Below are 138,416 nucleotides of genomic sequence, written 5' to 3'. Positions count from 1 at the left end.
ACTTCCGTGCATTTCTTTCACTTTCTTCTCTTTTTATTTTATTTTTCTTAAGGAAAAGGGGGAAGAAAGCTGAAAGAAGTTCCTTTTTTCCTCCGGCTCTGGGAGCGTTTAGATGGTCGAGGAGGTTTTGTCTGGGAACAAAACATGGGTTGGGAGGTTTTTGTGAGAGTGTTGTTTGTTGAAGTGGAGCTCAGCAAAAGCGGCTGCTTTCCCTCATTGTGATGAAAGCAATCAGTGGTATTTGGAAAACTGTTAGCATTGTCCACTTCTTCTGTGTCCATTGTGGAGGATTTCTTTTCACAAGGTTTTTTTTTTCTTTTTCACCCGATCCAGCTGGCCGGAGTGAATAGCGGTGCAATGTGTACACGCTTTGTCCCTCCGAGCCCTTCAAGTAGCCCACGTTGAATGGAGTGAGTTGACACTGCATGACAGTGAAACAACATAATAAAAAATACATGAGCGCATGAATGGAGGCAGGCGCATAAATAAATAAAATGGGTGGCCAAAACTGGATAAACTGAATGACAAAACGGTGAAAGGGGGACAAAAAGATATTTAACACGCTAGATTAGCATTAGAATGCCATCTACAAGCCAGAACAATTGATGAATGGGTTTACCGGCCAAGAAAGAAATGGACTAAATGCCTTTTGAATAGATAGGCTATGTTTTTTCTTTTCTTTTTCTTCTTTTTTGGTTAGGGAGGTTAGATGGGAACCGAATGGGAAAGGTGGAGATACAGCTATGGAAAAGTTTGAGAAAACTTTAAAAATAATAATAATAAAAGATTTGGAGGAATATTTGTAAGAGATCAACTGAAATGCAAGCTAACAATCACCATTACATTATTAGACTAAGGAATATTTTGAGATTTAACACTTTGAATTTGGTTTTCCAATATTTTTATTCAGATTATTCTTCATCAATACAAAAGGGAAGCATATTTTAATGTGGCTGAACAGAAGATGACAGAAGTAGCTGTGCTGTCACAGACATCTGAATAAATCCAAACACTCATAATTATTCAGGTTAAATAAAGACTTAACACAAAATTTTCAGGTGGCATTGGATACATTTATTTATCTTTAAGGATAAAAATTATTTACTTATAATTAGAATCATACATAAGAAAGTGTTTCAGTCTTTACTTACAGTACTCAAAAAAACACACACATATTTTTCACATTTAAAAAGAGAGGGAGAGAATTTAAAAATAGAGTTAATTGTAAATGCTTGCATTTTTCGTGTAGACTGCTGTGTTTAAAAAGGTTGGAAATGTTTGCAATCATGTGATAAAACAATGGAGAACGGTTGTCATACTTTCTTTTTTCTAGGTTTTTTTCTAACGGTTTTTCTAACCTTTATCTGAGTATGAGCATTCAGAATGAGTTTTGCATCCTTTACGACTGGATCATCAAAGTGTTAAACATGCATGCAGATTCCACTAAAAAAAGTGAAACATTTTCTGGTTCAAAAATTTTTAGAATATTTACTGTATACTTTGTGCTTTACTTTATACACTAACAGTCACTTTGGAGGTTTTTGCATCCAATTTAAAGCGACGGCTGCCTCATGTTTTCATAAGCTGCCTGCCTGATGCCCTGATATGATTATATCTCAGTGTTAAACCCTTTATGTGCCTGTAAGACATTTGTAGAAGTGAGATTAGGCAAATTAACATACATATGTATCACCAGTTCAACCATGTTGACCTCAGAGGGCTGCACAATAGTTTGCTCATCCCTAATTCGCCTGAGGGCCAACCCTGGAAGCTGGTGGATTATCACCTGGTTTCAATGGCCTGAGATGGATCATTTCAGTATTTTTTTTCAGACATGAATAATACATCAATATCATCTTGTTGGAGGATGTTTTCTCAGTTTGTTTGCAGAAGTCTGCTCCTTGCTCACCTGGCTGTCATTGCATGTGTGTGTAAGTGTGTGTTAAACCCTGGGAGACATATACAGCCAGCCCCGGCCTCTCTGCAAGGAACCTCAAAGAGTCTGATCACTGACTCCTCCATCTCATTTTAGGCAAATCAAAGTGTGAAAAGTCTCTCCTGAAGCAATATCTCCATCATCAGGTTGGGTCAAGAATGTTTATGAAGGCTGTGTGTCATATTACCTGTAATCTCCAGAGTATGAACCACTGTATTTCTTACTTTCTCTATGCTCCCAGGAGGGGGAAAAATGCCAAAATTATCTTGCATTGCACCTTTTCCGCAACACCTCAACATAGCAAATCAAAGCCTCAAAACCGTACATGTCGCTGTGCCCAAGGTCACCGAGAGAAATGAGAAATCTCTGTGTACTGTACAGTCCACCCCCATAAACATGCCACACAGCCCTCTGAAGTCTGACTTTGCTTTAAAGAGAGTCCAAGTTTGTTTAATAGTACATAATGCAATAAGTCGATGCACCCTCACTGGAGTTCAGAGGTAACGCTTGAATTAGGTTGGGGGGCAAGAAGGTGGATGGAGAGGAGGAGCTGCTGAGGTGAATTCTGCAGGTGAGACGGGTGTACTGACACAGTGTCTAACAGAACACCAGGCTTTACACTTCTGAAGTAAATTGCAATAGCAACAATATTTCACTATAACTTTTATTTACATCTGAACTGTACCTTTATATCAGTGAGAGATTTTTGAACCCTGACTAAACCTGAGCAAATCTTATTGCAGTACTTCACTGAAGTGTTTGGAAAGTTTTTATCCAATTATAATGGCACATGTGTGTGTTTTTCATTTCACAAAACAACTTTCATTAATTTCAAAAATAGGAATTATATCTTCAAGTTGGAATTTATTGCACATCTTTCGGCATGTACTCTACCCATTGTCAAAATTATATGTACAAGCTTAAATATGTACAGTACATTAACCCCAAAGATTTAGTTAAAAGTCCTATCCAAAAAGATTTGCAGATTTGCAGACTTGCATATATATATATATATATATTGTGTAGAAAGAAAATGAATAAAAATAGCTAAAAAAATGTATAGGGGAAAAAGAGAAAGGATATTGAACATTGAATATATGAATGAAAAAATAATTAATTAAAAATTAAACCAACAAAAACCAACAAAAAATATATATACATATAAAACATTTATTAATAGCACTTGACAATAAATGAACATTGCTGCATATAAGAGGAAACCATTTCAGGGTGTATTAAAGCACAAATGATGTGAAGGTGTGTTGTTTCAGTGGTGAATGGCAAACTTGTTTTCTGACCCAAAAGCTCCCACTGCTGTCTAAAATACCTCACTACACTTTTGTGGCTGTGTTTGGATTTAAAGGAGTTGAAAGTTAATCAAAACTAATCTTAAAAATAAAAAAACTAATTAAAAAAATAATTAAATTGAGAATAATTTACCTGTTTTAGTGGGACACAAGTCACCTTTTATTTTGACGAGATTAGACTTTTTCAAAAACATCTTATAGATGCTAAATAGTCACTCAAATCACGAAGTTAATAACCCAACAGACGAGGCGTGAGATTATTCTCTGTATCCATCAATAAGTAGAATATTGTCAGCGAGCAGCCTTAACAAGTGTTCCTTAAACTGACATGACATTTTTTGTTCCATTTCCAAATGACCGCTGGCTGAGATTGCTGGCTCTCATATTAATTCTCAGGTTTTCAAGAGAAAAAATACATCTGTGATACGTAGAAATAATGACGTTGAAGAGCCGATGCCCTCAAGGAAGAGTGGCAAAGAATTATATCTTTCTTTAACACAGGACACAGGCAAAAAACGATAAGTACCTGTCACTTGGCATACTCTCAGCTACATGTGCCTATCAATGAAAGAGATTATTTTCCCCAGTTATTACAACAAAGATCTGCGGGGCTCGAAGATTGCACCTTTAATGAGAAGGAATGATTTCCTCCTGCACACTCACAGCCACACTTGGGTGAGTGAGCTGTAAAGCCATCACTCCCCTCTCCTCTCCCCACCACGAGCCACCCACCCCCTTCACTCTCGCTCTCTCTCAATTCTACTCGAACTTATTAAAATGAAATATTGCCAACATTAATGCACAGGGATTATTTATTACATTTTAACAGGATTATGGTGTGCAAAGCTTGATTTAGGATCCCCACACTTTATTGTGACATTGTGGCGCAGCAGTCAAATTCCACAGACTTGTTGTAATTAACAGCGACAAAATAGATCATTTCCGAATGATATGTGGCACCAGAACTAATCTTTGCATACAGAAATTGTTGGATACTGAATAATACATTTACTAGATATAAACTGGCTTTCCTCATCATTCTGCTTTTAACTTGTCTTAATTTTCCTTCTAAATTGTTTTGTACAATTGCCCAAGTGTCAAAATACGATAATTTTTGTGTATATATATATATATATATATATATATATATATATATATATATATATATATATATATATATATATATATATATATATATATATATATATATATATATATATATATATATATATATATATATATATATATATATATATATATGTATATGTATGTAATAAATGCAGCTTTTTGCAGTTTTATGATCTCTTGCTGGAAAATCATAGAAGAATTTAACCATTAATTTATTTGGGCACGTTAACTATATTCCAAATGGAGAAATACATTTTTCAATGAAATCAGGTTTTTCTAGACCGTCTGCTGCTTATACTTTGCACATCTTCCTTTTGCTGTTAGTCTTAAGATATTTCATAAGGTTAGTGGATAATGAGGGATCCTTGTACTTTGGTCTCAATCTAAGGTGGTCCTGGTTTGTAAAAGAAAAACATGCAATGAATATTTGTTTGTTTTTTATAGATAAATCTGAAACTTCACTTTAAAGAATCTTTGTTTGGTGTAAAACAACTTCATTAAGGTTTTGAAGTACAGATGATTGAAACCAGTCCAGTTCTGCAGCTCAGTCTCAAATCAGAAACCAAGACTGCCACCGTGTCCACATGAAGACACCTGTTGGTGTTTAAATGTGGTTGAAAAGTTGGCTTGAAAGTTCAAATTTTATTGTTTTAGGGGAACTTTGGAAAGAACCTGATGTGGGTATTCCTTGTATGGTTAAACCACTCCAGCCTGATTAGGCTTTTCTGATTTGACGAAAGCCCAGTGTTTCAGTTAAAGTTCCCATAGAGTTCAGCAAATAAGCAGCTGTTGCGTGTAGGCTATTTTCGCACAACTAACTTCTGACCTTGAACAATGACTAGAAATCACGGATTACTGACTGTTTCTAGACATGGCGTGTACCTCACAAAAGTGCACAAATAAAAGTCAGATCTTTCTACACTTTTCAGCGTGACATTGTCCTGTCACAATAACAGAAACATTTATTTTAAGGCTTTTCACATATCTTTTCTTGATGTGCCAATAAGTGTGGAGGAATCTGTATGAATATTGATCTATACTTGTCAGGTTCCCCCGTCCCCTTGCAGCTTTGCAGACATGCTGGAACAACCATGCAGATGCCTGCCTAATGAAAATATAAAGAATGCAAGTGTATGCACCTTGATGACAGCATAGTGGTAATTTTGTGTGGGCACCTTATCACATTGAGCAGAAAACATGCCTTTAATCTCAAAACATGCCCGGCTTGTGAAACGTGCCATTAGTTATACTGATGAAGGAGCATGACTTCCTCCTCTAATTGGGAAGTGATGCGAAGGAGGTCCTCAGAACAAATCTATTATAAATGGTTCTGCTACACATCACACGCAGGGTTACCTCATACGTCCTGCACGCTTTAGCCACACCATCACTCTGTGTCGGGGGCGAACTGTGTTGTGGACATTTTTCATGTTCTTTGTTACCACAAAAAAAAAAAAAAAGGGGGTTGCTCTGAGGGTAATGGCTTTTGAACGTGACGTTTATAGTTGCTTTGTTTGCTTGTGTGCCGGAAGAAAAGACATCCATGAAAGGATGTGAAAGAGAAAAAGCAATCAAATGTCTGGCCTTCACTCTCACCGTGCTGTTATAAGAAAGACGACACAAGGCTGGGAGCTGCTGAAGTACCTGTAGACAGAGAAACATCCCTGTTCCTGTTCTCCTTTTCTTTTCAGCCCCAAAATCCCCCCTCTCTCCATCAACAATAATAAAAAAATAATAATAACCTGGAGTTTTATTCATCAGCCTCAATTTAAAGTAATAAATAAATAACTGCCTGACACATATGACAGGTCTGCTGAAAAGTGAGAACTTTCAGTGTGCTCATTCAAGTACACTGAGGTTGTATGCAAAAAATAAAATAAAATGGGTCAAGTAGAACAGTGCTCTTTGACAGTCCTTTTCAGATTGAAATCAAACCTTGCTGTTGCACCATGTTTTTCCCCCCTCTCCTCCACATATAGACTCATACAGCAGACACAAATGAACTTAAGTGTCTTTAAAGCCAACCTCTGCTCTTTGATATTGGCAGAGACAGGTGTAAAAATATACAGAGCTAACGCGCGGCGATAATAATAAGAGATTTATGTATGTAGGGCGCAAAAGAAATGCCGAGCTGATGCCTGCTGCTGTCAGGTTGGTTTTCCTGTTGCGTCATTCACCGTGCCAGCCATGCAGCGGAGCCAAATGTTGCAGAGAGGCTCCACTTCTGGTACCACGTGCCGCGTGATCTTCTTGTCAGGCAAACAGATGTCTGAGCGCTGCGGATTGTTGGATGTCTGCGAACGAGAAAAATGAGTAAACAAGTTGAAATATTGCCCCTCCCTAATTTGATGCACAATGCATCCTGACAGCCAATTCAGTTAAATATCCAGTGTCATGTGTCAGGTCCTTTCTGTTCAGATAGATAAGTTAGTTTGGCTGCAAGTTAGTAGTTGACAACCCCATATTCCGACTCAGGACAATGAATCGCATGTTTATGCTGTTCCTGTGTATTCATACCCCATTAACATTTTTACATTTTGTCACATTGAGACACCAACAATGTATTTTGATCGAATTTTATGATCAAATTATGATCAACGCTAAGCATAATTGTGAAGCAGAAAGAAACAGATGGATCATTTTAAAAATGTTTAATAAATAAGTACATGAAAAGTATGGTGTGCATTTATATTCAGTCCTTGCTAATCTTGAGAAGTCATGTAATCAGTAAGTAGAGTCCACTTTTCGGTAATTTAATCCCAATATTCAACGGATTTGTAAGGGTATAAAAGGTTTGTTAGAGAACATTAGTGATCAAACAAAGTCTTAAAGATCAAGGAACACAGCAGACAAGTTAGGGGGATGAAGTAAGAGGAGTGCTTGATGAATTTGATTAACCAGTGGTGTGCCAGAGAACAGCCCAACCCACATAAGCTATTAACCTCTAAAGAACTAGCGAAAAAGGAGGAAGTATACCAAGGATTATGTGGTAAGATGAGACCAAACTATAACATCACCCATGGAAAATGGTTTGTGTGGTGGAAAACTAATACTGCATTACAATAAAAACTCCATTCCCATGGTGGAACATGGTGGTGGCAGCCTCGGGCTGTTTGGGTGATTTTCTTCAGTAGACAGGAAGGATGGTTAGAGTTGATGGGAGAATGGATGGAGCAAAATACAGGATAGTCCTGAAATAAACTTGAGACTTTGGTGGAGGTCTCTAGCTGAAGAATGAACTTAAAATGCTGCCAATACGATAAAAAAGGTTTAAATAAAATCATATTTCTGTATAAAAATGGCCCAGGAAAAGCCCAGATTTAGATCCAACTGAGAATCTGAGGTGTAACTTGAATACTGAGTTTTCTTGCATCCAATTCTGAGTTAATTTGAGTTAATCTACAAAAAGGAATGTTGAAAAATGTCAGTAATATCCCAAAAGATCTGCAGCTGTAATTGCAATAAAATATGCCTGCTTTCACTTTACAGATTTTCGATGAAAACCACAGCTATGAACTACCTTAAGTAAATCTATCAAATAAAACCTTCATAGGATTACAGTATGTTATGTGACAAGGTTCAAAGAGTGTAAAACCCTTTTCAGGGCACCTTATTCTGACCCTATCCAACCTTTTTTTTCTGTACAATCAATGCAGTCCTGGATGATAAAAGACCCCAAGTGAATGGAGTGTGTGTAATGTTGCAGCCGGCAGCGATTACAGAGGTAACACGAAGACTTGGAAGCATTAGTAAAACAGGGTTTATTGTGTGTGCTAAATTGCTGGACGGCTCCAGGGCTGACATTTAAAACATAACATCACTAAACAAAAAACACATTAGAGGAGAAAAGCTGAGCAGGGCGCTTTAAGCTAAACCTGAAATTCAAGTTTTTGGCGAAGGCGACTGACCCAAATTTCCTGCCCCTTCTTCTCCTTAACATGCTTCTGCGAGCTCGGGCCCCGGGGGTGACGTATCCCTTACACTGGGATTGCCAGTGCATTTACATAGCATGGTTAATGAGAGATCAACACCAGGAAAGCGCTTCAAATATAAAGCTTTCTCTTGAAAAAAAATAAAAAATAATATAATGAGTGAGCGATTGATCCATACTCAAACAAGCCGGTTTGCTGAGTTAATACCAAAGGCAGATTATAGCCAGTGCCAAAAGTGCCCTGGCGTGCGACGCCTTTTGCTTAGAGCATCCCCAAAGTTGTCATCACATTAGCACATGGTCAAGGACTACATCCTACCACTCTCATAATCTGCTTTGCTGCACAATTAGCCTCCTATAATAAGGCAGCTGTCTGTCAGGCAGCGGGGAGTTTTACCCAGGATGGATGGATCGCTTACTGCCACTGAAATATAGCCTCTGAAGTTACTCTCTTTTCAAGTCAGCACCAGTTCCCTCTGTAGGTGTGAATATGGTGACAACATGGAGGGTTGTTCTTTTTTATTGTGCCAAACATCTATTGCACTTTGATGAAGCCAGACAAAAGCTGGATAAGGAGACTGTGGGGAGGGGATGGGAGGCGGTTGATGAGAAAGCACCCATGGCCAGGGCGGATGTGGTTTTTACCTCAGAGAATCAGATGTTGCAGAGTGGTGAAACAGCAACTTTTCTGAATAAAATAATAGATAATTTTATTGCAACAATGGCATAGAAACTATGGGCAAGAGAACAAAAATAGCAGGAAGGGGATGGGGTGGGGAAGGGGTTTGAAAAGAATAAGAAGAATTCAGTGCTGCTTCTTGCGAGGAAAAAGAAGAAGGAAAAAAAAAACATTGATGACACCCGGTTCCATTCTTCCGCTCTCCCCTTTCTCTGCTCCTCGCCTCGCAGCACGGCGGGCTAAGCTGGGAGCTGTAATGTCATTAAATTGCAAATGCTTTTTTTTTTTCATTTCCGACACACACTGTTTACTTATCTGGCAAAAACATATGTTGGAAGGAATCCGTTAAATTCTGCCCATTGCCTTGGGTGAAAGTGCAATAGAAACGGGCCCACTGAGCTCCTTCTGTCGTCTCCTTTTAGCACTTTGCCTTATCTACAAGGCTGCTTAGCAGCAAACTGGCGAGTTCAATGAAAAATGAAGATACAGCGCAAGATTAGGGGGGAAGAACAGTGACGGGGGAGAAATGCTCGGAGAGAGGGTCATCCCATTGCAAATGATTTCACTCCTCTCCATCTGCATAAATGACTATTTTTAAGGCATCTCCAAGCGTCTGTATATTTTTCTCACTCTGCCACACATTTAATTTCACGCCCCGTGTTCTGAATATGCTTAAATGCATATCTCTGATGCACCTTTAAGCCAGAGGAAAGAGGATGGGGGGGAGGGTGGGAAAGGGAGTGGGGAGGGCACGAAAGCAAAATTAAAGATAAAATGGTGTGATTTGCACTACAAGTCTATTACTTTATGGCATTTACATATAGTTTACCTCTGCAATTCCAAGATTTTCTTCTACCAAACTCCTATCAGTACTTGGGCTTGTATAAATATGTATAAATCTTTGTTGAGGGAAAAAATAGAATTCCTTGCGCTGCACTGGAAAGTTTGAAGGGTGCACTTTCTTGCTTCAACTTCTCCTGCGCCCACAAGACTGTCAGCATATCTTTTTGGAGGGTATTCTTTGCTTGCCTGCCTCATAAAAAGGCACAGACTCCAAGCACTTTAGTTGGACAAGTGGGGAAAAAGGATCTCGGGTCAAGACTTGGCCTAACCTTCAGCGGAAAGTGCCTGGGTGAAGCAATGAGTAGCAGAAGAACAACTAGCACTCCTTGTACAGCATGAAAACTGTCATACGGGGTAAATGTACTAATCTGATAAAGTGCAACTACCTGTGTGCAGCTGCTGTGTTGTTCATCAGTGGCAAAGAAAGTTGGAGCTGTGAATGAAAAAGCCCGCCCCTGACAACAGAGAGAAGACGAAGGCTGTGGATTGGCCTGGGAATGAAAAGGAAGCAGAGAGCGAAAGAGAGAAAGAGGAACAGAGAGAGAGAAACAGAGAGAGAGGCTATTCAGAGCACGATTCCTTTCCCTCATTGTCTGCCTGCTCGGATTTGAATATGCACACTCAAAGACAAGAAAAATGCTTTAGCCTCTCGCTTTGTTGGCCTTCTCTCTCCTCTTTTCTATTTGCAATTAAATGCATTTCAAATGGAACAACTGTACAGAAAGCATTTCTGATAAGAAAGAATTCCATTGCCTTTAACCTTCTTTGTATTGGCTTTGCAATTTCCAAGCGCTCTCATTATGAGGGCTGCACAATCAAAACATATCTCTGAATAGAAAATGCCAGACAACAAGCACTGTAAGTAGTGCCTCATTGAAAATTAAATTGCATTTAAAGAAATATTTTTTTCCTGTGTTCCTTCATGCTTAAGCAAGCCTTAGTGTCTCTGTTTTGTTGCCTTGACAGGGACCCTTGTGTCCTGAGCAGATTCACACAAACCGGTCCGAAGCATGGGGATGAGATCAGTCAATTAGAATTAATGTCAGCTGGTCATTTACGGCTAAAACACCCTCCATGTGTCATTGTTGTTTGCTTTGTGTGCAAAGCATCAGCTGCAAGAAAAAACCCCAATCTTATTCTCCAGACAGGGAATTTTTATATTATTTTTTTTAAGGATTTGAATGCTGTAAATAACTCCAAACCCTCTCTTACGAGGTTTACCCCTGCAGCACTTTGTAACTTATCAGGGCTGCCTTGTGCCTCCTCTAATGCTTGCATTATGCTCAAATGTAAATCGGTAAGCTGCCAGAGCGGTGGGCGGGAATCACTGAAGAAAGAATCACTGAAGGGGTCTAGCCAGAGTTCTGATTGGGGCACAGAAAAATAAACAGAATCATTTTTTTGTGTTTCTGAAGCCTTCCCGAACAAGAATGTATCACAATGCTCTGTTGAAGTCACACATAATTAAAAAGAAGCAAAGATTTTTCTCTAAATAAGTAAAATGTGACACTTTTGCCTTTAGCATATCGTATCTGGCAAAGTTTTGTAAGTTGAGAACATTAATTTTGTTTAAATGCCAACACCGTTATTAAAAGAAAATCTCTAATATATTCTAAGTGATTGATGCCCAGGGGTCTGTTTTGTATTTTTTAATTTCCATCTCTAATAGTACAAGAGACTGATTAGTAATTAGGACAGAACCATTTTAACGCATGTAATGAGCATTATAGGTTTCCCATATGCTCTGATGAAAACGGATAGCATCTCCGTCAATTTGAACGCATGTTGACCTTTAATGGCAATTATTTTACAACACTCTCCTTCATGCTGCTTGTCCCCCAATTGGCTTTACAATGTAATGAGAATATCACAGGGATCTCCCAAATAATTGACCTAAAGCGTATTTTGCAGCATAACTATTAATCTTATTTTACAGTGAATAATTCTGAAGTGGGTTTATACGTGCACAAAACTAGTGCAGCGGGATACGTGGCCCCCAGATATTAATTTTGAGATGGATAGAAGTCTTAAAGAGGATTAAAACTCTATACAGGCGACTCATTTCACATAGCTGCATGGCACCTAGCCTACTGTATATATGCTGTCAGTCACTCCCTGGCATGGTCGAGATTTGAAATGGTGACAGTTAAAGTACAAAGATGTTCAATCCTAGACTATTTCATGGCATATTTGGTGGAGGAAATGCAAACTGTTAAAGCCAGTCATTCCAGAGAAGCAAAGGCAGACAAACACAGCAACAGTGCCCCCCTCCTATTGTGAATAGGCACTGCAGGCGCCCATCTTTTAGTCGTATACATGCATATTTTTGTTCATTATGAAGAAGAAATACAGACATATGAGTAATGCGTCGTTCACTACACCTAAATTATTTCATAACGAAGACACAAGCAGATAAGTCATGCACATGCTAATGGTTTATGTATTTATTATTTTAAATGCCACAAAGCTTTAATAACTACACAATTGTCATAGAGCTCTTAAAATATATGTACTTAAAACATGTGAACAAAGGTGTTATGGTTAGATAAGGCCAAAAACATAAACTTATAGACTCCATGCAAAATGTTATGTGTGGCCGAAAATTCAAACAAACAGAAAATCAACCTAAACACATGATCGCCACAGTCAAACATGGCGATGACAGCAGCAAAAACATGGGGATGCTTTGCTTTACCCTGAAAAGAGAAGGTGGTCAGAGTTGATGGGACAATGAATAGGGCTAAAAACAAGGAAGAAGACTTTGTAGATTGTAAAACACTTAAGACTGAGGCAGAGATTTACCTTCCAGCAGGACAGCAACTCTAAACATTTAGCCAGATCTGCAGTAGAATAATTTAGATCAAATAATATCAATATATTACACCAGCACAGTCAGTATTCAGTAAATCCAGTAAACCAAACATCTGTGACAAGAGTTGAAAATTGATGTTAACAGATGCTCTCCATCCAGCAGCATTGAACTTATGCTATTAAATTAAAGTTGAGCAGAATTTCAGTCTGTACAAGTCTTATGGAAACGTAATGAAAATGGACGGTCAATAAAACACTTGAATTCAAATCACTTCTTTATTTTGAGACAAATCATAACAAATTTAATCTCAAATTGTGTAGTCAAATTCAGATAAAAATACAGCACACTTTGAGCACTACAATAAAAATCATCTCGTCATAAAATACCAACTAAAAGTAAAAGTTGCATATTAAAGGAAATTGTTTTTAGATAATCTCGTGAATTGTGAAAAGTAAAGAAAGATTTATTTTCAGTTTTAATAATAAGCAGATAATTTTTTTCTTGCTTATCTGGTCTGTTCCAAAATAGCTTAATACATAATTAAAGACCTCAGTAGAAGACATGACTAAACACCAACAAGATTTGCATTCTGTTTTCTGTTGCATTTGCTCTGGGCTGATTTGAAAGACTAATATGAATATGTATTAGAAATCTCCAAAAGCCCAGTAGTGCTGGTTGAATAGCTCCTCAAGTTCCATATCGTTAATGAAACAACCAGCCAAAACATTGAAATTAGCACCTTCAATTTGGACACAGAGGGCTGTTCTCTGGAAATGTAACTGAAGTGCCCTCAATTAAAAATGTGAAAGGCCTGTAATATCAAGCCAAGACATGTTGCTGCTGTGAAACGTGTTCAGAGTGGTTTAAGTGTTAAGTGCAACACTCACCTGTTGTCAAAGAAAATGGAAACATATTTCTCTGTCTGCATGATTCTGTCCCCCCCCCCACCCTGCAGTTTTCTTTGAAAGACTCAATAGACACAAGAAATAATAGATTCAATGCTTAATAAGTACTCATTTAGAGCTTGGTGGAATATTATCAGTCACCCAATGTTGAACTGGAGGAAGCTGAATAACTAAAACTCTATGTGAAAAGACTAGCTACAATAGACCAAACAGGGCTATTATTTAATATGCAAAGCCATTCTCCGTGTTCTTTCTCTCCTTTACAGTTTTCAAAGGAGCATATTGGAAGAAATGCTGCTTTCCAGCGCTGAATGTTCAAGATCTTTTTATTAAATGTGTCTGTAAAGCTCTTAGCAGCAATGTATTTAGCTCTTACAGCCACGTCCCGTGTGCCATTATGTGCATTTATTATTTCCTGATGGCTCTCTGGCACCATCCTGTGTTTCAGTGGGAATAACAGATTCCACTAGAAATCTGTCAGTGCTGAAGGAGCCGTTTTCAGTAAATGGCTGAAATGACTGAAACTTCTGTGCGGCACTGATAATCTTGCTGAGGAAATGCAACACAGCTGGAATGCTTGTGTTGATTCTGAAGTGTCACAGTTCAGACTGAACAACAGTTTGATGTAGCATTATTGGAACGCAGCTTCAGTTTTTCTTTGTGTGATTTTTAAAAATGCAAAACACCCATGATAACCAACAAAATATTAAATTCTTTAAAAAGAAATATTCACATATTGATGTCAAATCTTATATTTTACTTCTAAATAAGAAAGTGATTACTTGAGTTTGAGCCTGTGTTCTTCATTGGTGTCCATGTAGTTAAATTTTAAGGTAGGCTGTCAAAACAAAATAAATGCAGAACTTCTGGTCTTTGTCTACTTTCTCTATAGAAACTTCACTCTGTCCTTTGTGTTTTCCTTGGATAACGCCCAGTGAAGTTAAAATGCTGTAAGTCCCATGATGTCTTTTTGGAGAGTCATGTTAGCATCTTGTGTTCTGCCCCTGAGGTGAAGATATTTGAATGGACAGTACCTTTATCTTGAACATTGTTGTGTCAGGATTTTTTTTTCACACTGACTGTTTGTTGTATCATAAATTATAAATTGTATTATATCTGAGAGCAGCAGGATTTGACAAAGTGGCTAACAAACTGCATGCTCTTCATCATTTACCAGCAGAGACACAACTTAGGTTTGAAACCTCTATATTGGAGAATCGTAAAACACCAAAAACTGTCAGTGAAATTCTGTAAGGCAACTAATATATAGTGGAAAAGCTAAATATTTAAATATCTTCATATCTCAATTCCAACCTTTTTTTTTTCTTTTTGCTCTATGGTTCTTAAATTAGAAGTTATTAACTTCTCCTAGAATGCCTCTTAAACATAAAGGACCGTGTGCAACATTTTGTCTGGCTGAACAATCAGTCATACAAGCAGTTCGGTGCCATGTCTAAATCAAAATCTAGACCAGTTTTATCAATAAAATGTTTCAACAAACATGAAATCGATACTGTGATCCTTAAATGACAAACGAATATGGACAATTTTGCAAGCAGTAAGTAAAAATATTAAAAGTAAAAGTAAATGAATGAAAAAATAACTAACTGGAGTTAATTACATTTTCCCCAAATCAAAATAAAAATCTAAATAAATAAATAAATAAATAAAAAATTAATTAAAAGATACAGTATATTGTTTTGCTAATACTCAAAAGACTGCTCACACCAATCCCATGACTCTGGGAATACGATCCAGGAGTTGGAGGATCAAAAGCTTTCGAGAAAAGTTTGAATCACCCACATTTGTGCCTTAAGGGAAGGAGGACTCAGATATCATCAGTAAATAACAGAGATTCCACATGACTCTCTTGTAATTGTTAATTTCCAAGAAAAAGAACATGAATAAAAACATTTATGTTTATATAATGTGGTTTGTACAATGACAGCTCTTTCGTCATCCATTTTATACTCGCAGCTTATTTGACATGTGGTCATTATATAATTTTCGTATTTCTCCTATTACTCATTTATAAATTTCCAAACAGGCATAGGTAATTTTTTTTATTGTTTACTTTGTTCAGCAGACAGATGTTTGTTATTGTAGAAATGTAGACTTCCGCCATATTTTCCCTTCAAGGGAAATACCACGTTTTGCGTAATATAACAAAATCATCTCATTGTTTCCTTTTATCTACCACATTATCCTCTGATTAGATGCATCCGGAAAGTATTCACAGAGTTTCATTTATTCCACATTCTGCTATGTTTCAGCTGCATTTCAAATTGTATTAATCTCTTTCCTCAAAATATTTGTCTTTATATGGAATTTTCTGAATAGCCTCTTGTTAAACCTGGCCTTTCTAAGGTCATGCAACTGGGCATGTCAGATGCCCAGTTCCGGGAAACTGGGCATCTGACAAGCTATCATATAGGTGGTCATGTGCTCAGAGTCTGACTCCCAGCTCAAAGCCCACACCCCACCCTTCTGTTTTTGCTTTTTGTATTGGCTTGAGTTTGGTTTAGTGATTAAGTTCAAGCTTTATAAAGCCCACTTTTGTTGATTTTTTTAGTGCTGTATAGACTAAAAAAAAATTAACAAATAAGTCTGGAAAACAATGAGTAAACTATTAGGTTAAGTTTTCAATTTCAATTTTGAAAAGGTGAAACACAAATAACTAAGAACTTGGAAGCATAATGTCATGTTCCCTGTTTTTCTGTGTGTTTATTTTGAGTTTCCTGTGTCTCTGAGTCTCCTTGTTGTCCTGTCTCCCCTTGATCATTCCCAGGTGTGTCTCGTTTCTGTGTTTACCCTCTGTGTATTTAATGCCACCTGTGTCTCTGCGTCCTCGTCGGGTCCTTTCGTTTGTCTAAGCAGTCGTGTGAAGTGTGCTCTGGCTGTCTTTTGGTCCATTCGTGTAGCCTGTCGCTACCAGTGTTGAGCCTTAGCTTCCGCTCAGCTGTGCTGCCAGGTTTTTGGACTGTTCAGGAATATTGTCACCATTAAATCGTCATCATACATCTCATCTGGGTCTGCTGCGTTTCCCTCATCACTTCCACCACCACCTCACACCAACTTATGACACATAACGAGCAACAAAAATATAACAAATTTCTGGATGAAATGTTCTTTCTCAGAACTCCAAAAATCCTGAGAGGTGGCATTGATCTGAAAACTGATTTTGTTTTGTTGTTATTCTTGTGAATGACTCGACCGCAGAGAACCACAAAACATCATATTGTCTTCAGCTGCTACATAGTAGTATTTACAACATAATAGCCCCTTCAGACAGTTATTTGGTATCTTTCCAGATCTTGCTGGAACTCACAGCCTGGCTGTCAGGTGATCATCACAAGACCAATGTCTTAATCCTCCCCAGCCCTACAAAAGCAAGAATGCACATTAGAGGCTTTCTTAATCTGCACGCAACTAGCTGCAGCACAACGTGATTTGGTTTTAAGTGCTATTTCCACAGATGTTAACTTTATCACTCCATCTAATTTGAAGATTCACAGCAGCCGACCGTGGCGGAGGGAGATTCCACACTCCTTGGGGGGGCGATCAAATCGACTGCCTTACAGCGACCGCTTGATCTGCAAACTGATTTTTCACCACTCACTGGAAGAAACAAATAGGTGGAAAATGAGAATCGTGCTGGTTCTCGGCACTGTGTCTTTGCTGCTCTGCGTTAAACCCGCTGAAGCTCAGTTTCCTCGAGCTTGCTGCACAGTAGAGGGGATCCGGTCCAAGCGCTGCTGCCCTGCTCTGGGTTCCGATCCTGCCAACGTCTGCGGCTCTCTGTCAGGGAGAGGGAACTGCAGGGCTGTGCAAGTGGATTCCAAACCCTGGGGGGGACCGTACAGACTCAGAAATGTTGATGACAGAGAGAGGTGGCCCACCAAGTTCTTCAATCAGACTTGCAGGTGCAGCGGTGAGTGAAAGAAATTTGTGTAAGCCATCATAAGCCCACCTTGAGTATCAAGTATTTCACAGTTGGCTTTCTGTGTTGCAGGTAACTTTGCTGGCTATAATTGTGGTCAGTGTAAGTTCGGCTGGACTGGTCCAAACTGTGACCAGAGAAAAACTCCTGTGGTGAGGAAGAACATCCACTCCCTTACCAGCGGGGAAATTCAGGACTTCCTGGATGTTCTGGATCTGGCTAAGAACACCATCCATCCAGACTACATGATTGCCACACAGCACTGGCTGGGTTTGCTGGGACCAAACGGGACTGAGCCACAGTTTGCCAACATTTCCATTTATGACTTCTTCGTCTGGCAGCATTACTACTCAGTCAGAGACACTCTCTTAGGTAAATCTATATTTATGTATTGTCTTTATCAGTGTATGTTTTATTGCAAAAAGTAACCAAATTACACTTTATTGTAATGAGAAAGAGGCATATTTGTATATTTACATATTATGCACCACCTACTGTGTATTACTGTTGGCGTATTCAAGAGCACAAAACTACTTCTGCTAAAAATATTTTGTTTTATATTTAAATACAAAATGAAAATCTAGAATAGATTGTACCATACCAACATCATATAAAAGAGATGTAAATACATTTTTAAAAACTGCTGCTGATAGAATAACAATCGCTATTATTAGTTATTTTCACTACTTTCTCCATCAGGAAACAATTTTTAGTGTGTGAAAATACACAAGTATTTAACAGAGTTATGAAGATTAACTCATAAGGTAGACTTAATTTGAGGGGTATGCATTTATAAAAAAAAACCAAGATGTAACTTTAGCAATTTTAGGAAAACCCTGTGTTTAAATGTAATATCCAAAATGATCTTTTATTTGCCCAAATATTTTGCTGATTAATCAACAATATCTGTCTGTATCACATTATAATTGGATTTGAACTTGTTTGATTTGAAAAAGCTTTGACCGAATTGGATTCTGTTCAACCTTTTTGGCCTGATTGTCTTATGTAAGCTTGAGATCATGTTAGTTGTTAAATAATACTTTTCCTGCAGGTCCTGGTCGCCCCTTCAAAGCCATAGATTTCTCACACAAAGGTCCAGCATTCATTACCTGGCACAGGTACCACCTTCTGAGCTTGGAAAGAGAGCTTCAGGTAATGTTATCTAATTGTCAGTCAAGCATAAGTGCAACTTAGATTTTGTGTAAGTAGAAATAAATAAATACTTTATTATTGTTTTTTTCTGCAGAGACTGACAGGCAATGAGAACTTTGCAATTCCTTACTGGAACTTTGCCACAGGACAGAGTGAGTGTGATGTGTGTACAGACTCTCTGCTTGGAGGCAGGAACCCAGACAACCCTTTCCTCATCAGCAACCAGTCAAGATTCTCCAGATGGGGAGTGGTGTGCAACAGGTCAGCACAACTAATGATAGAATAATACTCTGCCTTGGAAAAGCTTTTGACATTTTGTCATGTTGCAGTTATCAACTTCAATGCATTTTATTTGAAATGTCAAGATCCAATGGGTGGAGACAAATCCTGGAAGATTTGATGACTTTTTGTGTTGAGTTGTGGCATTAATGTGATAGTCGCAGCCAACAGATGCATCATGGTTTCCAGATTTCAGACATCAATTAGACAGATATTTACACCTCTGGAAACATGTGGTGCTTTGTTTGAAAGCCAGACTATATAAGACACACATAGGCAAATATGTTTGGCCATTTTTTTTCTTCTCCACTCCAGGGGGTCTTTTGTGGGCTCTAGTGTCCCTTAAATGAAAGTAGGCTGACAGGAAAGGGGGAAGGAGAGGAGGGAAGACATGAGGCAAATATCATCGGGTCCGGGAGTCGAACCCGCGATGGCTGCATCGAGGACTCAAGGCCTCCAAACGTGGGTCGCGCTATCCCCTACGCCACCACAGCACGCCCATTGGCCATTTTTATTTGCAAAAGGGCTCAAAGTCAGTCTGGTTGGAAGGAAAGGATCAATATGCACCAGTTGCCACATTTTCACAATTGGATTTCAATTTGATTGGTCTATTTTAATACATAAATTTGCTCTGTTATAAAACACTCAGAGTTAGATGTAGAATCATTGTTTGACTGTAAACTGAAACTCAGCCCTTGTCTTAAGTATTTGCAACTTCTAACATGATTTCTCACAGGTATTTAGCTCTACCACCTTATTGCTATCTCTGGACAGCTTCTTTGATTTGAAAAAAAAAGCATCTCCCAGACAAACACTGGCATCACAAAGTTTCACTGTTATGGTTCCGTTTTCAGGTTGATGTTAGTTTTCCACCTCAAGCTTTTTGCATGAAAGTTAAAAAGATCATTTTTACTCTCATCCAACCTTTATGCAAAATGCAAAAAAAAAGAATAAATAAATGTGCATAAATATTTTTCCAAGGCACTGTAGCTCTTGCAGTTACAGTGAATGTGCATCCAGTTCTTTCTTTAAAAAAGGCATTTTTTTTCTCCTTCTAGCTTGGATGATTATAACCGTCTGGTGACTCTTTGCAATGGCACGAATGAGGGTTTTATTCAGAGAGGGATGATAGGGAGAGCCAACATGTCTCTACCCACCATGAGTGACGTCAGAAGCTGTTTAGGAATCAGAGAGTTTGACAGTCCTCCATATTTCACCAACTCCTCCTTCAGCTTCAGGTAAAACTCAACAGTTTGTGTTATGAATATGATTTTGGCTATTAGGCCACAAAAAATGTAGGGTTCGGTAGTCATAGGTCATTGATTAGCTTGTTTTAAATGAACAGAAATGCACTTGAAGGGTACGAAAAGCCAGACGGAGAACTGGATGATACGGTCGACAACCTTCACAACCTTGTTCACTCTATGCTCAATGGAACCAGCTCTTTGTCCCACTCTGCAGCCAATGATCCCATCTTTCTGGTAGGAATTCAACGGCGCATAGTAAAATTTGAGTATACAGTTAGGTTCAAGCCAATTAACCACACTTTTATTGTCATTTCAAATTTAAAGGTGCTCCATTCTTTTACCGATGCCATTTTTGATGAATGGATGCGCAGGTTTGTTCCTTCCAACGCCACCTACCCGGATGAGATGGCTCCTATTGGTCACAACAGGGACTATAATATGGTTCCTTTTTTCCCTCCGATCACTAATGAAGAGATCTACGTCACATCGGATCAGCTGGGATATTCTTATGCTATTTCCCTCGATGGTGAGTGAATACTGAGCTAACAATAAAAAAATTTTATGATTACGGAACTTTTTTAATGCGTACAGAACTCAAAAGTGCCACAATACAACCAATATGACTGTATAAAATTGTGCACGATTGTTTAAATAAAACTGAAAATATACACATAAAGAAATTAACAAATAGCTATTGAAATATTTTAGTACTTCAATTAATTAAGACCAGTTTATAAATGCTTAAATGATTAAAATAAATGGAATGATTAATTAGTTTAAATTCATTAGGAATGTTAAATAGAATGTATAATTATTTATTTATTATTTCTGATTTACATTGAAGTGAATAAGTGGGACTTGCAGTGTTATAGTGTTATGAAAACTATAATAGTTTACAGTTAGATGTTGTCTTGTCTTTGTTACAGCACGAGTCGTCACATACTAACCCCACTGACGATACAAACCTTTGGATTTTCAGAGTATTTCTCCTTTCTTTCCACAGATGCAGATGAGGGAGCTGTGTTTGTGCTGGGTTCGACTTTGGGAGGCGTCTTTGTCGGCCTACTGGTGCTTCTCCTTATCTTTGTGCTCTACCTGCGTCAGAGGAGAAACAGAGGCTTTGAACCACTGATAAGAGCCGATTTCACAAACAGGAAGTACACAGAGGAGGCCTAGCTGTCACCTGTTGTTCCAACATGCACCTCAGTGCTCAAACTTACCTCAGCGCAATGGAGCTGTCAGTCTGTGATGTTAGAAAATTACTGATCCTATGACTGAATAAAAAAACCCTCCTTTTAGATATTAAGACTAACCATAGAAGAGTTCTCTGAATCATGCAGTGCTTTGCAAAGGTATTCACATGTCTTGGACACCTTGAAATTGTGTCATTTTACTACCAAATATTTGAAAAGCTGTTCACTTTTTGATGGAATTAAAACCCCCAAAATTAAAACTTGTTGGTTAAACCCACAACAGCGTTTCACTGCCCTTCATGCTTTTTTGAAAAAGCTAAGTAAGTTAAGCCAGTGTCATATATCAGTCTGTCAACAGTGGCTTTCTTCTTTTTCCATAAAGGCAAGATTTGTGAAGTGGGCAGCTAATGGTTGTTATATCAACAGATACTAGCAATTGGTTTGCTGATGAGTTTCCATAGGCCTATTAGCAACTTCTCAGGAAATGTTTTCCTTACCCAGATTAGTCAGACGACCATGCCTTGGTAAGCTTGTAGCGCCAATCCATTCATTTTTAGATGATTAATTTATAAGATAATCAGATATGCTAAAAGCTTGGGATATTATTTATTAACCTGCTTTTGAATGTCAGATAGCTTTCTATTGTCGCATTTCACATTTCTATTTCCATTGTGTTTCTTGGTCTTCCTGATACAGTTTGTCTAGAAACCCTCAGTCCGCTAGAGATATGTACCGAGTTGGGAACCGACTGCACTGGATTTTATTTAGGGGCACCAGACTAAAACGGTTTCAATGCAAATGCATGCCACTGTTCATATTTTCATTTGTAAAAATAAAACAATAAATCTGTCATCTTCATTCCATTCCACATTTCTCCATTATTTTTGTTGTGGGTCTGTCTTTAAATTCAGTAAAGTTTGTGATTTCAATGAAACAAGTAAAAAGGTTTCTGCAGTTTTGCAGGTCACAGTGTAGGAGTAAATTCTTAATCCTATTCTCAATCCTAGTAGTTTTTTTTATACCTTTCACAAAGTTATAACAAGGAGAAATCTGTTTTAAAAATGTTTAGAATTTATTCTCAATAGTAATAAAACAAATGCAATCATCTTCACGATATGGTTGAAATACATTAAGGCATCTTCGCTCAACAAACTCTTTACCTCCAAGGTAAAAGTAAAAATAAATGTGACTTGTAAAGAATTGATGTAATTCAGCACTGGGTTAGCTGTTGTTTTTAACCTTTTATTGCAAAAATATTAAAAGTTCAATGATTTAAAAACAAAAATGGCATCCTGTGAGATCAATAGTCAGAATAAAGAATAACTTTAAAAAAACACATTGCGTATTTTTTCTGTATTGTTGTTCTTGCACTGTGGATGTAAATGAGTACTTCAAACAATATTGAAAAGCTAACGTTTTTCTTGATACATTGTGAAGGGCATGACATAGGCTAATTCTGTGGATGTGTACGCTCAGTTGGCCTGCTGGTTATGAACCTGACGGGCTCTCAGAGAACAGGGAGCGCACATCCAGGCTGGTTTTGTCCGCGCCCCTCAGCGGTGCCAAGGTCTCTCACATTCTCTGTAAGTACGCTCTACTGAGGAGCTTCACTGAAGCATTCAGCCTTGTCCAGTCCCCACAGATTCTCATTTCACAGGTGACTGTGGTCGGCTTCAAGCCTGTCTGTGCTGCAGACATAACCATTCAAGCTTTCCAGATAAATTCAGGGAGTCATTCTTAGCATTCCCTGTCACCACTGTGTGATGTTTGCTCCCTGCCTCTCTTAATAACTCCCAGACATACAACAAGTATGGTAATATGTACTTATATATTCTTTTCAATTCTGTCATTTGAAGTTGACATTTTTAAATACTGCCTGGGATTATTAGAGCAGTTACTCAATATGCAAAGATGCATGTTTTTGCGTTTTTCTAAATGTAGTTCCAGTAGGTATGAAACATCTGATGATAGTTGGTAAATACGTGTAATATATTCTGAGGATGCAGCACTACAACATGATACAGTCAGTTGATTTAAATTCATGTAAAGTTCACAGCAACACAAGAATATAGGTTTGCTCTTGTAGACCAACCGAATAATTTTTATTTGCATATAATTTCATTATAATTCAAACGGAAAATGTTAGTGGGAAACTTAATTTGAGATGCCCAATAGGAATCTCCTAACTTGATTGTCTTCAGAGCCACAGGTGTGAAAGATTTTTCTGTATCTGGTTAGAGATTAGTAACCTGAAGTAGATAACTCTCTTAGTGTTTTGTTAAAAACATTACATTTGACCTCCTAATAAGTGCTAAGACAAAAGTACATATGTGCCATCATCTATTACCTTGATGATTTGATCAAGGTACCCTAATAGATGACCTAATACCCAACAATATTAGGTAATGTTACTAGGTAACATTACCTAATATTGAAAAAGTTCAATATGGGTTTAATGGGTTTAATTTTGTATTTAATGGCTGTGTTAAATAGATAATGTTTTTTACAGTAAAGATCGGTCCATAGTCCATTGAAATGACCTTCCTATGTGAAACATTTATTAAGTATCTCTTGACAGAGTAACTATCCAATGATAAAGTAAAACCAGATAATATTTTTCTTTCAGTGTTATCCGCACTTGACTTTGTTCAAAATAGTGTTTACATAAGTGGCATTAGCTTTTTCAAACAACTGACTTAAACAAAGCTGTTTCTCAGATCAGAAGCATGAATTGCTCCCTTGTGATATCCTGAAACGTATCACAGGGATCACTGGTTTGCTTTAGGCTTTTGTCTCTAACACATTTATCCATCTTTATGCTCAGACATTATTGAAAATGCACACACAAACATACCTAATATTATAAGCTGAAGGTCTAAATCAAGACTATTTAAAAGAAGTAGATTATGTTGAGTTGTTTCTTTACTCCAGTTCTATCAGTATTGTGTCAACAAATTTATGTTAAAGTTTTGCTATGTACAAAAAACAAGCCTAAGACTGAAGCAACACTTAAATGGATTGTCACATCTACCAGCTATAAGGAAAACCAGTATAACAGTGAGGATAATTCACATGAGTGAAGGGTTTTCTAGTTCGAGTACTGAAGCAGAATCAAAATTTTCTGCTCATGTTGATCTCTTACAATTCAAGCAGGGAATTCTGTGCATAAGAGGAGCTTTATTGATAGTTTGGTCAAACAAAAAAAAATGTTTTATGTGAGCAGAGAGACTCACCTGGTAAATGCTAAGCTGCAAAATAATCAAAGTGCTAATTAATGTTGAAAATTGTAAATTGAAACTTTATGTGGTGTGACTGTACGCAAAAATATTAAAACAGTGAATTTTGAATATGAACCAAATCTGTTTTAACCTGTGTGAATTGAAAGTACAACTAATTCTTGTGAAAAGTGAACTTGCATAACAATGGTTTGAATGGAAAAACACTAAAATCTATTCTGTTTCAAAGTTTGTTTAGTATAGAAATATCATTGTTATGGACCACAGACGGCAAAAGTCTTCATAATAAATAGCTACAGACCAAGGAGAATAATCATCTCCTGCATATCTTAGGTCATTTAACAGCTTTTGAATTTCTTATCTTTCATCAATGTTAAGACACTAAGAGAGTTATCTATTAAAGGTAAATTACTGATGGGCCATTTCCTCTCAATTTAACCCAGCTTAAAAAATCCACAAAAGACCCTTATGGTTGTAATAGAAGATTAATAATTAGCCACTGTAGCTACCTACCTGTTCCATTATTGATGAAATTAAATTATGACAGTATTTATCCCTTTAAACTAGAAGTAAATATTTTAAACTATACTGAACGACCACATCTTAAACAAAATGTTACCATAGCTGTTTAGCCATAGAGCTACATAACAGTAAATTAGTGGCATATTCTCTGCAGATAAAAGAGAAAAAAAAACCTCTTAGAAATGATTTTAGGTTCTAAGCTAAGTTAAGAAACTGGCAAGATATGAGCATATTTTGCAGATTATGGAGTTGGTGCAAGGCAAAGTAAATAAAATGTTAATCCTAACCCTTCAAGTCAGCTGTAGCACAAGGCCACTGCTGAGCAGATTTTGTGAGTATTTATAGGTTTGTGCAGATTGTGTTTAAAACAATATATGCATCTACAGCCCCAAAATGATTGAAACCGTATGAAAGATCTCAATTTGCATTCACAAAAAGGAAATTGAAAAGAATTGTTTTTCCTTCACAAATCAATAAATGGCATAATGTTATATTTAATCAAATTCTAACCAAAGCGGACATGGTTCCTGAATCCTCTTGCACTTAGATGTACATCACCTCTTTAAAATATATTATCAAACATTTATTAAGCTTATTGTACCTTTTTAAGGTGCATAATTTAACCACATCTCTTTTTACATTTTCTTCAGACAAAAAAATTCAATAAAAAAAAACTCAAAGTGCATACTATATTTTTTTTCCAATTGGAAATCTATGTTTATATTTGCCATATGTGAAAGAAATGTAAAGATTTATTTATTTTTTTTAAATCTCTGAAGCAGAGTTTGTTGGATCCACATCAGTTTTAGAAACTGAAATGATTTAATGAAATATAAAGTCTAGGGATGGCACTGCATGATTTTTGGAAAAGTGGAAAATCATGATGTGGATGACTACTCTCTTTCTCAGAGCAGAATCCTGCAGCATCAACGCTGGTAGGCTGAATGCTCTTTGCTTGACTGTAGCTCCAATGTGCTTGAATACAAAAACTGCCAGAGAGGAGAAAAAAGGGGACAAAAACCCTGCAGTCCATATCTAGCTTGTTGCTCCATCATTATCTCCATTGTCGGTGCAGAGTTAGAGCTAGCAGAGCCAGCACGGTTGGCAGTGCTATGGATGGTGCATGGTGGGGGGCAGAGTCCTCCATAGGCCCGCTCCGGTCGGCTCTCACCACTGGGGCTTCAGTGGCAGCGCTGTACATGTCTGTGGTGCAGCCCTCTGTGCAGCCGCTTCCGCTGCCTGAGCCGCTGCCTTCATCACCTGAATTACAAGAGCAGAGCAAAAAAAAAAAAAACGTAAGAGTTCATCATTGGTAATTCAGAATCAAGGCTGACCTTTGATTTTCTGAGAATAGGTCATATTCCTTATAGATGGAATATTGTACCCTCTTACAAGTTTGTTAAAACAGATTTTGTACAGAAACTCCTTTACGTAAAGTTTGCTTTAACATTTCCAGGGCAGTAAGCAGTAGATTTCGTGTTTTAAGTAAATAATCATATTATCCTAGTCAGCTACATGGGGGCACTCAAGCTTTGTGTTTTCACATTTAATTTCTTTACCATCATCCTAAGATGATCAAATGACCATTAAGTTCATTAAGACCATATACATAGTAAACAGCAAAATAACATTTTAAACCCTTATGCAGAAGCACACTTTTCACATTTTGCACATTTCTTCCCAGGGAATTGCAATACATGACAGATATGCATCCGTAACAATACACATACTTTAAATGTGAAGAAGGACTTCCTGATTAAAAAATACTTGCAATGTCTTTGAATGTGCTCTCATGTAAGAAGTGTTTTTCAATGTTCAAGCAAACAATAAAGATGAAAAAAAACTATGACAGCTGCCTAAAGCAAAGCAGAAAAAGCATTCTGATTCATTCGCCTGCATTACAAAAATGGCTAACAGCTTACTTGTGTCTTGAAAGTAGATGTCATTGCCATTGTATGCATTTCTCAGCTTGTTGGTCATCACCCTTAGAGCCATGATCTGTTGACGGATGAAGGTGTCGGGTCGTGTGATGTCGACGCCCACCTCAGGGTTATTCATCTGGTTGGTAAGGCCATCCTTTTGGACTTCAGGAAAGTATCTATATTAAAAAAGCAAAACAAAACAAATTCAATTAGCCAGGGGTGCATTTTAGAAAGGCACTCTTTATGCAAAGATATAATTCTGAAATAATTATTGTCACAGGCTTTAGGAAAATAAGCAGCACCAAACAAGTGCTTGGAGGGAAGGCTAATTCCACCCATAATTGAAATATGTCTAATTTTCATAAAGCGATTGGAAATTGGCTCTTTAGGTTTACAGCAATGTTTGTAAAATGGGAATTTGACCCCATAATGTCAGTTAATACACTGACACACTTGTGAGGTATTTCTCCGGGGAAAAGTATGTCAGCTGCCTGCTCTCCTGTTGGATAAATAGGTTGCGGGTCGCTGTGTGACAGAATTCCACAAATCAGGTGACACAACAACGTTTGTTTTCCCATAAGCGCTGATCACTCTAGCTAACATATACCCCTGAAATGTCACTGAATTTGAAAAGGTAATGTTTTTGTTTGTTTTTTGACTCAAGGATGACAAAAAATAAAGAATGATATCTTACATTACGAGCCTTGCAAACGTGTACATATCGCTTGAGTATTTTCACATTTTGTCATTTTAAATACCGTTTTATGCATTTTTAGTTCATTTTATGTGATACAGTGTATAATTATTAGGTGGAAGGAAACACAGAAAATCACATTGAAAATTTGTGTGGGATGCATTCATATCGAGTTTTATTTACTATGACACCAGTAAAAAAAATCTAGTGCAAGCAATTGAGTTTTCAATCAGCTGAAAACTGCAGACATACCAAGAAATTGGTAGGTCAGGCACTCCAAAAATCTGACCTTTATGAAAGAGCATTAAGACGAATGTTGTTGGGAAAAAAAAAGCCATAAGAAGCACTATTTACAGCGTATATGCAGGGGACGTTGCTAACATTTGGAAGAGGGTGCTCTGCTCAAATCAGGCCGAAACCGAACTTTTGCTCTTTAATGCAAAAAAGCTAACATTGCACATTACTCTGGACACGCTATCCACACAGTGAAATAAAGTGTGGGCGATGTTTTTATTCATCAAGGACAAGAAAAGTGGTCAGAGTTGATAGGAAGATGCTGAGTAAAAATTACAATCTGAGCTTGAACTATTTTACAGACAACTACAAACAAGAAAAACAAGATGTGCATAGCTGATTCTGATTCTCTAATCTCTAATCCCTGGAATAATTGGAGGAAAATGTGAACATTTGCAGAGCTTAACACAAACATGGGTCACACAGCTTTTTATATGTAAATGATTCTCCAAACATTCGGTTTGGTCTAACAATCAATGACATTGACAATTGAGGTTTGTAGTTTATAATGCCTGAACAAGTAAATAATGCTCAGTAAAGATTTTGCAACTCAGAAAATAAAAGTCTGTGGGCAGTGGAAGTTTTTTTTTTTCAAGTAAAGAAATCAGATTAAGAGCTAACACCGAGCTGGCACCGCCTAATTAAGAACAAAGAGTAATTGATTCTCTAAAAAACAATATATTTCATACAACTCAATACATATTAAAGGAAAACCGTAACAATAAAAATGACACATCCTTTTTTTAATTAAACAGCTCTAAATGAAAAAATGCCCAGCTCCTCCACAGTGCACTGAAATGAAAAAAGCTTGCCTCTTAATTCTAGGATCAGACTACTTAACGTCAGGCACGCTGAAAAGACTTTGGACTTCTAAGTAACCTTTTGTGTTAGTCTGCATTAAGCTCCAGGGCTGCAGTCTCCTTACCTGCCCTTGGTGTGTCCATTCCAGCAGTCCTCATCACTGACGTTTCCGGCAGTCACTCTGTCCTCTACACACATTGCCTCGGGCAGGCTCGACCAGAACTTCTTGGACAATTTCAGTTTCTCTTTTATGTCGACAACCTAAACAAAGACAGGGGCTGTTAGGCAAGACATAAAAGGACAACTGTGTTTCAGTAAAGCTTTTAAAACACATGAAAAAGCTTTGGTTTTATGTATTTAAAATCTCTTTTTTATTCTTAAACATTGTTTATTAATGTTAATTCACAGACTTGTATTCAAAGTAGTGTCTGACATGAGATCAATCTGATACTAGAAAAAAAACATGAATATTTGTTCTTAAAGTATAAATAGAAATGGTAAATCGACAGAATTTACTTTTCTAGTTATACACACCACTTGAAGCACTCACTACCACCCACACATTCATACATTCATTGCAAAGATTTGCAGGCAACTTGAGATTAAGTGGCTTTCCCAGGGACACGTTGACATTTGACCCGAGGAAGCTGGAGCTGGGCCTTCAGATTACAAGGTAAGTAAAGAAAAATATCACAGCCTTGTCAAACAGATTGTTGCAGGACTGGGGTTAGACCACTGCGAAATGCTACTATTACTTACAGTTATAAAAAATATACTGGTAAAATGATAAAAAAATATATATTAATAATATATAATTTTGAATTTGAATAATTTTGGTCTTAACCAAAGGTAATCACATTTACTGTATAACTCAGACATGTACTAGCTATATCGCTAACTATCCATGCATAAGTTAATCAGTTGATACAGAAATATATGTGCATTTTCATTTAAGCTGCATATCAGTGATATGAGTGATGAGTTTTTTTATACAGTAGGTGTAGACATGTACAGTTTAAAAGTGTATATAACGAGTTAAATGGGGTAAAAATTCACTTCCTCCAATTCCTTTTCAAACAGGAAAAAGCTGGATTTATTACTTGTATAATCTACGATTTCACTTTATGGTGTTTGACATAATTTCTTTGTCAAAAATTTAATTTTATACTTGTTTTATTTTCATTTAAATTTGTTACTTGCTCATTTGAAATAACGATTTTATTCATTCATTCACCTTCAATATTTGATATGAAAAGCCTTTCCAACTCTTTCCAGGGTAAATGTCTGGGATTCAACTCCAAGACATGAAACCTCTTAGACTGCTTGAGTTTAACTTTTGCTTCTGTTAACTGTTAAATATTTGCATAATAAAAAGTAAGACCATGCAGGCTTGCAGCAATAATTTCAGCTCGAATGTCAGACCTAAATGGCCCCTTTGCATCCCAGCCATGTGACACAGTCAGATATCGTTCCCTGACTTAAGCTTGTTGAACTCAAATCTTTCATCAAACACACAGAATTTGACATATTTCACTGCAGCTGAAGGAAAGCGTGATAGCAGCAGGTTGGCCCCATTATCTTTTTCCGTCTGACTTGCTGTTGGCTTACGTGAAATTGTGGTGAACCTGAGCAGAACATGAAAGGTGCTGCACTGACTGTGTGACGCCGCTGTAGGCCCCAACTCTGCTTTTGATGTGTTAATCCTGTCACACTGATGCCAAAGCACTTCAGCGGCTCTGATACTGCCCAGAGGGGTCAAGGCTGCACTCAATACAAGAGTTTTGACTGGCAATGTTTGACTAAACCTCACACATTAAGTTTAGTTTCACAAATAAGAGAGATTCACAGCTTCACCATGGCATCTGTCGAGGTGGGTGAAAAGTGTGAATTTAATTGGGAGTGACTCCCATTTTAGCAATGCAAATATTTGATTAGCACATCTGTTAGGCGCAGTTGCAGAAAATAAACAGTTTACTTCTTACAATTATTTACGCACAGAGGGGGAGATGAGTTTCGTGTGAAGTACGGACGTAAAAAAAGATGTGTTTAATTGTAGATTCATTATGCAAAATGAATAAACTGCATTCTTTCAACCAGCTGGAATAATCTAACTGTTTTAGAGGCTGCATTTCAAGGGAATCCAATAGGATTAATATAAACATTTAGGATTAAGTTAGAGTATCAAAAATGTTAGATTATTGAAAAAAATAAGAGGAGGAGTGAAATAAATATGACACTGGGAAAGGTCTGCCTTTTCTGTCATTGCAGAATGAATCCATAGCATCAATGCAATGAGCATGTATACTGATGCAATACACTCAAATAAACACGAGATGGCAGTGTGCTGCTAGTAAATGAGGAGCTGACGGGCAACAAGAATGAAGCCTGGAAATAAAACTAATAAAAATATGTCAAAGCAACAATCTTTTTGCTAACGACATAAGACTTCAGTTAACCCTGGATCAAGTGCATGAAACTGTTGCATGTGGAGGGAAACAAAACGGCATAAACACATCTAACACATCATTAGAATAACAACAGGACCATTTGTCTTAGCATATGAGGGAGAAGCTTATTACAATCAGCTATTACAGCACTGACAGCTCTGACATCCTCATTAAAATCACAACAAGGAACACAGAAGACAACACTTCCACCTCCTCCCCTCAGAGGTGGAGGGATATTATTCTGTATTTGTTTTCACTGATATGCTTACAAATGATTTTTATGATGGGTAAAAGCGGCTCCCGTGGTAAAATGGCTCTGCTCTATATGAAGGATTTACAAGACGGCTGAAAAGAGCATTCTCTTAAGAATCGCTGCCTCAGTGTGTGATTCCTGGATATCAAATTATAAGCAGATTACAAAAAATAAATAACTAAATAAATAAAAAAATTAAGAGCGTAGATGTTTTTTCTATTTTTTCACCTATGCTGAGAACACATATGAACCATTAGCATTCAATGGTGAGTTTTCAATCTCCCGTTTTAATAAATTAAAGTGTAAAGAACTTTGGTTCTAAGTTTATATATTCTTTATTTTAGAGTGATGGAAACATTTGATTAAAAACACGAATTTAACTTCACTAATATTTTTTGGAATATTTATGATGACTTTCAGACTTTTTGGTCTGACTACTAAGACTTACAAGAAACACACATAGTTTTCCCATTATATGGGACGACATTTATCTCATCTCATAAATGTAAAAAAGGAAGCATGCGACAACATTTACTATCATTTGCTTTTAGGCAGTATGCCTATTTTTGCTCCAGGTTCTAGATTTGTAAAAAGTAACTGGTTTCAAAGTCGATGCATAAACGCCTTTTGATTTACTGTTGTAGTTTGGAGACTCTCCGTTGACAGTGTAAATGCCAACATTTTAGTCTGACAGACCATGAACATCTGAGGTTCTGAACCTCAGCCTCAAGCACACTTACTTTCAGAACACAACACAACACAACACAACACCATGTTTACTTCAAACAAATACAAAACATTAAAACAATCAAAGTTTTTGGGGTGGGCTAGACAAAGTCTACATTTGAATTTGATTGAGATACTGTGGCACAATCTTAAATGGGCCATTCAAGGTGGAAAACCATCGGGTGAGTTAAAACAATTCTTAATACAACAACTGACCAAATTTCTTTTTAATATAAAAGATTCCAATTATACCAAGAGCCTGAATAGAGTTACTGCCACCAAGTTTGGCACAGCCAGTTTTTATGATTAGGAGTCAGTTATGTTTTTTTTGTTGTTTTTTTTACATTGGGCCAGTTTAGTTTGGAAAGTTTCTTTTCTTCATAACTGAATCACAATTTCAAAACTTTGTCTAATATTTGAATTTGTCTGATGACTTGAAACATGTGCCTGTGGCAATTAAAGCAAAAATAGAAGAAATGTGACACAGGCTAAGCATTGTTTCAATGTACTGTTTTTTGACAGTACAGTGCCATATTCTTGTTTTCTATTTCCTGATTTGACAGTAACTTTTGCCAAGTGTGTTTTGTCTGATTTAGTTCCCCCTGCTTTCTGTAGCTCCTTTTGCTCATTATGAACCTCTGGCCTGGATAATCTATGCCCTACTTAGAACCTTTCTTGATTTTATAACATTTATATTATTATTATTATCCATTTTCACATTGAAATTTAATTATAAATCTACAATAATTAGCAGATAGACTTTAAATTTATGGTGCTATGCAAAAAAAAAAAAAAAAATACTACAGCCATAAAAAACACCTTAACTTTTATTAGCTGCTCATGTTTCTTGTGCTTTCCTCTGACTAACTTTAGACTCTTCCTTACTAAATAAAAAAAATCTATTAATCATGCAACAGATAAGATGATCAGGAGGAACACTCACCCATTTAGGTCAATCTTTACAGTGTAAATAATAGCTACGCAGAAATCATAGTTGGAAAATAAATTTACTTTATCACATAAAATAAAAGGATTTCCAGGGAATTAGCCAAATAAATTACACATGGGAAGCAACAGGGATGTGACTATTAAGACACATCCTTCCAGAATACAAGCAGAAGTATACTTAAAGAAGATTATTCTAATTGCTTAACACTGAAACTCATCAGTTTGCATCCTCAGTGATAGCATGAGGATAAAAACAGCTGCTCTAAACGCAGTGTTGTCCATTATTTCCTTTCTTCCGCAGGTCTGTTTTTTCTCACAAGCCCTATTTTCTTGCCTCCTGTCGTGAACCATAAATAATTTCATTGTGTTTTCCTCTTTCTGTCTACCTTCTAGCTTCGACTCTGCATGGCTTCCTTCCTGTTCCTCGCTCTCTTTCCCTTCCTCTCCGTCTTTCTTACTTTAGTCCAAAGCAAAAGTGAAGGTTTCATGGCTAGCTGACCCGTGATCCAGGAGCAGAACTCCAATTCAGGGGTGATTTGAGAATAAAACCCTGGATTTTCCTCTCTTCTGATCTGCAGTGTGGGCTCAGTCTGCTCTGTACTTCTTGTTGAGTTTTTTTTCTCATCCATCATATTTATGTGACCTCCTCCTATTCACTACACCCTGACTGAGCCACAGTATCCCACATATTTGTTGGCACCCCAGGTAAATATTCACAAAAACCCTTTAGAATAAATAAAATAAAGTTTTTTAATTACTGTTTCGCTAGGGTAAGTAGCCATTTTGTTGTAACAATTTCCTGAGATTAATATCACACACATCTGGTTATTAAAGTGCCATGTCTGCTTCTCTTTCCCATTTTGAAGAGTGGCTAGCGGAGCGTCTGTGTCATGTCTTACTAATACACTGAGAAAACAAAATCAGAAAAGACCATTTAAATATTCTCATTATCTTACGGTAAAATGATGCTGATGCAACTAAAATTTATTTATTCCACGGCTTGTAAGGCATCTTTCCAGGGGTGGCAATAAATATCAGGGGTCCTTTCTAAAGCTTTCCTAAAATAATGAGATTATCAAAGGTGAATAAAATTTTTTTGGGTTGTTCTCTTTCTTTAAATATAAGCAATGAGAAAAAGACAATCAGGAAGGAAATCAGGTGTAAAAACGATAATATTTCCATATTTATTCAAACCTGCAAAATAAGGGCATAACTGAGTCAAATACTATTCTTTTTCATCTTGCATACAAACACAGCACAATGTAGCACCTGCAATGATCTGTATTGCAATAAAGCTAAAATATTAGTTCTCCAAACACCACCACACTTTTAAAATTGCTTATATGGCCAACAGAATCCACTTTAAAAAACTGTTTATGCATAAATGCACGGGAGTGTTTACTTGCAGTAAAAGTAATTAACTACCCTAAATGAATACACATGCAGAAAATGTTTACAGAGAGTAATTATATCTAAAAACAACAGCATGAGTCACATAAATAATTGAGTTAGGAGGTTTAAAGGCTTTCTGTTTACAGGAACTTTAAGTATTTTGAGAAATACTCTTAATTGAATTTTGTGTATTTAGTAGATATAGCTGATTGACAGATGACGTATCTCAGTGTCCAGAGACTATGTCCAGCTTTTATACAATCCATTGCAAACAACTCATGCCTTATAGGTTTGTTAGAGAAAATTAGTGACCAAACAGCGTCATGAAAATCAACAGGAAACACTGTGATGGCAACATTAGGCTTTGTGGATGTATTTCTTTTTACAAAAGGGATGGAAAAGCTGCACAGAGCTGATGGGATATGCAGATATATGACATAGGGCAGTCCTGAATAAAAACATGTTGGAGGGTGTGAGAGACCTGAAGTTCACCTTCCAGCAGAAGAAGAAGCCCAAGCATATAATCAAAGCATATTCATGTGTTCGAACTCAAGGCAATACCTTAAATCAATTGAGAATTTGCATCAATACTTCAAAATTGCTGTTAACAGACATTTTCCATCCAATCCAACTGAGATTGAGCTTTTTTGCAAAGAAAAATGGACAGAAATGTTACAGTCCAGATTTGCAAAACTGGCAAAGTTATACCCCAAAGGACCTACAGGCATGCAGGGCATGCAGTGAAAGGTGGCGGCTCCGGTCTTGCAGCCACTGACACTTTTGTTCCAGAACTAGCTTCTGTTTAACTCTGTTCATCTTCCCATTAACCCTCACCAGATTCCCTGTTGAACTGATTATTCTGACACTGCCAACTCTGTGTTTCCTGCATGTTCCTTGGTCTTAATGATGACACTTGTTCATTAATGGTCACACAGGTGGACTTTTAACTAATTAAGGTTAAACTGGATTATTTTTTAATGGTATCAGCTTAAAGTGAGCTAAATACAAATGCAAACAAAAAAAAAACAGAAAACAATACATTCTTCTCCTTCCACTATACAATTATGGTTTGTGGTACTTTGGATTGGTCGACAACTTAAAAGGGGTTTAAATATGAGTATTGGACTTTTACTTTTGAACATTGAACTCACACAGCATACCCATGATTAGTGATAGAAGCTTGTTCTGTCAGCTGGCAAATGTCCCACACGCCCCCTCTAAAATGTTTCAAATGTTGTAAGAACAACTCTCTCTTGTTAAGCTGTCAGTCCTTGCCTGTGCACATGTCTGCCGGTTGTCAGCATATCCCCTGGCTTCTAGTCTGAGCTAATTTAGTGCAAGTTCAATCTAATCACAGACTCGACAGCAGGTCTTACCACTCAAACCACAATTGCCAGACAAGTCCTCGATCAACCTATTTTCCCTGGCAACTGCTCCTCCTGTCTGTGTTAAAATAGTTTTTCTTTTGATATGAAAGCAGCATTCTTCCTGCATGTGAATTACTGAGGTCAGCCAGTTGGTTCAGCTCATACTGAGACCTTGGCCATACCACATGCCTGTCCAAGACCAGTGACCACGCTGAGGACAAACCAAAGATTGTCTCACCAGGAGGATGGCCACAGTAAGAATAACTCTGCCTCTTCATCACATTTTTCATTGTTGTGTGGGGGAAATAAAACATAAAAAGTCTGATGCTGACAACCTGCACTGTCAACTACCAGGGGGAAACTTTGTGTAATGCGTCATAAAGTCTTCCACAATGATTCAGGTCAACCCAGCAAAGCCTTTCAACCAAAACCTGCCATCTGGCTCCAAAGCTCTTTTAGCATATTAAAGAAAGTGCCTCAATAGAAATAACATTTACAAGCCTATAGCACACCCTGGCGCAAATGATGTGTGCGGTAATGTTTTGAAAAGCTGTTGCCACCACTTTGGCACGTCCACTTTGTCCTTGTCTGGAAACATTCACCTCAAATGTGACTGGCAGTGCTGCTTAGAGGAGGTAACTATCAGAGTGCATAAAGATGTGGGGTGTTCTTGTTCGATCAATATCCATCAACAGAATGCTGAAGCACCTACTGTAGGTTTCCCCTTTGTGACTTTGCAACAGGTGAGACTAGAAAGACATCTCCTTGCTGTTTAGTGTGCATGATGACAACAATACACCAGAGGAAACCACAGAGAAACTAAGCTTTTGCTTCACATGCTGTTGGGGATGCTTGCCATGTGTTGATGATATGTCCATATTTAGAAACATTCTCTTGGCTGTCATGCTTCATTCAACTCCCTTCTTATTTCTCCTGATTGCGACTGATAATAGTGTCCTGGACTCTGGTGCAGACATGTAAAAACCTTGAAATACATTTATAAAATATTATTGCAGGATTATCTAACGCTGAAAATGTTATTTGTGTACATTTATATGTACAAAAAAGGTTTTTAGCCTAAACATGAGGCACAATTTATTGGGACTCTTACAGTCAACATTTTGTAAAATGCAATCATTGTCATGGATTATCGACCTGCTGAAAGACCCAATGACAACTCATTTTTAGATTTAAACCTAAGTCCAAAATACTTTTAATTCAAAACTTGTGGTATTTGTGTGATTTCATACACAGTATTAAGACTCCTAGTTGCTTAGGAAAATAAACAAATCCACAGCATCACAGGTCTTCCACCAGACTACATGAGGATAAGCTTATTTCCCAGATATTCATTCTTTACACCTGTTTTTAGTCAGAAACCTAATTGTTATATTACTTTTAGTTTATAGTTATACTATAAATATCTAACCATTCAACTCTGTTATACATTCCTTTGCCATCAAAGAACTTAATGAGTTGAGATCACTGGCCTTGTGTGCTTTCAAGTCATGCAGGCAGAATTGTTGAAACAGAGAGACAGTAGAGGTATGGGAATTTCCCCTAAGGAAACCCCAAATACAAAACACAGCTCTGTGTCACAATCCTCATGCAGAAGGTGCTGTAAATACTTCAAATGCTTCACATTCCTCTGATGAATATATTCTTCTGATCAGACGGACACTTTAGATTGACACTGTAGATGTTTCCTCTGTGCAACAGCTGACTCATGATGCTTCAGATGCAGTCCCCTCCCCCCGATATGGACTATGTCACAAGCATTCCCCAATCCCATATTGCCTCTTAAAGTTCAAGGTGGTCTTGAGTTGGATTGACTTCAATCCAACTCGAGAGGTGGACATTTTATGTTGGAACCTTCAGTTAATCGTAAGGCATAGATCACAGAACTAAAGGATGATCTTAAAGCAGTTGAGGCTGAACCTGACGCAATTACACAGTTCCAGTTAAAGCTCCAGTACAGTTCAGCAAATTCCACACATTTACATTTGGAATGGTAGGCAAGAAGATGGCATACCTCCCACATAACTATAGCATTATGGTTGTGAGATTTGGTGACCCCATGATGTCACCACTGTTCTCTAACAGAGAGTTTGAGAGGTGCTGTATGTCCTTTGCCATCCTGATCAATGTTGGTGGTGTAGAGACTACCAAGGTAACAATATAAAGCCGTCTGTCCATAAATGAAGTAGATGTGCACAAGTCACATAAATAGAAATCTATTACTAAAAATAAATACAAGCATAGGAAATATTATCAGAATAGTAAAGCATTTCTTCTACGAGATAAAGTCCTGGTCAAGCCTAGTGGCCAGAGGCTAAAGCAGTGCAAAAAATACATTAAAATACATCAAATTTAATGGAGTTGTTTTTCCTGAGTTCTTAACTTTTCCCAAATAAATAAATGACCTGAAATTAAAAGCATGATTCTTTTAAATGTTTCAGTGGTGAACTATCTAGCTGTGATAAGAAAAAAAAAACACATATGAGGTTTTACACATCTTCCCTAATAGGTGCCAGTAAACGCGGCCAACACTGTGCAACCTTTTTTGAAAACCAGCCAGAGCACAATGTGACAACTTGGTTTTGATACACAAACATCTCAACAAATCATCAATCCAGGCTGTGTCTCTTTCTGATGCGTCTCCTGGTGACAACGCTGTCAGACTTAAATGATATGGCTCTCTGTGAACAGATACATAACATAAAGATAGTTTAGTTGTCATGAAACGGGCTTTTTATCTCCCATCTTTTCCCATTTCCAGCCTGGGTTTCACACAAAAGAATAAATAAATCGCAATCCATCCCAATGATATATCCAACAAACACAGTGGAACTAACGCTGTTGAGGCATCGCTTATCAGTGTTGCATGAACAGATTGCAAAAACTCCTCCTGTAAATAAATGTTGCACGGCACGTTTGCACGACCGCACCGCTACGTTTAGCTACATTTGGTGGTGTGCTCTCTCCATGATGGGGCTGTCAAATTTAATTTTAATCCATATCATAGTCAGAAACAACTGAACTGAATTTAAGCACTCAAATTTGCCCAAATCCCCTGAGGCACAACTTTGCTTTAAACATTTTCTTTGGTTGTTTTAGGAAAAACAATTCATCGTGCCTATAATTCAATGTGACGGCAAATCTCTTTGTACACAGAAAAGAAACATAAAAATTGCTGATTCTGAAAACAGTTGCCATTGTAGGATTCATGAATATAAAAATATATTGTGCCTCTTTGGATTCACTTAATTTAATATTACAACTTCAACAAGAAAACAACTATTTTGGAATTTAAGGACATAGAAAGAATTCTTTATTGTTTGAAAATATTTAATATGGTTGTATTTATTTTTAGTATTAGCTCTCTAAATATTTCATGTGCATGATATGACATCTACTTTATTTATGGACAAATGGTTTTATACTGTTACTTGGGTAACAAGTGTCTACTCCCAGCGAACAGAGCTGCAGGTTATACTCAGTGGCCCATTTAAATATTACAACCTCAAACCATTTGCTCAGTCCCATGATAGCTGCACAGTTTCGGCAATATGCTTTATCATAGAGCACAAAAAGTATCAGGCAACGATCCCTCAGTGAGAAGAAAGTGACAGAATATTGATGAGACAGTGGCGAGTTTGTGCGTGAGGCTCGCCCAAGGCTACAACAGGAGAAGTTTGAAAAAGATAGATGATTAAAGGAAAGCTGCACTCTGTGGAATACAGACTGAGCTATCATTGGCAAACCCGCCTTCCCCCCATGCTGCCCATTTTCCCTGGAGAGGCGGGAAGCCTTGAGCATAATGGGGCCAGTGTACCTCATTAATATATTGACACATGTGAAATGTAGCAGAGCATGGACGACACCAGCATTAGTCCATGGGAAAGATTGGGCGTCACACCTCGTGCATCTCCAGATAACAGCTGCTTTGGTATTTGATTTTCAGCTGAAATGAGATGAGATGGTTTCAAGTGACAAAATGACGGCCTAGTAATAAAATTAAAAATACATAAATAAATGAGGAAGAAGCAATCAATGCAATCCTAAAGTTATTAAACGACCCACAGAGTATGCATTTACTGAAGCATAATCACAGATGTACTGGTATAACATGAACTTAATGAAGCATTGGTTGTATATTTTTTTCATGTCATCAAGCTTTGTATTTGGATTAGATTAACATCCAGTTGTAGTTATAATTCATTTCGAATGTACTGCTTAAGAGAACAGTTTTTCTAGTAAAGACCACACCACAGCAAAGCAAAGTGAGTTTAACGTTAAAGTTAAACAAGAAAGGGTGAGGGTGCAGATGGAGCAGAAGACTAAGCTTCATCTACTAAATTATGAAGCTCTATTGTGTTTAGTGAGCAAGTAGAATGAAGGAGAATGAACACCCGGAGTGTTGCAGTGAGTCTTGACAATTAATGTACATCAATTTGTGCCTTTAACACTCGTTATAGAGGTTGCATTGAAGTGTGCAGAGAAAGGACCGGTTAGTGGACAAAGGCCTTTGATAGGTTTAACTGATTAAAAAAGGGATCCTTGGGCGCTGTGCTTTGGAGTGTCAGCAGCAAGTGTGGGTTCTTGCATAGAAATGAATAGGGCCATACTCCTTTGATACATGTCTGATCCTTCCTATGTGTGTTGCCCTTGAGACTCAGAGAGAGAGAGGGGACTGTCCCCTATTAGCACTGTAGAAAAAGGCAAATATAATAATCGTAAAATACTGGATTGGTTTGTTTGTGTAAAATGGAGCCACTGCATGAAAAATGAGATTTTCATCAGTATGCGGTAGGGATGGGTACCGAATTCTGTCGGTACTACTGAGTACCTATTCACGTAAAATCAAACGGTACCATGTTCGGTACCTAAACGAATCATTATGACAATATGCTCCAATTAAAATGACCTTGTTATACATCCATTCTCTAAGCAGGAGCTTTTAGCAATAATATGCATAACTATAAAATAGCTAATATATAAAACCAGTATATTAGCTAATATAGCAATAATTTATCACCCTGTTACTTTATTATTTGCATATCTGCTAACCTAATGCGACGCTTTATGGTATTTTCTTTATGTAGTCACATGGAAGATTTTATTGGAACATAGTTTAAAACAAAAATAAATACAAAAGAAACCAAAAATAAACAAATGGTCCAAATTATTTCAGTGTAACAAAATAATAGATATCCATACTGTACACATCAATGTGAGTGTAACATAATCTGCTAAGCTGGAAATACATTGATCTATTATTTATAACATCTGTTCACAACATTGACATAATTACATACAGACAATAAATAAAATTTAAGTACCTAAACGTAAACTGGCTTCGAATGACGAACGACAAAAACTTGTTTTAAATCTACAGTACAAAAAATGTGTCCATTCTTTTAAGGTTGTCACTGTTGCATTTTATACATAGTATTTCTCTGAGAGCTGTTGCTCTCAGCAAACCATTAGAAGCAGAAACCTGTGTACATATACATAGTATACGGTGTATACATGGCTTATAATGCATAATAAAACAGTTATGTTGTATTATTTAGTCAGAGTGATGATGTGTCTCTAGTTTAGCTGCAACAGAATGTGATACGGTGTTGCTGTGAGCTGGGGCAACACTGTGTGCATCTGCATTGCTTCTGGATTTTCAACACCACTTACGGTGGTGTTTTACTAAAAAACGTGTTGACCTGGCTGAAAAAGCAGATCTTCAAATATAACTCATAATGCTTTTAAAGAAATATGCTGAACAAAAGCAAAAATACAGATTTTACATTGGACTATAAAGGGTACAAATACACAGCATCCATAGTTACTCCAAGACAATTAAATTAAAAATGATTATATAACAGCTTTTTGAGTCTTCATATCAAATAGAAATGGCCATGAAATATTATTTAGCTACAAAAAACTTTGCTTTGTGGAAATAAACAAGATATCAAACCAGACAAAAGTTGCTTCAGTCTATTAACTTAAAACAAAAGGTAACTATCATAAGTCTGGAGGGATCAATAACTAAATCTACTTGGGTTGAAATACCAATTTTTGAAAAGATATTGTGACATTACTGATAACTTATCTGCATTCAAGAACCAAAGAAATACAAATTCTTGCATCTTTTAGAGCTACACAAAACACTCTCCAAAGATTATAGCTTTAAAAAATAATGCATCTGAATCACCTTCCCATACATTATAAATACACAATGACCTAATAATAACAGTAGTACTATGCTAAACAGATGCTCTGTCTGCACTAAAAGATTCTGAACTGACAGCATCATTATGTGCTTTCTAAATAATTGAGTCTATAGCCATTTGACTATTTTGTGGGCACTAATAGTGCTCTTAACTTTCTCTGATTGATCAACTGATCATTAAATACAAAAATTGAAAGGTTGCGACAACACAGAAGAGGAAGCAGGCAAACATTTCACTACAGAGAATCTGGATGCATCAAAAGTGACACAAACAACACTTAATGCTAAAATGGGCTTAATTTTCTCATACTTAGATGCACTTAACACATTTTATAAGACAGCAACATACATGTAAGATAAGAAACTGAATTGCAGCAGCTCTACAGAAAGATACAGTGGCCAGTATAAATTGTATATATCTTTTTTTCTTTCTGTTACCCAAACAGAACAGAATAGCAGATGCATTTAGAATACAAATGAGGAAAACATTTTTGTTCTGGAGGTATTAAAGTGATGGTATAGGAAACTACTTGAGGGATAAATAAGTTGTTTGTGCTGCTTTTCTGCTGATTCATCTTTATTTTGGCATCATTCTAGCCACCAGTTTAGCATGTAATTTAGATTAACTTTTACTAGTGCACGTACTTAAGAATAAAAGCATTTTATAAATATGAAAACAACTACATTTCTTGGCCTTATGCATCAACATATAAAATAACTGCTACCCTTAATAGACTGAATAATTAAAATAATCCTTTTGGAACCACAGGCCCTTTACATCCAACATCTGAAAAACTTTGAAAAAGAGATATAATATTTTTGCCACATATAATCCTTTAATAAAAGTTATACTGCTCTGCTAGCTTGGTCAGGATGACCAACAAGTTATTACCATTCTATGTGTCACCCAGAGGAAGATGGGTTTATCTAATACATATTTGTGCCACCTTACTCCTTTTGAAATACAATTCATCACATGTGCCTTCTGTCAGCAGAAAATATTGACTGAGTGTCTTTTTTATATATTATTTCATCCAGATTTGGTGTATCTTTATATTCTGCTTTGGTTGACATTTAACTTTGTGAATTTAATCTTGAATATGTTGATAGGTTTTTGCTGCAAATTCAGCTTTGCTTGTTCGTAGTCATCTTGATAGACTTTTAAATATTGTTACATAAAAACTTTAAAGCTATCCTAAATTCAGGCCAATTTTTTTTCTTCTAACAATCGTGAAATATGTAAATTGAGGTATGCTTGGGGTACATGATACATTCAAAATGTGGAGAAACTGCCACGGAAAATAAATACATCAAGTCATTTTTCTTTTATTTCACTTTATTTTCCCCTCTGTTAAACACTAAGGCCCTGCCTATTCAGCTGTCACTGCTTTCTGACAAATCCAGCACGTGTGATGCATTTCTGCCATTACACAACCAAGCTCATAAAGCTTCTGAGTACAGTATGATTGAAAACCCCATCATCCTGATTGAGCTGTGTCGCTGTGGGATTTGTCTCTCTGTATGTTTGTCACGCGTTATTTAATTGTAAGAAATGATGGGTACGCAGTGAGAAAGGGCTCAACTTCCAAGTCATTTACATAAACAGCTCCTTTCTCCTACTCAAATGGTTTAACTTTTCACTCATGCAATCAGAGTAAAGAACACTCACAGCCACAATTGTCCCTGTGTTTTGTTTGTGTGAGTGCTTGTCTCTGAAACTTACATGTGTCGGCGGAGGAGGTGATATTTAATTACAAGTCATATAAAGTACTCAATGACTGTACACATATATACACTTTGTGGAGAGCACCCTGAACGAGGCCTTTTCCTAAAAAACGTTGTGCTACACATCCAGCTGCGTTCAGTGCTGTATTTTCATAGTATGTTCATCTATTTAAAGCAAACACTGAAGAAATAGTTAAAATGATTGAAATATACTTTATTGAAAATAACTAAAAATTTTATCTGTAGAAAAAAATATCCAAACAAAAAACATTTAACAAAAAATGCTGATGTTGAGCAATAATGTTGCTATTAACGTCAACATAGGAAGGAAAGATATAACAAGCAAGGCTAACACCCCCGTGTTTCATTTCAGTGGTTTTGAAAGATATGCAGGCGTATTTAAGTACAGCTCCAGGATTGCCTTCCTACACATTCAACACGTTAGCATACACAATCTGATCCTAAACCTGTCTCATGGGGCGACTCAGACGAGGAATAATTCTTGCAAGCATTAATGCAAAAAGGCAAAAGTAAACAGGATATGCAGCCTGGAATAGGAAACCCAGAGCAATTTCCAAGAACACATTCTAGTGCAGCTCCGTCTTTTCTACACCTGTGAAGCAATACAAGATGCTGAAGGGTCCAACAAAATCCTGCAACATGGATCCAATTCCTCCAGGGAGAGATGTTAAAGTTTTTTTAACTATGAGTTGGGTGGCAGGCCATGGTGGTTAATTCCCAGGATCATAAGCTGGAAAAAACAACACAACATCCTCTAGAAGCTTTCCATTTCTTTTGTACCGTAAATAAGTGTCCAAAAATTCCATCATCTAAAAATGTCCCATTTTCTTTTCATAATAATCTTCTAGTTTTATGGTGCCACATAAAGATTGATCTACAGTTCAGCAGGTGCTACTCCTGAAAGAGAACGAGAAGAAAATAATAATAATAAAAAAATCCTAAATCATCGAGAAGTCATGGGACATATGAGGAACCTTTCCCCAAAGTGCTTAACCTTAACCCACAGCAACTCCACCCAGGATTCCTGGTTTACTGTTTGACAACAAGCAGACTTAACACTAAGCTGAAAATGTGCAGTCAGAGCCGTGGTTAGACCATACAAGTAAATAATGCTTTTGCATGTGGCATGTTTTGAAGAAATATTGTCAATACTTCTAAATGAGAACACGTCACTCAGCAGCACACATTAACTGGACCTTTGTGTTTAGTTTTTTGTTCGCTGGGAAACGGAAAATATTTGCATGTGGTGTAATGCCGCAGATCTTTGTTTTAGAGACCTCTTGTCTTTAAATAGAAGTTTGATTTATCCCACCACCAGTAAACGTGTCTGTTTTACTGAGAAAGTGTTGCCTTAGAATAACGTCTGCAAAAGAAAGTTTTTCATGTCTTTATCTGCCCGAAGTAAATATATAGCAACACTAAAATATAAGTGGTGTGTCTACAGCAGGTATATAATTTGTAAAGAAAACATTACCGCCCTAAAAATGTCATCAATAATAAAGTCTCTTAAGCTCATGCTTGCAGCACTTCTGCCTGTAATCCATTGTTTTTGTGTTAATTTCACCAGCAAATCATGTAAAAAAATATATGTGAATTTGTAGGCTCAGTCAAACGTTGACACTGGAGTGCCAGCATCAACCCGGGCAACTGTTAAGTTCATGGTCGAACAGTGCTCTGAAGAACTGTGCCACATGTGCACAACCAGACTATTTATTTTTATGCGGTCTTAGAAAAAGTATCAGTTATGGCTACAATCTGTGGAATCTACATAATTACATGGCTTGCTGGGCAAAAGCCTGCAGATACAACAACTGAGAAAATGGAGCTGTGGATAGGCCCACTTTACTTCTATTACATGTATCCCAAACAAGAATGTTTCAGTGGCTTGACATGTTCCTGAATGGCAGAAGTTTAATTCCAGGGTCAGGACTTTCAAGAGGAGTGGATGTGGTTTTGTCTTTCTGTTTTCGTCCAGGACGACTGACTACAAACCACTCTTTGATTGCTCTTCACTTAAACCTAGAAAAGAAAAAAAATGCTAGCAGGAACACTCAATTCCTTTCGATGTCATAATATTATTGCTAGAGGTCTATTGCTCAATTGCTTAAACAATTCATTTATCCTATCGCAAAAATAAACAGCGAATTGGAGATTATATTTAGCAGCACGGAGCAAAATATTTAAACCTAGCTAAAAACTTTGCTTTTTGCACCTTTCTTTCCTTCACTCTTTAGGCTGCCCTTATCATAGTCATAGAAGACATCAACACATTCTTTGGCTAAAAGCAAAGTAGAAACTTGAACAGATCACTAGTCTGTCATAAAGCCCGCAAACAATCCCACTGTCACACTTAGCAGCTTTTTATTGACCTGCGAGTTTTCAAGGTAAGAAACTGTGCTGCCAAGACAGATGGGAAAAATAAAATGCTATCATGGAGAAACCTGACAACAAAGTGTAAAATTCCTGGCTAGAGGGCATCAATTCTCAGCATTTATCCAATGCTGTCCAGCAGATTTATTACTATTTTCTGACTGACTGGACTTCCACCAAGTAAAAGCCATAGAAAGGGAAGACAAGAAGTGATTTAATGTTGCAGTGAGGCGGAGAGAACTAGGTTGTTTTCTGTAAAGTCTTACTGAACGATATGACTTTTATTTTTATTTACACTGAATATTTAACACTCATTGCAAATACTGTGCCTTCCCAAAGTATAAATATCATGTCTCACATTATAATCACAAACTTCAATGTAATATATATATATATATATATATATATATATATATATATATATATTTTTTTTTTTTTTTTTTTTTTTTCAGGACTCTTTTACTTCAGATGTCTTTATTTTACAGTAAACAAACAAAAAACTGGGCTATGAGACAGGGGCAAAACCTGCGGCAAAGTTCAACTGGACCAGGATTCTAAAGACTTGTTAGAGTATGGCACAACTGCAAACCAACCTTGACATGGCTGTTTACCTATATGGTGGCCTGTTAATGAGGGAAATGTATAGCAGTCAAAGCCCCGAGGCGACTCTGGTGGAGCTACAAACATCTCCAGCTCAGGTGGGAGAATCTGTTGACAAAACAGCTATTACTCAAGCACTCCACAAATATAACCTTTATGACAGAATGGCAAGAAGGACATCATTGTTAAAAGAAATTAAAATAAAGTCCCATTTGCAGTTTGCCACAAGCCAGTCCAAGGGACACGGCAAACATGTGGAAGATGGTGCTATGGTCAGATGAGACTGAAACTAAACTTTTTGGCCTAAATGCAAAATGAGGAAAACCAACACTATGCATCGACTTCAACGTAACAGCCAACACCAGTGAAACCTGGTGGTGGCAACATCATGCTTTAGTGCTCTCTTCAGTGCAAACAGATAAGCTGGTAAGGGTTGATTGGATGATGATTAAGGTAATTACAGAAAAATACCAGGAGAAAACTTGTGAGAGGCTGCAAAGATTTGACACTAAAGCAGAGATTCACTTTCCAGAAGGATAATAAACTTAAAATTCAGTCACAAATACAACAAATTACTTAGACGAAAGCATACTGATGTGTTGAAATAGCTCAGCCAAAGTCCAGACTTGCATAGAATTGAGAATCTTGAATTGAAAATTCACGTTAAAGACATTCTTCAGTCGATTTGACCAATCTTGAGCCATTTTAAAGTAAAACTGGCACAAAGTTCAGTCTCCAGATGTAGAATGTTGTTAAACTCATGCCCAAAGGCTCTGATAACAGCCAAAGATGGTTTCTAAAAGGCATTGACTTTGGAAGCTAGGATTAAATCCCAGCAAAACACATTGAAGTTTGTGGTTGCAATATTACAAAGTGTGAAAAATGTGAAAAGGTATTTTCTTAGTGCAGTTTGTCCCATGTGGTCCTCTTCTATTTTATATCTAAGACTTGCACATAAGTTGTGTTTATTATTATTTCAAACTTTGGGCCAAATTTTATGATAAAAACTAAACTGGAGAGATAGATTTATCTAATAACTGATAAAACCTTTGAGTCTTATTTTTATTAACAACAATCAGAGGTAATACATGTCCACCTTAAAGACAATTGTATGATGTTCCCAACTACCTTTTTACTCTTGGGAATGTTAACCGTTTCATGCCACAGCGCAAGCTATGAGCTACTAATGTTCAATAATTTATATTAAATCTCTTTGTGTTCCACTTTTCAACAGCTCACGGTAATTGTTGCAGCAAGTTTAAAAATGTACTAAGGAGTGGATTGCGTGACTGGATGCCAGACAGCCTGAGTGTTGATTGTTTGCTTTCAAAACTGTTTGGAGTTTGCAAAAGGGTGAGACAAACAATGGAAAGTAGATGGGAGTCAACATTTAGATATATCCAGGAAGAAGTGAGATCAAATTTGTTTACAGTTCTAGATTTTCCATTTGTTTTGTGAAGACTGAGGAAAACAAAAACCTGTGTGCAAACTGAGTAACCGCAGTGTTTCAGTTCTGCTTTTTTTTATGTTGAACACAACTTTCTGAATTACTCTGAAGTGATATGTGAGGACAAACCACTGTGAAAAGGCATTTGCACCTTACAGACTTGATCAAGATTTTCTTCTTTTCCGCACATCAACATTTTTTGGATCACCACATACATGTTCATTTCCAACAAAGACAATATGAGTAAAAATACAACATGCAAAATTATGATTTTATGTTTCATAATTTCATCTATGTGAAAAAGTAATTGTGCTAAAACTAATAAGGCCTTATGGTTATGAACTGACTATTCTTGACTATTTGGTAGAGGGCAGAATTTATGTTTCAATCAATTGGGGCAAATTGTCCTGGTTCTGGAGCAGCAAATCAGTCCAGAAAAATCACACTATTGCTGTTACATTTGACTGCCAGTAAGATGGTCTTTTACTGACATGTTTTGTAAGCTACATGGCAAATGCAACAAGATGCACACTTTTCAAAATGTTTCACTGCCATCTCATCACTCAACATATTATTTTTCCCAAAAGCCAACAAGATGATTTCGGAAACATGGGATTGGTGTCCGATCAGAGTAGGAGGCTCAAGGACTTCACCTATGGAAAGATTTTTCTGCAACAGAACAAATAAAACAAAAAGAGGGAAAAACAAGAAAGAAAGAAAATCCTCTGAGAAAGTTCAAATTAATTACGATATTTATTCATGTGAGTAAGACCCTCCGTGTTTATGAATCATATTCAAAATACTTAGAGGTATTAATGCTTTAATTAATGTTTATATTAAATTCATCTGCTGAGCAGGAACAATGTTTTTATAGAGGGCTAACTGTGGCCAGTGATGGTCATGGGGTGTCACGCTTAAAAGTTTTCATGAGAACTGTAAAACCTTTAAATGGCTTTATAACAATATCAAACAATCAATGCACATGACGTTTTTGTTTTTCTCTTTTCTTGAATTTCTTAACACAATGAGCATGATGTGTTGTTTTTTGATCTTTTATGTTACTTTAAGTTGTCAGACAAGTTCTGCTTAAGGAATGTTTTGATTTTGAAGGCCAAGAAGTAAATAGGCCTTAACTAGAAGGTGATAATTCTTTTGAATACTAGAATAACTCACCTCTACATGCAAACTGCTCATACCATAGGATCATTCAAATGGCTTTTAAAAAAATCATCTCTGTTCCTTAGTTATAGAGATTCGAACATGAAACACAAATCAAATTTAATCTCTTGTCATTACATTTTTTAACTATTGTATTTTTATTCCTGCAATATTATACATTTGTTATTGTTTGGTGAAACCTAAACACACTGGTGAACTTTTGATTTTATTTCTGCAACAAAAATAAATTTGACATTGATGATGATAAATGTTCAGGTTGCATTTGATGGCTCTTCCCATTGCTAAATAAATCATTGTTTGAAAGCTGCATTTTGTGGCTATCCTGGCTACCTTTGTCTGACATCTACAGAAAAGTGTGAAAGAAATCTGAAACGAACGAAAAAACCTAAGGCAGCACACATTTTTTCACCAAATAGAGTGAAGTTTCTGAATTTAAATATGAAGTCCTCCAGATATATTATGCATTGTTATTCAAGGAAACTGTTTGGAAAGTGCTTCAAAAATAGAGCCCAGTTCAGCTGATGAGCCAAGAGTCATGGATGAATGGTTTAAATTAACAAATATTGTTCTCAACAGAGTCTCTCTTTTGTCAGCTTTCAGTGTGTTTCTTTCATTTCTTTCTTATTGCATCACACACACATGTAAAAACAGATTTACACAAGGGAGACAAAAGGAACACCTTTTACAAAACTACAGTAATTCAACAGCATAAAACTTGTTACAAAAGTCAAATTAAAGGCTCCACTCCTTATCTTTAATGTGCCTCTAAGCCTGACAGCGTGCCGAGCCTTTATCCTCTCTTTGGACTTTAAAATCTCCATTTCTCCCCAAGCTTCGAGGGTGTGTGCTCTGACAGAATGTCAGGCAATTAAACAGTCATGGCTCATTGAGCCGGAGGTGGGTCTACTCCTCCAGTCTCTATAAGCAACGGCAGAAATGAGTACAGCCACTTCCTGCCTTTCCTTGCGCGTTCTTTGACTCACCAACTTTGCAGTAAATCCAGACAAGAAGTTCTTATCAAAGGACACTTTAAGCCATCGTCAAGTTCCACAAGGTTGAGCCGTGCCACTGTCACGGGTAATTATCCTGTACCAGAATGTAAACGAGGACAGAAAGTGGGACAACAAAGAGGAGCTCTTGTGGGAAGACCTCAGATCTGCAGGGAGTGCTGCAGCATAAACACATAAATGCTGTCACGCTAATGAAGGCATGACAGAGCTGTTAGAGAAAGACTGACAACTTTTCCCTTTTACACCTTATTCTGCTGTACACTGTGAAGGCAAGATAAATAAACACCAGGCAGAGATGTCAGTCAGGATGTGTATTGAGAGGAAAAGCTGCCGGCAAAACCAAAGTTGCTGTGTTCTGGCATTTCTCAGGTGTAACAGGCCTGCAAACAGAGTCGGCTACAGTCTGTGTTTGAACTTTTTCCTCATTATTGGGTGGAAATAAAGAAATGAGCTCAAACCAAAGCTTCCTGTGGGAAAAGCGTGTGTCCTGTAGCACAGTGAGAAATGAGTGCCTACATTATAATTAGGCAAGGATAAACATACCCATGCCATGATGTTTTCACACAGATGTTTCAATATTGCTAGGATTTGCAGCTACTGACTGTAGCTACCAACTGTAATTACCCCGAGCTCTATTTTAAGTCACTTACATGTCTTCAAAAACTATTAAAAAATTGGTCTTTTGTTGAAATCTCAAGGTCATAATAAAAACAAAGCATATCCCTTTAAGACCTAAGGTTTTTTGTTCTTTTTGTCTTTGTATAATAAACAATAGTATGGTGCTATCTATCGTGTAATTGAGGCTGGACCAAAATTGTTTTAGAGTCTAGTAATCATTACCTAATTATTCTTAAAACCAAAGAATTAATAGACACAGTGTTTATTTTTTGGCCATCACTGTAGAATGAAAAAAATGTTGTAAAGTCAAACATCGGTCAAACTTGTGGGTTTATCCTGTGGACTGGTCATCACTCCATTACAGGACCAGTATGCTTTTTGATGTAATTTAATACATTAGCTTGACATGTTTTTATTTGATCTCAAAATGTTTTATTAATGTTTAGCTAATCAGAATGAGCTCTACCAGTATAGGTTATTGTTATTTAATATAACACCATGTCAGCATTTCTAGTATCTGCCAGCTAAATTTTGCCAAATGCAGCTTATTTTACTAAATGCTGTCTAATATTATTGCAATCTTTAATACACTGTAAAATATTCCCTTGATGTAAACATCCACTTTTTAATGGTTTATCTTGTGTAAATAATCCTAAATGTACTAAAAACATTAATAGATCACTTCAAAAACCCTAAGGCAAAAGCAGAAACTACATGGACTATATGAGCTTTTAGAATTATATGTCCAGATTTGTCCTAGATATAGTAAGATGTTTCTTCTTACTGTAGGAATAGCAACGAGGAACCACAAAAAAGGCAGGGCAGCATCAGTAGGCAACTCACAAAAAAATGTAAAGGAAATTTCTGCGTCGGTGTTTATATAAAAAGGCAAGATACCTGTGACAAAAAAGCCATCAACTGTTATTGAGAGAATAATGGCACAAACTAAACTAATAAAATGTATGCATTTTCATCCTGGCAAGAAGAATGAACAGTTTTGTTTTACTGGAACAGATATTGTTATCAGAGAACTGCTATCTAATAAGGCTCACAAAATGTGCATATCATTATCCAAAATAAAAACGAATGCTTAAAAAATGGTCATAAACGATGACAAAAAAATGTCACATACAACAATAAGCACCTGCTGCTTGGCTCGAAACATGAGGAAATTATGATGATTGCAAATTGTTTTTGTGTATGCTGGGGATCACTTGGTTGAAATTCATAGTCTTCCTTCGTTTTGACATAAATTGCTTCTTGTACAGAGATGCAAGAAGCAATTGATAGTGGACATTTTATTTATCACAATATGTTGTAACATGTTTTCTGCTCATTCAGGCTGCAAGAGAGAGAGAGAGCAAGACTTTGAACAGGAAACAAAAAGGCTGGAGCAGAGCGAAGTTGCGCTGTTGAGTATTCAACCTTTAGAACATGCTGGATTCAGAAACGGCTGTAGCCTTTAGAAAGTCTCAGAGTTAGGGTAAGGATCTACATACATTCCCTATGGAGAACATCAATTATATTCTGTAATTTAAAATAACTGGAAAAAGATTAGTAAAAAAAATCTTACAATGCAGGCAGTAGGACTTATCTGTCGCTGCTCTGCAAATAAACAACTAGTTGATATATCACAGCAACATGTGAAGGTTTTAATCTTACAATAAATAAAGTCGCAGTTTTGAAACAAACCTAAGGTAAGAACATGAAGCCAAACTCAGCTAAATGGAAAGTCATTTTCCTTTTCCATTTGTACATGGTAAATGCACCATTGGGAAATACTCTTTGTAGCATCATGTGGTCAGAACAGGGTAGATCAGGTTGGTTGATAATGGAATTTGTTGCTTTTGTAAACTTATTTAATGAAATTGTAATAGAGGAATTTAAAACCCGATTTAATGTAATCTATGTAAATTAGTTTTTAGCACTTAAGTTGCAGTGGGTAATATCCTGATTTGTTTCTCCAGGAGTTGAGTTGGCTTGAGGGATGACAGGAGCGTAAAATGGACTTCAATAATAACTGCAGGCCAGATGTGTCAAACAAGATCTGCTTGTTTTGAAAGCTTAGATTAAGTGTATTTTTTCTTCATATAGCTCATATAAAATATGTCATATGCAGGCATATGTGAATCCAGTGAGATGAAAATATGACTGTGACAACAGATCATATTTATTATTGGTTGGATATACTGAAAATAGAGTTTGAAGCTCTCAGAATATGCTAAATAAAAAAGGCTGTTTTCCCTTCCAGCCTTAAATCACAAAACAACACCACAAAACAACAGACCAAGCAAAAAGAGAGTAAGTACAACAAATATTGAATCTTACACTGAATTGCATCGTCCTCCAAACCATCCTCTGGTTTGCAGCAAAAAGGCAGAAACACAGAAAAATCCTTATTAATTTAATTAGGTGTGGATGGAAGAATCAATTGATGAGCACAAACAGCTTTAAATAAAGGCTTCTTCTGCATAAGAGAGATCAAAAATGCTTTGTAATCAATCAAAATGAACAACAGCATACAATTAATACTGCATCAAAGTATTTAATGTGTGAGAATGTTACTGCAAAAATCCATAATTATTGTTAAAACAGCAACTTTCCCAGATATGCAACCAATAAATAGCTTATCAAGAACATGGCATATTTTGTTTTGAGGATGTAATATAAAAAACATACCAATAATTTTTTTATCAAAAGTGGATAATTAATTTTTCAAATACAGCGCCTTAGTTTGTCTTTTTTATTGTGTTGTTAAAACCACAAAGTCTAATGGATTATATTGGGATTTCTTTTTATGAAAGATCACCACAAAACAGAGCATAATTGTGAAATAGGAAAAAAGGATACACAATTTTCAACATTTCTTACAAAGAAGTCATGAATTTGTATTTAGCCCCTTTTAATCTGATATCACTAAATAAAATCGCTACATAAAACCCATTACTCAATTGGCCTAAACCCTAATTCCAACCCTATTTTCCAAAATTCCTTCCAGCTTTAGGGATAAATTTAAAACTTCAATAGAGTCCACGCCTCCAGGAAACAATTGCTTCTCCACAGTCAACAGCCTAGACCCTCTGCACAAAGCAAATCGCATAGGACAAGGGTCTGGTTTTTACCAGGCTTGTGGTTGCATGTTGTGTGGAGAGTTTTAAAGTGAAGTGAGAAATCCACTTATTCACTCAGTCCTATATGTTTTCATGTCTATTTCCATGTTTTGTTTTCTTATCTTGTTTTTATATCTGTTTTTAACTGCAGTTTTTTTATCACTTTGTTAATGTTCATTGATTTGTTTGAAAGTGCTTATAATATTATTATTATGTTAGAAAATGACAAAAGTGGAAAGAGGGTTTGAAAACTTTAAGGCTCTGTGAATATCTACAGACACCAATATTGAATATTTGAAAGGAGTTGACAAAGTATGGCTCGAAATAAGCCTCAAGATGGGAGCTTTGTCAGAGCTAAATTGGACTCCAACCCTCTTGTTAACCTTTAACATGACTCAACATTTTAGATTGCAAGGTTACTTGAGATGGATACTCCTGTAACAACATCAAGATGAACAAACACGGAGACAATCTGACTGGAAATAGAGGTATGCTCTAAAGCAAGAAATATTTTGGTCAGCCTCACAAAATCTATCCATCATTGTTTATCCTTTACTCTTCTGTTTGCAAAGTACACAATCACAAGAAGGGCACATCCCACCCTTCGCTGCCCTCTCGGGGTAAAGCCGTTGGTTTGTTAACAAACAAAAATCGATAGATGGGGCTGAATAGAGGACAAGCCAAAAGAATTAATTTCCGGCTCCAAGGGCTTACGATGGCAAATCACCTGCTTTAATCAACAGTGTCGAGGCAGAAAGACAAATGATGTTTACGATGTTCTGGTTGAAAATGGCAGTGTTTCACCTCATGTCCTTACCAGCTTGTCCAAGCTTGTGCCAGCTGCAGTGGTGGGCGGCTCCTCTGGGTTGTAGGGCCTGAAGCGGGCGCTGAACACATCCGAAGTATCACGAGCAGACCTCGAGATTTCTGCAAGTTTCGGCTGGCCACAGCCTTGGAAAACCTGCAATTACAAATACACGGGCACACAGCTGGCAGCGGTCTGAATGGCTGTGGATGCTGAAAATAGGAGAAAACATGCAGCATTTTTTAAAGTCTCCTGAATCATTCAGTCCACACCACCAGAGTGACGGTGCTATGTGTCAAAGCTGAGGAAACCGCACTGATAAGTCAGAGAGTTAAGAGCTGTGGTCAACGCTATTTAAGCTGGAAGGGCTTAGTTTTTACAGGCTTTGGGGAAAACACCACAGATCTAGTTAAACCGTCAACAAAACTGCATCTGTTGAATGAGGCAGCCAATAGAGCGTTGAGCTCTGAATGGGGACTGGCATCTAAATCGGTGTAGGCAGAAACAATATTCCTCACAACCACCTACATTTTTTCCCTTCCTAACTGCAGTTTTGTGGGCAAGGAGAAATGCAGTAAAACACAGGAAACACATTAAATACTGTTAGCTAAACTATGATTATCTGACCAATGTGAAACATATAATTCAGAACCTAAATTGGCATAATTAGAATGTGTTGTACACACCTTAGACACAATCCTGCATGACGAGCAAACTGCTTTTTTGTTGAGAAAATATGAGTGGACCTCATCAGAATGTGTACGGAGCAGCTTCTATTCTTCCGTGGAGTATATTTGACTTACCCTGAAAGAAACCTGGGCACTATTATCTTGCATATTCATGATGGCCTCTGAAATCTTGACATCAATAGGATCCATGACAGATTGAATGTTGAAAGGCCCTTCTAGCCTCTGCGCCACCAACAGCATGGCATCTGTCACAGTGGGGGAAAAAAAAAACAGGTTATAGGGATGAGTCAAAGGGTGTGGACTGACACACATACGATTAGTAATGGATGTGATAAAAGGATAGATGCAATGGAACAGAGACAGTGTCTTGCAGGATCCCACAAATTTGAAGGTATTTTTATTGGAATTTTATGAAAAGTAGAGGCAATATGTACAATCAGGGTGGTGTGCAGTAGCATACCAGCACTCATAGCGCTCTGCATGTAAACTAAACAGTTTAATTTTGGTCTTGCTTGAACAGGATGCCTTCTTCCGAATGTATGCTGTGTCCCCAACTTGTGGTAAAGCTTTAAACCAAATTCCTTATGGCTTTGTGTCAACAGAAGTATTCATATAATAGCTCTCCCAGCCAGATTTGTTAGTAGTGGTAATATTTGACCTGCAGAGCATCACAACTGACCTTTGGATCTCTCTAGATCGTTCAGAATTCCTTATTTATGGTCTTCTTGCCTAGCCTTTTAGTGTAGGCGGACCACAATGTCTCAGTAGATGCTCTATAAATGTTTCAAGCTGGAGAAATAGTTTTTATTTCATCTAATTCTGCTTCAAACTTTCCAGAACCTCACCCCTAATGTTTCTACAACATCCCTTTGTCTTCAGGTGCTGTTTGCCATCCAGTTTTCTCCAATAACTCAGAGGCTTTCACAGAAAAACTGTATTTGTCCTGGATGGATAGTTTATTGAAAAATTAAAGGACTTCCACAGGCAACTGGTTGCACTGAATCTCAGGGCGAAGGGGCAGAACTCAAATGCACAGCACATATGTCAGATTTGTATTCATTTTATTCTACACCTTAGTGCTGAGTTTATGTGTCTATCACATGATGGCCTGTAACTGAAGATTTTTGGTTTTATCATGTGTAATATGGAAAATAAAATAAATGCAAATGAATACTTTTACAATTGAGCACAAGAGTATTAAGCAGTCCACTATCACTACCATAAGGGGAAAAAAACAACTATTCTAGAAAACGATAAGGAAAATGGTTTCATGTGGGTCCCCAAAGACAATGCTATCAGGGTGCGTCTCATCTCAGTTATGTAAATTGCCTTTCTCTTTATTTCTACAACCCTTGCATAATTAGTTGGATTTATTTTATGTGAATTTGTCCTGCCCCGATCTGAAAAGTGCTTTTCAAGCAGAGCAAAGGTTAGAAAATTGGTTAATAGGCTTTCTTTTTATTGTCTTCCCAAGCCTCTGGTGGGTTCTCAAGTTATAGATGTGTTGAGCTCCACTAGCTTACACTGAAAAAAAAAGAAAAGAAACGTTGGAAAAAGTCTGCTTCTGCTCTTTTGTAGGAATTCTTTAAATACTTAAATACTTTGCCAACCCAGTTAGGGGTATACAGAACTATTCATGCATGGGTAAAACAAGCTATTGATCAAGATAAACACCACATATTTGGCTCAAGTTACTAAAACATAAACATTTGTCAGCCAAATGAATGGGTTTCATGTTTCTGCTCTTCTTTGAATAAAACTGGAAACATTTCTAACAGGTTTGCTGTCAAAATGTTGCTCTATTTAGATCTGTCTACTTTTTCTCTCCCCCACCCCCATCAACTGTGACCAGTTCCGCTGTTCCTGCTAAAGTAAAAGCTTCCCGGCAACACATCGGTGCCAACACCAAGTTTCACAGCAAAGATTATGTTCAGGGTAATGTGCAGTGTGAGTTTTCAACCAAACATAATATTTTACATGCAAGCCAAAAAAGTTGTTTTGATCTCATTTTGTAGCAAATTGCAAACAGAACTTCTTTTGGCTTTCTACCAGCAATGGTTTTCCATTTACCATCCTGCCAATATAACATTCATCTGGATGAAGGATCTAAAATGTAAGGATTTGTTTGCTTGAACAGGTTTGAGGTTAGTACGCTCATACAGCTGGAGGCTATTTCAAATAAACCAGTATGACAAACAGCCAAAAAGGTTACTTATTCTGTTCCCCTATCACTCATTACAATCATGACTGCTTTTTGATGCAAATTGAATTTTTATGCAGATCCACTTGATCGAGTAAACAAACAGCAGAAAGTGCTGATGAGTTGTTGATTTAATAAAAATAAAAATAAAAAAACACTGCAAGCCCAGCACACCTGCTGCAGGAAGGATAGAGGTTTATTAAATTGGCTGGACAAAAGCCGGAAGGGCTTGTAAAACACAAGACTCTTCTCATTACCTCCCATCTCTTTCATGCATCATAAATGACAGCTTTAAAAAGCATGTTGCGTTCATAATCCTGAAAGAATGTGAACAGAATGGACTTCAAATTAGCTTGATTTTGCACAAGGTTAGCTGAGTGAGTTGCAATAAACAGAATTAAAGTGCTTTAAATTATGTTTCTTTAATATATATATATATATATATATATATATATATATGTATATATATATATATATGAACTCATAGGTAGTCTCTTGCCACGGCACAACAAGACCCAAATACTCCAAGTATTAATGTGAAATGTTCTCTACAGTAGCAGATCTGAGTTTGAAAGTCATGAATAGGGAACAAGACATCACCAAACCACCAACTCCCCACTGAGTAATTTCCAGATCTGGAAGCAGAGACATGTTTCTCTGTCCACAGACCTCCCAGGACAGGACCTCACCAGCAGGCTGTCATAATGACTAAAAATTACCTTGTAACTAAACAAGGTCATCCTGTCATTTGGACACTACGGAAACAATGACTTCTAACGTGATGCCTCTGACTTCCTTGGCTGTTTATTTATTCTGCACACAAACCAAAAAAGGAGGCTAGTTCACTTAAAAGTTTGCAACTTTAGTTACCCCACCCTTGTACACAAAAAGATAAGATCTTAATACACTTTAATTAGAAAAAGAAAACAAGATAAGGTAGCAAGATCATACAGGAAACAAAACAACCGAGCAAACAAACAGAAAGAAACAGAAAGAGCTGTTCAAATTTTCATTTTTTCCAGGAACAGTAAATGTCAGTTGAATAGGGTTTGAAAAAAAAAAAAACATTTGGCTCTGGCTCCATTTCTTTTCTAATTATGCTGGATTCAGAGCCTTTGAAAAAGCTCTTCTGTTTGTTTACACTGTGATTTGCAAACAGCCTGTGATACTTGCAAGGATCTTAATATGCCAATTACTTCAGTACTAATTGTGTGGCTTGCACTGCACCACAATTCTAAAGAAGCAATTTTCAACAACAGTAGGTAGACACCTGAATTAGACTATAAAATAAACTGCATTTCAGAATATATCAAGCATCAATGTGCAGTAGGTATGGTTAACTGTATGAGGATGCATCAATATTTTGAAAAAAAAACTGATTCCAAACTAAAGAAAAGATAAATGTATCATACATTCTCTAATTAATGTAAGAATGTTATAAAACTTCAGTTAGAAAGCAGGGAGGAGCATGACAGCTCTGCTGAGCAAATATAAGGTTATACCCTCATGGGCAAATGTACAAAGCTGTTTCTGGATGCCAAATGTGTGCAAACCAAGCGAAAACACAAGTGCCATTAAACTCCATTTAAATGAGGTAGTATGCAATTAGTGGAAGGTCCACCCACATTTATGCAAAGTATAGATTGGTAAAAGTTGAGAGCTGTTTTTGTTTCACAGTTTCCACAAAAAAAAAAAAAATACATATGTTGGAATCTGCAGGTAACTTTCTAGCTTGAGAAGGAAAAGAGAAAAAGCAACCTCCTGCGCTGCTGTCTTTACATACTGTGCAAGATGGATGAGACGCACTGTGGAATCTCTGCCTCGCTTGCTGTGGTGAGGCTGAGACGAAGGACCAAGGGGAGGCGAGGTAGAGTGGGAGGAAGAGGCAGGAAGTGAGTGTACAGCCAGCATCCCATGATATAAATCTAGACCCCTTTTTTCCTTTATCAAGTTAAATTTTCGGAATTGTAATTCTCCACAAGTGTTTTGGTTTCTAATACAATTATCAATTTGTACAGCGTAAAACAATCTGATATGTTTTTAACTTCAATCAGTGCTTTTTAATCTTGAAATTAATCAATTAAAGATGCATCTTTCCACTATCAACAATCTGCAGTGGCACATTAAATCCAACTTATTGATTTTGAGACAATCAAAATAATTTCAAAGAGGAAAATATTTTCTCCATACTGCATCACATACAGTAATAACCTAGTAAGTTTGTAGAAGAGAGGACAACTGGGAATTAACAATATTATGTTGACCCTTCTTGTGATTTTATGGTGTTTTAAATGAAGGCTATCAGGCTGTCAGAATCTCTTATGACCCTCATGACCAAACAGCTGAGATGTTTCATTTGCTAAGATGATATTTTTAACTTTTAAATATACTGTTGTTTCAGACCTCCACTTTATAATTAAACTAACTCAAATTCATTATTGATGCCTAGTTTTTAATTTTAGCTGATCATAACACACTGAAACAAGCAAGAAAAGAAATGTATGTTTTACAATCAAAGATAGTGAAAAAATAAGGGATTCTGGTAATCTTTCCAAACACTGGTGACTTATCAGTAACTCAAAAGACAGATGAAACTACTCGGATGAAGGAAAGCAGATAGATATGTCAGAAAGAAAAGACAAGGCAAAGAGAAAAGCAGGGGAATAAGAGATGATTGGGTTGGCTTGTTCCCATGGGAGAGCTACTCCTGCATTGCATTTGAAAACTACCTACTTGAAGAATTAATGACTCTCATTTATGTGGAGTACATGAAGTCCAGTCCGCTGTGGCACCGGTGACACACTGAGACAAATTTTTACTGCGTCGCGTTTGCAGGGCTTAGATAGGCCACTGGGCAGACAGAGGAAATCTTGTTATCAACATGACACAGCCATTGCAACTAGACACATTTTGTCCCATTTTGGACTGAAGGTTTTTTGAAACAAATTGGACTTACTGGATAGAAATATGGAGACTAAAAGTGACAAGACGTAAAATTACAGCAGGAAAAATGGTTAGTTTTAAACCTTAATGTTTAAGTTCATGATATGAAACAACCTTATTTGTTCTGTCTTGCTGTAAAAGGACTGTGAAAAAAATGGAAAAGGTAATATTACTCTGGGCTCTGCCTCTTTATCGAGATTGATGTCCACTTAAATTCAGTCTTTGTCAGCCAGCGGTAACCTCCAGTAGACAAGGACAAATAAGGAAAGTAAAGAGGCCCATTTATGGCTCTTTGGCTGCAAAGAGTTTAGCAGAATGAAAAATGGCCTCCAATGTAATTCTGATTCTGCAAAGCATTGCTCATCTGTAGTTCACTCGACTAACTAATAGTGCTGTGAGACAGACCAACAAGGGACGGAAGGAAAAATGATAGTGTTTACAAGGTCACAATAAACAGATAACATTGATGTGGTCACAGACAGCAAAAATAAACAAATAGTTGCAGGTGTTACTACTACAACACCTGCAACTAATACAACAAATAACATCACTATCATTACTACTGTTATTGTGATTACTAATACAAATAGTTCTGCTACTGTGAATGACATTACTACAATTAGTATTACTATTGAAATTACTAATTTGCTAATTGCTAATTTGCATTAACTACTTTGACTACTTCTACTGCTGTGAATACCAATACTACTACCAATATTGGTACTATCAATACTGCTATTACTGTGACATGTACTACTACAACATCTAGCAACACAAATGCTGAAGCTTTAACTGTAACTAGTGTTAGAAATACCACCTGTATTAGTACTACAAACCAGTCCAACAACTACAATTACAGATAGTGCAACTACTACTACCACTATGAAAACAAGTACTACCACTCCCCCCCAAAAACTCCTACCACCACTAACCCATTTGGTTAGCTTTAAACTATCCATCGTCTGCCTAGTAATCTGTAGTTTAAACTTTCTTTAGTTGAAACTAAAACATAAATGATTCCAGATCCTGATTTGCCAGATCCCTGCTCTAGTTTTTTACTTTCTTCCTAAAAACTGAACTACCTAGAAAAGTTGCCTGCCGATCTGCCTATCAGCGGATTAATGTGTGTGCATTTGGGAGAGTAAATTGTATTGTATTTTAAAGCGCTTTGGGTGGTAAGTATGACTGGAAAGTCCATTTACCATTTAAATACTCTTTTACTGAGAATTCCTATAAACACCCTCATTTTGAGAGTGAATAATAGGAACCCACAGAAGGATTTTGGGTTAATAATATGAATAAATTACCTCTGAGAACACATTTAGGCTAAAACTGGGTTAATTATAGTCAGCATATCAAAGCTTTGTAAGAAGTTGAAGACATGTTTCAGATGTGTAACAGACACTGTTAGCTGATATTGGAGAAACTAATTAAGCAGTGCCAGGCTCTCATAAAATCTGTGCTACAACCAGCCACACAAAAAAGAGCGCCTTTTCAGCAGAATAAAAGTTGTTAAAATAGATCAAATCAAATCACATTTTATTTGTATAGCACATTTCAGCAACAAGGCAATTCAAAGTGCTTTACATCATAAAAACACAAAAATCAACAACTGAAACATAATTTTCCCAAGGCCTGTCAGAACAAATCAAAATGTTGGTTAGTGTTTCATTAATTAAGGTACAAAAGCAACGCAAAGCAGGTGGGTTGGTAGTCTAGATTTAAAAGAACTCAGTGTTTCTGCTGTTTTATAATTTTCCAGACGTTTGTTCCAGATTTGTGGTGCATAGAAGATGAATGCCGCTTCTCCAAGTTTGGTTCTACTTCAGAACGTGAGCAGCTGCATGGAAGATTAATTTTTTATGCAGATCTGTGAAGACACTGTTGCAGTAATCAATGCAACTAAAGATAAACGCATGGATACGTTTCTCTGGGTCTTAGTGAGAAATTAGTCCTCTAATTATGGAAATGTTTTTCAGGTGGTGGAAGGCTGGCTTTGTAATTATCTTTATGTGGCTCTGAATAGATGTGGTTTGAAATTATGATTCAACCTAAAATATCACCAATACATATTCACACTTTTCCCTGGATTTGTGGCTGACAGCCATTTTGTTGTACCATCCCTGTGTGAGGAAAGCGGCTTATGTGTCAAGAACCTGAACAAGCAAGTGTAAATGAAGCCGACAAATAGCCTTTGTTTAGAAATAAATATTACTGTGGTGCTAAAAAGGCAACACTCATTTAGAAAAGTAAGTGATGTAGATAATGTTTCATGCTGCAGTCATCCAAAAATTATCACCAGTTATGGCCACAACCTGAGAAAGTGTTTGTTAATAACTTATTTTCACAAAGTTTTGAGTGTCAGGATTGATGGTGGTACTGTGAATTGGCCACCATAAATCGCCATGAATAGTATTCAGAAGAAACTATTTGCATGAGTAATAAAAGTTAACTTGAGCCCAAGTATTTTAGCCGTGCTATTTAATGATTCAACATGCCTGGCAAAGACAAGGTAGCTAGTTGATGTTATTTGAACTGAATTTGAAGAACAGGGTGGATGAAATTAACAATAAAGCATTACATAGCTTCTTAGACTACTAATAAGATCATATCCAATTTAAATATTTACTTAATCGTGGCTGTCTTCAAGGAAAAAGGTTCAATTTCAGTAGCGAAAGAATAAGCATTCCCAAGAAAGCTTTAACGTAGTTTCAGATAATATACAGGGCTGTCACTAGAGCAGAGATAGCTCAGGAATGGAAGGAGAAAGGTGTGAATGATTCAGTTTGCACGGTGAGGCAGAGAACTTTGAAAACTGTTATTGGCCAGGACTCGCCTGAAAAAAAGATCTTTAATCTCAATGAGCTATTCCTGGTTAAATAAAAGTTGTAAAGAAACATGCATACTGGCATGGGGTGAACAGGGATAGGAAAGAAGTCACATCTCTGAAAAAATAAAATAAATAAATAAAAAACACACCAAGCAAAGATTGTGCACAAAATATGAAGACTGGACCAGAGACCACGAGTTAAAGTCTTTTTTTTATTCCAGATGATAAATAAATCAATATCAGCATGATGCCAGATCAAGATTTGGTACTGAGCAGAATAAGTAAAATTTTTTTAAAATCACTATTTTATTTCTGTAGCTTTGTAAATTTTGGTTATGGCATGGTTACACAATAAACTGAAATCATGGCTGACTTCAAGGAAAAAGGTTCCTTGAATCTTCCTTGAAGACTAATTGTTGTTGTTTTGTTGTTCTCTTAAATCTTTGAACGGGAGAAACCAAGAACATACAGCAAGTGTGACTTGTAATGTATAGTCAAAAACTAACGCAGCATCAGAAACAGGGCTTCATCGCTAATCATATGAGGCAGCATGGTTCACTAATGAGCAGTTCAGGATTTCATAGAGGTTCAGACACTGACTGCTGACAGGAATGGTTTTACATGTTTCTTTCTGTGCAAAAGTGTTGAAAATGTTGAATTACTACAGCTAAGCCCAAAAATGTAATTTGTAGGAGCTAAAAAAACAATTGGGAATAATTAATCACTACCAAAAATGTTTACCATTTTTCTTTGCATCATATATAGTAAATAAATGACTCCATATGTTAGAAGATAAATGTAATCAACAAAAAAAAACCATAAAATAAATACAATTTTACATTTCTCCTTGAAATGTACATCTATTCTGTTTCTGATATGATTCTTTGTTCATTCCAGGTATATTGTTCATTTACTAAAACTAGTTTGATATTCAGCACATAAAGCCGATGCCATCTTGCTTGTGTTCGTTGAATTTTAAGCTGTATAGATGCAAGCCTCTGGACTAACCTTGCACTCTGTATTAGCAAGTAGTATTAGATGTTCTCCACAAAAATAAAGCATGCAAAATGATCTTATATTTAATGGATGATCGAGTTATGTAATCAAAGCTACAAGAAGAGAACCATGTATTTCACAGGTAGGTGAATTGAGAAACATCTCTTAATATGTGGTAATTTCACTAGCTGAAAAATCAGTAAAGAAGCAAAAGGCGCACATTCCTTAAATTAAATTCATTTAGAGTCATTTTATTTAGACTAAATAGTACATAAATAAAAAGCATATCTTGTGAAATAATTAATCCTGCCACATCTTGGAATTATGTGTAGATTTTGAGTTACCTTGTTTTGAACACGATGTGTGTTTTGGGGTAAAGAATTTTAAATTCACCTTGTGCTATTCCTTTATGTAGAGATCGGCAACAGTTGTATCATTTATTGTTATTAGCAAAAAAAAAATAGAGTGAAAAAATAGTCATATGTTATAATAATAAGAAAACTTAAAACTAGCAGTACATTTAGGATTGTTATTTTACTATTTATTGAGCTTTTGGTTCCAGGAAAGTATCAATAAATGTCAACATAATTGAAAAATATGTTTTTATAAAAGTTACACACTGCAGTTTTAACAGCAGCATTTGTATTTGTGGGCCTCTACAATCTATTGGCAAAAAAGAAATGTTATCAATGCACATTGATCATATGTAAACTGTGGCATGATTTTTCTATGTATGATCAGCGGTAAAGAGCTGATGAAGGGAATTATATAAAAATGTGCATATTTTAGTATTTGTTCTAATGTTCTACAGAGATGTTCAGTAAAAAACATAAAAAACAATTAAACCGTACAAACTCTAGAATTATAGTTTGGCTCAAAAGTATTCATACCTCTGTTAGGTTCAGGGTTAGAGTAATCTTCAAATATTACAAACAAGTTTCTTTAATTGAGAAATAATGTTTAACAGTGAGGCTTCTTTGTAGCAAAAACATGCAAACATGATTTAATAAATGCTTTTTCAAGTAGCTACCTAACAACTAATCCTAACAAAGAAATATGTAGAAATAAGGTAATCTGTAAAATTAAATCATTATTAGAAATTCGGCATGGAAATTGGCTAAATTGTACAGTTTTACATTCTTCTCAGAAATCACTTTCAAACATCAATATTTATTTGCATCCCAAGACAGCTAGTACCCATTGAGACAGACAGTTTAACTTAACCAGCATCAATCTATTGGTGTAAAACAGGTTTACATCCTTATGGTGAAGAGAATGGGATTTAAAGAAATTATATTTTTCATTCGTAGCATACAATTGTAAACACTCCAGCATCCTTGTAAGCAGCAGCTATTTGTGCTGTCTGAGTTTCGGCTGTTGACTGACCAGTTACAGAGAGCTAAGTGATCCTTTGTTACCAATGCTTTATTCATGAGGATTAGTTTCCACAAAGGGAAGGTTTTGCTGCCTTGAAATTAAATAAACAGGTTGCAAGAGGATCCAGTTACCATGTGAAACAAATCAGCTAATTAAGAAGAAATGAGCAGATAGAATCAATGCAGATTGCTTCCAGTGGTGACATGCCTCTCCGGAGGGAATAATAAAAGCCTGTAAACACCAGCGCAACAAGACAGGAAAAAAAATATACAAGCATATTAAAGGCTGGCAGAGTCAACCAGTTCACTTCAGACTTTCAAAGGACTGTGAGCGTGCCAGAGGGGGAAAAAAAATCGTCACAGGAATCAAAAACTTGTCAGCAGAAAAAAAAAATACGACAAAATAAAAGTCAAAACTGCAGAAGACAATATTTTCAAAAGTCCTTGTGATTGATATGCAAACCACCTGGAAGGTAGAAGGCCATACAGGAGAAAGGAGGGTGGCAAATAACAAAAACAATGATTTTTTCAAGAAAAACAACACAGTTGTTGAACTGATAAAAGAGAAACAGGAATACATTATCTAAGCGATGAGTATAAAAGATATCCTTAGACTGATACCCAGAGGACTTAGCTGTACATAAACATGGGAATTCTGATCACATTCAGAGATGGCCCACAGATGGACAGCTGTTCATAATAATTAATTAATCTAATAAGAATCTAATCCTATTTTAATTGCATCAAATTCAATATGGCCTACTTTTTGCAATGCATGTTTATTCTATGTAATAGGGTACTGGAAAGGGGCACTGTATATAAATTGCAAATACACTCAAAATTAGCACTACAGCTTGAAACTTTGTTTCAATATTTTATACACTAAGCAAGTTTTAGGGTAAGTCAGCAAGGATTATGTCCTCCTGTGGGAAAAAATGGATTAGTTACTGGCTACTCAGCAGAGTGCTTTTAATTAGTAATTCAGGCTGGATTTGTTCAAAACAATATAAAGTAACAAAGTGAACATCACAGAATGGCTTTAAAAGTGTGTTTAGGTTTTTCCTATGTTATCACGATGCATGACTGATATCATGAAGCATACATGTTTTATACCTGAAAAAGTTTGTTTCTGATAGATAATGAGATAGGTGTATCTCAAAAGATCACCCAAACAATGTAAAATGACTACTAATGTAATAAAATCATCTGTTTTTGTAAGCATAACGTGCCAAAAAGGATTTTTACCCTTCCCAAAAATTGGTGGAAAAACCCTGAGTGGCGTTACAGCAACTCTGTCAACAATCTGCAGTGAGTAGACTGTAGATTGTTGTTTATTAGAGTATTATTAGTGTACTCACTACTGAGCAGAACAGTCAGCTGAAAAAAGGGACTGCATAAATGAAAGGATCATAATGATGATTATTATATGATTACAAACTTATAAAAACACCTTGGTTTATTCAACAATATGACCAAAAATGACAAAAAAAGCATTTTGGATTTAAAAATACTGGATTCAGGTGGTATTTATTCAGATATCATGACTGGACTGTAACCCAAATAACCTCCTTGTTATGCGTAAGATGAATTAATGTAAAATCAGTACATATGTTTGTCGTAAGTGTAGTTTTTGAATAGTATTTTTAGACAATTTACACTAGCACTTTTGGGATTAAACTGCTCTTTAAAATGTTCATTAGGAAAAATGGTATTTCTAGCAAAAAAAAAAAAGTATAGAAAAAATATGAGCAACTCAATAAAATCAGAAATGAAAATTTGGTCTAAGGATGTTTTCTGTCCTTTATGTAAAATGGTCTTAACAAGAAACAGAGCCAAACATAAAACTGAAACATAGAAATGAGAAGGCGGAGCAGTGCACTTGTGTTTCCCCATAATCCAGAAGTCGAATATATTTTCAGGCATTTCTGATTTTTTGTTTTTACATTTCTGAAGAAAACTCATGCTTTTATACCACATATGTCTTAGTTTGCCTCTGGCTATGCCAGCCTCTTTCGGCGCAACACTCTTATTACAGATGAGGTGAGTTAAAGCTTTGCTTTAATGTGCATTGGCATATTTTTTTGTTCAGGTTCTCTCATACTTTTGAATTTTTCTAAAAAGGGGGTGTTATCTCCTGCAACATTAGAGAGGGAATGCTCCTCTCAGAAACTGGATGAATTTTAATCTTCCAAGCATTTCTGCTTCTCTGGTCAGTGGAGCTGATACATGATGTTAAGCAAACATACACAAAGAAAATAAAAACAAATATAGTGCACTGTACCTTGTATGACTATTCCTTTGGGTATTTCAAGCATCATAAAATGGGCTTTATGCAGTACGATTTGTATCAGAATGCAGCTCAGCCAAATGGCATTTCTACATAGCTTTAATTTGTCTGTCTTTGTAAAACAGGTTTCCCTAGCAATTTAACACCTACAGCCAAGTCAAAGCTTTTTTTGTGCTTAGATCGCAAGTTAATTGAAAATCATTCAGCCTGTAATGAGCATGAAATGCCAGAGCCAAGATATATAGAACTGACATTTCCTCTGCACCAGGGAACAATAATCCAATTGACAAGAGTGCTGATAAAGACAGAAAGAACAGTGCTCAGGATTAATGGCAGTAATGCAAAAGTTTCAAAATTGATTCTTTATTACTTTTCACTGGAATAAATGTAAACATTTCTGAAAACATCTGCTTTTGAACAAAACACTTGAAGGTTGCAACACAACCCAATGTTTGAGTTTGAATACTTAAAACTAATTCCTATGAATCCTTTGATTCATAGGAAGTGCGAATCAATTTCAGGGCGCATAATGTTTATGTGCATGAGCTTCAATGCATTAGAGGCAAAGCAAAAATGCAAGCTGGGATTAATAACAGAGTCCCTTTCCAGACACTTTATTGAGTAACCTTGCTGTACTGGCTTGGTCCTTTTTTATAGTTTAGAACTATCTCAGTTATTCACTGAATAGATTTAACAAGGTGCCAGAAACACTCCTCTAGAGACTATGGTTTGTATAAGTGGTTCCCAAAGATTTTCTGGGCCCCCCCTATGGATTACAATAAAATACACCCCCCACACAAAAAAGAATCAACTGGGCACACACATCGTTCAACCAGACATAAACCTATACAAATATTTTGGTTTCAAACTCCACTTACGTTTATTTCACTTCAGGTTGCAACAAAACACACTACAAACCATCTTTACAGTGATACACTTTTGTGTAACTGTTTTTTTGTTTGTTTGTTTCTTCATCCATACCAGTTTGAGATCATTTAAGGCTTGTGACATAGTGCAGCAGCCTGCTGAAAGTACCAGTCCAAAGATTTATGCAAGGTGGTAATATGAGACAGGCATGATCATTGACGATGCTTAGGTTGGCATGCTCAGCTGGTACTAACAGGTCCAAAGTGTCCAGAGAAATATACCCCACTAGCTTCTGGTTCTAGCACCAAGCCGTAGTGTTTACACAAGTCAGGATACATGATTTCATGTTTTTTATGTCAATATTAGACCATAGCATCTTGATGCTATTAACACCCATATGACCAGGTCAACATTTTTCCAGTCTGTTTTTACCCAGTTTTTACGAGTTTGTGTGGAAAAAAATGAAGTACTGTGATTACGTTCCAGATGCACTGAAACTGGTTGTCATGGTAACAATTTCTCTGTGGTATGTTAGTGAAGGAAGTTAGTGGAAATGCTTGAGTTTTTTCTAATTATTACTTAACACTAGCATTGAGCAAGTTGAGCGGATAACACTGTAGGCCAAGTACTGTGCAACACATGTTTAAACTAATACCAGCACCTCCTGCTGGCACGTCTACAGAGACCTCAGAGGTAATTGGCTCAGGAAAGGGGGAGTCGGAAAGAACAACTTTCCAGTCACCTTTCAGTGAAAAGTCAGAGAGGGCAAAAACTGTAGCCAAGGCACTTACATTTTTCAGATGCCTTATTTATGTTGTGGAGAATGTAAAAGTTTTTTTTTTTAAAAAAAGCATAATGAAATCTCCTACGAACCAATCAGAATTAGAATTGATCTAAATCTGTTTTGAGCTTAAATGTCCCTTAAGAGAATATTTCTTTCCTCCACATAAAAATGGCTGTGGCAAGAACATGAATCAGCCTACTGAACTGCATGCCTCTTGGGACCCCTGGATTTGTTTTTAAAGTAGGATCAATGAGTTGCTGCCAGATGTGTACTGTCTCCCATGTTGTGATATTACCTGATTTTCCTCTGCAAACAACATGACAGCAACAAAACTTCCAAAGCCGTCAAAGATGTGTGTAAGATGTTGAGAAAAGTGCAAAACTTCTAAGGCTGCTGAAATATTCTATGAAAATGAAGTTGACTATGATATACTGTCAACATGAATATATTTAGGGAATTTATTATTCTGTCACCTTAATTTCCTTAACATTTTTCTAACAGTGTCCCTTCTCTGTAGGTGCAGAGTCCCCTCACTGTAGTTTGTAGTAGTAGCTCTGCCTACCATTTCAAAAATGACATGGCAGATAAAACATCTGATTATACCTTGTTAAATCAAGTTCAGGGTCAAGTGTTTCTTTTATGAGGGCTGAAGTAGTCTCATGTGAGATGCTGAAGATGCTCACCAAGGAACTACTGATAATAAACAAGCTACCATTTATTTTTTAAAGCTCCTTAATCCATCCTAAGGTCAGACATTTAGACCCATGTTTGACTAAATCCCCCTGTGACTGTGTGTGTTATTGCACAGACATTGTGAATTAACCACACCTTCAATATTGCAGCCTGCTGGCTGTATACAGCCCACACACGGATTAAAAGGAAGTAATTTGTCAATGGAAAACGTAGATGATACAGGTCAATACTTTTATTATTGCAAGATTACTTTTATAATCTTGCAAAATCTTTTTAAAAAGATGCACAGTAAAATTCATCATTTTATTTATTGACCTTTTGATTTTTCTGTGCTTTCATTGGACTTTTGTAAAGAATAAATAAAATCCAGTGTCAAAACATTTTGGTAGAGCTGTTTGCTATGCTATGAGCTAAGATAGCTGTGAGTTGCGCTCGATGCCAATGTTCAAATACCACACCAAAATATAAGGAAGCAAATTGAAATCTAATAATTTCTAATTTCTGCTTTGAGGGTAAAACCGACTTCAGCTATTTGCTGCCACAGTGCAGCTGCTCACAATGAAAAATATCTAAATATATATATACTGTACATAATATATATATAAAAACTTCCTGGTCTTTTGTAATTGGAGGAGAAGTCTAAATTCTTTCATAATTTGGCAATTTCTGCACAGATAAAACTTGATTAAATTTCTATTGAAACTTCCGTTTTTACTAAATACAAAGAGAAAAATATAGCCTAACCTAAAATGACAGAACTCAAGGAGAATCAGCTCAGAGTCTTTGCTGTTCTCCCACCTTTCAGAGTTAGTTCTGACTCACTGGTCCATACCGTCCCAAGGTATTATATAGTATGGACCAGTGCTGACCTGAAACTTGTATCAAGACAGGCAGAAAAAAACTGAATCACACTCAGGGGACAACAACAAACAACTGCTTAAAGGTGTGTGAGCCCATCTATCAGGTAGCTGACTGTACGATTGCTCTGTGTTGCTAATGTTGCAATGAATCTGGCTGATGTGTTAATTTGCTAATGCACACTTAATGAGCTAAACATGACACTGACATATGGGGGCTCTGTTACTGAGCTTTTCTCCCACAGTAATCAAATATCACTTCAGTAGTGAAATACAACCTGAGAATTCCTACCACTTAGCTTGCAATGCACAGAACTGTTCCAATATTTATGCTCCAATATTATTCCATCAAGCAGAAGCATGAAATGATTTGTGCCTAATTTATTCTGTAACATGGAAATGACCCCAAACAAGCAGCCAGGAATGAACTATTTCTAGTCACAAGAAGAACAATGAATTCTGCAACAGATGGTAGGTCCCGACAGAGCTCTGATCTAGGCATCAATGAGTCAGTGAGGGATTACATGAGCTGAGTGAAGCCAGCGAGACTCACTAAATCCATGGAAAACTGAAAACGTTCTCAGACTAGTATGGAAGGACCGAAATTCAGCAGAAGCATACCAAAGGGAAGCAACTAATTCCTTACAAAATAAAAGAAGAAGAAAAAATCATACCAGTTATTTATAGAAATATTCAATAATTTAGCAGCTGCCATATGTACAGTAAAGAGGTATCATTCAAATATTTATCAAATATACATTTATTGTTTCTTGTGTTAAAATATTGATAGTTTAGTCAGATTTTTATTCAAATCCCTTTTTCACCTGTAAATGGTGCTTGAAATAAGTATTTGTTGGATCAATAGGGACAAATTGATATAATTTACAGTAATCGGAGCACAAATGTCAGGTCTGGTAAAGTTAACAAGAAATTCCAGATTCTGAAAGCACTCTTTTTTTCTACTCACAGGCAGAAAATATAACTATTAATAAATCTAAAGATGAACATTTCTACTGTAAGCAGTCTTAGCATTCAAATATAAGAAAATGAAAAAGTGCTTTGTGACTTTTTTCCTCCGATAAATCATTGCAAAGTTGCATAAAATTACTGTCATAAATGCTAAAAGAATTGTATTTTTAGGTGGAAATTCAATCGACCAGGCATTCTCAAGCTTGCCACTTCCTAATCACATTTTTCTTTGTAGAGCTCAACAGGCCAAGGCTATTTGACCGAATCATTTGATGTTCTATCAAATCTTCTTGAAATATATAAATATTACATGTATATTTGTATTCTCTGAGCCCAAACTGACAAGTTTCTTCTGAACTTCTCTCCAGTTTACTTGACATTCCCCTGCAGTGCAGTTCTTTCTTGTAATCAGTCACCATTTAGCACAGCAGGACAGCAGAATCCCATGAATAAAATCTTTTCATGCAGAAAAGAGTTGAGAGAAGAAAGACAGAAAAAACAGCACCTTTTGACATCTCGCTCAAAGGCCAGGCCTGAATATATGGGTGTGATGTTAAAGTAAAAAACCAGCACAACACAACACAACACCAGCTGCAATATTTGTAAGCTAAACAATACAAAACAAATATGTTGTTTCAGAATTACATGTATCAACTATAGCAATATCTAGTTGAGAAAACTGGTAACAAGCGACATATTTGGTAACTAATATATAACGTCAGCAATGTCTCACTTTTTGGCTAATAATAGCTTGAGATAACTGGTTGTAGTTTGCAAAAACTCTTTGACCAATGTCCTTACAAACCCCACGCCATTCTTCTTGTGTAAATCTCTCAGGCTTCTTCAGATTTGATGTCTTTCAGGCATAAGAGCTAATCTTCAGCTTACTCCAGATTTTTAATGGGACTCAAGTCAGACCTCTCCTCTGAGCCAGTCAGTCAGTGATGTTCATTTTGGTGTTGCTGCTAACTGCTTTAGGTTTCTTTCAATATCTTCATATGATTTTTCATGATTCCTTCAATCTTATCAAGATCCTCAGTTCCAGGCACACTGACATCAGCTAGCACCAACACTGTTTCCTAAGGGTTACGAGTACAGTTATAGTCCCATATAGATAAGACTTAACAGAGACAAACCTTTAGCCATTTTTAAGCTACTTTTGAGAACTGAAAAAACAATATTTTAAATTAAAGGGTCCATTATTTCATGTACTCCAGACAGGTTATCTAAATAGATCCATGTTGTTACAGATTCTCCTCAATAAATTTTGCAATTAGAGCTTTCTATGGAAATATGGCTACATTTAGGTGAGGAGAAATTAAGATTTAGTTGTTTTCTAACTTATGAAGATCAACAAACATTGAATGTCATGTTCTCTTTACAATTTTTAAGAGCAGCCAAGATAGAGGACCGCTTTGGCAAGTTATACCTTTACCAGTGGAAAGCATAAAAAAATCTTTTACAAAAGAAAGATACTGATGAACAAAATACTTCAGTAAAATGTTCATTCATTTTAAGTGATTCAAGACATTGTAGCAACAGTGATTTGTTAATTACTGTCTAATACCTTGGGACAGTATAATTATTTTTCCATCCATCGTCTTCTTCTAATTGGATATCTTTCACTGAGGTCCAGTTAGGAATCCTAACAAGGCCTCACCTCAGTAATACTCTTCAACTCATATTGGGAGATCCAAGTGTCCCAAATACACCGACGATATTTCACAAAAAGTTTTCTGAGAAATATTCTTGAAGTTAGGAATTTTTCCCCAATGTGTTCAGATTCTAAGCTTTTTTCTTTTAATGTTTTTTTATTGTCAGATAATTCCACTGACATGCAATAATCTATTTCAAGACACTTTGTATTTGTTGCAGTAAACGTATTAAAACAATATTATGTTTCTTCACTTCAGTGCTACTGAAATAAATAGCGGTTACTTTCTTTCTCATTGAATTTATGTCATTTCTATTAAACATTAGTCTCAAAGCACATGAAAAAACCAATTTGCAATTAACCAAAGCCAGCATTGAGCACAGAAGCAACAGTAGTAGCTGTCAAAGTGAAAATTGAATCCATGAAGTGTCTCATCCTTGGAAGCTCGTGTTATACATAAACTGCTCTGTACTTTATCTCTGCATCAACTGCATCCATTTATTAAATACAACCACAGTACTGTACAGAGCAATTCTCCCACAGGTCCGCATATTAACACATGTAACAGGCTCAAATGGAAAGAACAGAACAGCAGGTACAAATGCTAATGACTGAGACAAAGTTTGACCTACCGATGTACTGGTTCCACTCTGGATCCAGATCAGCTTGATTTGCCAGGCAGCCCTTCATCACGTTAAGGCAGTAATTCTTGCAGGGCTTTACTCCCGGCATGCCACGACAAAAGGGACAGAACAGCATTTTTGTCAGCCCTCGTATACAAGCTGGGGTGCTGTTTACCTGCAAGGACACAGAGTACAGAAGCTGTCATTAAAGTCAGCATATGCTCTGTGAGACTGATTATAATCGTAAAGAGAAAGGTTTCTCACATTCTAGTGACAAAAAGTCTGACAAACAAATCCCAATTTGTCCTTCAGTTGGTCTTAATAGCTGATGTGTAATTTTGAAGCGCCATTTCTTGATGCAACAAGAACCTTTGCAGATGATGGAGTAGGAGAATGCAAGAAGAGCAAGATTTGTTGTAAATAGAAAACAACTTTTTTAATGAGCATATATAAAAATGCAAGTGTGGCCGCTCGTTGACGCCACAGCCTCGTGTGTCGGATTAATTCAAAGTGATAGTTCAGGGGGAAAGGGCTGTCGTCGTGAGAAATTTAATTGAAGCCAAACTTAAAGGAATTAAGTGCTATGACAGCGTGTTGGGGAACACATCTTAGTTGGTGATGCCCTCAATACCTATATTTTGTGGCAATAACTTATTCATTGATGCCTGAATTCAGTGTTACATATATTTTCAGTTTGCTCTTTGCTGCCTTGTGCTCTTGTTATTTCTTTTACACAACTAAAAAAACATCTTCATGAACGTCTCAATTTCAGATGTGCAAATGAATATAAATACTTGGAGCTATTACTCTGAATGTAGCTGAAAAAACTAGTTCTAAAGGCCTTTTATTCACAATATGTGGCTTTTAAATATATCAATTTACCACAATTCTTATAGATGGTATTTTTGTTTTATTAGATTACAGAACATTTAAAATAAAACCTGTGAACTTAGTTCTGACATTTGTTGTATCATAAATCAAATTGGGCAAATATCAGGAATAATGAAAGCTGATATATTTTTGAAAAAAAAAGCTGTTTATCATTACTTTATCTAAACATACCTCTTTGATCATGTTTGAAATTCCACTGTTCTTCTTTTGCAATCCTATTACCTAGTTTCTTATTCAGTGAATTTTTTACTGAAACAACACCTGAAACTACCTCCCATTCTATCTCATATCCCATTTTAGCAATAGCTGGTGATAAAATACAGGCAGAGTAGGACGGTGCTAGGACAAAGTTCCCACATTTCACAATTTCTAAATAATTGCACCTTCTACTCCTATGCAACTTGCATATGTTTTTTTATTCTACTCTCTGCAGCAACAGATTTTCTTTCTCAGGAAATACTGTAAGGTACTTTTGCTTGACGTTTATCAAATGCTTTCTCTGGCAGACTGATAACCATAGCAACAATATCTGGATTTATTAATATTTTCCTGTCTTTTAAGAGGTCTAGAAGAAAGCAAACACTTATAACCCACTGAGTGAGTGGTGCTTCCATTTAGCTGATTCTAATCAATCTACTTAAACAACTCAGGTTATTTTCTGGAAAAAGAAAACCTCTCTTAGCTTCAACAAAATGTTTAAGAATTTTGTAGATTGTTAAAATCTTTGACTGTTTTAGTGTTAAATATAGAAATAAGCCAATTTGATTTATCTGCAGATTTTTAGAGAGAACACTGTTAAATGGTTATGTCTAATTGTGGAAGTCCAGCTGCATCAAAAGGGTTCGCTGCAAACATGATCACAAACATCTACAAGAGAAATTTTCAGGGAATTCAAGTTAAGCTTTAATAGACCACCAAGCTGCGCGAAAAATTACTGTTTTGCATATAAAAATCTCTGAAAGGGCAAATATTATATCAGCTGAAGTTATACAACAGTTTTAATTAGTAAGCCTTATGTTTTAATGTTAAGATCCAGAGGACCAGATGCTTGCAGTGCTGTTGAGATGGCGTACAGTGGGCTTGCAGCTATTTTCTTTATTCTATGAAGCAACAACCAGCTTTTTATTATGCATTTCTCAGTGTGAAAACTTGCTGCTCAAGATTACAAGTCGCTATGCTCCTACTTTTCCGTTGCTCCTTTAAAAATTCAAAAAGTAGAGCTATGAGTCTTTTATGTTTCTCGAGGAAGAGACGCATAAACAAGTAGTAATGACGTTAATTTGGCTTTTGTTGTCTTCTACAGAAATGTACTAGTTTCAGTTTGGTTTGGTCAAATTCCTGTGCCACATGAATACTTTGATAATGATAAAGAGGCTTTTTCCTAGGATTGTGCTTTTTATGTTAAGGCTGTATGACTTTGCCTTCTCGATAAGCGTGGGAAGATAAAACATGAAAACATTTGCTACAAAAGAATATATAATTATTAATAGGTTAAATGGCCCTGCTCCAATAAAGCTTTTGAGGAGCTAACAAATCATCAGTAGAAACTGAAGTTAAATGTTCATCTATCCATCAGTCTAATCCCATTTAAACCCAGTTATAATAAATGACAGGATTAAACAACTAAATAAATATAAAATGAAATATTTTTTCAAAGTTGGACACAACTGTCATTTTCTTAATGGACCTTGTAGAAAAAAACTAAAGGGCTTATAATATGGTGAGGTTTTATGCTTTAATAAGGAGAAGAGGTGTTATGTAGAAATAAAGGGATTCCTTTTATTTGTCTCTTCATTCAGAGAGAGACATTTTCAAAATGCTATGCAGCTCTTTGCATTTTGAAAATTCAGACCATTGTTGAAAATGGGATGCAATTTCGACAACTATAGTTTTATTCAGTATAAAAATAAAATTTCTGTGATTCTGTGATAGTTTAATCTGAGTATAAATTGCTTTGAGGCCTCAGAGGTTTGCTAGGGAACGTCAGAGAACAAACAAATTCACAAACAGTTTCACCCTTGATTTCTCAAGGGTGAAACTGTTTCCCCTCCAAAATTAGAAAGAGTATAGAGCAAATGCATCCCTACCAAACTATCACCATACCAAATAGGCCGAGCAAGAAAGGTACCTATCAAATAAGACATGCCATACTGAGGGTAAAATATGGTGGAGACATCATTATGAAGTGGGCATGCTTTTCTTCAGTGGGCACAGGGCAAAGGTCAGGATTGATGGTAAAATGGGTGGAGCTAAATACAAGAAAATGCTGGAAGAAAACCATTTTGAGGCTGAAAAAGACTTGAAAGTGAGATAGAGGTTCACCTTCCAGCAGAGCAATGACCCAAAACATAGAGCCAGAGCAACGAGAAATTGATTTAGATCCAAGTGTTTTCATGTTTGCAAATTTCCTAGTTAAAATCCAGACCTAAGTAAAACTGAAAATCTGTGGCAAGCCTTGAAAATTTAGGTTCACAAACTCAAATAGTCAAAGACATGACAAGACATGAACTTGATGGTCTTACCAAATATTGGCATAATGGGATATAAAAGCAAACACACGTCTCACTTTTCAGATTTTTGAAAGTAAAAATAAGTTAGAACCACAAATAATATCCTTTGACAATGACACATTACTTTCAGGTGGTCTAAAACACAAAATCTACAAACATACGGTAAAACTTGTGGCTGTGACGAGACCAAATGGGAAAAATGTACAGGGGAATGCATATTCTTGCAAAGCACTTTGTTGAAGCTGTAGCTGAAGTGTATTTTTCTCACTTCTGTAGCAAAAAAGAAATGTAAGTTCACCCTCTCTAATTCAGTGTACTGTAAATCTCTGCAGCAATAAGCCCGGCTGTCCCGTCTTGGTGGCACCGTGAAACGGTCGCCTCCAGCAGGGTGTCTCTTTTCATTATGCTTTCCCTCAATCTGTCATGATGAGTTTATACGTCACGGATCAAAGGGCTGCAGTCCCAGACACCTGACCTGCATCCCAGGGTCCCACTGAAATGTCAAGAGGTGAAGTTGGGACATGCTGGCTCGGAAGGAGAGCGGGGTGTAACCCAGTAAACACGTGCTAACAACACATCCTCTGCGACTGCTTCTAAATGAGCCTCACTACTGTTACTGTAGAGGGGGGGTGAAGCTGAAGTGAAGGAAATATCTTTTAGGTTCACCGAGTTCACTGTGGTGAGGACAGCCTGAAATGAATTGTGGATTATGTAGAGAAGAGCAGGGTATCTGCTTCCTCTTCTCCGTCCGTCTCCGATAATTGAGGGTTACAACATTTCCACTGGCCTCTGCTTCAACTGTACAAAGGCTCGGTTAATATTTATCATATGGCTGATAATTGAATTAAAATGATTGTTGGGAGGGACGGGGGTCAAGTGGGGTAAACAGAATGGCTTGCAGCATGTTGAATCATCGTTTCTTTCAAACCTTATGATGCCTTTTACAAACAGCTTTGTTGTTGCTGAATGTGACTTCATCTAAGGCTTAGCCTTTTGCTTTTTCTTTTATCTAACTTTTGTAGGTAATCAGAGCTGCTCCAATCCCAAGGCTGCAGCGCCAACACTATATTGCATCAAACTGGAAATGACTCCAACACCATGATTAATGGCTTGTGTATGCCGTGTGAACAAATATTAGGCGAGAGAGCAATAAACCTTGATAGCAGAAATGCTTTTCTCTTCACTTTCATTGTCGGGACGACTCTCCTGAGAAATCCACACACCCTTCAAGCCTGTTTCCCAGACAGTGACAGAACAGGCTGCTTTGAGTCTCCCATTTCCTGGAGATGATTACATTAAGAGCGTGAACTAGTCAGAAAGAGTGCAGGAATTCATTGAGAAGAAAGTTTTTAAGCATGTATTTGTTTAGGATAAAATTTTTATTTCATTTGGAGTCAGATGGTAAATATTTTCCACCTGACTGAGAAACCTAAATCAAATTCAGTCTCTTTAAGGTGACAGGACAAAGCATATTTGAATTAACTTATAATCAAGTCAAAATTTAACTCAACTAAACTGGTAAAGAACTTTACCTTTGACACTCTCTGGGCCACTTCCCGACCTACAGAGAGTCCCTGGACGAATGTGCGTGCAGCGATGAATGCACGGGTAACCTGAGCCTTGAGCTTCCTGGGAACATCTCCAAATGGCTTGAGCTCGTCCGTGTACTTACTGATACACTCCAGATAGTCCTCAGTGATGACATACTGGGAGTTCAGCAGCGTGAACATGCGCTCCAGCAGCCGGGACCAAAAGTCATTAAGCATTTCCTCCAGATTAACATTCCCTCCTGTGTAGTAGCGCTTGAGCTCAGCAAACAGGTTCTCAAAGACCTCTGCATTCTGCATGTAAGGCTTGCCGTAGGTCCTCACAAACATCTCATTCAGGGACCGCTCCGTGTTCTCCAGAAGCTCCAGGAAGAATTCTGGGATCAAAAACAAAAGAAAAGACGGTCATATTTACACATGGAAAAATACGGAAATACAGATTCATTAAAATGACAATAAAGTGTACAAAAATAAATCCAGATATGCTGATTAATAAAAATACACAGCACCCATCACAATTACTACCATCCATTTCTGTACACAGCTATTTCTCATTGTGTATAATTTCAAACTAAGACTCAACGTTGGCACCCAGATGTGAACAAGGCAGCAAACACACGTGCATCTTTACAACCATATTTTTTTACTCTGAATCAAACCTAAAAGCAGAAGTGGAGCCTCCTGCATAACCAGCAAGAATGCTGCAGCGGCTTCTGAATGGTAAGTCAACAACAAAACACTTGTCTTTTACAGCAGCCATAGTACAGACCCTTCACTTGGGTTGCGAAAGGTTGGGCTTTGCTGAGGTTGCTAGATAATGAGGCAATGCCTTGGCGATTGTGACTTCACAGACAGAAGGTTTATGAAACCATCTGTTTTCCAGACACCAAATAACATCTACTTACTGTCAGAAAAAAGAGAGATTTTTATTTGTTTCTAGAACCAGTAGAGCCAAAAAATAAAAATAAAAATTGGCAAAAAGTGGATTTTGTGTAATAGAGTCCATTTAAGTATGGTGGAGATTTTTTGTTCCTCTGGCAAATGGGCCTTGTGGCTTAGCTATTGTGCTTTACATCAGTGACTAGCTAAAACACCAAGACGTTTTGAATTAAAATGTGGTGAATCTTTTTTTGTATTGGATAATGGGCTGTCATTGTAATTAAGCAGGATAACGATAGAAAACCTGCGGCCAAATGAACACAAGGATAGTTCACTTGACACATCAACCTTCTTCCACAGCCATCTCAACTCTCAGCTAAAACATATGAAAAGCTATGAGTAGAGCTGAAGAAAACAGTATGAGAGAGGATACAGGAGATAGGCTCTGTCTTTCCAAATAATAACTAAGTCATAATTTGCCTGGGACCTAAATGTTTTTCCATTCCATTTAGCAAAATGTTGCAACTTAAATTTTAGCAGCTATGAATAATGTTATTTTGTAGATTTGATTGGCTTTCTTTTTAAAACTATTAAAAAAGAAGCTTTCCATTCATTTCAACTGATTAAACATACAAAATCCACAGGGGATCAAATTATTTTGTCTATGCAAAATTTTCCAAAAGTTCCTTTATGTGCTGCTAAAGTTTCAGCTTCATTTGCCGAGTTTCTCTTCCTGCTGCTTTTATTTGAAGATTCATATTTTCCTCCTGCCTATGATCCTTCCCTCTCCCTCCAAATATGAAAAGAGCTTCCACAAATAGATACAGCTGTTCTCCATATTCATACAGCAAAACAATACAATGCACCACCATGACAAAATCTCTGTTTTTATAGTATCTTATGGGGAGCAGCTTAATGTTTTTTAACACTGACACACTTTGCCTGGCTGTCCATGTCCCTCTGTGCCTGGCTTTGTTCCCTGTTCTTTGTCCATCTGACAGCATCATAAAACATTTTATAAGAACATCCTCCATTTCATAAAAAAGAGTTTAGGCACACTGAAAAAAGAAAAACGAATTCTTTCTTCTCTAACCATTGCCAAATTGATCCAAATTTGTGACAACTGTTCCTTTTATGTATTATTTCAATACTTACAACAAGAGTGTAAGAATATGCCCATCTCAGTACTAAGTGTATATGCATGAAACAACATGTTTTTGTAATAAAAATTTCTCAATTTTCAAAATGTTTTGAAAAAGCATGCAAATAGTGTAGAAAAAAGTCAAGTTGTAGCTGGTGGAAATATTGCAGTTTTATGCTTGCCTGGTTTTAAGGTCAAACACATGCTTAAATATGAATTGATATTGGTCATTTTACATTTTATAAATAAAATGTTTCTTGATTCTCAAACTGCTTTCCAGTTTTTTTTATTGTCTTATGGTTATTCATGATGAAGTCACAAGGAGAAAAGAATTCAGACATGCCTCTCCACCACCACTGGGGGACTCGAATGCGTTCCCAGGCATCATCAGGGTTTATACACCCTGATGATCAGTCTAACTGGTTTAAGACATGTTTGGCCATGGTGTGGCCAACATGCAATTGGCAGCCATCAGAAGGATTTTGTGTGGCCCCCTGACCATAAATTAAGAAATACTGGATCAGGTGATAGATGAAACTGGACTCTTTCATTTTTTTGTCAAGATTTTTACAGAAAAATGAAAATTGCTAGGTACAAGAAAATGTCTTTTTGTTAGCTAGTCTTGTGTTTTAAATTTAACTTTACAGTAAGGATGCAAACACCCATTGACATCTACTCAAAATCAGATGATAGAGTAACATACATCCTGTACCTTTAGCATAATGGCCAACATCCACTTGCAGTATGCTCACACTGCTCAATAAATCATCATTATCTTTTCGTTTTCAAAGTTCTGCCACAGGAATGTTTTAGAAACATTGGAGACTTCCTTCATGCTTATGTAAGTGTTGTCATCCACCCAGAAAAATCTTGCCAACAGTACAAATTTTGCATAATTGATTGTGTGCATGCAACAATAATGGATGGTGTGGAAGAGAGAAACAGTTGTAAAAAGAAACTAAACATGTTGAAAACTACAAATGAACCTTCTTCTGCTGCAGTTTTAATTAAAACAAATTTTAGCATTGCAACTTCAGACTCCTCCTTTCTTTGTCCTGGGCAAAGAAAGGAGTTAGGTTTCTTAGTTAGGTTTTATTTTAAGTATTGCCTGGTAGATATTTTAGGCAAAGAAAATGTTGCATTTACACCCATCAGCCAGCGGTGGGTTCATACACATGCAACTCTTTTGCAATCTGGATTCAGAGCAGTGAACATCTGCTCTGACTGCAGATGGGAAGGAGCGCTGCATGCCACATGCTAGTGCTTTGGGACAGGGTCTACTGCTTCTCCTTAAGACGATTAAGAACAATATGTGCTTTCACTTCGGTCTCCAAGTGCCGCAAAACACCAAGAAAATGGCTAAATTTCTTGCTAGTTCATTTTATTGAGAGAGTTGCTGGCAGTATCTGATTACTGGCTACATGAAAAGTTTAAAAACTTTAATGGCAACACTGATCCAACAGAGAATATAAATGGAAAATTATGTCAAGACATAGGACATCCAAGACATACTTCATTTCTTAATTCAAAATATGATTCTTAGACATAGATGAAGAGTGTGAAGCTTAAATCCCTCACTTTCATCTCAATGGAAAATAATACCATTTTAAGTTTGCTCTCTGCTATGCTGCAGCTAGCAGAGCCTGTTGTGAATGTTCAGGCTAGTTAGCATGACAGCAAATAAACAATTTTCCTGTAACGGTAAGCCGTTTCTCCGTCTTTAGCACATTGAGCAGCGCTCATGAGGTTGAGTGACAGTGCTAACACTCTCCTCGTGGCTCTGATTGGTTGTTTTTGGCTGGGAATGGTGCATTTCTTCAGATAGCAATAGCAGCTCAGTGGAAGAGATTGATCTTTTCACAGATTTTAGCAAATATGTAAAAAAAAACAAAAAATTTTTATAAAAGTTGCACACTGCAGGTTTAATGTGACATTTAGTCAAACACACATTAGTTTAATTAATCACTGGGATATGACATTTATAGTTCTGGAAAAACAGAATTGCTTCATAGCTGCATTAGGTCATCCTGAAATGTTTCCAGTAAAGTGCATTGAGTGAGTGCACTGAAGGCATGTCAGGCCTGGCTTGGGAGATGAAGTAGGATAGGGCTGCAGAGTGATGTGGCCATGTGGGGGTTGAGTTTGGACTGCAGCAGTGTTTAGGTGGGTGGTGAAAATCAGTGGTTTTATTATCTTCATCATTTTGAATTTGATCACCAAATGTTTAAGTTAAAAATCTCAATAATGATTCGAACTCCTCCAATATAAAGTAACTGCTCATCAAGCAAATTAGTGTTGTCAGATGCCCTCTGTTCATCACCAACTTTCTTGTATTAAATAGTATCAGCAGACCAAAATATTTTTTCTACTTGCTGCTGCTTGTAGTGGACTCTAAGAAGCAGAATTTTAGTGAACAGGTTGATTCGTATGTAGGCGACAAAACAGGATTATTTACGTCACGTTCAATATGGCCACCATGGCTTAAAATGTCTCATGAGTGAGACAAAGTCTGCCAGACAGCTCATGCCATCAATTATGATGTTGCTTTACTCTTGCTCTTCAATGCACTCCAAAAAATGGATCAAAATTTCCTTACCAATTTTGGCAGTCTATTCAAGGTAAAAGCTTGAAGCATCACACTACATGCAAAACCTCCCGCTTGCTGCTCACTACCTGTTAGATTCTTTCCAGTCCCTTCACCACCCCAGCATCCACCCATGGGCTCTATAATTAGAGAGTTTCTAATTCCCTGGCATGGAGTGAGACATGTTCAGTGGGAGGAGATACTCATCACTTCAGGAAAGCAGCATGGACATGGAACAATGAGCTCTGAGCCAAGAGTCTGAACTTATTTTAGACAACAAACCCAAACTCGTTTGAATTGACAACAATCTCTATTTTATATTGTAATTTCCTGGGTTCACTGATGAGCTGCAATACAGTCCTGGTTTTCCCTGCCTAAACTATTTCAGATTATGAACTAAAGGTGAATGCAGATAAAAAAAAGAAGGAAAAAAACCTTTTGATCAGCATCATTAGGTAGTGGCAGTGCATGGTTGCATTTTCTTGCAGGCATCACCTGATTGACTTCCAAATAAGTAAAAGAAAACTCATCTGGAACACAACTCTCAAACAACTATTTGTTATATTCAATTGTTTGTGCCGCCCCTTGATGGAATGGAAATTTGGGTAGAGAGCCACATCACCCATAAAAAAAAAGTCACTGGTCTGATCAGCCAATAGAAAGACTGTGATAATGTGTTCATCCCCTGATGGGGGGAAATGTCCAACACACATATTTAACGTAGACTGTTACTTGTTACCTAGCTCTGTCCTCATCTCACACAATGTTGTAGTATTTGGCCTGATGGTCTGTTCTGTAGTACCTGATTATTGTAGGTGATATCACACCTGGCCCTTGGCCCCAGTGTGATATCACAAATCACACTGGGGCCCTGTGAACACCAGTAAGAGAGTCTAGTTTTTGTGGCCATATCATGGAAAGATCCTTTGAGTATTTGAACTATGTAACTGTCAGGATTTAACTGAGTCAGGCTCTTGAGTAGACTAATAAATTTTCTACAACTACCTCTTTTTTCTTGAAGTGAGAATGTTCTTAAAGCAGTGCAGCAGAGGTAGGGTCACATTTCAACCCCACATGAGAAATGCATATTGCAGCCAATTATCATAATGGTCCAGTCAAAAGTGTAATGGATTTAAAGTGGTCATTATCTCTGAGCAATGCAGGTGAAGAAAAAAAAGACATAACACTCAAACTATATCACAAATCACACTGGACTAGTTTTATCAAGAGAACAGGAAAAAAATGTGCGAGAAAAAGGGTCTTCTGTTCCTGGATGTATGATAAAGAATGTAAAAGGCCAACATGAATGAGAATGTATTTATAGTAATTATATAGAAACTTAGATTCCAGCGGCTCCTATATCTGTTTAGCAGGAAACTGATTTATCACATACAATTAGTGTGAAATGAAGTTGATACGTTGTCACAAATAATTATTGTCCATTTCCACGTCGTATCAGGTTTAATACGTTTTAAATGACTGCAGTAGTTCCTCTGGGGAGCTGATAAAATTAGCTTACCTTTTGCTACACTTTTGTATCTTTCATCACAGGCTCCTTTTGTTTTACATCCAATATAAAAAAAGAACAGCACTAGAATGAACTCAGGTAATATTAAATATGCAGAGTTTCAAACATTACTTGTGCCTTATTGATGAGTTTTACTTAATAGGATCAGTCAGCAGTGCTGGGGGATATGCTAAATGAATAATGACAGCTTCTGAGAAAAGTTCACTCAAAAATAAATAATTTAATTTAAAATAAATTCAGTGCAGTCATTATTAAATTTAGAAAATAATAATCACTAAATATGAGCAGTTTATTCTCAATGTGCATAAGACAGTTATGTAAGCTGTCCTGTTTCGGAGTGATTAGAATGAATAATTATGGCTCATTATGAATAGTCTGAATCTGAAAGCATGAGAAAACAATACATCGTCACTGAATTAATTAGCATTCTGTTTGGAAATGTAGCAAAAGGCAAAAAAAAAAATGTGTAAGGCTTTCATAAATCTTAACACATCAGTAATAAAGATGTTTGACCAAATTAAGATGCAAAAAGACAATAGTGAAATATTGGGGAACAGCATATCTAATAATCTTGGCATGCCGGAAGCTCATAATATTTCACTGACAAATCTCTGTTTGGCACTGACTTCTTGCTGTGTACACAAGGCTGTGCAGAGGTTTTACAGAGCTTCCTTGCTCTCAGTTTCTATGCTTCTATTGATGGATGATCTCTGTGATGGCAAAGATATCAGTAGTCTATTTCAACAGTCTTGAAACAGTACTCATTTTTTGAACTTTTGAGCTACATAATAAAAGTAGAGAGATTTTTATGAACTTGTGGAGAAAAAGTATTTTTGGAAATTGTAATTATAAAGTTAGCCAGATAGAAGAAGGGGAAAAAAACAAGAAGAGTGATCAGGTTAATTTTCCAGTTTTTTCATTTCAAAATGACTCTTATTTATCTTTATTTATCCAGCGCTATAAATTCAATTAAGTAATAACAGCTAATTTCAAGGCTTACCACATCAAATAAATACACCAAGTAACATACAGGACCTTGCAAAGGTGTTATTAACCCTTTAACCTTTTTACATTTTGTCATTTAACAACAAACTGCTCTGCATTTTATTTGGCTTTTCTGTGACAGAAAGGCACATAGTAGCGCAGATAACTGAAGGGAAATAGGTAGTACAATAAGTAACTAAAAAAGCATAGTGTTGTTTTGTCTTCAGTCTCACAAAAAGGACGTTCTAGAAAGTATTATTTTTCTTTTACCTTCACAGTTGTGCACTACTTTGTGTTGATCGATCACATAAAATCCCTAAAAACTGTATTGACGTCTATGGCCTGACATGATGTGAAAAAGTTCAAAGTATTATGTATTATTATTATGCTTTTGCAAGGTAAACTGAAACCAGTCGGATGTTTCCAACAGCAGCATTGACAAAACCTCCATCTATAAAACCAGGCCTGAATAAGCTACAGAAATTGTATGCTGTAGAGTAAACAGCTGTTATTACCAGCAGAACTCTCCGTGTTCTCAGCAGGACTCCAACCAGCCGGAGACGGAGTCCATCACTATGTAGGTGACAGTTAAAAGCGCAAACAATAACACACGCAAGTTGGTTTTCAGCCCTTTTGAGGTTTCATTCCCATACATGAAACAAGCTATTGTGCCGCACTTTAAATTCCACATGTCAATCATAAACTGGGTCATCGATTGGCCAGACCAAAAAGAGCTGCTCTGAGTGGAAGAGAGAGTCCTTTTATTTCTCCATTTCCTTCTGTTCATATCTAATGCAAAACTACCACCCAGTTACACAGTGGCACTTAAAATCAGGCTTTAAATGCACTAAGGTGGAAGGAAATGTCTGTAAAACGGCTTTATTTTAGAAATGTTAAAAATCCTGACATAATATGTGGAAAAATCACAATTACTTCTTAAATTACAGATATATCACATGTATTTATATAAGTTCGATCTTTGGCACTATATTGCAAGTTTTCCTGCCTTCTCTCTCCCCTGTTTCTTGTCTGAAAAAAAAATCTTCAATATGTTAAAATGTTTAGCCATTTGTTAAATAAAACAGTATCCTCAGAATTACTTCTAAACAGTTGCATTAGTGAAGCAATTGCACGTCCAAGTAAAATGGTGAAAAGGGAGACTTGCACAATAATTGTACGACCCTCAATTTACACTGCTTGCATCTCCGCTTCACTCCACCACAGAACGGACTCCAAAGAAAATACATACCCAGTAAAGAGATGGACAATAAATCAGTATCAACGTATGTCACAATAGACACATGATCAATATCAATAGATAATACATCTGATAGAATATTCAATATATTGAATATCCACTGAACTCCGATCCAAAACTGCATAACTTTCAAGTAGATGTAGGCAGAGGAAAGCCTTTAACTGCTCTACCTCTCACTGTGAGCAAAGCAAGGTGGGCAGCATCAACTTTACACCATTTCAGATTTTGCCACCATGCATAATAACTGCATAAAACAAACAATGCTATTGAGTGAAAACTATGGATGAAACAATAAAGGTCTTAGCAACATTTCAGATATTTAAAACTCAACAAAAAAATAAATTTTCTCAAAACACAACATATATTAATTAATTTATTTGCATAAGGGAATTGCAGTAGAGCCGCATCCAGTGTAAGGGGTAATGCTAAAAAAATAAAATAAAATAAAATAAAATTTATTCTGATGACATGCTTGCTTGGAGAGATTGGAGTATTAAGGCCTGTGTGCAAATGCTGGTCAGAACAACCAGACATTGATCCATCTAACCTGAATACTGACAGAAATTCAGCATTTCATCTTGTAGTTTATGGCAAAAGTGATCATTCCCCCAACTGGTGCATGGCCAACGTTAATGCAACGTTAACGGGTAGAGTGTCTGTTTGTAGGTCTCTAGAATCCAGCAGCCACATTTCTCCTGACCTTTTTGAATAAATTACTATATAACTCTCCAGTTTATGAACTCAAACTAAAACTAGAGATTTTGCTATCACCATTTTTGTCATGGATTGCCATTTTGTTATGATGCCTTAATGTGGTATTCCATACATAATGTCATCACTCAGCAGCAACGTCTAGTTCTCAGCTGCCTTGAGCAAGTTTTTTTTTCTTTATTTTCTACACATTTCTTGATTTCATTTTGGAAAATATATACAGCTATTTTGAACTACAAGCTGAACATATTTGAAAAAGAAGGGTTTTAAAACTCTTAGATTTTCTCCTTATAAAATTATGGATTATATGGGGTCAGAGAGTGGACATCAATAGTTCAAACACTCACACAGGTGCTTTGAATATATTTCTAAGTGTGGACGACCTTAAAAGACCAAATGCATGCTCTCTTTATAATAAATGGTTGTTGAACAAGAAATATGTGTGGGCTGCTTAACAACTGCCAACAACCGTAACAACCGTAGACTCATCAAAGTCTGCACAAGGAAATGAACATACACAAGGGCTGTACATTAACTATGCGTAGGTGGAACACCAGAGTCAGGTGCTAAATGGATTAGAAAGGGCATTTAAATAACTCAATGCTGAGGTCTTGTTTAGATCTTTGGAGCAGAATTAAGAAAAACACAAGAAAATATTATGGTAGAGCAAAAGAGAAACTAACATTGTACTGAATAATCTATTGCTGCAAAGACACATTTCAAACTGATTACAAACAGTATCAACAGTGAGATTAAATATTAATCAAGGAAACAACATCTCACACATCCTAAGCAGCTTGTCAGCAAACACAGACAGTGTCTGGCATAAACTCTGCATAGGACATCTTTGACTATTGCGACTAAAATATGGAGAGTGGCAGCAAATCCCAAGGGAAAGAAAGATAGCCTGGAGTCATGCATATAAGTGCTGCTGCTGGAAACACCCGCACCCAATCCCCACCCCTTTCACCCATCATTTCTACTGCAGGAAAATGGTTGGTTTTCACCACTCTTTTTTAATGAGAAATTTAAGTATCATTTATTTATGCTTTCAGGAATCCCTTATTGTTACCTTCCTAAAATACCCGTCAATTTTGGCAAAAAATTACTTAGGCCATTATTTTAGGAAAGTGACGATATCCATTTACGAAGTATAGTATACAGGTAGAACATATAATGTGTAGTTCAATAATTTGTATGAAGCTATAGGAGTTAAGACTATGCAATTATTTCATGTTTCTTTTTCTGCACTTGTGAAACAGTTTTATTCTAATATACTGTACATTCAAATATGGTACTACACAAGATCTGTAAAATAAATTTTCCCCAAACTGTTAACATATTAGTTTGTAATCGGAGGTTTCAAAATTTCCTATTTCTCTTTATAGCATCCCACTGCTGTGGAGACTGTTGCAGCAAATCCTAATAAACTACTGTATAAACATCCCCAGATAATTACTCTTTATTTCAGAGGTTGACTGTAGTGTGACAATTAGAGAAGTCTTTGTTAGTTATTTCTTAATAACACTATCAAACATGTTGTGTTTTTAATTTGATTTGATTACATTTATTAATTGGGGAAAATATTCAATATTAAAATACTTGTAATTTAACTAAACTGGCAGTGCTGTACCATTTTCATTCCGGCAGTTCACCCTTTGCACCTAAAAGACAACACTGATCCTTCTTTTTCTAATATAACATTTCAAAGTTCAAGGACACAGAGATCTCTGTACATGATCTCTACAACATTCAGAAATCGGGGTCCTCAATTTTGCCCTTTTCTCTTCTAAATCTATGGGGTTTATCTTTGGAAAACGAGATAGCCTGGAAAGAAGGTTGATCTGGAGTCTAAACCTCTTCTGTACGAATTTGATCATATGTTTTGGTCCTTATCCTGACAATTGGTTGGTACCAAGATTTATGTTTTTCCTGCAGTTCTTAACTTTGAGCTTGTGATTAAATATATATATAAACTGTATATATTTATGCATTTATTGATTATCCTCAGTGATTTTGCATGATGCAAAGATAAATATGGGTCATCATCCAGCCTTGTTTGTCACAATTCTAGGTGTTTTCATTTTTTAAATGAATACACCTAGACTGTAGGTATGCGCACGTTTAGGGATGATGAAATTGAATTGCAACCATTTCTTGATGAACAAATATTAACAAGCAGATTTGCCCTACTTAAATATGTTATCTTGTATCTTCCTTCTTAAAGAGTGGCTAAGTAGAATGAGCTATCTTTATTTATTTATGTAGATTTACAAGGTGTTTGATAGGAATCTTGCACAGTAATAATTACCAAGATTTAATGATCATACATTTTATTATCCTCATGTGATAATACTGATAATATTCTAAGATTATAAAAGACAAGAATTAAAGGGCTCTTTAGCTTTAACACTTCAAAGGTTTTTATTAAAATTAAAAGGATATGTGTGTCAGTCATTTTAAAAAATAACAAGGAATCTTTCCTCTGACAAGTTTAACCCTGCCAGGCTTTGTCCTTCATGATAAGCTGCAGCTATTAACACAGTCTAATGGTTGCAGAAAAAAATTATATTCCTAAAAATAATTCTTGAGAGAAATAAAAAACAGTGCTAAAATTTTGAGATAAAGAGTTTAATTTAAAACTCAGTATGTTCCAATTCAAAAGAAACTAATTAAACAAATGGTGATTTGTAGAGTGAAATAATGTTTGAGACAAAAATCACACATTGCACAAAACTCCAAGCAGTCTCAATAATGTAGTTCGTCTTTATGTGAACCTTGTCAATTCATTGCACAAGAAACCGTGTTTGTTTAATCCAAACAGAAGCATATTAATGAGATTTTCACAACTCCTCTCTTCCGAATGGAAGAAAAAAAAACTTCAGACAATTCTTTACAATTAGGTATAGCAGTATAAATCCTTTGATTTTTGCTTTCTGCAGCCGACAGCAATATGGTGACAAAGTATTTAAATAATTTTCAAAAGAAAAGAAATTAAAAAAATAAATAAATATGAGAAAAGCATTAAAGAATGAAAGACCTACCATCAAATCTTTTATGTCTGGAGACAAATGTGCTTCTCAACGTGTGGCTGGTTTCATCAAGCAGATTTTCAAAGTCCAACTTGCTTTGCTGACCAAATCGGTCTTCCATTTCTTGGGTACAACAGGTGTGTTCATAGGTGCAAACACGCAGATCTTCTCCTGCAAAAGGAAAACAAAGCAGAAGTATTTTTATATTACTGCTGAATTGATAAAAAAAAATAAAGATAACACTTGACCAAGTTGAAGTAAAAACACAGACTGTCTAAAGTAAAGTAGATTAAAAAGGAGGATGTCCTATGTTGATCATTTCGGTGTTCAGCATTTAATCTAATTTGTTTTAAAGTAAATTTAATATTAAGCAAATAATTCAGACCTTTTATAATGAGCAACATAGTAGCTCTGGTCCACAAGACCTTTATTTATGGCCCTTCAGTTGCCTTTACAGCATGAGTGAATTTGATTAAATCTGCTTTAATTCAATGTACATAATTAATAAGACACGCTCAGTAATTACGGTCTGACTGTTGGCTATGCAAATTACATAATCTTTAAGGCATTTTATTGTTGACTGAGGCTATACTTGAGACAATACAGCATAGAAGAAACTTTGCAAATATTTTTCAAATCAGAGCACAGTCTGCAAATGTTCATTCAAACTTGAATTTTAATGTGATCTAGAAGTTCATTTTTTCATAAACTTTAAGTAAAATTGTGCTACAAAGGAATAGTTTTTGTAGCAAAAAGTAAAGCAACACTACCACTGAAAACGTGTTCCTGTGCACTGCCAGTCAGGTGGTTTAAAGAAGTCTACTATATGTTAGAACTCAAAGAAACATTTCCTGGTTCTCAGTCATAAGTTGAAACTAATGGATCTAAATGTGAGGAAGTTAGCCAGTCTCCTTTCGTCTTTAGAGTCTTTGTTAATCTAATGATATTAATTTTGAACAATGCATGGATAAGAATGAAGGGTGCAGAATTCAGTGCTCAGCTTCACCAGGATGGGTTACTTTTATAATAATGACTATTATGAAAAGTGGTGACAGCTCGTTCCACATCAAAATAAAACAGCAGGTTTTGAAATAGCAAATGCAAATGAGCCAATAGGGAAATACAAAAAACAAAATTACTAATTTCTCTAACAAGTATGGGTTTTCATAAACTTTTTACTTTCTCTAAGCAAGTATTGAGACATTAATTGGAAGGAGAAATGAAATGGATTTTTAGTCAAAGACAGTGAATGAAGTCTGACTTTTATTTTTGCAAAATAAACTGATTTGTGCAATGAAATAAGATAATTAAAATAATGTAGTGACATGAAAGCAAATGAAATGAAATGCTGATGTTTATTATTAACTTTTGCCTCTGGTGAAACAGATGAAATATTCTTTTAAAATATTCTCCCATAGTACATAATTGATGTAACCGTGGAAGTACTTAAGCTAATAAAAACTGTATGACCCTTATAATTTCATTTTCATCAGCGGCCAATAAAAGAAGACACAGATAATCCAAACTCTGCCCGACAAAATTCATTTTAAAACTGTATGACCCTTATATTCACTTTTGATGATTTTAGAAATGGCATGTGCTGTCTCGTACTCGGTGACCTCAGTGTGCAGCTAAACAATATCAGCTGATGCATGTACTCTTTTCGGTTGCATCTCATGATCATCATGACAGAAATACTTCTAATTTCATCATATCACAAATCATGTGATGGCACACGGTGGAGTGATCCTTTCACTGCTGCAATCTAACTCTATATTACAACACAATTTGTGTCTAAAGTTAAGTCAGACCTACATGCTTGAGGGCACACTATTTTTAGCAATTAGTATTACACAAAGCAGAATTTCTATTCAATATTCATTGAAGCCAAAACAAAATAACAAACCTTTTTTTTTTTGAAACCACATTTACAAACTGTAATATGGCAATGTGAGGGGGATGTTTGTGTTAATAAATGTGTGAACAGTGCAATGAGGAAAGGCGTGAGACTTGATGGCAAAAGGGATTTGCATAAAATTAAAGCCGGGCAGTTCAGCTGACTACTGCATGGTCTATAAAATAATACTGAATCTTCACAGAAAACTTTAAGTAAAGTGCTGCTCAGGTATTATGGTTGTGCATTACTGACGTATAGCCTTTATGATAAGTATATAAAATATGCTGCCTTCTTTTAGAATGGCTTTTGGCTGAACAATGAGAAGAAAATATATTTTCAATACAGCAAAGACTAAATAATAAGTTCAAGAGCATATAATGTTTTTAAGACAGAAAGCCTAAAATACTGAAAATATGAAACATAAACAAATTACAGTTTGCCTTATTTAAGTTTTTTCTAGAAGTTTTACAATATACTTGTTCTGAAAGAAAGAAAGGCTTATGAGTCAGTTTCACAAAGAAAGACAACACTGCTATGTGACCTTCCATCTGTAGCAACCCTTGAGAAATGTGACTCTGTATCGCTGTAGACATATATTGGATTGTTACCTTTAAAATTATTACCTTAAAAATAATTTTTTTTATGAATTGTGGCTTATTGTCAACAGAAAGAGTAAAGAGGGAGCACATTTGGTACAAAAAATATATTTTATGCAGGAAAAATGAGACATCTTTGTGGAACACGTGAGGAAGATGGATTCCCACAAAAAATGTGTCTCTATTCAGATCAATATTTGCCCCAAGATTATGAAACAATGGTAAGTGTTTCAAAGTGTAACAGACGGAGATATATCTTAGCTCATGCTCTAAAACAAATATCCCTGCAGCAAAAAGTCAGACCAAAGTGGGGAATGAGGCTGTTATGCGTGAGCATAATGTTTAACAGGAAAGAAAATGCATTCTAATATAGAAGTTTTTACCTTTTATGCCTTCTCTGCCTAAACAAAACGCATGCTTGCATTTACAGCGAGCATAAAACCAATACTTTTTCTCTCAAAACAATTGCTAAGAAGGTTCAGCCACATTAATTATTTACAGTTTTTCTCAATGTGTCTGACCCAAAAGAACCAGCTGACGTGTGGTTGAATATTAGTGTGTTGACTTTGCTTCTTTCAAAACTACTGTGTTGAACAGGAGTCTTCAAACCCAGTCGTCGTAAAGAGCAATATGTCTTGATAGCTGTCTTAGAAAATGAATCTCATATATAACATAGATTCATCATACTTGAGGTGATATATTCCAAGCCATTGTTTCTTGTAATTTCAATTTTGATTATGGCTTACAGAGGATGAAACCCCACAATTCAGTGTCTCAGAAAATTAAAATACTGTGGAAAATGTCATTAATGGAAACTTGTGGTGTCACATCCTAATCAGCTAATTAACTCCAAACACCTGCAAAGGTTTCCTGACCCTTTAAACAGTCTCTCTCTCTGGGTCAGTAGGCTACACTGTCATGGGGAAAACTGCTGACTTGACAGATGTCCAGAAGACAACCATTGACATCCGCAATAACCTTTTGCGGTGAGCCACAAAAGATCATTGCTAAGAAGTTGGTTGTTCACAGAGTTCAGTATCCAAGGATGTTAACAGAAAAGTGAGTGGACAAAAGAAGTGTGGTAGGAAAAGATGCACCAGCAACAGGCAGAACAACAACAGATTTGAGAGAATTGTGCCGCAAAATGCATTCAAGAATTTGGTAGAGCTTCACAAGGAGTGAGTGGAGGTTGGAGTCTGTGAAACAAGAGCAAACACACACAGAAGAATACTAGACATGTACTGCAAATGTCACATTCCTCAGGTCTCTGGTTTTCTGAAATACAAGGCCATTGCAGCCATCTACTAGGACTTTCTAGAGCACTTCATGTTTCCCTTTGTTAACAAGCTGCATTCAGATGCTGATTTTATTTCTCTGCAGATGCACTTGTCTTATACACATCTCCCTGAATCTGTATCAATCGATTATCATCTGTTATGTGAAACAAACAAACAAAAAAAAAATGAATATGCCGTATAACCTAGTGAATAGGCCCACAGGATGTAATTACTTTTAAAGATAATCTTAAGACTCATTAAAATTTCAGAAAGTTTTTTTTATTATTATTATTTCTGGTGAAACCACCTTAAGACAAAAATGGATTAAATATTTCACGAGGAAGGACATACCTCCAGATTTCACCCTAACATAGCTGCAGGGTTCAAAATTACAAAGTGTCAGATACTCAGAGATAAGGTCAATGCAAAGTAACATATAACACTAAAAACACTTAATATGACTCATAAGGTAAAGCATCAAGATCAGACAGGAAACTCCAGTGACTGTCACTGGATGAGGCAGATGTAAGGTTTGGTGGAGGTTCATTGGTGGCTCATGTGAGGTTGAAGAAGGAAATTAGTACAGACAGCTGTTCTTAAGGATGACCCAGTTAGAATAGCTGGATGATTTCAGCTCAAAAAAGGGACAGAAAATCATCTCAAATACCTGCTGCTGCAGTTAAAGAAGAGTGTTGCTTTTAATAACCTTTAGGCAATTTCTTTTTTGTTATGTTGCTCTGCTTATGTTTCCTTTTTCAAATGTTAATTTTTTAGGTTCAATAAGATTTAAATTGACTCAGAGCATTGTGCTTGTTCTTTCTGAAAATTAATCCTGGAAAATGTAGTTTGCATTAAATGGCTGTTGCACAGGCAATGTATGATGTAAATGTTGACTTATTGGTACAGTTTAACAAAGCAAATTAAATTTCCTCATAAATGTAACCTATTTAGTTTTCGCAGAAGATATTTCATAACATTGGAGCAAACAGAGAAAGTGATATTGGACTATTTGTTTCTACACAATTTCTCTGCATCATGCAGAGCTAGGTTCTCTCTTATGCTTTCTTCTTACCTTATAGAGTATCATCTCAATGCTTCTCCTCCAACTGTTGCTATATACAGCCACTGATGAGATATATTCTATACAACAAGCACTTGACAAGGTTATCCCAATAAACATACTTTAAATTTTATTAATAAGGACTAATTCTTACTAAAATAAAATAAAGAATTTTCAATAGTTTTGTTCAAATCTCTCCTCACAGGCAAAATAATGAACAATTGTAAGAAATAACATTGTTGTAAGTACAATATTCAGTTATATCGAATACAAATATTTGTTGCTTTTCTGTTGAAAGGCATTTAAATCATGTTAATATCTACTGAGGCAATCACATACTGCTCCATGTTTCACATCCTGCTTGGCTGACAGGTTGAAAAATGAGGTGAAATTGTCTAAATACATCTAGCAAAGTTAAAATATTACTGCAGCTTCCTAACAGATTTGTTGCCAAAAAGGAGCAAGGACAGATCTCACCAGTGCACCCTTTCTGTTGAGTTTGGTCTCTTCAATGGAATGTCAGGAAGAGTTAAAAAAAAAAAAAAGTCTACCTTGACAACAACTCAGTGTGCTCCAGCAGTCTCAACAGAGCAAAACATTACTTAAAAATAAGCCGGTCGTACATCAACATATGGGAAGAAGCTTTCAAGGGACTTCAGCACTCAGCAAAGTGCCCCGACCTTCCAGACAAGGTTAAAACAGCACTGTGGCCTCCAAGATAATCCATCTACTGAAGCACAGAACACACGTTGGTAACGGGCGGTATGGTTCACAGAGCTAACTGAATACAAATACTTGCATTGATGTCACCTACAGTTTTAAAGGCAATTTTCTTTGCCCAAGTGGAACCAATATGCTAATATTTTTTCCAAGTTATTACTTTTAGCCCTCTAAACCAGCTTAAGTCATTCAGTTAATAGGCTGCAACACTAAAAAAGCCCAAAGCAGCTTTTACAAAGGGTACAATGAGCAGTGCACTCAGCTAAAAACTTTTTCATATCAGCTTGTTTTACAATGAGAGAATTGATCTGCTTTGAGTTGAGTTAGTAGCAGCAGCAAGTTGAGAATGAGACTATACATTTTGTATCAAATTTGAAATAAACTTAAACTTAAGAGTAACTGTGTGTGTTCACATTGATACGTAAAAGATTTGATCCGTTGAGTCAAGTTTATTTGTGTAGCGCATTTCAGAAACAAGACAGCTCAACGTGCTTCACATCTTAAAACATCATGCAGTCACCAGCTGTGAAACAAACAATAAACATAACATTTTATGAAATGCCATCATCAAAATCATCAAGCAAATATGTTGATCAATGTTCCAATTACTACTGATCAAAGGAAACTCTGAAGAGGTGGGTTTTAGCCTTGATTTAAAGGAACGCTGTTTCATCTGTTTGCAGCTTTTCATCACACCCCGTATAAATATATTGTGATTTGTTTACAGCTTTCACTATGAGTTGGTTTTAATATCTTAAAAGTAATCGTGTGACTCTTCTCATCATGCCAACTGTGACAACTTTTCAGAGGCGTTGACAGCAAGTTGTCAAATTGCATTACATATTTCAGAATCCATGGCAATAATAATCTTACCAAGTCTAAAGTGGACATGGGGGAAATCACTGGATATGTGGATCCCCCCAAAAAGCATGAACTGTCTTACCCAATAGTCTGCCATCACTCTCTTTGCTGCTGATTTTGTCTTCCTTCTCCTATTCAGTGAAATCAATATTAGAGCTTTCCTCTTTAATTTGACCGATGGGTTCCTCAATAGAGTCTGCAACTGGAGAAACTAGCAGAAAAGCAGCACCCAGAGATGTTGTAGTCAATCTTCAGTCAATAATTCTGTAATTTTCATAATTCCTCATCGAGATCTAAAAACTGAATTAATAATTTTGAATACAAGTTTATTTCAGTAACACAATTCACTAGGTTAAACACACACAGATTGGTTACACACAGACTGTATGAAGCCTTTATTTCTGTTAATTATGGTGACAATTATGATGATTTTCTTATAGTTAATGGTAACAACACTTGAAAGTAGAATAATTATGCCACTTTTAATTCAGAAATGTGGGACTAATGAAAAGTATGTTTAATACCTGTTTAAGGGTTATTTTGAAAAAAGTTCTTTTGATATATCAAAATAACCTCATCAGAACGCATATTCAAATTTATTTTAGTCCTTCTGTATAAGGAGGAACACAATCCTGCACATTACTAGAGAAACTATCTTAGTATTTTTGCTATGAAAGTAGATTTTATTAGTTGCTCAATGGTGAAGTTATGGCATAACTTTAAACCTTTGTGTTTCTTTAATTTATGTCTTTTCATTCAAAGAGGAAAAAAAACATGACAATCCAAGGAGGCTGGAAGGGGTTTTCAAACACCATTATCAAAACAAAATGTTTTCCCAGATAAATTGTCTACATTTCTCAGCAAAACCAAGAATAGTAGCTGAAGGGAGTTCCAACTAATGATCTCATCTCAAAGCTGGCCTATGGCAAGTCATTCAATATCAAAAGGACAGTAAGGCTGAAACAATAGGCCCAACATTCATTGTCTATTTGTCCATGACTAACAGAGCAGAGCAATGTTTCCCTTTGCTCTGATCAATGTGTTTAACATTCATCCTGAGAAGCAGATCCTACTTCTATTAACATATTAATACCAAAGCAGCAGCAGATTTAATGCATACTAATGTTTTACCCCTTTTCCTACAATGGAGCAAAGCTACAAAAATGTATTTATTATTTAAATTTTAATGAAACCCGGTATATTTTAATGAAACTCCACGTTTTCATGCTCTCAGGCATTCATTAAAACCCATGTAAAATGTCATAAAACTCTGTGATCACCTCCTGTCACTTTTACATCTTAAACAGTTCAACTGACGTCAGCCAGTCTATCACCAATACTAAGGGAACCCTAAAAGAAGATTTCAGTGTATTTTTCCTACTAAAATTGGCTTTCTTTCAGTGCTCTAAATTGGATCTGGTTGTCATGTTAAGTGGTAAAGGTTAAAATGACACTGCATAAATGAATTTAGCTGGATAGAATTACCTGATATTCACCAGATATGCATAAATACATATGAAGAAAAAGGGAGTAGCTCCCCTATGGATGAATCGGCATACACTTTTCTATGTATATTTACTATTCACATAAATTACAAAAGAAAAATCAAATTGATTTGATTTAAAGTAGACCAGAGTTGTTACTGGACAAGAAAGATGTAGATTATTCACAAGTTTTATGGCAATGTAAATAGCTGAAATGTTATTCACCAAAAGAGGTGAAGTTTTATATTTGGTTTATTTATTAGAAAGTAACATTCCAAATAAAAACCAATCCTTGATTAAAATTTTCTTGGCAGTGACCAAGAAAGCCATCATGTGGAAAAGGGGTAAGGTAGGCCCACCACCTTTTTATTTCCAAAATGTATTTATACTTTAACTAGAGGGTTAAGCTAAAGACAGTATAATACTGATATAGTTAACAGCTTACCATTAACATACAAACAGAATTGAGCTGCAACACACCCAACTATACAGACATACAGTATCTACACATACTGTATGCAAAATACAATAAATGGATCAAGTCAAAATGACCATACTATGGTAACAGATTTACTTAAATATAAGTAAATTTATCACCCTCAATCCACATAAACACTACTATCAAGTGCCAGGAGATATTTCTGTCACTATATCAAGTTTGTCAAATTCGACTCAAAAAAAGAAGACAGAAAAAAATATATTGATAACAATAATAATCACCAGCAAGTATGTAACACTTTGTGTAAAATGTTACATACTTGAGTCTGGAATATCAGGAAAATTGTTCTTCCTGTGGGTTCTTACCAAGGGGCTCCACAATCCCAAAAATTTTGCAAAAGAGCCTCTTAAAGTAAAACAGTTTCTTTCAGGTTTAATAGGTCGGCCCCCACCTTAAACAATTGGATGGACCTAGTGGAGAAAATTCACAACATGGAGACATTTGCATAGACAACAACAAACAGTAGCTGAAGAACTGTGGGAAAAATGGACATTGTTTAGAAACCTTTACAGGAACTAAACACAATAAGATTGTAATAAGATGCCACCTGCACTCTGTTCTGTTTTTCTTTGACTATGCATGTTATTTTTTGTTCTGTATAATGTAACAAAGGAAAATAAAAAATCGTAAATTAAAATAAATGTTGCAGGACACCAATCCTTTATTACAGGAGTCTTACAGCACTGTCTTACAGCTTGGCTTACTGTTGCCTCCAAGATTGTACCACGGCTTGGAGATGGCCATGGTAGAATCTAAAGAAAAATATTTTATATTTATAAAGTCAAATTAAAGTGGTGTAATTAGACTACATGAGTAATGTAAAAATCTGGTTCATTTTTTATTTTTAGAGGATTTCCTCACCATATCAGAACCTGGAGTTATCTAAATATTGATAAAAAATGTAAGTTTTTCTTTGTGTCTTAGATCACTTCTGTGTTTGCAGCTGGAGTAAGAACTACTGTCACTTGATGAAAAACAGGAGCATACTCCTCCTTTTTGCTGAACTCGATCAACATGAATTTAGTGCAATCTGCTTTCTGAATTCATTGGAGAAAATAAATTAAATAGTATGCAAAATGGTTCTTTAAAAAGGACTTTGAACTGCACTGGGAATTCTCGGTAATAAGGATTAGGTGGACAGTCATTTTAATGTAGTGCCTCTTAGTATTCACCTGTATGTGGCAAGACAAAATCCCTCGTCAAAAAAACCTTTTAGAACATGTGCTTTGCTATTCTGATCTTCCTGATGTATCTACAATGAAAAGGTAGGACATTCAGAAATCCTACTGCATATGATTTAATTATAGATATTTCAACTGCATGTTTAACATTTAAAGGAAGCAATACATATATGTGTTTTTGTTGATTACTGAATCAAAATGCAAAATGTTCATTTTTCATAACATCTCTCAAGGTACTAACCCAAGCTACCTCACAAGCTTTATCAGGCACATGTTCTCCACACCTGGGTTTGTTTTTGAAGTTCTTTGCTGTGTAAAATTAAAGAGATCTTTATGTGTAACTCATGACATTGTGACAGGGATGTACTGTGTAAATAATCTTGTGACTCAAGTTGATTCACAGTGTCCTGTGCATAAACTAGCAAAGGTAGGCCACCTCTCTGAAGTATTCCTCAGAGTGCGTGGCCGAAGAGACTCACAGCATATGGTCTCTGCCATCTGCTGTGTCCCTTGGTCCTCCCTGACAAGCCTTTTATGGAGTCACAGTCGAAGTCACTCTCAGCCCTTATGAGATCAATGTTGGGGGTATGAGTCCAGCTTTCCTCTTCTTTCCAAGATCAATTTGCAAGGATATAAAGCTTTGAATTTAGTTGCTTTTGTTTAACTTCAAAGTTGTGAATTCAATATTATGGCTCAGTATTTCTTTCAAATATTTCCAGTCCATAGGTGATTTCTATCACCCATTACATTTTCATAGGAAGCCTCTGGTTGCTAAGTGAATAGCTGCAAGCAACCTTTCTGCTGATGATGAGCCAGACTTGTGCAGTGCCACAAATCTCTTCCTGATATCTTGGCTGATTTATTTTGATCTTCCCATCGTGTCAAACAAAAAAAGAAATGTGTTTCAGGTTTCAGGTATGAGATCCACAGGTGTGACTCTAATTAACTCAAATGTGACACTTGACCTATAGAAGTTTCTGGAAGGAAACCCAAAAGGTTTGACCCAAGTCATATATTTTAAAATACGGTTATTCCTGAAACTAACCAAACGTATGTAAACTTTTCAATTTGAGGAATGTTACAAAAAAAATTATTAAAAAAAACTTCTCACCAAATTATCTGGCTTTTAACAAATAGAAATGTTGGTAATTCTAACTAACTTAAAACAAGAAAAATTTAGTCTGATTTACCTTCAGAGAGTGAGAAAAAAATCTCTTCATGTCTTTTTATTCAGTGTATGCAAATACCTGATTTCAACTGTATATAGGCCTCCTTGCTCGCAGACATCTTTTTCAGCTATACTTACAAACTTTCTATGGGATTGAGAGCAGGTCTTTATAATGACCTTTCCAAAACTTTGACTTTGTTGTTCTGAGTACTCCTTGTAACTAATTCTGTTACCCTTATGTTTAAGGGTTATTGGAAGAAGCCACCCTGAATCAGAGACAACATCAGAGGTGTCTTACGTGGGCTAAGGAGAAAAGGTGAAGGGAAGATGAGAGACACCAGACCTAACAAGGCCCGAAAGGCAGCTATCAAAGCAATCTGCGCTTCCATTACACCTACACAATGCCACCGGCTGCTGCCTCTACACCATGGCACATTGATGCAGTAATTCATCCAAGAGGAGGCCCAATCAAGTATTAGGTGCATAGAAATGTACATACTTTTCAGAAGCCTGACTTTTGTGCTTAAAACATTCGTTTTTGATTGGTTTAATGTAGTGTACTAATTTTCTGAGACACTGAATTTAGATTTTTTATTTTTTTTTTACTTTTAACTGGGAAATCAAGTCAAGTCAAAGTCAAGTCAAAGGGAAGTAAAACATTGCTTGGAGCTAAAACTGTTTTCACATGCAGGTATAAGCCAAACACACTTAATCAGATTGGATGATAGGTTTGAGTCTTTAAACTTCTTTAAACTACATCATTCAGTGGTGGAGAAAACATGGACATTCCTTCATTCTAAAAGAACCACATGTAGGGACGCTGGGCCGCTCAACATGAACCATGTGCAGAGGCCATTGTCCTCGACGTGGTTGTCCTCGTTTCAATTCCCTGTCTCATGATTTTCACTACATGTCTTACACTTTTCTCTCCACCCTATTTCCTGTCAATTTACTGTTCAATAAAGTGCCAAAAAAAATCTAAAAAACAAGAAAAACATTTGCAATTTTGCAAGAGTAAACTTAAGAGCAGGACATATGAGGGAACTGGGCTAAAATAAGATGCAAATTGAGTAGCTAGGTCAAGAAAAATCCCAACTGCTAACTGATAATAAGTAAAACATAAAAAACAAATCACAGAATAAGTAAACCTAGAGAGATAAAAGACATATTTTATTATTACTGCAATATTTTCCTTTTAGGTCACACAATTGCCTGATAATCTTTTTTCTCATAAATATGCAATGAAAAAATTTAAAATTAACTCAACAATCATTCGACTGACAATAGTTACTTAAAGCTCAGAATTAAACACACTGAATACAAACAAACACTGGAAAATATGCTGTTACAAGCAAATTAATACCCACCTGCTATGGCTCAAGGGGTTAGGATCAATAGACTATCTGTTAGGGAGTGTTCAAAGACATGAAGAGAATATTTAATGAATTTAGCTTAAAAGCATGTTGGTGAATTCTGCACAAATAAATGAAGATGCAACATCCTTTCTGGCATTATGATCATATGTGGAAATTATATAGGGCTCTAAAACTTGCTTGTTTCCCCATGGTATTAAAACCAAATGAAATTTAGAGCTAAAGGTTGTTGTTATTTACAACAAAAGCAGAAACAAGCACATTTCAAAGTAGGCACACAGAACGTATTGTAATTCTGAGGCTATTAGTTGAATGCTGATGTAAACTAATTCCATATTCAGTTAAACAGCCAAGTCATTCACAGCAGTAATTTGAATGCAGAATGTATGCACTGTGTCATCGCCTTTTCTCTGGGGTTTGCTGGTACAATCCCATTAACTGATGGATAATCTAGACGACAAGAACTCCACGTTTAAAATGAAATAACAACACAAAAGAATGACTTTCAATGGCACGCCAGTCCCAGGCATTAAATAGCCTTCAAAGCATTTCCTTTTCTCATGGAAATTTGATCAATTGCTATAATGAATTGTTGCATCGGCGTAAATGTAATGAAGCATTCATTCAGCAGAAAGCAAGAATCAAAACTAGGGTTTTCCAGGAAAAAAGTCAAATTAACAAAAATTGTACAAATATATTAAGTGTGTCCCTATCTAATCTCAAGTGATTGAGACATAGATGATTCTCCATGGTAAATTTTTGCTAAAAGAAAAAAAAATTGCTGTTTTTCATCTGAGCTATGTTATTTCCTCTGAGGTGTAAAAACACCAACATGAATTCAAGTCAAAATCAAGGCAAGCTCAGTGAGGCAGAAGCTCTGATGGAAACTGCAGCTTCAAGGAGGAGCTTTGTGGAAATAAGCACCTAAACCCTTGATTTGGTAGAGCAAGCATTTAGGTGGCCCCAAATGGCTGGCATGGAGACTCAAGCATTTCTCAAACATGGATGAAATAATTAAAGCAAAACTCCATGTATGTTGCTGAAGTCAGAGGAAGTACAAAGATGTAAGACGTTATTTAATAGTAAACTACATCTACTCTAAGTTCAGACTTGTCTACCTTTGATTTAGAATGTTGGAGAGTGAGAGAAAGTCTTTCAGCAGGGAACAAAGTTGTTCTATGTTATCCTTTTGACCAACACCATCTGTCATAAAACAAGCAGCAATATATTGTTAGTTGTTGGCAGCCTTTTGAAAGTCACAAGACAATATGTTGATTTTGTATTGCTAACCATGTTAGTCTTTAATACATGATTAAAAATGACGATGTTTCTGTTTAAGATAGCAAAGCTGTTTTTTGCAGCAACGGCTCTCACACAGTACTGGGGCATTGCCTTGACTCTTAGCATTAATAATTACAGCAGGAAAGCTACACTAAGTATTCTCAGTGTTGTTCTCCTATCTACTTATTTTAGTTCTCAGAAATTGCATATGTTACAACAGGTAAAGATGGACTGGTATGAAGACTGATGAATGACACAATTGTGTATTTACCTATTGATACAATCCCTGATAATGTTGTTTTTGTTCATTCAAGTATTTAACATACAGTATTTTCACATTTACAAGGCCAAACTGCAAGAATCTTTGGTAAAGACTTTTTTTTTTGCTTTATTATTGTGCTAACACAAACAATAGATGGAAGCTGCATTGCTGACGTCTGTGCCTCTAGTCTTATGGTGTATTAAAAGTATCTATTCTCCACATTGACTAATGTCTCCAGAGGGTTTTCCTTCCCGAATAGCCAAGTTCCTTCTTGAAATTAGCACTTGCCTCAATCAAAATTAAATGCATGTATTCTTATCACTTTTTGAGGCATGTCAGAATTCATAATGAAAATCCTGTTCATGTTTTATATAAGTGGGAGGAGAACATTTCAATGGGTAGATGTCCTTGGGTGAATGAGGACATATTCAAGAGGAAAGAGAGTCTCACTGATACGAAAACGTCTACAATAAAAGAAGGAAAGTGCGATGGTATGACAGTATTTTTTTTTATCCTCCAGAGATTCTGCATAAAGAGAAAAAGAAGAGACAAGAATAAAGATTTTTGGAATAGCTATATGCTCCTAGCAAATGCACCATTATTTTTCATCTATGAACATATATCATAATAATCCACCTCAACATGCCATTGCTACAAGGATAAAAATGCAGTAAAACAGCACAAACACAATGCCGACTGAACAATAGGGTGTTTTTATGCAGAGGCATTTTAAAAGTGTCAGTTCCAGCATAGAAAAATGCATGAAAACACAGAGAGTACAGACAACATATTAAAGAAGATTTGAAGACACTGTTTTTCTAGTAAATACACTAGTGCATGTAAAAGTATTCATAACCTTTGGACATCTTTTTTTTATTTTATTTTGTCAAGTTTTCATCATAAAGTTCAATGGGTTTTATCTGAGTTATACGTGGTAGAGTACTGACACAAAATAGCACACATTTGTGAAGCGGAAGAAAAAATGATACATGGTTTGGCATTTTTTTTAAAGAAAAACATTTCAAGTGCTCGTGAATTTGTATTCAGCCGCCTTTCACTGCAATTACAGCCTTCAGCCTTTAGAATGTCTCCACCAACTTTGCACATCTAAAGAAAATTTTTTTTGCCCATTCTCGATCGCAAAAAAGCTAAAAAGGCTGATCTAACAGAGAAATAGGGCTTAATCTAATAAATTCCCTTGTAGTTCTATGTGTTTATGGTGGAAATGGAAGCTGAATCTTTGCACAACTCGTACCATTTTTGTAACCTCTAACAGGTGCCTGAGATGTGGCTATGTGAAGCTCTTCCATAGTTAATCAAATCTCTCAGCTGCTTTTGTTGTTGATGCCCCTCTTGCCTGGTCTGTCAGTTTAAGTGGAGACCAGTGTCTTGGTAGGCTTGCAGTTGAGCCACACTCTCTCCACAGCTTGGGATATTGTTTTAAAACATTAAACTGACTTAAACTTCTCCACCACTTTATCGCTGCTCTGACTGATGTGCTCCCTGGTCTGTGTGACGCTGTTTTTTCGCTAAGGTTCTTGAACAAACTTCTGGAGCCTTTGCAAAACAGCTAAATTTGTACTGAGGTTAAAATAACAACAGGTAGACTGATTAGGTCACTTCAGAAAGCAGCTGGTCAAACAAGATTATGTAAGTGGTGTGATAGGGGGTGTTATGTAGCTGCACATCCTACTTTTCAGATTTGAATTAGAAAATTGTAATCTATTTCATAATTATATACCACACCACTATGTTGTTGGTTATCATCAAGAAATGTCAAAACACATTTAAGTGAAAATGGAAAAAAAGAAAACTGTGTTTCATATGTTTATGTTTTTAAACATGAACCTTCTAGAGGTGTCTCTGAAGTTCATTTAATAAATAAAAAGTCTGCATAGAGAAGAATCAATTTAAGTATTTTTAGTTTTTAATTATCGTCTTAGATATTACCTAACTAGTTTTTCAATTAAAAATAAACCTGTATTCTTGTAAGTTAATGAGAATTTACATCACATGTTTGTCATCCACACAGTACTAAAAGGTTAAATTTTGACTTTGAGCAGGTGCTTCTGGAAAATGGAAACATTCATTTTATCAAACTCTGGCATTTTAAAAATGCTTATTAAAATAAGAACCCAAAAGGCCTAAATCAGGGACTGTAAGCAGGTAAAAAATATGCTAAACCCTCAATTTACTATTGACAGGAACATAAATATACAACCACCACATATAGTACATTTGACATGGAGGGTAATAGTGATAAAATATTTATATGCTTTATTTGCCAAGGTGAAAGGTGTCCCGATATAATTACAATTATGATTAATGTACAGAATTTCCCACCGCCATGTGCGCCGCATTTTGGAGTGACAAGCACAACAAAATTAGCATATCTAGCTCTATGTCTGGCCTTTGATGAGTTGTATGCAATGAAAAGCCAAGTGGATGCTTGTGAAGTCCAATGTGGATATTTGATCTATGTGGGGAGCACGCCTAGAAGAACCCCCAGCACCCCCGCCCCACAGGGATGAGAGGTGATAAGGGGAGCCACTCTGTATGTCGGTTTGCTAAGTGGAACATTGCAAATTGCTGTATTACATGTAGCAGCTGCTGATAGTTTAAAAGACCTACATTCATAATTACCTTCAACTCATGATTAATGGATATGTTTATAGGAATAAGCTGTTAAACCTTAAGGCACTGCAAATGTTCTTGGGTTGCAGCACTAAGACGCAAAAAATGCTAAAAGAGAAAAATATCCAAAAACAACTTCAAAATCAATATGAAGGAAAACATCCAATCCACTCAAGTTTCACCTCACGTCTCCTCAGACGTTCTCAACAAGACGGAACTGGCAGCAAGTAGCTAAAGATAGATACAATGAGGCATTGGAGGGGGTTTTGTTTTATTATGACTAGGTTTGGACCTGGCTAGATGAGACGTTGGCACCCAAATGCCAAATATTGATTCTAAAGTCAATAAAGAACCAGACAGTGATCAGGAAGATTGTTTTCGGAACGGGCTGATCAGTGAACGGGTTGAAAAGAAGAAACCACTGGGAACTCTGTAAAGAGTTTTTAGGAATAAATAAACAATGAGAATCAAAGTGCTCACACATCATGGGAGAGGCAGATGCCAAAAATGTCTGAAGAATTACTCATGTTGGAGATGCTTACATCCAGTACCTTGGCACCTTTGACAACAAAGAATATATACTGTATGTCCTCAGTTTTGATAGAGTATATGATTTTAGTGATAGATTTGAACAATTCTTTTTCCATGTGCAGTCATTACACAACATATCTGTTCAGCAATTTTTTGAGATCATTGTGCATCTTTTGTAATCCACACCCTGTCAAGATAACATAACAAGAAATATATCTCATTAATATGTGAATAGATGTCCTAAAGCAAGGTTGTAGAGAAGCTATATGCTTTTTGTAGCCATAAACAAAGGCCTTGTAGAATTGGGACTGTATTTTTGATCATTCTTCCTACTAAGATTGACAGAGTTCATTTAGGATGGTTAGTTTCCTAGCATTTACAGCAGGGCTAAGGTCAGATCTTTGTGGAGGTCAATCAGGAATCTTAATGCCAGCCTTCCAAAGCATGATTTGAAGTGTGCTTTGGACAGTCGTTCTGCTGGAATACCCAGATTGATTGAGGTTCAACCATCTGACCCAAACTGTCACCCTCAGATAAAAAGAAATTGGTCTGGATGCTCAGCACCTAAAGTCTGCCAAAAACAAAAAACTGCTTGAACTCTAGAGTGACTGTTCATAGTGAAGCAAGTTTACAATCAGCCTGGACTGAGAAGGTGCTGTCCAAAAAATGGCCCTTGTTCCAACTGGCATCTGGAAAAAGGTCTAAGACAAGGAATAAATTATTTGTGCAAAAACAAGAGGTATGTTTGGAGGAGCCACGGTGAGGCATGAGTGGAATGATAAAAATATTTAGATCTTTGAAACTTGGACTCAACCATGTACGGCAACAGGACATTGGTTCAAACAATCATCAGAACTGTTTTGGAACACAGGCAGGCTAAGGCAGACTAATATAGACCTTGTGGAACGGAGTCAGTCGCTGCTGTTTTGAACATGTGCTAACTGTTCTCCATAGCCTTTTCCATGTCATAAAATGCTCCAATTTCAATGGAATTATACCAACTCCACCAAATATCCAGTCGGTACACAGTCAGTAGCTTCTACACAGTTTAGTAGCTTCTAAAATTATGCAGCTTCCCTGTAACTAAGCCTGTATGTATACTTTTAACCCTGTTTGGATTAGAGAAAATCCACAGGATAAAATTATGCATAAAATTCTTATTTTTTAGAAATTGCAGCACTTGTGTGTTGTACAATCATCCCCCTATGCAAAACAATTATTAAATTAAAAACAAATCATCAAAAAAACAAGCAAAAAAAAACACAAAACAAAAACAGAATAAATATATGACAAGAATGAGCGTATGTGTATTTCTTACCCAAATAGTCTTACGCATCGTTATTTTCAACTGTATTTTTTTGTAACTTCACTGGAATTGTATTGTCTGACTTTCTTAGCATGGCATTCTTGCATAAATTGAATAAGGTCGAAAGAGATAACAGACTGTAAGCGAGCTTCTATTTTTGTAAGCATGAAGCGTGCAGCCCCGTGTTGAGTGGGCAACAGTGTTTAAAAGCAGGATTATTAAATGCTGCAAATGTGTTAACACCTGCTCTTTTTGGAAAGAATAAAATAAAATATCTTTCTTAGTAACTGCAGGTTCAAATTTAATTGGACAGTTGCTGACAGGACCCAGAAGCTCAAAATACCAGCAAGGATTTAGCTTAAATGAGTCTGACAAACATTAATTTTTTATGGCTGTGCATGCAGTAATAGTTCCAAACCAATTTATTAAAAAGGACAACAACTGTGTGACAGCAATGTGAACAAACCACACAACCTCTGTAGAAGCTTCTGTAACACTGTGTGCTTTATATGTAATTTTGCTTTCATTGTATGTTGTAGAAATACACTAGATACTAAAAGGAAAGATTTTTCTGCCCATTTTTGTAAGATTAATAAAGTACACACCTCGGTGTGTTGCCACACTCAACCTTATAAGAGCACATAAGGTGCAATGCTGACACTTAAACACCCTTCTATACACACTTTGTTGGTGATATAAAATTTAAAGAAGGGGTTTAGCAGAAAAATAGAGTTAGACTTAAGCTCTGCTGGAGGCAAAAAGCAAAATAAGATAAATGTTTGAGTCACAAATAGGATTGGAGTCGAGGGATATTTTACAGACAGTACTTTGTTATTAAAAATAGCAACCCTGAAAACATAAACCTTCCCTTTGTTAAAGAAACATTAAAATTGATCTATGCACTGGGATGTGCAGAGAAGCAGACATAATGAAATTAAATACAGGTCAGGAAAAATAAAATTACTGTACACTGACATAATTAACTTTGTTGGCGTCACAAAAGCAATCGTCTAACTGGCCTTTTCTTACAGTCAGCTCTGGGGATTTGGTGAAGGAACTTCCCTTCTAATTCTCCCCACAGTCAGAGATGGGAAGATGAATTTGGGGTTTTCCAGTTCCAGTTTTTTTTTTTTTTTTCAAACGTTTTAATTATTACTGACTACAAACCTAGGTAATCGTCAATATATGACGAGTCGGGAGTGAGAATGTGTTGGTAAATGTTGACAAGTAGGCATTTTCCTAAAGCCACTTCCTAAGTTAAAATCAAAACAGCCCCGTCTCATTTAAATGCGATGGTTATCTGTCTTTGCCAAATTGAGGAGAAGCTAAGAGAAGAGTCCTCTGTGATTTGCTACATTTACTGTATACCCCAAGGAAACAAAAAGTTTTATACCTCTTGAGCTTATCTATATTCTGATATAATTACAAATAAAGGATCTGTTTTTGTAATAGACCAACAGAATAGACCAAAAATAGTGAGGTGGAGAGAAAATCATACATAATTTGTATATTTATTTTAGAAATTCATGGCATACATAGCTAAACCAGAGTTGAAGGAGAGATAGATGAAGCTAAATACAGGGAAAATCTTGAAGAAAATCTTAAAGAAAACCTTTAAGAACTTCATTTTCAAAAAACTTGAAAATGGGATGGATGTTCACCTTCTAGTAGGGCAACCCTAAATATACAAGCAGAGCTACAGTTGAACAACAAGTTGAAAGCTTATGCATGTATTAGAATAGCCCAGTCAAAGTTCAGACATTACTGATATTTAAAATCTATAGTAAGACTGGAAAATTCATATTCACAGATACAGAATACAGAAGAATTGCACACTTTTGTGGTAGTTGCAAAAAGGATTAGACATTTGTAGGCTATCTTTTTAAAAAACTTTTAAGTGTCCTAGTTGAAAATGCAAATTTCACACAACATAAGGAAACCACTTCCGCTTCACAATTACTGTTGGCCTGTCATATGAAATCCAAATAAAATATATTAAAGTTTGTACTTGTAACATAACGTGAAAAAGTACCAAGGCATGAATACTTTTTCAATGTACTGTACATTCCTTTTATAGTAGGATTTGATTGGCTCCTACAAATTGTGATGTGGGTAATTTTGGTGTTGTTAAATGATTACGTTTGAAATTATGCTACTGAAATGAAAGCTACTTTTTTAAAGATTTTCTTTTACCCACCTTTACCAGGAGTTCCAATACATTTGCAGGGTGCTGTGTGTATAAATTGTAGGGCGCAATGTTTCTTGCAGCTTTCAGACAGAACAGCCGCTGAAAGAGCCCATCATGAGGCCACTTTGGCATTCATAAGCATGATTGATGACACAAGGATGGAGACAGCGCTTGAGAAATCCCCTCTGCCACGGGAAAATTGATGACTGTTTGGACTTTTTTTGTCCCCCTGACAGTACCCCCCATGCCGAGAAAGATTCACATTACATTTTATAGCTGAACGGCGGCACAAACATTGTTGCAGCCATATACAAACACAAAAACCAACCACGAGCCATATCGTCTGCACTTTCATCGCAAATATTTTGATGCTTGTTGAGGGAAATGGAGAAACATAAACATGCCACAGATCTATTGAAATTCGTGATCCCTTTAAGGAGCCTCTGGATCTATTTCCACACGTGTGTACTGACAGAAAGGTCACAATAATTTCACAACCTATCACCGCTGCAGTGAGATATGCTGGAGAGGCAAACTTGACATGGTCACTGCGAGTATTTACTGTTATGGCCCTTTTCATTGACCAGGGTAAATCTGCACAAATCAGAGTCCTCAGTGAAGGTTGTTTGCCTTCTGTATGCAAAAGATCACATAAAATATCAGCACAGTTATTTCTGTCCTACTTCTCTGTACTTACTGGCAGTAAACAGAGATGGACGTCAAATGTTAGTGCTGAATAGAAGCTCCACTGAATCCAGCAGACTGCTGTGTGACTCACTTTCCATATCTAGTCTCAGACATTGGGTAATCCTCTTGGAGGAAACTGAGACAGCAGGGACAAGACCAAACCCAGATCAGATCCTTAACAAGTGCTGTGAAAAAGCAGACTGATGAAGAGGATGATAGTTAATTTGTCACACCCAAATTAAAAAGTTAAAGTTAGACGCGACTTGGATTTCTGGATGAGTGAACACCAAGGTCTTTTATTGCAATCCACAAGTTTATCAGGATGTAGCTGCTGACAGGTTTCAGCCATGGTCAGCAGGCAAAGGAACGGCCTCGGGGTTGTCAAATTACCTTCTCAGCTTTTAAACTTTGGATCATAACAGTCTACTTGCTGTCATGTCATCTGACCCGGTTCCTCTAATCAAACACAATGAATCATGGAAACTAAGACTTTCATTTTTAACTCTAAAAACATGTTTTGAACACCGGTTTAGTCTATGTGGAGTTGGCATAGACTGGTATGAGATTGTTATGATATAGTAAGATTGAGTAAAACATGACCTAGTTATTCTCAAACAGAAAAGCAAACAGTCTTACGACACTGCTAAAATAATATATGAGAATTTTAGTTACAATATTTATTTTTTATTGTCATTTTAACAGTCTTAATATAAATATAATACATTATAATACAATTGAAAAGTATTTTACAGTAATTGTATTCAAAAACACATACATAAATTCATTACTGATATACAATCATTCAATAAGTTAGAATAAATTTGCTAATAAGGGTAATTTGTCAGAGTAAAAGTACATTTTGAAAATATGTCCTTTTAAAAAGTACATATTTTCATAATTAAAAATTATGTTTAAAACCTACTTAAAGGTTTTAAACATAATTTTTATTCAGCCGTCATTTCTGTCATAAAAATGTTTTACTTTATTGGTCAGATGAAATACTTTACTTCTAAATGTTAACTTTTCATTTGATGTAAGAATTAACAGAAATAAAGGCTTGAAAACACGAGTCTGTGTGTAATTAATAAGGTAACTAATATAAGGAGTTTCACTTGGTGATTTGAATTTCAAAAATAAATGAACACTTTAATAATACTGTAATTTATTGAGGATGACTGAATGTCAACTGTTTGTTTCTGCTAAATTTGATAATTATGGGTTTCAGCTAATAGACCCACCAAATTCAGTTCCAAAGAAAATGTGAATATTGAGGCGATAAGGAAGCCCAAACTGCTTTGAAAGCATTTTTCATTCTGTCTGCACTGTTAGATCTGGTGTCTCCCACCTTCCTTTAGCTATATTTCACAGATTCTCTATAAGATTTAGGTCAGGTGAGTTTGCTGACCAGTCAAGCACAGTGATCCAGTGTTCACTGAACCATGTACCAGTGAGGACAGGTCTAAGGTCCGGCTGAAAAATGGAATCATCTCCAAAAAGCTTCTCGGCAGAGGAAGAAGCAACTGCTCTGAAATATAATATGGCTGCATTGACTTTTGAATTGATAAAACATAGTGGACCAAAACAAAAAAGCTTGACATGGCTGTGGAAATGTCACTCTGCTCTCTACTCTTCCTCCTAAAATGAGGACTACAGAAGGAATAGTCCAGTTTCTCCCACTAGCCTAGGTAAACTGCTTCTGATTTTCCCACTGGTTCAGGAATGGCTTAATAGAAAAAAGCCTTCAACTCATGCCTTTTGAGCAGCAGGGCTGAGCCAAGCGCTTAAATTTATAACGATTTATCTCTAGCCAAAGATTTAAATGGTAAAAGAAAAAAAGGGAAAGATCTAATGAATAGCATTTAAAAAGACAGTAAAGAAAATCTGCCTTATATAACTTGATGTGTAATGTCTCAGTCTAATCTCATGTCTCACAAAGTAACAGGATTGAAACGCTGCTCATATTAAAAGCTGATGCTCAAAGCTATTACAAGAGATTTCAAGGAATCAATCCATGGCAGTTAATCACTCTACAAGCACACACAGCATGTAGATAAAATGACTCATTTAGACCAGGACCAGTAATATCAGAACTGAAATTTTTCCCGTATCATCAGCGAGCTATAAGAGTGTGGAGGCAGCTGCATGGACAACAGAAACACTAAGCATGAAGCTTGGAGAGTCACTCTTCACCAAGACCCCCAAGGACCAACTAACATACAAGCAGTGCAATACGAACTCCAAGGTAATGTTGCCACTTAAGCTGTTCACCGTCTGCCACACACGCATGCTCCCGTGCCACCCCTTAAACAGTTCCTTAACACATTGAAAGCCCCCTGCATTGCCATGCCACAATTGTTACATAATTACATTTATTGCTGTTTTAGGGGCTAGCAGTTATCATTTTGTGTGACTGCTTACATTATGCACAAATGGCAGATGCACATCATTTTTATACATGGGCTTTAAAGTGGACTTCTGGATTTTAAAATGACATCTTTCTCTGTTCCCCCTTCTTTTTCTCTGGTTTTATAACGATGTAAAGGTCTATCACTGCCAGCTGTTTATCTTACAAGTAGGTAATATTTCAAAGGTTCAGAATCAGAATTCATTTTATTGTCCATATGCAAGAAAGCAAGCAAAACAAAATAAAAAAAATATCAACTCAAATAAATAAATAAAATTCAGTATGTGAAATTAAAATAGATCTTTACATATGCTGCATAGAAAGACATATAACCTTTTCTGCAACATTACATTACATTTTTGAAAAGGAATCTTTGGAGAGATTGATGGCACAAAAATGTAAGCGTCTGGTCATAATGAACGCTACAGAGGTGCAACAAGAAGTTACTGGGTTCTACTTGGAGTTTGCATATTCTCTCTGAACTGTTGGTCAAACTAGGCTCTCTAAGATGTCCATGTCTGTGCATTATTGTTTGTCTTGTGTGTCTTTATGTTGCCCTACGATGGACTGGCAACCTGTCCAGGCTGCACCCCGCCTCTTGCCCATTAACTGCTGAAGATATACACCAGCCCCTGAAACTTTCCAAGGATAAACTGGTTTGAATAATGAATAGATATATCGATAACAGATGGATGGCCCAAATTACCCTTGTTACAATTTGAGGAAACAGGTGGAAGCTTGCAAGTTTGACAACACCATCGCAAATGTGAGAGTACAAGGGAGGCAGCTTAATGTTGTGGGTGTGTTTTGATGCAGGAGGGGCTGGTGCACTATTACACAGAAGCAAAACCTTGAGATCAGACAGGAAAGCAAAGTTTGTGTGAAAATGAGTATTTCAAAAGGGCAATGAGCCAATATATAAGTGAGTTACAAAGTTCTTTAAGGGCAAATGGCATGGCGTTTTAATCCTGTCTTATTCAGATATAAACAGACAGGCCAAGCAACAACTATTCACATCAGGTATTAAAATCTGCCGCCAGATACTTGGTTTACATGCAAGTAAACATTTCTCCATGTTATTCACATAACTATCAGCTCAATAATAGAGATGAGCTCTGATGTGTTTCTGTAACATCACAATTACATTTAATCACTTGCGCTACATTATTATTCAGACATTTATCATGCTTGAAAATTACCTATGTTGCATAATGTGAAAGGTCTTTTTGTTACAAAACTCTTGAGGGGTTCAATTATCCATCTTAAGAGACACTAAATGAGAGGGGAGAAGGTGAATAAATAATGTGTGGCTTCACGAGCTCAGTGTCAGCAAAAAGACACTAATGATAAAAACAAACAGGCCGCCCCCCCTCAACTGTTAGCTGTGCAAAACATCTATAATGCAATCAGAGTGCTGCGTTAAAACATTAAGCATGCTGCCGTTGAGCTGATATTCTGGTTAGGTGGTTGACTCAAGACACCATACAACCAAAAAATATATAATTCCATGTAAGCAGAACCAGCCGGTGCTGGTTGGTGGAGTTGTGAGGGAATACATGTTCTACTACAAAGCTGTCCAACAAGCATTTAATAAAATTTACTGTCTTTAATCTATTCCTTCAAAGGGCTGTTTGTTAGGCTTTAATTAGCTGACAGCAGTGATGGAATGTTCTCCTTTTTAAAATGAGAGTTATCTGGGTAATAACTGCAGCTTGAAAGAGAGTCCTTTCAGGTCAGAGGGTGGTCCTTCATTATTACTTAAGAGCGATTGTGGTCAGACTGCCAAACTAATCCAGATTTTAAAAATAAGATAACGCACCTTCAGTGTGTCTACACCTGCATTTAACACCGTCTTGACACGATCTAATTAGCATGGGCAAATATTACTGCCAGTTGTAAACAAGGTCAATGTATGAGTAAATGAATTCATAAAGTCTGTTAACCAAGTTGAAGTATTAAACCCCAGACATGCCATCTTTCCATCCCGACCTCCCAAACACACATCTATGCCCGATCAAAAGGAATTAAATGCCAACTCCAGTTCCTCCAACTTAACAGTTACCCAACTCAATATTACATGGACCCAAGGTTGCTCAATGGGACAGAACTAGTACACCAGAGATACACCAGAGTACACCAGTACACCAGAAATCCAGAGCTCAGTTTCCAAAAGGCCTTTCTTTCCTGCCAAATTCCTATGTCTATTTAAAGAGGCCATGGCAAGGTTAAACCTCCAAAATGGTCACTGCAATCTTAATTCTACTGTGGGTGAGAAAGATTTATTGCAGCAGACACCTAGATAGATCAAATCATTAGCCTTAAGAAACAAACGCATACAGGACTGTTACCAAGTAGAGGGAGAACGAGTAGCATGCAGCTTCCACTAGAATTGTGAGTTATTTTCCAAAGATTATACTATATTTTGACTGATTTGCAGTCAGTAGGAGGGATCCAACCCTGTTATAAAACAACAAAAGTTTATTTAGGTTCAGGGTTTTTTAAGCTTCCTCTCCATTCCTGAATACTTGTGTGACCAGCAAACCTTACCTTCCAACGAGGAGACTATTATTTCCAAACAGAGAGTGAGGCACAGGTTGAGTCAAGAATAAATTATTGTGGGTCAGACTTTTGACGAGTCAAAAAATGTGATGCAAATAAAGCTTGCTCCACCATTTTTAAAAATAAGAAGTACTTTCTCCACTCTTCAGAAGGACATAAACTTAATGCCTCAATTTTTTATTTATAATTGATTATTAAACTAACACATTTGCTACAGTTCGGATGATCAACTACAAAGGAGATCATTCTAAATTGCATGGCTTAATAAAAACACAGTGGAAATGTTTTGTTTACCGTCTTACACTTGTTGCATACAGTTGTATTGAAACAATTTAACGTTTCAATCAAGAAGCTAATTCACTTGTTAGTCATGTCATGATTTAATGTGGGATCTACACTGTTAGAATAAAGATGTTGCAATAAGGAACACGCCTGCAGCGGATGATTTTTGCTGAGTTGCATGTTGTCTCTGAAGGAATTCTTTTAATCTTGCAACTCATTCAAAGATCACAACAAAAGTATTCAGGATGCCGTCATTCTCGTATTAAAGAAAAAGAGAGAAATTTATCACTCATTTGGGAGATTAGCTGTGATGTCACCAACACAGATCCATAAGATTTAATCAATTTGTTATTCAACCAATCCCTGAACAGGTGTGCCTGTTATCAAATATGCAGCCGTTAATGTGTGCCAGATTCCCTGCTTTATAGAAAGAGTCGCTGATGATGGAGCATTACGCTAATGACATGTGACATGTGTCCGGCTGGGACAGCTTGAAAACAAAGCCTTTTGAACTCATTTGAAACTGATTTGATTTGGGTTGTAGCAAACACTGTTTCAAAGTTCAAACTAGAACTTATATTATTATTTAAGTTTAGCTAAAATGTGCACATCATATGCTCATAGTTAAGGCAACAACAGTAAATGATGTGTTAATTAAATGAAAGAAGCGTAAGGTTTGACAATTTCAGTGCACAACAATGACAAGTACATCTATAGGTGTGCCAGTTGCTGTATACACTCCATTATGCCTTCTTTGTTTCTTTCTAAGTAACAAACTTTATAGAAGGTTGCGGAATTACAATGATGGCAACAAGAACAACAATAACAACAGATGTAGTGATGTTGCCGGGGTAAAGCGTGTATGGAGGCCTTAGTCCTTGACGAGGCTGTCACAGGTACAAGTCCTGGCCTGATGACCTTTGCCGCATGTCTTCTCCCTTTCTGTCATAACCCAGTTTCCTGTCTGACAACTGTTAATAAATACCAACAAAATCTTTAAAAAAAAAAACAGAAGCACTTGTAATATTTCCTTGCTGATAACATTTTGCTTTTCTTTAGATCTGAACATCTGATCAATATTATGAGCGATTGCAAAAAAAAGTGCTTCAGGTTTTTTGATAGAGGTAGTCATTTTGAATCCAACTGAAAATGAAAGATCAGTGAGATCATCCAATTTTATGATTCAAAGGATGTGTCACTAAGCTTTATCTGAATTTTTTATTAAACTAAGAATAGGGCATCAAAGTACATGATTTTGGTCGACGTATTTACACACAGAAAATGTTGGGAGACTTTGGTTTGACGCATTTGTTGAATAGCGGAAACACAACTGTGATCAGAATAAAACTGATTCCAACCTATTCCTAATTGGTTGAGGCTTTATAATACAAAAATAAATAAATAAATGATCATTATTGTAACCATTAAGGAAGAAGCAATCAGTGGTTTTAATGATTATCATGAGAACTTTTCAGCAGTCTATTATAGCTGTTTTAAAAATGAAATTACCATCAAAACAGCACACTGTTACCATGATTTTAAAAGCAGAAAGTATTTTCTAAGAACTAGGGCTGAAGCGATTCCTTGAATGATTCAAGTACCTCGATTGTTAAAATTCCTCGAGGAAAATTTACGTGTCTCGAAGCTTTGTTAATTTATGTTTTCTTATTTAGTGCACCGTGTTCCGGCTGGACCATTATGTGCGTTGCGTGGAGCTCTGACTTCCGCCTCTGAGTTGTTGACGAAAGCTAAGTGTTAGCGGCATAACATACAATTTTCAAGTTCAGCCCGTGGGGTTTTTATTGATTGATGATAATGCCCGGGTTTTCATCGTTTTTGGGGGACCAATAGACATGCTTTAAATGACTGGCACGATGCCTGGCGTACGGCAGCTTTTCTCCTCTGGGCGCTGTTGGTTCAGAGCGAACAGTGAGTGCTGCAGGAGTATTTATACAGGTGAGCGGATAGACTGAACCCGGCGTGCGGCTGAGTAGTTGATGCTTACAGTGTAAGTGTAGCTTTATGGATGAACTGCACAATACATTTCATATTACCCCAGTTTCAACAAATGGATGGCGGAAATCATCATGGCGGCACATGGCTGGTAGATGAGTTTCTGAGTGTGACAAACGAAGGTGCCGTAAATATCTCGTATTGCTCCCCCCGTTCTTACGTTAGTCCCCTGGTCTACCGGTCATCTCCCCACCCCGGACTTACGTTCGTCTGTACCCTGGTCTATTTCCTCCCCTTTGCCCCCATTTTACGTTTGTTCGTCTTTCCACCCCGGAGTTACGTTTGTCTGTCCCCTGGTCTATTTCCTCCCCTCCACCCCCATCTTACATTGGTTTGTTCGCCTCTCCCCATCTCCCCCTCTCCAGATGACATTTCCCGTATTCTCAAACCCAAAGCTTGACAGGTATGGGGCAAGGTGAGAGTTCATCTATTAAACTGATTGAAGATGAACACATAAACTAAAAGCTGGAGCATAGACATTTTTTATAAGCGTATTTGTGAGCCTGCCTCTTTATTATTAAATTGAATATAATTTCAGATCTTTGTATAACTTTTCTTCAGGTTAACTTAGAAAGTTACAGGTTAATTTTCTAAACTACAAAAAATAACTGTTACGGAAGCGCAAAAATGAAAAATTGGACTGATATTGATATCCGATAGTAGCACCGGTGTTATGGCAGATTTACCAATATATTAATTTGGAAATTTTTTTATCCTATTACTCGATTAATTGTAAGAATAATCGATAGGTTACTCAATTACTGAAATATTCGTTTACAACAGCCCTACTAAGAACACAGCCCCTCAGACAATTTATCTCAGGAGAAGGCATAAGGATGTAAAAGTAAAAATATTTGAATTCCAAAAGAATCTTAAACATGTTGGACTTCGAGAGGAAAGCATTTTGAGGATTTGTTTTGTCCTTACTACATACCAAAGGAAACAGTACTACTAGTCCTTTGCCTCCAGCAGCCACTCAGTGCCTAGAAGGTAATCCAATCAGTTAACTCTGATGCCCTCCTCAAAATGTTCTCATTTGTCTCTCTAAAGCCCTTTTTCCACTGCAGGGTCCGGCCTGGCCCAGCCCGGCTCCATTTGACCCGGTCCGGTCCTACTGGTCCTATAGCCCTGGTCGTTTTGCATTGAGCGGGATCATCACGTAAATTGAATTCTTCCCCCAAGCGACCACAGAACGGTTTTCTTCTTGGGTCTCCCGTCCCGCTTTTTCTGTATGCGCTCATGAGCCGAGGAAGCTGAGGGAAACATTTCCCTCATCTTTACATTTATGGGTCAAGCTTTACCCTCTTTGGCTGAAGAGGCGATTGTAATCCCAGTGTAGGGTAAGAATAGATCATGATGGGAATTTATTGATGCACCATATTGAAATGACAGCCATTGAGAAAGTCTAGTTCTCCTCTGATCCAGAGATCTGATCTTTGTCCCGCCCCCGCAGCCAATGAACCAATCAACCGCTAACTCCAAACCGGCCGGGTCTGGCCCGCCCGATTGGAACCGCAGCTCTTGGGGTTCCAGAGAGCGGCGTGATACCGGGCTGGAAGTGCTTATGAAAAAATGATCAAGCTGGGCCGACCAGGGTCCAGCTGTCCAGTGCAAAAGGGGCTTAACTTGTTAACAGCTTGGAAGTTTTCTTGAACAAATAGCATTATATTTCAAGGTCTATTATTTTTTAAGGACAAAATACGGAATCTTTTTTTTTTTCGGACAAAGCATAAATATGAGTTGCAAGATAATGCACTTTGCATGGAAAGCATTTATTTGAAGCAATGATCATTTGTGAATTTGTAAATTATTGTGTTTGAGCAGGGAGTTTGATGAAAATGTGAAAATAGCCATTGCTTTAATAATTCAGAAATGATTAAAGCCACAACCGATTCCACATTCCATGATTCATTTAAACCCATTTGTACATGCATGAGACAACAAACGTCAACTGAGTTCTTGACAAATATTTCAAGGCAGCTACCACAACCTATTACCTAGAGCTTTTTATTAGGTCTAAGTAATGGAGCTAATAAAATATAAAATATGACACTGAGCCACGAAAATTACAAAATGACCCCTAATCACGTAGTGTTGCGTCTTCCACAAAGTGACCATTGGAGAGTAGAGTGACTGGTCAAATACGTAACACTTTTTAGCACCCCATATAATGTGACAACTGTTTGCCCCAACTCTAATGCCTTTGTCATACTGATAAACGTGATGAGTTTTGAGACAGTAATCACAATACAATTTAAAAAAAATAAAAATAACTAATATTCAGTTGTATTTATTTATTTATTTATCTATTTATTTATTCATTTATTTATTTGTTGTTTATCCTAGTGATTAGAGCTTTCAATTTAGAACAAGTTTTCTGAAAACATAGTTGAAACCATGGTAACACAGCTGTACGTTGTTATTTCATTTAATTTTCACTGGACAGAAGCTGATTTCAGCACACTTAGCCACTTTTTACACCTGTCAGTCAGGAATCTCTGCTGGACACAGTCAGACCTGAAACCATCAATGAATTCATGAGGGGACCCTTGCAGCGTTGGAACTTTTGGAAAGAAGTGAACATAAGTAAACAACGAGCAAATCTTCTCACTTTAATGAATAAACCAGACAGATCTATAGCCACCTCACTGGTGCAAGCTGAGGGACGCATGGAGGCTTCAACCTGGTCTTAATCAATATCCAGATAGTTAAAGCCCTTTAAGCAGCAGATCCCTCACAGGAGGACTTTAAGGACAGGTGGTTGATATGTTATATGAGTGATCTGTATAATATGCAAACCAAGGGTAAAAAATGCAGTCCCTTTTTTTAAAAGTGACCCACATTAATCTTTATGGTTGTTAATAAATTACTTTATAGCAATCCTGAACTGTCAGAAAGGTTGCGCAGACTTACCCGGGATCTCCTGGTGAGGAACATGTGCGAAGGCGAAGCCCCTCTCTTGGCAAGCCTCCCTCACCTCGCTGCAGTTCCGTGCTTTAAAATCTGCTCTTGCTGCGACTGACAGCACAGAAAAAGTGCAGATGATAGTCTCTAGTCTCAGCATTGTCCACTTGTGTAAAGATCCTTCAGTGATTTCAGGTTCCCAGCCGTGAAAAAAATTAAATTAAAATAAAACAAAACTTCCCCCCTCCTGCAGCAGGTCCGCAGGTACTTAATGACTGCTCATGTACATGTTATTTGGAGCTCAACTAGTATGAATGTCTACCGACACATTTCCCGGAGCAGAGCGGCAAGTCGAAGCGCGGCCAAGAATAAGTGGCGCAGAGAAAAGGACTGTGTAGGTGTCACATGAATTCAAGAGGGTGGCTCAACTTGGTCCAGCGAAAGGAGCCCCTCTGGAGGCTGCGCTGAAGTGGAAATGGTGAGGGCTGCTGGAGAGCGCTGCGTGTTCGGATCAGACGGACCGACAGGACAGAGCGGGACACAAAATATGGAGTGGAATCAAGCCTCATCCATTTCAGCTCAGCGGGGAAACGGGCTGGACTGACGTATAGAAACAAATATGCTACCACCACTGGTAAATATGGAGATTCTTTGTATAAATGTAGCTTATGCAGGATTGTGTATTCACTCTGAAATCTTTACATATAGCCCAACATTTAAACTCAATGCAATCATTGAGTGTGATGCAATCCCAATTGAGAAATAATTGAGGCTGCCCCAATAATCTAAATGACTACAAATGTCAAAACTGCAAATGTTTAGTTTCATCTATGAAGATTGGACCCTGCATGGAGGGGACTATGCTTCCAAAGCTTGTAAGAAACATATTTTTGGTTTATTTAGAATATAAAGAACTAAAAAACACACAAGATGTCATTATTTATTGGGAACTAAATGCTTACAATCATAATTTAAGATTTTTCCCCTGTGTGAATATGCAAATAGCAATATGGCTTTCCCAAATTGTTTTAAGGCATAATCATTTCAATCAATATTAAAGCAAACAACTTGGCACTGCTTTTTTTTGTTGTTGTTTTTTTTCCTCCAAAGATGGTATTTACAGCCAGGGTACCACTTACTGTGCACCAAGTGATTTAGTTAAAAACAATTATTTGCATGCTGTTTGTTTCCCCCAAGGATTAAATAACTCAAATTAGAGATTACATTTAACTAAGATTTCCAGAGTCCAACAATGTTACTGTAGTAAAAGATTAATTTATTTCAGAAGTTTTTACTTGTACCAACACATTTGTCCATTCAGTTTGATTAGAAGGTGAGCGGGGAGACCTTAAAATAATAACAGCATGATGGAAAAACTTGGGCTCATTTAAAATCCATGTGTGTTAAGATAAAAAATAAAAAATCTCAAACCCTGTGTGGGAGGATTTGCTATGCAGCTAAAAATCTGTTTTGAAGGCCTTACCTCCTATTCATGCAAGTACTTCCATGAATTATGAAAAGCTAAGATTTTAAAACTCTCTTTATTTCTATCATCTCTACTTGCATTTTCCTCCACCAAATGGTAACCATGCTGTACCTTAAATCATGCAAATGCTTACTTATTTTTTCATCCTTTCCCACATACAGAACGACTACAGTAGCCTTTATAACTATAAAACACATAGAGGTAAAGGATACAGTGAGGATCAGAAGGCAAGCTTATCAGGGCACTATTGATTTTTGAAGAGCTTGATCCCTCTGTAGATCAACAGTGGATTAATGTGACTGCCACTAGGATGTGAAGGATTTCCATTAGAGTGGTGTGCCACCTTGTGAAGGTGCTTTCAAGTGTCACCGGCTTGTCTCACAGGGAAACCCTGCACCGAAAGATTTTGGATCACGTTCTACAGTAGGTTAGCACAGGGAATCTGTCATGGTGTGTAGTTGTGAAGACTGGACCCAAATATAGAGCAGGCAGGGGCAGGGAGAAGATGGTGACTAATTTAATAAAAAAAATAATAATTGAAGAAGAACTTACAAAACAACAGGAACACAAGACGTAAAAGCAGAAACAAACAGGGACCAGGGACATGAAACCAAGAGAATCTTGTGCAAAGTTAACGAATAAAAAGTGGTTAAATACTGGGAGTGTGATCGATGTAATGGGATGAAAGTGATTACTAAATGGGTTCAGCTGTTAGGGTAGAGGCAAAGGCAGGCTGAGGGAAAGAAAAAGATGGCTCAGGGGATCAAGGAAACGTAAACACTAAGAGGAGAGCAGGAACTAAAAAAAAAAAATCTAACCATAACAAAAAATAACTAAGCACAATATACAACAGGTCTAACATAAATAAAAGAAAAATAACAATTAAGAAATACTGGTCAAAACTGAAGCTAAATAGGAAAGTGGGAAAGCAAACACAAAAAATCCAAAACAACACAGGATCCGGATAGAACCTTTCCTTTGTTTTTGTTCTATTGGAAACATTTGTATTCTTTATTTAAGTGATCATATTATGTATCTTAAAAAGAGAATAATTTTTTTTAAACCTCCAGGGGACCTTTTGTGGGCTCTAGTGTCCCTTATATGATAGTAGGCTGACAGGAAACGGGGAAGGAGACCTGGGAAGACATGTGGCAAATGTCGTCGGGTTCGGGAGTCGAACCCGCGACGGCCGCGTCGAGGACTCAAGGCCTCCAAATATGGGTCGCGCTAACCGCTACGCCACCACGGCACGCCCAATAGAGAACAATTTTTGTTCATGTTGATCCCATCCATTGACAAGAAGATGGGATCAGACTTTAGGATCCATCAGACAAACAGTCCCTTCCTAAAGTATTCACACCTTTTTAACCTTTTCACCTCTCACTTTACAGCTTCAAATTTCATTGTATTTTCTTTGGATTATTTATTATAGACAAAACAAGTAGTGCAAAATTATAAAGCAAAAAGAAAATGACACAGAGTTTCATGTAAAGTAACAAAAGAAGTGATCTTGGAGTATCTTCTATGTTAAAGTAAAGTAAAAGTTAATGGCAGTAGTGGCTCCTTTAGTGGTTTCATCTAGGAGAAAAACACAGCTAAGCAGATAAGTTCAGAGCCAGTTTTTAAATCTTTAGGATGAAAGAGGGAGCACACAGTTAGTCACAGCAAAAGTTCAGCCAATGGCTATGTCTAAGAGAGAGACCGGGTTACACACTGAAAGTAGGAAAACATTAAGTTACTTGAAGCAGTAGGGTGTGAAACAGGTCAGGTGTAGCTTATAAAATAAAAGCTGAAATAACTTTAGTTCAACTTTACAATTTATGCAACAATGTAAAGTAGCAGGAGAATGAGGAAAAGTGGTTATGCTTTCCACCAGCTCAAGCTCATAGCAGCATAGCTACACAGATTGCTCAGGATAAGTTACTTTAAGTTTGTAGTTGTAAAAAGACAAAATGTAAAAATGTGTGAATAGTTTTACAATGTGTGACTTGAAATTCTGAAAAATACACTTTTCACTATATTTGTCAGAATATTTCTATCTTAGAAAAAGATTTGACTTTTTTCCATCATGTGCCTGTAAACAATGCAGATTGACATTAGTGTTAAAAGTAAAGTGCTGAAAATGTTGCCTTCTGTTTTAATATTTACACCGAGGATTACAGGAACAGCTGCGAGTTTCTCAGCTCTCTTCAACTCAGCTTTGCTTTGATAGTGTGACCTTCGGCCCTGAAGCTGAACATGCCTTAATTTATTCATTTTTTTTATTTATAAATACCAGTAGGCTATGGTTTCACATAATTGAATATTTACCATACAAGGGAAATTTAATTTCATGGATTATTCTCTGCAAACAGCACTTTCTAATTTGGTTATTATATATTGACACAAAGACACAAGCATGCCTATTTTTTAAAAGCTGAATCCAGTTTATGTCAGATTTCCAGAACTAGTGATGTGGTTTTTCTTTCCTTTTCTTTCTGAGTGATTCCAGTGATTACATAGAGTTAAATAACATTCTAAAGATGAAATAAAAGTGGACATTTATAATCTTGACAAAATCACAGAGAGCTTTTCAGGCAGTGCGTGCTGCAGCCAAGTAACTAAATTGGCTTAGACTGCCAGACTGGCAGTACATGAAGAAAAATCTGATCTGAAACAGATTGTGCTCTCTACAATCAGACTGTCAGCTTTTTAAGCACAAAATATAATCACACAGAAGCTTATTAATAATAAAGTTTTTGATTCATGTTAAGCTATTTGCAATTTACTGCTACCTGAAAAGCACCTTTGAGACTCCCACATTTTTCTGGGAAGCATGTCAACTGAGGTTAGAATTAAATATGTTTATAGGCCTCTGTTTATATATATGCCACTCAGGAAAAAAAATAAGAGACCACTTAAAATTATCGGTTTCTCTGATTTTACTTTTTATAGACATATATTTGAGTAAAATTAACATTGTTCTTTTATTCACTGAACTACTGATAACATGTCTCTGAAATTCCAGGCAAAACTTTTGTATTTATTTGCAGAAAATGACAAATGGTCAAATTAACAACAACAACGCCGTGCTTTCAGACCTCAAATAAGGCAACAAAACAAGTTCATATTCATTGAGAAACAACAATGTAAATGTTTTAACTCAGGAAGAGTTCAGGAATCAATATTTTTTGGAATAACCCTGAGATTTTCAATGGGGTTCAGTGGTTTCTAATTTTTTTTCAGAATTGTATGTATATTTTGCTGGAGAATCCCAGATGACACAGTTGTCAATGAGAGATACTGGTTGAGTTAAACACAAACACTAAGTACGTGATACATAGGTATTCACATTTTATTTTACAATTTCACGTTTTTGGTAAAAAACGTGACAATGCCAATATTGTACAATTTCTACATTTCAATAACAACGTAAACAATCAAGGCCTATATTAAAGTTGCTCTTGGCAAATTGTTACATCTATGTAAGTGAGCAAAGAAAGCAATATGTGGTTACACATTATGTGTAGAACTTTGATTCTGTTTTGTCACTACAGTTTTTAGTTCTGTCCTATTTGAGGTTTCTTGACATTTAAATAGAATATTGTGTTACTCATGTTCTGTTTAGTAATTACCCCTGATTTTCCCTGTGCTTGTCTTGTTCAGTTATATTATCCTGCGTTCCTTTGCAGTGTTCACATAGTCATGGTGTAATTTCTAATCTTTCTTCCTCAGTGCATCTGTTCATGCGTCCCCACACTTCATTAAATTGATATGTACATCATTTATTAATCACTTTTCTTTGAGGTCCCTTCCCTTCACTCTTTCAGAACAGTATTTGGTGACATAACCATGAGGTTTTCAATGGGGTTCAGTGAAGTGGTCTCTTAATTTTTGTTTTTTACACATTTTTTTTACACCTATAGATTTATAGGTGTTTAGATAAACTGTGGGGAGTCACAGGCTAAATACATTACTAGGCATCGTGGGACTGCAGTCATGATAGCCTGTGATTTCCCACACCAATGCTAATATGGATAGCAACATATGGCATATTACAATGCATCAGTATTCATTTCACAAACCTGAGCCAAAATCCAAAGCTGAATGTGAAAGATTTAGTACACCTTGAGCTGCTTCCATTGAGATTAGGAGGGTAGGCAGCAGCAAGGTGCCCTTTAAATTGTCACACTTAATTAGTTGATTGTAAATAAGTCACCAACTTTTTACACTTTGCTTGTTTGGGACTTTTAGGGCTAAAGTTATTTTGTGAATTGGCACAATTGATTAAATGAACTCAGCTGAACCGAATACAAGGACTGATTAGTTAAAACTAAGGCTGTTCATGCTGGTTCCAAAAGCTGCTTAATACAAATGTTCTTTTTGTTTTTTAGGTTTTTTTTTTCACCTTTAGTTTGTCCTAAATAGATTATGACACTCTAACATGTCATGTTGCTATTGTTTTGAGGTTGAAAATGTACATGTTGTAAAGATCAGATTGTTAAATCGTTCTCTCATTTATTAAATTATCATTTTTATTGCCTCAGGGAATCAGAAATAAGGGACTTTCTATAAGTAGTGAATTGGAACATTAAAGGTGTTTTACTTATTTATTTTACCTTCTGAGGCGTGCTTTTGTGCCACACCTTTGACATCCGAAATGATGAAACTATTGCATGGTCAGAGAAATTTATTTTGTCCAGCTTGGAGTCCTGTTTCTTAGTTAATGTTCTGTGGCCCACTGCTATCTGTTTTCCTGGGGGATCAAGGACAATGCACTGCTCCCCATTTTATATCAGCAGAACAATATACCAAATCCAAAGAGGATTTTAAGTTGTGCTTATTCAGTCTGAAATCCATGCACTTGGACTTTGCACAAAAATGGGTGATGTTAAAGTTTATGTGCATAGCATTTTGAAAATAGACTTCAACAAAGAGTGTGTCCAAGAAATTTTAAAAAGGGTGAGAACCGACATGAAAACAACAGTACTTAACTGGCTATTAGAGTGATTTCACCAGTCAGACAAAAATATTTGTGGGTTGTGGGTTGTGGTGCTTGTCCCGGCCAAGAAAGAACTAAATAAATCACAAGCAGTTAATGAGGATTGGTGGTCAACTAAGTTAAGGGTGAAGCAAAAACATACACTGGACATTTAATAAAGGCAAATAAGTAAACAATGGATTTTACTTTCTTAAAAGTCAAACAGATGCACAATGTTAAGATAAATTGTGAAAACAAAGCTGAACTAATTTTTAACCATACAGTCACAACATAATCCTAAAACTATGATCAGATTACAGCTCAGTTTCCCTTACATTGCAGAGTTATTGACAGAAGAAAGGTCCAAGATTTTTATTCTTGGATCTTTATAGTTACATTTGTGGTTTGAACACTTTTATCATGTGCATTTATGAATCAGATGACACATATTTGTAATATCTGCAGAATAAATGAATGTTCAGAGATTGCCTGAGTACAAATAATCATTGCGTCAAATGGAGCATTTTGATCAATTTATGGTCAATGTGTTTTCTTTCTTTAAATTGATATAGGATATACTTTATATTAATAAATTCAATGTATATTGTTGTGAGTTCATGTGATAGAACAACCCAAAGTAGTGCCTGAACTCCATAAGGACTACATTTTCTACAAAATATATTTTTCATGAAGTGAAAGGAAAACAATGTTGTTTTTAGATTTTGTTTTTTAGCAGAATTCTGATAAGTGTGATGTTTTTGCATTCAGTCTTCAGTCTGATACCCTTAAATAAAAAAAATGAGCGGACTGATTTGTGTTGAGTAAATATAGCGGACCTATGTATACTTTGACTTCAGGCTAAATCCAACTGTTCTCTGAAGGCCTCAGTTGGTTTTTAGAGAACATTAGCAAACAAACGGGAACACAAAGACCAAGAAACACACCAGAGAGGTCAGGACTAAAGTTGTGGAGAGGTTTAAGGCAGGGTTAAGTTATAAAACAATATACAATACTTTGAGAATCTCACAAAGCAATGTTCAGTTCATCATATAAAAACAGTGACCTACAAAGAATTTGTCATCCATCCAAACTGACAGGTTTGGTTAGGAGAGCATTAATCAGACAAGAAGCCAAGGGGCCCATGGAGGCCCATAGATCCAAGACTCAGGTTTGCTAATCTATTGACAGGCCAAAAGTTACTTGGGCACACCACAAATCTGACTTTTATGGAAGAGTGACTAGAAGAAAATCATTGTTAAAAGAAATGCATATGGATATTCAGCAAATATGTTGTCAACGACAAATATGAAGACTATAAAACCAAATGTGAAGTTTCTGACATGTGGCAGACAACCTGAATACACAATTCCTACCATGAAACACTGTTATGGCTACACCATGCTGTGGAGATGATTTGTTTCAGCAGAGGCAGGGAAGCTGATAGGAGTTGGTGGGAAGATGAATGTAACAATCCTGGAAGGAAATCTGGGCAGTGGTTCACTACCAGCAGGACAGCGACTGTAAACATATCACCAGCGTTACAACGAGGTGGTTTAAATCAAAGCACTAATTTGGTAATTTAACTTGATCATTCAGGTGCTCTGATTTGCATCTAACAAAGCTTGGACTATTTTGCACAGAAGAGTGAGCAAAAATTAGATTCTGATAGAGACATATCCCCCAAAGACTTGCAACTGTAACTGGAATGAAAGTTAGTTTTACAAAGTATCAACTCAGGGCAGATGAGTAGAAATGTAAAAACCAAGACGAGGCAAGTCAGAGCCCTAATCATACACAGAGTAATTCAAAGTGTTTCACTGAAAAAAAACACAAAATATACAAAATTACATATTTTGCTTCATTTATAATTATTCACTACTTTGTGTTGATCTATCATCATCAAACATCCTTTTTTTTTCCAGACTCCTTCCTTGTGCCTCTCAGCCTTTTGGCCTGAGGATGTCTGGTTTGACTCCACATGAATACCCTTCAAACAAGGTATTTCTGGTGGATTTTTCCACAGAACAGGCTTTGTCTTTAAGAAGAAAAAACTTACAAGGAAATCATTTCATTGCAAGTTGCCCTTCTTATTTTAAAATAAATAAGTAATTTGTGATGAACTCAAGCTTGTAATAAACATACACTTAAATAATTCAGCAACTTACAATGCACTGCAAAAAACCTCCAAACCCTCCCTATGGGAAAAGACAAATAAGAAATTTGAAACATTTTCTTTCCTTTAAAATGATAATCGATTTTTTTTCTCACTTTAAAGTAGCAAGGAAAAACAGAAAGTATCTTTCTTTAAACTGAAGCTTCCTTGGGGAAGGCTAAAGTTAAAGCTAAACACCATCTTTCAAATATTTTATGCAGTGAACTTCTCAACCTGCCAAACCACTCCACTATTCTCATAGGAATCCAGAACATTCATCATAAACAGGCTGAAGAGAAACTCAGAAGTTTGCTTGGTCTATTTCTTTAGTCATATCTTCTGATACTATAAATAAATAAATAAAAAATCTGTATATATTTTTTGTTCTGGATAAACATTCTCAGTCAGTTTATTGTTTTCAGGTGCTGTGTCCTCATTCAGATTTCTCTCTGACTTGAAGACATGCTTTTTGCATGAGTTATCAGTAGATGGAGGAGTAAAAACATCTCCTGCTGCACTGAACAGCTGCTCAGAGGACAGCAACTTCTGATCCACTCCCAGAGAAACAAGCTGCTGTGTTTCATCAGAGCAGAGAGGCAAGAAACCCACTGAGACAAGGATAAACAAATCCTGCCTTCTTCATTGCTAAATTAACAATCAAGATAATTACACTGTTCTGCTATCGTCGCTCAGTGCACCACTGTGGATTGTGCATTGGAAGTGGGCAACCCTCCAGATAAGGTGACTCAGGTTCATCAATTCACTTGTGGAGCTCCCAAATTCCCTGCATTGAGCTCCAACTGAGACTATTTCACTGCAAAGATCCTCACTGCAGAATGAAGGTAATGGTTACTGAAAGGTCTTTGAGGCACAAAAACTCCTCATTCCAAGCAAATCAAACTACTTGCACAAAAACTTTTGTCTGCACAGCCAATATCCACAACGGGGATGAGAAATGGTGGCACACTCAATGAGGGCATAAATGCAATATTAACTTGGGCCTTTGAAATGCATTGAATTGCTCTTTGTCCAGATTGAAATTCATCTTCATTGATTTGTAAAACTAGAATCTGGTGCCTTTGTTTAAATGTCCGGTGGAGTTTTTGTAACACCAAGTGTCAACATTATACATGAAGCTTCATATACATTCATATGCTACCATTAATTATCATTTAAATGTGCTTCTCATAGCTGCACCTTCACCCTTGACTAGCATAATTCTGGTAGAATATCTGTCCACTCTTCTTGGCTATATTGGTTGAGGAAATTTAAATAAGGTGGGTGGTTTCATGGCATGGATCCAACAAAGCAAAAGGCAAAAATTTCCAATTCAGTTGAAGTTTGGGTCATTCCAACAGCTTCATTTTAGTCTGCTTTATCCACTCCATACCCAGACTGGTTTTGATGTATCATTAGGCTGCTGGAAGAATCATGTTTGACTAAGTTTTAACCATTTAACTCAAACTGTAACTATAGCTGAAAGACAAATTATCCTTCTGCACCGACTTATAATATATTTAGGAGGGCAATTTCAAACAAGTAAATCAGTAAAAGTGCTAAATAAAATATAGTTTATGAAAATAAAAAAAAGATTAATAGGTCATACTCCAAAATGGTACAACTGTACAAAGAATGTGTTAAACTTCATTTATCTTTAAATTGTCAATAAGCGTCTAAATGTCAAGCGTCTGTAGTGATTTAATACAAAAACAAAATATTATCTGAGAATTATTTATTAATTAGCTTCAGCATGAGCTCGGATATTTCTGTAGGCATGGCAATATTCAGCACAAATATGAAGCTATATGCATGAATGTGGACATATTAATTAGGATTCAAGTCCATTTTTCTTCCCTTGAAATAAATTCAAGTCATTATAATTAAATTATTTCAAACAACTAATTGGCTGAGGGTGTCTTTCTTGAGTACAATCCTGAAATGGGGGTAGCAAGATTTCTCAGATTAATTAAAAAAATAATTATTTCATTGGCATTAATCAAGCAGGGAGTATAGCTGAGCACATCCATTTAATGAGGAAAATGAAACAACACTCCTGCTCATTTTAGACGGTCATTCTATTGCAGAAAGCTTTGCAAGCTTGAAAAAAATCCCTCAAAATTACAAAGAGCAACCTTACAAAACAAATACAACCTAACTATTATTCAAACAGGGAACCAGTAGCTTTAGGGTCTAGTAGAACAGTCTTATGAAATTATGTCTGTTTGAAGTACTTTGAACTATAGCAAACAAATATATTAGGGTTGTTACCAAGACACCAATAGTGAATATTGATAGCCACTAATATTTGTTGTTCATTCAGAATTTGTATTAAATATCCATTTCAGCTCACATATCCCTGTTCATTGTATCTTCATATCCTAAACATTTAGGTATATTTCACAATTGGGTTTAGAACTAAGGGTACACACAGGACTCTGATAGTGTTCCTCTCATCTTCCTTTTCATTTGTTAGGTATATTGGAAACAAGCATGGCTGTTCTAGAATCTGTGTATACATGTGTGTTTTTTGAGAGATATAATAAAGAGTAGCTGCAACTTATGACAACAGAAACAAAATAACCTTGGCTCTGTCATCCTCATTACGCTGCAGGGTTTCCTGTTGTCTCACCACTGGTCTGGCACTGGCTGCTTCTGTCACCTTTAGTTTATGCTTGTAGTTTCTTTAAAATCCCACAGGAAACAGTCGGCCCAGAACCGAGTTTCTGAAAAGAAATTAGCAGGTCATTAAGTCTAAAGGGCGGGGAAAAACTACTTTTCCAAACACCAAACACTAAACCTGGTAAAAACAATGTAATGTATACCAGTGAAGAAAATGTTAACTATCTCTATTGCTATATAGAAATGTTATTAACAACACTTGATGTTGTCCATCATCAGTGGGGATGGCAAGTTTCCTGGCTCGTCTGCAATGTAGAAGTGTGGACACTAGGATAAAAATGTCTCCAATCTATTCAGAAACTGTTACAGTGACACAGTATGTCCAACAGTCGGAGAGACTAAAACATAAAAAAAAAAAGAAAACATTAAAGAACCCATCCCAGTCTACTGGACTTAGAGTTTTATTTAGTAATTTTGGTTTATGTAATGTTTGGAGTGAATTTCCTTTATTGCATTTCTAGTTATTCTGGTGCTCTGTTTTTCTGTGTTCTCTGGTTTACTTAATTCTTTCCCTCAGTGTGTTGGTTTCATACACAACCACATCTGTTCCTCATCTGTTCATTTATTCACCTGTGTTGTGCTCAGAAATCAGGCTCTAGTGAATATATGCTCCTTGGCTCATGTCAGATCCTTTGTTGTCTCCAAAATGCTGTCACCAGTCAGTCCCTGTCTCTTGAGTTCTGCTACTAAAATTATTTATTAATTTTTCTTCAATTTTGCATTTGTATCTCAAAAATAAATCCGAAACACTACATAATGAGATGTTGCTCAATGTATCTATGGCACATATACAATATATTCATTTGAATATCTGACTATTGTTGAAATCCAACTTTTGGGTTTTTTTCATTGGTCTCCCATTGGAGAAATACAATAATTTATATTTATTTCAGGTTATCTTTATATTCATTCTCTCAACTGGTTGTTTGGTTGAAAGAGGAATTAACAATATGGTATTGCTACATAAAGGAACCCTGCACCTTTTGCTTGACTTCAATCACATATTATCACAATACATGTATCCATCTGAATGTTGATACTGATAGAATTGATAGGATATGGGTATCTATTATATTATTTGCCATGTAGACTTTTGTAATTTATGTGATAAAATGTTTTTTTTTTGTTTTTTACTGATTGATCTTAATATTTTAACCAGTCAGCCAAGATAATTTTAGTAATTTAAACTCTATCAAAAATGTAAAGAAAAATAGACAAAAAAAAAAAAAACTCTATCTCCAATTTCCGTTTACTTTCAGTGTTTCTGTAGACTTTGGTGGGGCTAGAAAAATCCAAACATAGAATGCAGCCACACAAACAGCAATTTTTAGAAGTACATTATTATGAGAAAAAAAAAAAAAACAAGAGTTGCTGCCATTGCAGTGAAAAAACGACAGGACAGGGTTTGACTTAAAATTTCTCATCAAGGGCATTGCTTTCATATTAATTCTATGCTTCTTTTTTTTCAAACAAATTATCCCACGTATAACCACTTTTGACCATGTGGTATAAAAAAGGTCCATATTTCATATTCCCTAATCCAAAGAAAGAATGTTTTCTTTTGTATCAAAAACAGTTTTTCAGTTTCAGGATGAAGACATCCTGACAACACATCCAGTTAGTACAGTTAAATCTAGTGTGTTAGTATTTGTTCCTTGCACAATCTGCCTTTGAAAATAAAAACCAAAGTCATATGATCCAGTGATGAGGGAGCAGTTCCACTGATAACACTACCCTCATTCATTGCTCAGAGTAAAGACACGTCAGAGACTCATATTTTATGGATTATGATCTAATTTCATCATCCTGTGTTGGTCTTTTTAATTCTATCATGGCTGGAATATACGTATATATTTTTTCAATACTTCATTCTACTTTTGAAGCGTGTTGAGCTGTTCGCTTCATATGGCTAAGTTCACAATTCAATCATGTTTCAATGTGAGGATATTGATTTATTCCTTTGGAGTCAATCCTTCCGACTTCTGTTGACACTTATTAAATTTCATCTGCAACACTGAATAGATACAAGCCAGGCATTATGAATCTTTTCCTGTTGTGGTTCACCGCTGAGGCTTTCATAATGTATGGCCATACGCTCCCACATGATGTTGACAAGCCTGGGGGGCGGAAACACTTTGAACATTGTTTCATTACTCATTCCTCATCGCCTCAACAATTGTTCACTGCATCAGCAATGGATATTTCTAGGGACATTGGCTTAGACTTAGTATTGAGCATTGATCATCAGTTAAAAATTCACACATATTATACTGAAGCACATTTATTCAAACTTAAGCAGTCTTACAAAATTGGAGCTTGGCAAGAGACTCTTTCATCACGTCATTGTAGATCATCCAACAGGAGAATATTTGTTAGAAATTTTATTCCTGAATAAATGGCAACTCATCTCTTATTACTCATTTTTTATTTTTGTTACAAAAAATGCACTTCCTTGCTTAAATTTTAAATTAAGCCTGGAATATATTTTTCTCTCCCCACTATCCAAAGTTCGCATTTGAATTACCATCATGTATTTTGAAGCAGGGATTTTTATTTTGTTTTTTTTTTCAGGTTTGCATTTGCAACATCATTGGATTTCTTCATTCTACTGATGTGCTGCTAGACAGACTTAATATGCTGTGCAATACATCAAGCTTTGCCCCTTTCCTTCTCTAGGGGCATTTAATGCAGCATAATGAATCAGTTGCAGACGCTTTCAGATGAAGCCCTGTGTCAACGTCGATGGTATGGATCTGGGAAAAAAAACTTCATAAATAATCCAAAACCTTACATGCGTGTGTGTAATGCAGGGCTTTTTGCTCTAAATGTCAGAAGAAATTTGAAGACTTCCATTAGGCTGGTCTTTTGTTTAGAGTTACCCAAAGGAGTTGGAATAAATGTGCATCTTTAGTTCCTAATGAAGGTAGGAATAATAAACTGGCCATGTAATCAAAAAGTAACTGATTGTACTGGTTAGGAATTCATTTATCCTTATGTTTTTGTTCACCCTCATTCACTCAAGCTGATGTCATTGCATGTCTTCAATGCTGTAGTTAAGGATATTTAAGCTGAGACAGAGAGAAGACCAAATGATACTAAGGTCAGAAGTGCAAGACTTCAAGGGAGCCGAGGCCAAGAACAAAAGATAGGGAGACTATTTCTGTAATTATAATGAAGAAGTTGTTAAGGAAAACCTTTCAAAACTTGTTTATATCCAGAACTTCATCATCTGTCCAATTTGTACTGTCTACATTACTGTTTTCACATTACCTTATTGTCTATATTTGATTGATTTTTCACACTTTTATTTTCACATTGTTTAATAGCAAAAACTGTTATGCTAATGTATGTCACAAGGAGATGTCAGTGAGCAAAACTCTTAGAACTAAGAACTAATGTATTTTACAATCTTCAGATGTTTGAAGCTCTATTTGAACATTGCTGGGACTTTTTCTAATCGAAAATGACAATCGCCGATGAATGCCTCTAGTTTTTAAAAGCACATGCTCCATAATAAACAATGTGATTGAAAATGTATTTAAAAGGGGACATATTATGAGCAATCCACTTTTTAGACTCTGAATACATCTTTGGTGAACTTTAAGTGTCTAGGAGTGGTGCTCCATAGATATATTGACATTCTTTTTGGGTTATATTTTTCAGTTTGTTCTCTATTTTCTGTTAAATTTCCTTGTCTATTACATCACAGCATTCGCTGTGGAACTGCTAAACAATGTCATGGCTTCCAGCTAATCGGTTTTGTAAATCTGGCAGTTTTCCTCTTCCTCACAGCGATTTTGTACGTTTTCAAGTTCAGTTATGCCAAAGTTGCAAGTAGACAAATACAAACTTTCGGGTTACTAGCTTTTTTTAAATAATAAATTCAGAAATAATCTCTTTTTTTTTTAAATTAAGAGTACATAAAAATTGTCTGGTTCATTTTAGAAGAATTGTGTTATTGTTATTATCTTTTTGACACCCTCTTGGGGTTGCCATGTCACAGCAACCTCCCTATATTTGACAGCCGTGTCAGTAAATGCCGACCCCCACCCCCCCAAAAAAAAAAAAAAA

The 138,416-nt window shown here is 36.4% G+C and overlaps 2 protein-coding genes across 3 annotated transcripts; one reads left to right on the top strand and one right to left on the bottom strand.

The window, feature by feature from the left end:
- Nucleotides 1-16,960: 16,960 nt before the first annotated feature.
- dct (dopachrome tautomerase) lies at nucleotides 16,961-22,210 on the top strand. Its single transcript, XM_005799389.2, has 8 exons — nucleotides 16,961-17,472; nucleotides 17,554-17,853; nucleotides 18,533-18,633; nucleotides 18,728-18,894; nucleotides 19,971-20,150; nucleotides 20,258-20,393; nucleotides 20,484-20,685; nucleotides 21,163-22,210. Exons 1-8 carry the CDS (start codon nucleotides 17,184-17,186, stop codon nucleotides 21,333-21,335), a joined length of 1,548 nt encoding a protein of 515 aa, XP_005799446.1. The 5' UTR covers nucleotides 16,961-17,183; the 3' UTR covers nucleotides 21,336-22,210.
- A 191-nt stretch (nucleotides 22,211-22,401) lies between these two features.
- On the bottom strand, nucleotides 22,402-123,593 carry LOC102223888 (glypican-6-like). 2 transcript variants are annotated; one of them, XM_005799388.2, is made up of 10 exons: nucleotides 123,078-123,593; nucleotides 91,914-92,072; nucleotides 79,770-80,161; nucleotides 74,846-75,011; nucleotides 55,872-56,002; nucleotides 55,081-55,224; nucleotides 53,482-53,511; nucleotides 28,946-29,082; nucleotides 27,033-27,208; nucleotides 22,402-26,370 (listed from the first exon to the last, which is right to left on the bottom strand). In XM_005799388.2, the coding sequence occupies exons 1-10, from the start codon at nucleotides 123,226-123,228 to the stop codon at nucleotides 26,165-26,167; spliced, it is 1,692 nt and encodes a 563-aa protein (XP_005799445.1). In that variant the 5' UTR covers nucleotides 123,229-123,593; the 3' UTR covers nucleotides 22,402-26,164. The 2 variants fall into 2 exon arrangements, with proteins under 2 accessions (XP_005799445.1, XP_023193147.1); XM_023337379.1 differs by lacking the exon at nucleotides 53,482-53,511 and having other exon boundaries at nucleotides 123,078-123,592.
- Nucleotides 123,594-138,416: the final 14,823 nt, after the last annotated feature.

The sequence above is a fragment of the Xiphophorus maculatus genome, chromosome 7 (assembly GCF_002775205.1).
Source record: "Xiphophorus maculatus strain JP 163 A chromosome 7, X_maculatus-5.0-male, whole genome shotgun sequence".
Taxonomy (NCBI): Eukaryota; Metazoa; Chordata; class Actinopteri; order Cyprinodontiformes; family Poeciliidae; genus Xiphophorus; species Xiphophorus maculatus.
This window is presented reverse-complemented; position numbering and strand designations above follow the sequence as displayed.

Bases quoted from the DNA above. Each gene is read 5' to 3' on its own strand.
- dct (XM_005799389.2), top strand. From the start codon at position 17,184: ATGAGAATCGTGCTGGTTCTCGGCACTGTGTCTTTGCTGCTCTGCGTT. The intron at 17,854-18,532 runs GTAAATCTATAT...CTTTTCCTGCAG, and splicing joins AGTCAGAGACACTCTCTTAG to GTCCTGGTCGCCCCTTCAAA. The intron at 20,686-21,162 runs GTGAGTGAATAC...TTCTTTCCACAG, and splicing joins TTATGCTATTTCCCTCGATG to ATGCAGATGAGGGAGCTGTG.
- LOC102223888 (XM_005799388.2), bottom strand. From the start codon at position 123,228: ATGCTGAGACTAGAGACTATCATCTGCACTTTTTCTGTGCTGTCAGTC. The intron at 75,012-79,769 runs GTAAAGTTCTTT...GTGTCCTTGCAG, and splicing joins TGGCCCAGAGAGTGTCAAAG to GTAAACAGCACCCCAGCTTG. The intron at 55,225-55,871 runs GTAAGTCAAATA...TTGTAATTGCAG, and splicing joins GTGCCCAGGTTTCTTTCAGG to GTTTTCCAAGGCTGTGGCCA.